The following is a 121,896-nucleotide window of genomic DNA, read 5'->3' as shown; positions in this document are numbered from 1 at the left end:
CTATACCTTAGTGATTTATTTTGGTAATTCTCAAACTTTTCAATACAAAAATCTCCTTTTCTAAAAAGAATTTATAGTGTCTGATATTCACCTAGGGATATACATTTTGAAAGCTATTGCTTACAAAGCCAGGATATTGATTTAAATAATAAACAATTCTATTTTATTTATTTAGAGACGGAGTTTTGCTCTTGTTGCCCAAGCTGGAGTGCAATGGCGCCATCTCGGCCTCCCAGGTTCAAGCTATTCTCCTGCCTCAGCCTCCCGAGTAGGTGAGATTACAGGCGCGTGCCAGCACGCCCAGCTAATTTTTTTGCATTTTTAGTGGAAACGGGGTTTCACCATGTTAGCCAGGATGGTCTCGAACTCCTGACCTCAGGTGATCCGCCCGCCTCGGCCTCCTAAAGTGCTGGGATTACAGGCGTGCGCCACCGAGACCGGCTTTCAAAAATGTTTAATTGTACAATATCTTCCTCCTTTGCTTTTTTTTATTGTTGTTCTTGGTGTTGGGAAGTCAGGACGTGGGACGGGAACACAATGAAAATGGATAGTATTCTGCAGAAAATGCATCTCGTGTCCCTTTCAGGCTTGGGTAGCCCACCTCTCTACACCCGGAGACACTTTTCCCGATCGCGGTCCAAGTCTAGCGGCGCGCGCGCACTTAACCCCGCCTCCCGTCTAGCCCCGCCCCTCAACTCCTGTCCGCTAGAGTCGTCCGGCCCAAGACCAGGGGGTGGTTCTCGCTGCAATCCCACAATCAGCCACAGGGAGGGGACGGTGGCTGTAGAAGCCGAAGGGCCTTCCCCTAAGGCGGAGGCGGCGGAAGCGGAAAAGGCGGGACCTAGGGAGCACGTTACATCCGGACGCGTCGGTGGTAGGCCTGGATCTCCCAATCTGAATTGTGTTCGCTGTTGAGAAGCTCCCCACGGGGTTGTAGACTTCGGACCTCATGGCAGAGATAATTCAGGAACGCATAGAAGATCGGCTCCCGGAATTGGAACAGCTGGAGCGCATTGGATTGTTCAGTCATGCGGAGATTAAGTGAGAGAGGGTTGGGGAGAAGGAAGAGCTGAGGCGGCCTGAAGGGAGTTTGGGAGTGTGTGGGTAGGGGCCAGGTGTGGGGACGCTCGACCTGTGTTTATTTTTCCTAACGTGGCGGAAGCCCAATTCCCGTTTTCGGTGATGTCCAGAATTAATTTCTCATTCGTTGCAAGGTAATCCGTCCGTCTACTTACCCATCAGACATTTTGACAGCCCTTCATGGAGCCGGATCTTAGGGCTGTAAAGGTGATAAACCCAGGATTCCTGCTCATTAGGAGCTAATTGGGCAGAGTGTGGTGGGGGAGACAGACAAATTAGATATTTTGATAACAGTGTACTGTAAGTTGATTGTAGTACCTTGTACTGCTGTAGGGATAGGAACAGAGTGCTGTGGGAGCCCAGGGGGAGTGGATAAATTCCTAACTAGACTTGAAGGTGGAGACCATTGAAATCAGTTTCATATGCTACTCCAGAGCCTAACTACAGCGCCTGGCACATATTAGACATTCAGTAGCGTGTTAAAATTATGTTTAATAGTTTTTAATGGTTTCTGTGACTGTTGCTTTGTTTTGCAACGTCTGAATGTAGTAATGTGACTCAGAGCTTCAAAGTAAGCATTCGTTAATGAAACACAGAACATAGCAGTGTGGACGCTTAGAAAGTGCTCAGTAAATATTAATGTTACCATTATTAAAAACACCTGTCTTGCACGTCTTGCATTAAATTCTCCTAATATATAATTGTCATATGTTCATTCCTTAGCTAAGGACTCTGAATCTTCTCCCATAAGTCCTTCGTAGTGATAAGTCTTTTAAGGCAGACACAATTTAGATTTTTAAAAAAATTTACATGTTGAGAACTCAGAAATAAGAGGAATTTCGGAAAGAGATTTATTATTAAAATCTAAGTGACCTGAACTTGGAGTAAAAGAAGTCTTTATTAATACCAGCCAGGCGCGGTGGCTCACGCCTGTAATCCCAGCACTTTGGGAGGCCGAGGTTGGGGGATCACGAGGTCAGGAGATCGAGACCACGGTGAAACCCCATCTCTACTAAAAATACAAAAATTAGCTGAGCGTGGTGGCGGGCGCCTGTAGTCCCAGCTACTCAGGAGGCTGAGGCAGGAGAATCGCTTGAACCCATGAGGCTGAGGTTGTAGTGAGCCGAGATCATGCTCCAGCCTGGGTGACAGAGCAAGGAAAAAACAAACAAAAAAAACACCATACGTAAATGGTATAAAGTTCTTAATTGTATTTGCTTTGCTGGTGGGGATGTCATTGGTTTTGGGAGTTGATTAAGATGATTTTCCTGAAAGTTTAAAAATACATCCTGATACCCTTAAGAACACAAAAGTAATTGTGTAAGAGAATACTTTTTTTTTTTTTTTGAGCCGGAGTCTCGCTCTGTTGCCAGGCTGGAGTGCAGTGGCGCGATCTCGGCTTACTGAAACCTCCGCCTTCCAGGTTCAAGCAGTTTTCCTGCCTCAGTCTCCCGAGTAGCTGGGACTACAGGCATACACCACCACGCCCCGCTGATTTTTGTATTTTTAGTAGAGATGGGGTTTTACCATGTTGGCCAGGGTGGTCTCAATCTCTTGACCTCTTGATCTACCCGCCTCAGCCTCCCAAAGTGCTGGGATTCCAGGCGTGAGCCACTGTGCCCAGCCAATAATACTTTCTTATGAAAGATAACTCTAGGAATTTTGTATTTTGAAAAACATGTTTTAAATATATTCAAAATAAACTTAAACATTTAATTTTTGCAGTTTTCAAGTGAAGTTTAAATGGCTTTCTCCTCAGGGCTATCATTAAGAAGGCTTCCGATCTAGAGTACAAAATCCAGAGAAGAACCCTTTTCAAGGAAGACTTTATCAATTATGTTCAAGTAAGTGTGTAATTAATAATTTCTTTCTTTCTTTTTTTTTTTTTTTTTTTTTGGTGAGATGGCATCTCACTCTGTCACCCAGGTTGGAGTGCAGTGGTGTGAATGGTGTGATCTCTGCTCACTGCAACCTCTGCCCTCCAGGCTCAAGCGATTCTCCTACCTCAGCTTCCTGCGTAGCTGGGACCATAGGTGCATGCCACCATGCCTGGCTAATTTTTTGTACTTTTTGGTAGAGACTGGGTTTTGCCACGTTGCCCAGGCTGATCTCAAGGGATCCACCCACCTTGGCCTCCTAAAGTGCTGGGCTTACAGGTGTGAACCACAATGCCTGGCCAATAATTAATAATTTCATTACTTTTTTTTGAGGCAGGGGCTTGCCTTTCACCCAGGCTGAAGTGCAGTGGTGCCATCATGGCTCAGCGTAGCTTCCACCTCCTGGGCTGAAGCCGTCCTCCCACCTCAGCTTTTGGAGTAGCTAGGACTACAGGTGTGTGCCAGTATGGCTGGCTAGTTTTTGTGTTTTTTGTAGAGACAGGGTTTTGGCATGTTGCCCACGCCCAAAATGCTGGGATTAGAAGTGTTTGTGAGCCACCGGGCCCAGCCTTACTTTTTTTGTTTTTGTTTTTGAGACAAGTGTCTTGCTGTGTCACCCAGGCTGGAGTGCAGTGGTGCGATCTCAGCTCACTGCAACCACCGCCTCCTGGGTTCTAGTGATTCTCAAGTCTCAGCCTCCCCAGTAATGGATTACAGGCTTATGGCACCACACCCAGCTACTTTTAGTAGAGACTGGGTTTTGCCATGTTGGCCAGGCTGGTCTGGAACTCCTGGCCTCAAGAAATCCACCTGCATTAGCCTCTCAAAGTGAGTGCTGTGATTATAGGCATGAGGCATCATGCTCGGCCCTAGCCTTACTTTTTAATCCCTTCACAAATTGATTGGTTGATTAATTGAAATGGAGTCTCTCTGTGTCACCCAGGCTGGAGTGTAGTTGTGCAGTCTCTGCTCACTGCAACCTCCGCCTATTAGGTTCAAGTGATTCTCCTGCCTCAGCCTCCCATCCCTTTGCAAATTTAACATCAGTTCTAGAATGATGAGCTTAACATCAATTTTTTTTTTTTTTTGAGACGGAGTTTCGCTCTTATTGCCCAGGCTGGAGTGCAGTGGCGAGATCTCGGCTCACCGCAACCTCCGCCTCCTGGGTTCAAGCAGTTATCTGCTTCAGCCTCCTGAGTAGTTGGGATTACAGGCGCCTGCCACCATGCCAGGCTAATTTTTGTAGAGACAGCGTTTCACCATCTTGACCAGGCTGGTCTTGAACGCCTGACCTGGTGATCCACCCGCCTCGGCCTCCCAAAGTGCTGGAATTATAGGCATGAGCCACCACGCCTGGCCAACATCAATTTTTTAAAAGATTAAAAAAAAATTCCAGAAACATTCATTAGATAGATATTTCTGAACAGGAGTAGCATTGGGAGTAGCATTGCTCCACTAAGACTTTAGTCCTGGCCAAACTGAACTTACTTTCCCCCTCCTCTTTATCTCTTGTCGTTTTCTTTCTTTTTTTTTTTCTACTGGGTTTGTAGATCAGAGATTGTCAGAGACATAGTGTGTATCAGGACTTCAGCAAGAGATTTGCCTCTTGGTGAGCAAGACAGAGGAGAGTGAAGTTGATGATGGTAGAGAATTGAAAAGTCACTACTTGTTTATCTGTTGTCTGTCCACTTGGAAAGAGGTGTGCCGCAAGATTTTTTCATCTTGTAAATGCATGGAAGGTTTGAATAAAGATAAATCATGTCAAACCAATTTTCCAATGGGGAAGAATAGCTGATATGTTGGATGACGGAATCAGGATTCAGAAAGAACCAATAACAAGATCAAATGTTTATAAGACTAGAAGTTTTGGTTGGGCATGGTGGCTCATGCTGTAATCCCAGCACTTTGGGAGGCTGAGGTGGGCGGATCACCTGAGGTCAGGAGTTTGAGATCAGCCTGGCCAACATGGTGAAACCCCATCTCTACTAAAAACACAAAAATTAGCTGGGTGTGGTGGTGGGTGCCTGTAATCCTAGCTACTCAGGAGGCTGAGGCAGGAGAATCGCTTGAACCCAGGGGGTGGAGGTTGCAGTGAGCCAAGATTGTGCCATTGCATTCCCAGCCTGGGTGACAAGATCGAAACTCCATCTCAAAAAAAAAAAAAAGACTAGAAGTTTTGAGCGTAGATTTAAAAAGACAGCAGAACAAACAATATATGAACCTTGGCTAAGCTATTGTTTTTGGAAGAGGTCCTATGAGTAGATTGCTCACTCAAAATGAGCCAAGACCATATTATGTCAAAAATATAATTTTTTTTTTTTTTTCAAGTAATACACTCACTCTTGCCCAGGCTGGAGTGCAATGGTGCGACCATCACTCATTGCAGCCTCAAACTTCTAGGCTCAGGTGATCCTTCTGCCTCAGCTTCCCAAGTAGGTAGGACTACAGGCTTGTGCCAGATGGCTGGCTAATTTTCTTACTTTTTGTAGAGATAGGGTCTCCTTATGTTGCCCAGGCTGGTCTTGAACTCCTGGGCTCAAGTGATCCTCCTGCCTTGACCTACCAGAGTTTTGGGAATTACAGGCTTGAGCCAGTGTGCCCAGCCAAAAGATTTCTTAAAGCTAAATGAGACTGTGAAAGCACAAACCATGAGAGAAAAGACTGATTGATTTGATTGTGTTCAAAATACAAATTTCTGGAGGGGCGTGGCGGCTCACGTGTGAGACAGGCAGATCGCTTGAGCCCAGGAATTCAAGACCAGCCTAGGCAACATGGCAAACCCCATCTCTACAAAAAATACAAAAATTAGCTGGGAATGGTGGTGCACACCTGTAGTCCCAGCCACTCTGGAGGTTGAGGTGGTAGGATCAGTTGAACCTGGGAGTTGGAGGCTGTAATGAGCCATGATGGCGCCATTGCACTTCAGTCTGGGTGATAGAGACCCTGTCTCAAAAAAAAAAAAAAAATTCTGTGCAAAAAAGACACTACAAATAATGTGAAAATACAAGCCACAAAATGTGAGAAAATATTTGCAACACATAATTAGAACTACGTATACACATATATAAAGAACTGTAGGCCGGGCGCAGTGGCTCACGCCTGTAATCCCAGCACTTTGGGAGGCCGAGGTGGGTGGATCACGAGGTCAGGAGATCGAGACCATCCTGGCTAACAAGGTGAAACCCCATCTCCAATAAAAAATACAAAAAAAATTAGCCAGGCGTGGTGGCGGGCGCCTGTAGTCCCAGCTACTTGGGAGGCTGAAGCAGGAGAATGGCGTGAATCTAGGAGGCGGAGTTTGCAGTCAGCCGAGATCTTGCCACTGCACTCCAGCCTGGGCGACAGAGCAAGACTCTGTCTCAAAAAAAAAAAAAAAAAAAAAAAAAAAAAATCTGTAAATCGAGAAGAAAATGAAAACTAAAAAGAAAAATGGGCAAATCACGTGAACGTGAAAGTCACAAAGGGGAAACATCACTTGTAGTTAAACTTATGAAAAGACGTCAGCCTTATCAGTAATTAGTTAAATAAAGATTAAAACCAGGTGTAGGGGCCAGGCACCGTAGCTCATGCCTGTAATCCTAGCACTTTGGGAGGCTGAGGTGGGTGGATTACTTGAGGTCGGGACTTGGAGATCAGCCTGGTCAACATGGTGGAACCCCATCTCTACTAAAAATACAAAAATTAGCCAGGCACAGTAGCACGTACCTGTAATCCCAGCTACTGGGGAGGCTGAGGCAGGAAAATTGCTTGAACCCGGGAGGCAGAGGTTGCAATGAGCCTAGATTGCGCCACTGCACTTCAGCCTGGGCGACAGAGCGAGACTCCATCTCAAAAAAACAAACAATCAAAAAAAACCAGGTGTAGGACTGCTTTATATTCATCATAAGAGCAAACCTTTTTTTTTTTTTTTTCTTTTTTGAGGTGGAGTCTCGCTCTGTCACCCAGGCTGGAGTGCAATGGCGTGATCTCGGCTGACTGTAACCTCTACCTCCTGATCAGCCTCCCAAGTAGCTGGGATTGCAGGCACACACCACCACCCTCAGTGAATAGGGATATAGCTAAAGGGATAATGTTGAGTAAAAATATGGATTGATGGGCCGGGCACGGTGGCTCATGCCTATAATCCCAGCACTTTGGGAGGCCAAGGTGGGTGGATTGCTTGAGGTCGGGAGTTCAAGACCAGCCTGGCCAACATGGTGAAACCCCATCTCTACTAAAAATACAAAAATTAGCTGGGCATGGTGGCAGGCGCCTGTAATCCAAGCTACTCGGGAGGCTGAGGCAGGAGAATTGCTTGAACCCAGGAGGCAGAGGTTGCAGTGAGCTGAGATTATGCCACTGCACTCCACCCTGGGTGACAGAGGGAGACCCCATCTCAAAAACAAAACAAAACAAAACAAGAAACCTATGGATTGATGGATGTAGCATGATACCATTTATGTAAAAATTAAAAGCATTCAAGACATCATTATAATAAAGTCCGAAGTCATGTTTGGGAATAATAACAAAGTCAAGGTAATTGCTGCCTCTGGAGAGGGAGAAGAATAGAATCAGAGATGGGTACATAGGTGGCTTCATTTTTATATGAACTGTTTTATTTCTAAAAAAGATTTGAAGCAAATGTAGTGCAATGTAGGTTTTGATGTAGCTGCATTGTACCTGCATGGGGTGTTTTATATGCTTGAAATATTTCATGGAATAATTTTTAAGTGAAGCATATAATTATAAGCTTGTTAATTATTCTGTTCAAGTTTTATACCTAAGTGAATTTTAAGTGAGTTCTAGACATTTATTGTAAATTATACTTAAGTGATAGCACATTACTTTTCATTTTATATTCTCGATTTTTGTTTTATGACTTTAACTAAATTTCCAGTATTTAAAAGGTTTTTGATTTTCTAGCTTCTCATTTTTTGTATGTTTTTCTTTCATAGTATGAAATTAATCTTTTGGAGCTGATCCAGAGAAGAAGAACAGTAAGTAGAAGATTTTCTAGAAGTTAGAGAAAAATACAGAACTAAGCAGTATGACTGTGTAGTTAGGACTTCTGTTTGGGAGACAGTGTTGATAAAACTGTGTGGTGATATGCCTATAATGGATATTTGTAATTATTTGTTTGCTTCATCAGTACCATTAAGTGGTCAAGTAGGAATGCTGTTTTGGACAAATATGATTAAGTTGAGGCTCTGTTTTTTATGTCCCCCTTTAGCGCATTGGATATTCATTCAAGAAGGATGAGATTGAGAATTCTATTGTACACCGGGTACAAGGTGTTTTCCAGCGTGCCTCAGCAAAATGGAAAGTGAGTGATCAAGGCATCCTTAACTTTGTGAGATGTGAAGATAAGTATTATACATATTGTATTAGGGATTCAAATGCAGTTTTCTATTTTTATCTTGGGTGTCTTTATGGTATCTTTATACTTACTCTAATGATGGTATCATTGCTTGAAACATTTTTTTTTTTTTTTTTTTTTGAGACAGAGTCTCGCTCTGTCACCCAGGCTGGAGTGCAGTGGCGCAATCTCGGCTCACTGCAAGCTCCGCCTCCCGGGTTCACGCCATTCTCCTGCCTCAGCCTCTCCGAGTAGCTGGGACTACAGGCGCCCGCCACCACGCCCGTCTAATTTTTTGTATTTTTTAGTAGAGTCGGGGTTTCACCATGGTCTCGATCTCCTGACCTCGTGATCCACCCGCCTCGGCCTCCCAAAGTGCTGGGATTACAAGCGTGAGCCACCGCACCCGGCCTCTCGAAACATTTTTTGAGCCACTTAACAAACCAGTAAGAAAACTGATCTTATTACCTTATAGTTATTCTGTGAGGACAGTGCTGAAAACAGTGTATTTGATACATTACTAAGGATTGGAAATTTGGGAGATATTTGTATATATCTGTAAGTACATTGAAGACTTAGAGCTAGAAGATAAATGGTTATGTAGGGGTAATACCTCTGAAACTTGATTTTTTTTCCTTTCTTTTTTTTTTTTGAGATAAGGTCTCACTGTGTTGCCCAGACTAGAGTACAGTGGGGTGATCTTGGTTCACTGCAACCTCTGCCTCCCAGGCTCAAATGATTTTCCCACCTCAGCCTCCCCAGTAGCTGGGATCACAGGTGCATGCCACCATGCCTGGCTAATTTTTGTATTTTTGGTAGACATAGCGTTTCATCATGTTGCTTAGGCTGGTCTTGAACTCCTGGGCTCAAGTGATCTGCCCACCTCAGCCTCCCAAAGTGCTGGGATTACAGGAGTCTTTGGGATTGGATATATTATATGAGAAGTATTTTGGATTCTTGGGAATGACAAATTTTATATTGCTACCCCAGATTGAGATCCTTTAAGAACTGCATTAAACAAACTGGATAGATAACAAAGTTTTTTGGGAGCATTGTGAGTGGGAGTTGGGGGAAAGATTGAATTATCATAGTTAAGAGATCTGAGGCCTTTGTGAGGAAGAGCCAGATAGGATGAGAGGTGATTGGATTTTCTGAAATCTGCTTCTTTTTTTTTTTTGGTGGGGGATGGAGTCTTGCTGTGTCGCACAGGCTAGAGTGCAGTGGTGTGATCTTGGCTCACTGCAACCTCTGCCTCCCAGGTTGAAGCAATTTTCCTGCCTCAGCCTCCCCAGTACCTGAGACTTCAGACATGCACCACCACGCCTGGCTAATTTTTGTATTTTTAGTAGACAGGGTTTTACCATCTTGGCCAGGCTGGTCTCGAACTCCTGACCTCAGGTGATCCACCTGCCTCAGCCTCCAAAAGTGCTGGGATTACAGGCCTGAGCCATTGTACCTGGCTTTTTTTTTTTTTTTTTTTTTTTTTTGAGATGGAGTCTTGCTCTGTCACCCAGGCTGACACACAATTGAGTGGCACACAGTCTCGACAGCTCACTGCAACCTTCGCCTCCTAGGTTCAAGTGATTCTTCTGCCTCAGCCTCCCTAGTAGCTGGGATTACAGGCACATACCACCACACCTGGCTAATTTTTTTTTTTTTTTTTTTTTTTTCTGTGATGGAGCCTCCCTCTGTTGCCCAGGCTGGAGTTCAGTGGCCCGATCTCGGCCTCCTGGCTTCAAGCAGTTCTCCTGTCTCAGTTTCCTGAGTAGCTGGGATTACAGGGGTCTGCCACCACGTCTGGCTAATTTTTTTTTTTTTTGAGACGGAGTCTCGCTCTGTCGCCCAGGCTGGAGTGCAGTGGCGCAATCTCGGCTCACTGCAAGCTCCGCCTCCCGGGGTTCACGCCATTCTCCTGCCTCAGCCTCTCCGAGTAGCTGGGACTACAGGCGCCTGCCACCACACCCGGCTAATTTTTTTTGTATTTTTAGTAGAGACGGGGTTTCACCATATTGGCCTGGCTTGTTTTGAACTCCTGACCTCAAGTGATCAATCCGCCTCGGCCTCCCAATAATCTTTGTAATTTTAGTTTAGGTGGCGTTTTACCATGTTGGCCAGGCTGGTTTCAATCTTCTGACCTCAAGTGATCCACCCACTTCAGCCTCACAAAGTGCTGGAATTACATGCGTGAGCCACCGTACCCAACCTGAAATTTGCTTGTTTTTAGCAAAATTAATTAATGCAAAGGTGTATTACATGTAAAGTCAAATTCGGGCAGCTTACTACATTGCTTTTCTTGCAGGATGATGTTCAACTTTGGCTCTCCTATGTGGTTTTTTGTAAGAAGTGGGTGAGTAAGGCCATCCATGTCTCGCTTCCTCTGACCGTCTTTTTGTTAATCTGCCCTTTAAGCTTCATGCCAGATGTTTTTTCCTGAAGTGTAGGATTAACATGAAAAAAGAACCCAAGAAGGCGGAACATCAATATAACATTGGATATCTGAATGACCATAGTTTCCAATTCAATTGAAAAAAATATAATTTTTACGTGTATTCAATACAGTTGATTTTTTAAAAAAAGATATTTAAAGTGTTTAGTGGTTTAATTGAGGTAGAAAATTATGAGGGTCTGTGTTCGTTTATCTATCCCTAGCAATAGCATGTCATGCTCCATTGGATTTTACAGTTGGTAAAGTTAGGGTACAGATTACTTACAGAGTAAGATCAATGATTTATCTGTGCAGAAGTAGCAATATTTTCCTTTTTTACAGGCTACTAAAACTCAACTTAGCAAGGTATTCTCTGCCATGTTGGCGATTCATTCCAACAAGCCAGGTATGGTGAAATCTTTGTCAATTTTTCTGCATTTTATTTAGACTCAAGCCATTTTGGATTTTATTTCGCTTGATGAATCTAAGAGAAATTATTTTGAGGACTTGAGCTTAGGCAGTTGGCCTCAGCAGTTTTTCTTCCTGAATAGCTGCCTCGTAGTTCACCCCTGCCTACTATATACTACTGTCCTAGTGTTGTACCTGCAGGCAAGAAGGACTATATTTCTTTTTTTTTTTTTTTTTTTGAGACGGAGTCTCGCTCTGTCGCCCAGGCTGGAGGGCAGTAGCGTGAGCTCGGCTCACTGCAACCTCCGCCTTCCGGGTTCAAGCAGTTCTCCTGCCTCAACCTCCTGAGTAGCTGGGATTACAGGCGCCTGCCACCATGCCCAGCTAATTTTTGTATTTTTAGTAGAGACGGGGTTTCACCATGTTGGTCAGGCTGGTCTCGAACCCCTGACCTCGTGATCCACCCGCCTCGGCCTCCCAAAATGCTGGGATTACAGGCGTGAGCCACCGCTCCCGGCCAGACTGTAACTGTATTTCTTTTTAGATGATGGCAAAATAAATTTTTGAATCTTTTGAGGGACATTTTATTTGGAGGCAGTCAAATCTGAGGAATTTTAGAAGCTTAAAGGGGAAAATATCAATATAAATTTTAGAAGGTGCTGGTACAGAGTAGACTCATGTTTTGTAAGAGAAATATTTCTCTTGTGAATGATGTATAAATGGTCTAGTTGATAGTGGAGGGGCCTCAGTACCTATTCTCAGGGTATTAGGCTTAATCAGATATCTTATACCACACAAGACTCAAATAGATTACATTTGGCACCAGTTTACTCAGAAATATAGCAGGATAGCCTTAGGTATGTTTCTTCTGCAGAATGCTCTTAGCAGAATGGAGGTAGCCTCTGGTTCCTAAGGTGACTGTTCAGATATGAGGAGATGAGATCATATCAGTAGGTAGGGGATCCACTCTGGCTTAGAAGCCCCATGGATGGGCATGGCTTCTACAGATCCTAGAAAGGTCATGCGTAATTTTAGGAGTCACATGTTCAAGGAAGCCCAAAGCAATTGCTTGCCACCATTGCTGACCCTCCTATTCCAGGTGTGGTTACCAGCCAGGCGTCATTTTTTTTTGTTTTTTTGTTTTTTGTTTTTTTTTGAGACGGAGTCTCGCTCTGTCACCCAGGCTGGAGTGCAGTGGCGCAGTCTCGGCTCACTGCAAGCTCCGCCTCCCGGGTTCACGCCATTCTCCTGCCTCAGCCTCTCCGAGTAGCTGGGATTATAGGCGCCCGCCACCACGCCCGGCTAATTTTTTTGTATTTTTAGTAGAGACGGGGTTTCACCGTAGTCTCGATCTGACCTCGTGATCCGCCCGCTTCGGCCTCCCAAAGGCTGGGATTACAAGCGTGAGCCACCGCGCCCAGCCTCCAGGCGTCATTTTAACAAAAGCAATCTTGCTTGATAAGATAGGTGACCTTTATTAAGTGTCTAGGGAAATAGCTAGAATGTTAACTCAGGGTTAATTTCCCATGTAGAAGGACAAAGGATTTTAGAGAAAATTATGAATTATAATTTATTTTATTTTTTATTTTTTTGAGACAGAGTCTTGCCTCTGTTGCCCAGGCTGGAGTGCAGTGGTGCGGTCTCAGCTCACTGCAACCTCTGTCTCCTGGGTTCAAGTGATTCTCATGCCTCAGCCTTCTAAGTAGCTGGGATTACAGATGTGCACCACCACGCCTGGCTAATTTTTGTATTTTTAGTAGAGATGGGGTTTCGCCATGCTGGCCAGACTGGTCGTGAACTCCCAGCCTCAAACGATCTGCACACCTCAGCCTCCCAAAGCGCTGGGATTACAGGAGTAAGCCACTGTGCCTGGCCCTAGAATTTCTCTAAATATTGAGAAAAGAGCAAAAAATAATTTTATTTGGTGTAAGATAAGCAGTTTCTTCTGACCTTTTTTTTTTTTTTGACATGGAGTCTTGCTCTGTCGCCCAGGCTGGGGTGTAGTAGTGCGATCTCAGCTCACTGCAACCTCCGCCTCCCAGGTTAAAGTGATTCTTCTGCCTCAGCCTCCCTAATAGCTGGGACTATAGGAGGGTGCAACCACGCCTGGCTAATTTTTTGTATTTTTTAGTAGAAACGAGGATTCACCATGTTGGCCAGGCTGGTCTCAAACTCCTGACATCAAGTGATCTGCTTGCCTCGGCCTCCCAAAGTGCTGGAATTACAGGTGTGAGCCGCTGTGTCCGGCCTTTTTCTGGCATTTTACTACCTTTAAAATTTGTATGTGGGCCAGGCACAGTGGCTCATGCCTATAATCCTAGCACTTCGGGAAGCCGAGGCAGGCAGATCATTTGAGATCAGGAGCTTGAGACCAGCCTGAGCAACATGGTGAAAACCCGTCTTTACAAAGCTACAAAATTTAGCTGGGCGTGATGGCGTGTGCCCGTGGTCCGGCTATTTGAGGGGCTAAGGTGGGATCCTTGTAGGTGAAGACTGCAGTGAGCTGTGTTTGTGCCACTGCAGCCTGAGCAACAGAGCAAGACCCTGTCTCAATAAAGAAAAAAATTGTATGCGACTTACAATAATGTCCTTAGATCTGATGAAAAACATAATGTCCTTAGATCTGATGTAACAGACACTTAGGTACTCATCCTTTAAATTGAACATTTGTTATCATTTACTTATTTGCTTCAGAATACTGTTTCTAATTTTAGATAATGTAACCAAGCCTTGCAGTTAGAAACTGTCTGTCCAAACTGCTTCCCCTTTTGTTAAAGGTTTTTTTAAAAAATTGTTTGAGTAGGCCGGGCGTGGTGGCTCATGCCTGTAATCCTAGCACTTTGGGAGGCCGAGGTGGGCGGATCACTAGGTCAGTAGATCGAGACCATCCTGGCTAACATGGTGAAACCCCGTCTCTACTAAAAATACAAAAAAAAAATTAGCCGGGCATGGTGGTGGGTGCCTGTAGTACCAGCTACTCGGGAGGCTGAGGCAGGAGAATGGCATGAACCTGGGAGGCGGAGCTTGCAGTGAGCCGAGATTGCGTCACTGCACTCCAGCCTGGGCAACAGAGTGAGACTCTGTCTCAAAAAAAAAAAAAAAAAAATGTGTGAGTATTAAAATCGGGTCATTTGGTTCTTTTCTTGTCTGACTTGATTAATTTATTGAAATGAAATCTGATGGTTTTTCACTTACAGCTTTGTGGATTATGGCAGCCAAATGGGAAATGGAAGATCGATTGTCTTCAGAAAGCGCAAGGCAACTATTTCTTCGGGCACTGCGCTTTCATCCAGAGTGCCCAAAACTTTATAAAGAAGTAAGTGTGTATGCACGTAGGATGAGAAGGTGATGTCTCAGTTTAGTCCTCTGGAGACATATTTTTTTTTTTTTCCTGAATTCAAGCAATTCTTATGCCTCAGCCTCCTGAGTAGCTGGGATTACAGGTGCCCACCACCACGCCTGGCTATTTTTTTTTGTATTTTTAGTAGAGACGGGGTTTTGCCATGTTGGCCAGGCTGGTCTTTTTTTTTTTTTTTTTGAGACAGAGTCTCGCTCTGTTGCCCAGGCTGGAGTGCAGTGGCATGGTCTCGGCTCACTGCAAGCTCTTGCCTCCTGGGTTCACACCATTCTCCTGCCTCAGCCTCCCGAGTAGCTGGGACTATAGGTGCCTGCCACCATGCCCAGCTAAATTTTTGTATTTTTTAGTAGGGACGGGGTTTTACCGTGTTAGCCAGGATGGTCTTGATTTCCTGACCTGGTCATCCGCCTGCCTCGGTCTCCCAAAGTGCTGGGATTACAGGCCTGAGCCACTGCGCCCGGCCCATGTATTCTTTATTAAATAAAAAACGCTTCAGTTTATGGAGGCTAGGAATAAGTGTGGAGGTGTGGGTAAGGAAAAACATCTTTTTTTTTTTTTTTTTTTGAGATGGAGTCTTATTCTGTTGCCCAGGCTAGAGTACAGTGGCCTGATCTTGGCTCATTGCAACCTCTACCTCCTGGGTTCAAGCGATTCTCCTGCCTCAGCCTCCCGAGTAGCTGGGATCCCACGTCTGGCTAATTTTTGTATTTTTAGTAGAGATGGGGTTTCGCCCTGTTGGGCAGGCTGGTCTCGAACTCCCGAACTCAGGTGATCTGCCTGCCTTAGCCTCCAAAAGTGATGGGATTACAGGTGTGAGCCACCATGCCTGGCGAGGGAAAAACATCTTTTTATTTTTTGTCCAGTGGTAGGTGTTGACACTGCAGCTTCTAAGTTAGTTGAGAGGTTGGAACCCCCGCCTCCTTCCTGTGGTTGGAAGGAATAGGGAACTAGACTCTAACATTTTTTTAGTTAGGAGCCAGATTTAGCTCTTATAGACTTTTTACCTCTTTATACTTTTGTTTTTATTTTTTTTTCTTGTGCCCTTTGTTCCCTTGGTTCTCCAAAGAAGTCCTCTTCTGGCTTCTTTGCCTTGTCCTCCTCTTTTCTCCATGTTCTTTCTGTCTCCTTTTCTTGAGATAGGTACCTGGTAGTTCTTCCTTTCTCTCTTCGGGGACTTACTCCCTTATGGATGGTGCCCTAGAACATTTGAGGGCCAAGCTTTAGATGAAAATCCCAAATAATAGAAAGGATGTATTGGAAGCTGCACTGTTTTCTGAGTCATTTGTCAGGATGAAAGAGAAACTGCTATTTAATTCTTTTTTTTTTTTGAGATAGAGTCTCACTCTGTCGCTCAGGCAGGAGTGCAATGGTATGTTCTTGGCTCACTGCAACCTCCGCCCCTGGGGTTCAAACGATTCTCCTGCCTCAGCCCCTGAAGTAGCTGGGATTATAGGTGTGCACCATCATGCCCCGCTAATTTTTGTATTTTTAGTAGAGATGGGGTTTCACTATGTTGGGCAGGCTGGTCTCAAACTCCTGACCTCAAGTGATCTGCCCGCCCGGCCTCCAAAATTGTTGGGATTACAGGCATGAGCCACCGTGCCCAGCCTGCTATTTAATTCTTAAATGAAAGTTAAGGCTGGGTGTGGTGGCTCATGCCTTTAATCCCAGCACTTTGGGAGGCTGAAGCAGGAGGATCACTTGAGGTCAGTTGTTTGAGGCCAGGCAGCAACATAGCAAGACCCTGTCTCTACAAAAAATAAAAATAAAAAAATTATCTGAGTATGATGGAATGCGCCTCTAATCCTAGCTACTCAGGAAGCTGAGGCAAGGGGATCACTTGAGTGCAGGAATTCATGGCCGAAATGAGCTGTGATCACCAGTGCACTCCAGCTTGGTTGACAGAGCAAGACCCTGTCTCAAAAAAATTTAAAAAGCATCTCCAAAGATTTTCAGTTTATTTCCCTTCTGTAGTACTTTAGAATGGAGCTGATGCATGCTGAAAAACTGAGGAAGGAGAAGGAAGAATTTGAAAAAGCCAGTATGGATGTGGTAAGGTTCTCATTATTTTATTCTCACTTGCTAAAAATGTATAACATTTTGAGCCTGCTTAGGAGTAAGAGAAAATATTTGGAATATATTTTTCTTTTTTTTGAGACAGAGTCTCGTTCTGTCACACAGGCTGGAGTGCAGTGGCACCATCTGGGCTCACTGCAACCTCTGCCTCCGGGTTCAAGCTTTAATGTTTAATGTTGTTACATTTTGAAACTTCCAGATGAGTTAGTGTTACTTATAAATGGACTTAGTTAGGAAAATGAAGCTTTATGCTATAAGAATAGATATTTGGACTAATTAATGTGGTTCTCAAAATTGTTACTTACAGAATAGCCAAATGCTATTCTTTAACACTGTGTGATCTCATAAAGTGATATATTAATGGATTCAAGGAGCTTGAGAAAGGTTGTGAAATGTGTGGTTTCCTGGCCTTCTTTCTTTCCCTTTTTATATAATTTTTTATGTGACAGAATAATTAAAAGATTTAGAATGTTAGAGCTGAGAAGAAACTTTACTATTGTCTGTTATTGTGGTTTCCAACTTAGAACTTTTTTCTCAGATAGTCTTGCTCTTGTCGTCCAGGCTGGAGTGCAAAGGCACGATCTCGGCTCACTGCAACCTCTGCCTCCCGGGTTCAAGTGATTCTCCTGCCTCAGCCTCCCAAGTAGCTGGGATTACAGGCGCCCACCACCACTCCTGGCCAATTTTTGTATTTTTAGTAGAGATGGGGTTTTGCCATGTTGGCCAGGCTGGTCATGAACTCCTGATCTCAAGTGATCTGCCTGCCTCGGCTTCCCAAAGTGCTGGGATTATAGGCATGAGTCACCACACCAGGCCAGGACTTTTTTATTCAAATAAAATGTTACACAGAAGCGCAAACAAGACATGTAAAATCTGACCTGTTTTGGTCCAAATAGAGAGTGAGGCCTTAAGCCATGTGATCTTGCCACCACTCTTGGAACCTGAGAGAACACAGTTGGAAGATCAGTGATCTTGTTCAAGCTGCACACTTTACAAGTGAGGGAACTGGCCCGGAGAGAGAGACATGATTTACCAGTGGTCATATGGCACAGGTAGTCTAGGATTGTTAATTTTTGTCCTAGTGCTTTTCCTCCTTGTACTACCTGTTAAGTTATGTTTGATATAACACTCTTTAGGAGAATCCTGATTATTCTGAAGAAATCCTTAAGGGTGAGCTGGCACGGATCATCTACAAAAATTCTGTAAGCATAATTAAAGGTAGGTATCTTTTGAACATTAATTTTGGTAGGAAAGCGAAACATTCTATTCCTAATGAAGAAGATCTTTAGCTAGTTTTGAAATTTTCCATTAGAATGTATATAAAACTCTGTAGGAGTAGTGTCCTGTTTCTTTCAGAAAATGCTTATTTTTCCTAGGCTATAATTAAACATTTCAGTAACTTATTTATTTATTTTTTGAGATGGAGTCTTGATCTGTTGCCCAGGCTGGAGTGCACTGGCGTGATCTCGGCTCACCACAACCTCTGCTTCCTGGGTTCAAGTGATTCTCCTGCCTCAGCCTCCCAAGTAGCTGGGACTATAGGCGTGTGCCACCCTGCCCGGCTAATTTTTGTATTTTTAGTAGAGACATAGTTTCGCCATGATGGCCAGGTTGGTCTCGTACTCCTGACCTTGTGACCTGCCCGCCTCGGCCTCCCAACGTGTTGGGATTACAGGCGTGAGCCACCACGCCCGGCATAAGTCTTTTTTTAAAATTTATATTCTACTCCCGTTTTTTTCCCTTAAATTTCAATAGGTTTGGGCCAGGTGTGGTGGCTAATGCCTGTAATCCCAGCACTTTGGGAGGCCAAGGCAGGTGGATCACCTGAGGTCAGGAGTTCGCGACCAGCCTGGCCAACATGGTGAAACCCCATTTCTACTAAAAATACAAAAATTAGCTGGGTGTGGTGGTGGGTGCCTATAATCCCAGCTACTTGGGAGGCTGAGGCAGGAGAATTGCTTGAACCCGGGAGGTTGCAGTGAGCTGAGATAGCACCTGGGCAACAGAGCGAGACTTCATCTCAAAAAAATAAAAATGTCAATAGGTTTTTGGGGAACAGGTTTAGTGGTGATTTCTGAGATTTTGGTGCACCCATCAACGAGCAGTGTACACTGTACCCAGTGTGTAGTCATTTTTCCTTCCATTTTTTTTTTTTTGAGACAGAGTCTTACTCTGTCACCCACGCAAGAGTGCAGTACAGTCATGGCTCACTGTAGCCTTGACTTCATGGGCTCAGGTGATTCTCCCACTTCAGCCTCCTGAGTAGCTGGGCATGGACCTCTACACCTGGCTAGTTTTTGTACTTTTAGTAGAGATGAGGTTTCACCATGTTGTCCGGGCTAGTCTTGAACTCCTGAGCTCAAGTGATCCTCCTGCCTTGGCCTCCCAAAGTGATGGCATTACTGGTGTGAGCCACTGCACCCATCCTCAGTAAGTTCTCATGGAGTAATTAAATCATGTGGGGGGTTGAAAATTAGTTCTTTTTTTATGAATACTCCAAAGATATTAACAATAACTTTGCTTGAGTAGGAGGACACTGGGGTGAGGGACTATGGGATGACTTTTCTTCTATTTTGTTCTATTTCTCATTTAAAAAAACAGAAAGATTAACTCCAGTACATGAAGAGAATGCTACTTTTAAAGTGATTCTTATTGGCAATAAACTTCCCCTCCCCTGCTTTTTAAATTTAGGTGCAGAATTTCACGTGTCACTGCTTTCAATTGCACAGCTGTTTGACTTTGCCAAAGATCTACAAAAAGAGATTTATGATGAGTAAGTAAAGTTAGTAGAAAGGTGAATATATCTATTTCTGATCTTGAGATTAAGGGTTTGAGGTTGGATATTTAGTAGAAGAGAAAGAAGATACCACACTGAATCCCTGGAATAAAAGCTAATATTGGCCAGGTGCAGTGGCTCACACCTGTAATCCCAGCACTTTGGGAGGCAGAGGTGGGTGGATCACCAGAGGTCAGGAGTTCGGGACCAGCCTGACCAACATGGTGAAACCCCATCTCTACTAAAAATACAAAATTAGCTGGGCGTGGTAGTGCGTGCCTGTAATCCCAGCTACTTGGGAGGCTGAGCCAGGAGACTCGCTTGAACCTGGGAGGCAGAAGTTGCAGTGAGCCAAGATCCCACAATTGCACTCCAGCCTAGGCGACGAGCAAAACTCCATCTCAAAAAAAAAAAAAAAAAATTTCATATTATGTTAAAAAAAAAAATTTCCTGGCCCAGTGCAGTAGCTCACACTTTGGGATCCCAGTACTTTGGGAGGCCAAGGCAGGTGGATCCCTTGAGCTCAGGGGTTTGAGACCAGCTTAAGCAACATAGTGAAACCCTGTCTCTACAAAAAATAAGCTAGGTGTGGTGGTGCATGCCTGTGGTCCTACCTACTCTGGAGGCTAAGGTGGGAAGATCACCTGAGTCCGGGAGGTTGAGGCTGGAGTGAGCTGTGATCCTGCCACTGCACTCCTGTCTGGGTCACAGAGTGAGACTGTGTCTCAGAAAAAAAGTATTTTCCTGATTGAGTTCTTTGATTCACTTACCGGGGGAAATAGTTTATTCAAGAAAAAAAAATCTAGCTGGGCGCGGTGGCTCAAGCCTGTAATCCCAGCACTTTGGGAGGCTGAGACGTGCGATCACCTGAGGTCGGGAGTTTGAGACCAGCCTGACCAACATGGAGAAACCACGTTTCTACTAAAAATACAAAATTAGCCGGGTGTGGTGGTGCATACCTATAATCCCAGCTACTCGGAAGGCTGAGGCAGGAGAATCACTTGAACCCGGGAGGCGGAGGTTGCAGTGAGCTGAGATTGCACCATTGCACTCCAGCCTGGGAAACGAGCGAAACTCCATCTCAAAAAAAAAAAAGTCTAAAGCTTATATAAAATTCTAAATTCTGTTTTCCTGGCATTTATCCATAAAATGAGAGTTATACTCGTATGTTTATAGTTGAGTGCTGGTAATTTTATTCTTTTTATTTCTTTATTATATTTTTATTTATTTATGTTTATAATTATAGAGATGAGGTCTCACTGTGTTGCCCAGGTTGATCTTGAATTCCTGAGCTCAAGTGATCTTCCTGCCTTAGCCTCCCAAAGTGCAAGGATTACAGGTGTCAGCCATTACACCTGGCTGGTAATTTTATTCTTCAATGTCTGATTATATGGTTTAACAATTATTTGTAAGCTTCGGCAACGTGGCGAGACCCTCTTTTTACAAAAAATAACAATAAAATTAGCTGGGTATGGTGTTATGTGCCTGTAGTCCTAGCTACTTGTGGGGCTGAGGTGGGAGGATCCCTTGAGCCTGTGACGTTGAGGCTGTCATGAGCTGTTACTGCGTCACTTCACCCCAGCCTCGGTGACAGAGTGAGACCCTATCTGAAAAAAAGAAAAAAAATTATTTGTAGCCTACCTTGTGGGTACTTCCATTCTTTGGTAGCACCTCTTCCTTTGACAGGAGGGGAAATAGAACTTGAATCAATTTGTTGTTTGGATATCTTCAGGGTTTTGAGAGAGGAGTAGGTTGTGCTTTTTCTCTATTATTTAGAAAATGAAGAACCCTGGCTGGGTGTGGTGGCTTACGCCTGTAATCTCAGCACTTTGGGAGGCTGAGGTGGGCGGATCACCTAAGGTCGAGAGATTGAGATCATCCTGGCCAACATGGTGAAACCCTGTCTCTTACTAAAAATACAAAAATCAGCTTGGTGTGGTGGCGTGCACCTGTAATCCCAGCTACTCAGGAGGCTGAGGCAGGAGAATCGCTTGAACCTGGAAGGTGGAGGTTGCAGTGAGCTGAGATTGGGCCACTGCACTCCATCCTGGTGACAGAGAAGAATGTCTCCAAAAAAAAAAAACAGATGCGGTGGCTCATGCCAGTAATCCCAGCACTTGGGAAGGCCGAGGCAGGCGGATCACCTGAGGTCAGGAGTTTTGAGACCAGTCTGGCCAACATGGTGAAACCCCGCCTCTACTAAAAATACAAAAATTAGTTGGGTGTGGTGTCACATGCCCGTAATCCCAGGTACTCGGGAGGCTGAGGCAGGAGAATTGCTTGAACCCAGGAGGCGGAGGTTATAGTGAGCTGAGATCGTGCCACTGCACTCCAGCTTGGGCAACAAGAGAGAAACTCTGTCTTAAAAAACACACACACACACACACAAAAAAACGAAAATGAAGAGCTCAGCTATAATAAAGTTCTTTAGGCTGGGCACAGGGGCTGTAATCCCAACACTTTGGGACAGACTATTGCTTGAGCCCCCAGGAGTTGGAGACCATCTTGGGCAACATGGCAAAACTCTGTACAATAAAACTACCAAAATTAGCTGGGTATGGTGGCATGCACTTGTAGTACCAGCTACATGGGAGGCTGAGGTGGGAGGATCACCTAAGCCCGGGAGGTGGAGGCTGCAGTGAGCCATGATGGCACCACTGCACTCCAGCCTGGGTGACAGACCCTATCTCAAAAACAAAAAAAAAGTTCTTCAGGTCTCTTGGAGTCTTGTGTTGTCACAGATAACTGCTGATTTGACTTCGAGAGCTAACTTGAAAGTTAACATTTGTGAATGATACCTGAAATATCCTGAAACTCAATAAATGTAGGACAGCTCTGGCCAGGTGCAGTGGCTCACACCTGTAATCCCACCTAGCACTTTGGGAGCCTGAGGCAGGAGGATCACTTGAGGTCAAGAGTTTAAGACCAGTCTGGCCAACATGGTGAAAACTCATCTCTCCCAAAGAAATACAAAAATTAGCCGGGCGTCGTGGTATGCGTCTGTAATTCCAGCTACTTGGAAGGCTGAGGCAGGAGAATTGCTTGAATCCGGGAGATGGGGGTTGCAGTGAGCTGAGATCGCGCCACTGTACTCCAGCCTTGGTGATGGTGAGATTCTGGCTCAAAAAAAAGTGAAAAAGTGGGACAATTCTGATCCATTGACAAAATTTCTACAATTAGTGAAGATATTCTGGAGAGCCTGTTGGGAAATAGTTTTGTTTTTTTGTTTTTTGAGACGGAGTCTCGCTCTGTCGCCCATGCTGGAGTGATGCGATTTCGACTCACTGCAACTTCTGCCTCCTGGGTTCAAGCAATTCTCCTGTCTCAGCCTCTTTAGTAGCTGGGACTACAGTCACATGCCATCATGCCTGGCTTATTTTTGTATTTTTAGTAGAGATGGGGTTTCACCATATTGGTCAGGCTGGTCTCGAACTCCCGACCTCAGGTGATCCACCCACCTCGGACTCCCAAAGTGCTGGTCTCCCAGTGGCGTTGGCCACCGGACCCGGCCTGGGAAATAGTTTTTATGGTACTGCAGTTGTTACAGGGATGTCCTGTGTAGATTTTTTTTTTTTTTTTTTTTTGAGACAGAGTCTCGCTCTGTCACCCAGGCTGGAGTGCAGTGGCGCAATCTCGGCTCACTGCAAGCTCCGCCTCCCGGGTTCACGCCATTCTTCTGCCTCAGCCTCTCCGAGTAGCTGGGACTACAGGCGCCTGCCACCACGCCCGGCTAATTTTTTGTATTTTTAGTAGAGACGGGGTTTCACCATGGTCTCGATCTCCTGACCTCATGATCCGCCCGCCTCGGCCTCCCAAAGTGCTGGGATTACAAGCGTGAGCCACCACGCCCAGCCCTGTGTAGATTTTTTAAGCATAGGTAACTGTTTCTCTGATATTCTGAGTTAGTTTTTTGTTGTGGGATAGATACCAGTAAGTTGTATTTTTCAGCCTTCAGGCTCTACACACAGATGATCCTCTCACTTGGGATTATGTGGCAAGGCAAGAATTAGAGATTGAGTCACAGACAGAAGAGCAGCCTACAACGAAACAAGCCAAAGCAGTGGAGGTCAGCCGGAAGGAGGAAAGGTGCTGTGCTGTATATGAAGAGGCAGTGAAGACTCTGCCAACAGGTGAACTTCACCAAACCATGATGTAATGTAGAAGGAATAGTATCCCTGAGTGTGAAACTTAAGCTCCCGTTCCCACTGCCAAAATCAGTATTGGGGATGTCTCTGTAATATAGTTTATGATGTGCCTGGCTTTCTTTTTTTTTTTTTTTTTTTCTGGGAGGCAGAGTCTTGTTCTGTCACCCCGGCTGGAGTTCAGTGGCTTGATTTCAGCTCACTGCAACCTCCACGTCTGGGGTTCAAGCAATTCTCCTGCCTCAGCCTCCCAAGTAGCTGTGACTACAGGTGCCTGCCACCATGCCCAGCTAATTTTTTTGTATTTAGTAGAGATGAGGTTTCACTGTGTTGCCCAGACTGGTCTTGAACTCCTGAGCTCAGGTGATCCACTTGCCTTGGTCTCCCAAAGTGCTAGGATTACAGGATTACAGGTGTGAGCCACCGTGCCTGGGTTTTTTGTTTTTTTTTTTTTTGAGACAGAGTCTCACTCTGTTGCCCAGGCTGGAGTGCAATGGCACGATGTCGGCTCACTGCAACCTCCGCCTCCCGAGTTCAAGCGATTCTCCTGCCTCATCCTCCCGAGTAGCTGGGATTACAGGCGTGTACCACGATGCCTGGCTAATTTTTGTATTTTTAGTACAGATGGAGTTTCACCATGTTGGCCAGGCTGGTCTTAAACTCCTGACCTCAGGTGTTTTGCCCGCTTTGGCCTCCTAAAGTGCTGGGATTACACGCATGAGCCACTGCATTTGGCCGTGCCTGGCTTTCTAACTTGCTCTTGGCTTTCTAACTTGGTCTTTCTCTGATGGTAATGGAGCTTTTATGACCTTCCTCCATAGTAGTGGTATTTATGTTCATTTATTTTGGGGGAAACATAGGAAATAATTCCTAAGATTCTTTAATTATTATTTCTTAATTATCTTTGTTTTTTTTTGAGACAGGATCCTGCTGTGTCACCCAGGCTAGAGTGCAGTAGCGCAATTTCAGCTCACTCCAACCTCTGCCTCCTGGGTTGAAGCAATCCTCCCGCCTGAACCCCCTGAGTAGTTGGGTCTACAGGCACATGCCACCACGCCAGGCCAATTTTAATGTATTTTTTGTAGAGATGGAGTTTCGCCATGTTGCCCAGGCTGGTCTTGAACTGCTGGAATCAAGCGATCTGCATGCCTCGGCTTCCCAACTTGCTAGGATTACCGATGTCCTTAATTATCTTTTTTTTTTTCTTTTTGAGACAGAGTCTCACTCTGTTGCCCAGGCTGGAGTACAGTGACACGATCTCGGGTTACTGCAACCTCTTCCTCCCAGGTTTAAGCAATTCTCCTGCCTCAGCCTCCCGAGTAGCTGGGATTACAGGTGCATGCCACCATGCCCCACGGATTTTTGTATTTTTAGTAGAGATGAGGTTTCACCATGTTGGCCAGGCTGGTCTTGAACTCCTGACTTCAGGTGATCTGCCTGCCTCAGCCTCCCAAAGTGATGGGATTACAGATGTGAACCACTGTGCCATGCCCTTAATTATCTTTGGATAGTGATTTAATTTTTATTTTGTAATAATGTAGAATAAAGGCAGAGGGGATATATAACCTGGATAAGGCTTTCAATTTTTATATTTAAGCTGTTACTCAGTTGTTTTCCCCCAGTATTTGAGGTGTTTGATTGGCTGTAGTCAGAGTAAAACTTTTTAAAATCAGGCTGATTTAAACTCTTCTTCAGAGGAGAGTTTTCCCCTTGAAGAAAAGATGTATGATGACTGTTTTTTTCCTTCTCTTTTAGTAACTTTGATGTGATGAATGTTGAACTAAGTGATCTGATCAACACAATCTTTCTGACTTTTCCAGAGGCCATGTGGAAGTGTTACATCACCTTTTGCTTGGAAAGATTTACTAAGAAGTCAAATAGTGGGTTCCTTAGAGGGAAGGTGAGGTTGTTACATGGTTACATGGTTACAGTGGTTGACTAGATAGTGACTACCTTCTGAAAGAACAGAAGCACAGCTCTTCTGGTGTCTGGCACAGTTTCTGAGAACTTTTATGCTTAGCCACTCTCTCTCTCCTTGTGGGCGACGTGTCGTTCTAAAGGTCTGAGTCTGGTGTGCCGCCAGGTTAGGAGGGGCTCTCGTGTAACTGGGCTCCGTTCGGTGCAGCTGCCCATTGCATCTATTCATAAGTGAAACCACCATGCAGGAGCAAGTCAGCTTCTTTGAATTTTAAGAAATGCACAAAACTGCTTTTGTTCACGTCAGAGGCCAGAGGCCCCTGCTGGGATCTTTGTAATGAACTGAGGGATTTTTCTGTTTTCAGAGGTTGGAAAGAACCATGACTGTATTCAGGAAGGCACATGAACTGAAGCTTCTGTCAGAATGCCAATACAAGCAGTTGGTAAGGACATGGAGAAAATATTCTGTCCAGTTACAAATACCTTATTCTAGTTGTTTTGTGCCAGAGTCATGTTTTAAATATATATAGTCTTAAGATGAAGGCCATTTGGGAGTTTGGCATATGAAGTGTGTTTATATGTGTTTGCCAGTATTTGACTTATGCAAAAAATGAAATCTGTACTAGCAAAGGGAGGAATATTATATAGTGAAAAACACTTAGAAGAAGAGTCATGATTTGGGTTTATTTTTTTTGTCCACCCATTCTTTTTTTTTGAGACAGAGTCTCACTCCGTTGCCCAGGCTGGAGCACAGTGGCGTAATCTCAGCTCACTGCAACCTCTGCCTCTTGGGTTCAAGTGATTCTTGTGCCTTAGTCCCCCAAGTAGCTGGGATCACAGGTGCATGCCACCACACCCAGCTAATTTTTGTATTTTTGGTAGAGACGGGGTTTCACCATCTTGGCTGGGCTGGTCTCTAACTCCTGACCTGAAGTGATCCGCCTGCCTTGGCTTCCCAAAGTGCTGGGACTGCAGGTGTGAGCCATCACGCCTGGCCAAATTTTTGTATTTTTAGTAGGGACAGAGTTTCACTATGTTGGCCAGGCTGGTCTTGAACTCCTGACCTCAAGCAATCTGACTGCCTCAGCCTCCCAAAGTGCTGAGATTACAGGCGTGATCCACCACTCCTGGCCGTGCCTGGCTTTCTAACTTGGTCTTTCAGGCGTGAGCCACTGTTCCCAGCCTAGATGATTCATCTTCTGTCAGAAGAAACATATCAAACCGTTTCATCTCTTAGACTGGAGGCTGTATGGGTGGTAGGGAATGCACCTGATTTGCTCACTATTGAATCTAGCATATATAGTGTGCAATAAAAATGCTTGCTGAATGTACTGATTATATACTGCCATTTAATTTTTCACAAATTTGTACAATTGGATTGGTTTTAGGTTTTTTTTTTTCTTTTTCAAATAATGTAGATATAAGCATTTTGAACAGGTAAGATTTCCTTTCATTCGTGTATTTTTTGGCCCATATTTGTTAATGTAAAAGTCCCAAATTGAAGCATTGAGCACTTTCATGACTCTTGCTACAAACTGTCAAATTGAATTTCAGAAAAATTGCATTAGTTTATGTTATGTCCAGCTGTGTTTGAATGACTATACCTGTTTCCTTATTTTTAAAAATTTTTTGGAGACAGAGTCTTGCTCTGTCACCCAGCCTGGAGTGTAGTGGCATGATCTTGGCCCACTGCAACTTCCTCCTCCCAGGTTTAAGTGATTCTCCCAAATCATCCTTTCGAGTAGCTGGGATTACAGGCGTGTGCCAACACACCTAGCTAATTTTTGTATTTTTAGTAGAAACAAGGTTTCACCATGTTGGCCAAGCTGGTCTTGAGCTCTTGACCTCAGGTGATCTGCCTGCCTTGGCCTCCCAAAGTGCTGGGATTACAGGCGTGAGCCACTGAGCCCAGCCTATTTGTTAATTTTCATCCTCTGTTTGGTGAGCGTGTGTTCTGGCATAGTGAACTGTTTTGTTTTTATTTATTTATTATTTCTTTGAGGCGGAGTTTCATTCTTGTTGCCCAGGCTGGAGTGCAATGGCATGATCTAGGCTCACCTCAACCTCCGCCTCCTGGGTTCAAGCAATTCTCCTGACTCAGCCTCCCGAGTAGCTGGGATTACAAGCATGCACCACCACGCCTGGCTAATTTTGTATTTTTAGTAGCGACAGGGTTTCTCCGTGTTGGTCAGGCTGGTCTCGAACTCCCAACCTTAGGTGATCTGCCTGCCTCAGCCTCCCAAAGTGCTGGGATTACAGGCGTGAGCCACCGTGCCCGGCCATGAACTGTTTTATTAAAAACTTAACGCCAGGCATGGTGGCTCACGCTTGTAATCCCAGCACTTTGGGAGGCCAAGATGGGTGGATCATCTGAGGTCAGGAGTTCGAGACCAGCCTGGCCAACATGGTGAAACCCCATTTCTACTAAAGTACAAAAACTTAGCCGGGCGTGGCGATGGGCGCCTGTTGTCCCAGCTACTCGGGAAGCTGAGGCAGGAGAATTGCTTGAACCCAGGAGGCGGAGTTTGCAGTGAGCCGAGATCATTGCGCCACTGTACTCCAGACTGGGTTACAGAGCAAAACTCTTGTCTCCAAAAAAAAACAAAAACAAAAACAAAAAAACCTAACTTACAGTCTGAATTCTTTTTTTTTTTTTTTTTTTGAGACCCAGGCTGGGGTGCAGTGGCGCGATCTCAGCTCACTGCAAGCTCCGCCTCCCGGGTTCACGCCATTCTTCTGCCTTAGCGTCTCTGAGTAGCTGGGACTACAGGCGCTTGCCACCACGCCCGGCTAATTTTTTTGTATTTTTAGTAGAGACGGGGTTTCACCGTGGTCTCAATCTCCTGACCTCGTGATCCACCCGCCTCAGCCTCCCAAAGTTCTGGGATTACAAGCGTGAGCCACCGCGCCCGGCCTACAGTCTGAATTCTTTAGGTTCTCTGGTTTTTACGTCTTCCTTGTTTTTGGATAACCCTCATGGGTAGGAGCAGTGAAAATAGGAGAAATTCTAAATCGTTCACTTTGTGCCTGTTTAACAGCCATGGAAAATTTGTTTTGATACCTATAAATTATCACATAGCTCATTTCTTTTTTTTTTTTTTTTTTTTTTTGAGATACAGTCTTGCTCTGTCGCCGAGGTTGGAGTGCAGTGGCGTGATCTCGGCTCACTGCAATCTCCGCCCCCTGGGTTCAAGCAATTCTTCTGCCTAAGCCTTCTGAGTAGCTGGGATTACAGACGCACACCACCACACCCAGCTAATTTTTGTATTTTTAGTAGAGATGGGGTTTCACCATGTTGGCCAGGATGGCCTTGATCTCCTGAGCTCGTGATCTGGCCGCCTCGGCCTCCCAAAGTGTTGGGGTTACAGGTGTGAGCCACCACACCCGGCCTCTTTTTTATTTTAAATTGTAGTGGAAAGGTTGGTGAAATTCTTGCCTCAAATGAGGTTTTTATTTGTCTCCATTTACATAGATTGTTTGGGTTTCAGTAATTAATTTTCCAGTCATCCTTCATCTTGTCTAGATTGTTTCGTTGCTGTGTCATAACTTACTGAGAGAAGCTCTGGAAGTGGCAGTAGCTGGAACTGAATTGTTTAGAGACTCTGGGACAATGTGGCAGCTGAAGCTGCGGGTGCTGATCGAGTCAAAGAGCCCTGACATAGCCATGCTTTTTGAAGAAGCCTTTGTGCACCTGAAACCCCAGGTCAGTGAGCTGGATCTTTTGTATTCATTATATTTGGGAAACCTTTTAAGACTAGCCAAGGCTCATTTGGAATGTAGTTGGCTATTGAGAGCCAACTCTAGAGTGGCATTTGCCATTAAGTGGCGATGGTTCATAGGTTAAGAGTAGAAGAATTTGCTTCTATTTAATCTCCTTTATTTGAAAGTTGACCAAATTATATAAAACTTCCTATTCTATTTAGATATCTTACAAAGTTAGAAATGTCAGTAGAATATTAATTGCACTTGCTGAATATAAGCCCAACTTTTTTTTTTTTTTGAGATGGAGTCTTGCTCTGTTGCCCATGCTGGAGTGCAGTGGCGTGATCTCAGCTCACTGCAATCTCCGTCTCCCAGGTTCAGGCAATTCTCCTGCCTCAGCCTCCCGAGTAGCTGGGAGTACAGGCGCGCACCATCACACCCGACTAATATTTTCTATTTTAGTAGAGACAGGATTTCTCCATGTTGGCCAGGCTGGTCTGGAACTCCTAGCCTCAAGTGATCTGCCCGCCTTGGCCTCCCAAAGTGCTGAGATTACAGGCGTGAGCCATGGTGTATGGCCAGATTCACTTTGCAGTGAATTTTTTATATTAGTAGGAAAAATGTATTCCAGAAGATAAAGTAGGAAAAAAACTACTGCTCATTTGGTGGTGTTTTCTTTTTCCTTTTTTTTTTTTTTTGAGACAAAGTCTTGTTCTGTTGCCCAGGCTGGAGTGCAGTGGTGCAAACTTGGCTCACTGCAACCTCCGCCTCCCAGGTTCAAGCGATTCTCCTGTCTCAGTCTCCCACCACCATGCCCAGCTAATTTTTGTATTTTTAGTAGAGACAGGGTTTTGCCATGTTGGCCAGGCTGGTCTTGAACTCCTGGCCTCAAGTGATCCGCCTGCCTCCGTCTTTAAAGTGCTGGGATTACAAATGTGCACCACCATGCCTCGCCTTTGCTGCTCATTTGTATGTACCTCTGGGACATGAATGAAGATCAGACACTTCAGCCTAGATTAATTAGTTCTTGTGTTGTGGGTCTTAGACAGCAGAGACATGATCTGGGTAGCTGTGGGTCTAACTGTGTGGGTTGTTAATTGCTTACTTAACTAAAAGATGATTGATGATAACTACGTGAAATATTTCCCAATAGAAAGGAACCAAAATTCACAGAAGAGTGTTGCTCTGAGTGACTTGGTCAGAAGGCTGGCTGTGTTCTGGCGTGCCATTCCTGCTGGGCAATGAGAATTCTGTCACAATGAGGACTGTTTGGGAATGAATCCCTATTTTACATATTGATTATCTTAGGAGGAACCTGCCTTTTTAACTAGTTTTCAGAGCATAGGACTAAACTGTCATTTTATAGCATAAAAAAATTGATACATAATATTTTACACATTTATAGGGTACATGCGATGTTTTATTATATGCTGTTTTCTAACTAACATTTTTTAAACTGGGAGTAGGTTTGTCTGCCATTGTGGATTTCCTGGGCAGAGTGGAGTGAAGGTGCCAAAAGCCAAGAAGACACTGAGGCAGTCTTTAAGGTATAGGCTCCGTGTTCTAAGTCTTGTGGTGTGGGGAATGGCAGAAGTTTCCCTGGTTGGTCAGCTCTAGTATTGCAGGTGCACCTAAAGCACTATGGAGTGGCCTCAGGTGGTTCTGGGAAAATCTTTTTTGATATCTAGAAGTTTTCTCACATAGTTTCTTTCTTTTTTCTTTTAAATTGTAGAAAGCTCTCTTAGCTGTCATAGGTGCCGACTCAGTAACCCTGAAGAATAAGTACCTGGATTGGGCTTATCGAAGTGGTGGCTACAAAAAGGCCAGAGCTGTGTTTAAAAGGTACTCACAGACGTTCATAGTTGTTACTAGTCTCTCTACCCCATACTCAGCTGCCCATACCCAGATTATTTGAATCACAAATAGTATCTGAGGGAGTAATCCAATACACTTTTTCTTTCTTTTTTTTTTTTAAGATGGAGTCTTGCTCTGTTGCCCAGGCTGGAGTGCAGTGGCACAATCTCAGCTCACTGCAATCTCCGCCTTCTGCGTTCAAGTGATTCTCCTGCCTCGGCTTCCCGAGTAGCTAGGATTACAGGCGCCTGCCACCACGCCTGGCTAATTTTTACATTTTAGATTTTAAAGACAAGGTTTCACCATGTTGGCCAGGCTGGTCTCAAACTCCTGACCTCAGGTGATCTGCCTGCCTCAGCCTCCCAAAGTGCAGGGATTATAGGCATGAGGCACCACACCTGACCCAATGCACTGTTTCATTTTCCTTTTTTTTTTGAGACAGAGTTTCACTCTTGTCACCCAGCCTGGAGTACAGTGGTGAGATCTTAGCTCACTGCAATGTCCACTTCCTGGGTTTAAGTGATTCTCCCGCCTTAGCCTCCTGAGTAGCTGGGATTACAGATGTGCGATACCACGCCTGGCTAATTTTGTAATTTAGTAGAGATAGGGTTTCATCACGTTGGCCAGGCTGGTCTCGAACTGCTGATCTCAAGTGATTTGCTTGTCTTGGCCTCTCAAAGTGCTGGGATTACAGGCATGAGCCAGTGCATTTGGCCTCCAATAAACTTTTTCAAAAAGTAATGTTTCCCTTCCTTTTTTGAGACGGGTTCTCGCTCTGTCACCCAGGTTAGAGTGCAGTGGCACAATCATGGCTCACCGAAGCCTTGACCTTCTGGGCTCAAGCAGTCCTCCCACTTCAGCCTCCCAAATGTCTGGGTCTACAGGCATGTACCACCATGTCCAGCTAACTTAAAACATTTTTTTTTTTTTGTAGAGACTGAGTCTCACAGCATTGTTCAGCCTGGTCTCGAACTCCTGGGCTCAAGCAGTCCTCCTGCCTCAGCCTCCCAAAGTGCTAGGATTATAAGTGTGAGCCACCATGCCTGGCCTTCTTTTTCTTTTTTTTGAACAATAAAAGCAGTTCATTGTGGTGGGGGAAAATATAACCATGATAATTTATTACATCATCAAAGGAAAAATTATTGTTAACATATAATTTTAAAATTTGTTTTTATGTAGTTGAGATTATAGTATAACTGTAATTTTATTTATGATTTAAAAAAATTTTTTTTTTTTTTTTTGAGATGGAGTCTCACTGTGTTGCCCAGGCTGGAGTGCAGTGGTACAGTCTTGGGTCACTGCAACTTCTGCCTCCCGGGTTCAAGCGATTCTCCTGCCTCAGCCTCCTGAATAGCTGGGATTACAGGCATGTGCCACGATGCCTGGCTAATTTTTTATATTTTTAGTAGATAAGGGTTTTTGCCATGTTGACCAGGCTGGTCTCGAACTCCTGACCTCTGGTGACCTGCCTGCCTTGGCCTCCCAAAGTGTTGGGATTACAGGTGTGAGCCACTGTGCCTGGCCTAAATATTTTTTTTTTCTTTGAGACAGAGTCTTGCTCTGTTGCCCAGGCTGAGTGTAGTGGTGCCATCTTGGCTCACTGCAAACTCTGTCTTCCTGGTTCAAGCGATTCTTGTGCCTTAGCTTCCCAAGTAGCTGGGACTACAGGTGTGCGCCACCACACCCAGGTAATTTTTTTATTTTTAGTAGAGATGGGGTTTCACTGTGTTGCCCAGGCTGGTCTTGAACTCCTGGGCCCAAGCAGTCTGCCCAGCTGAGCCTCTCAAAGTGCTGGGATTACAGGCATGAGCTACCATGCCTGGCCATGCCCCGCTAATTCTTAAATTTTTTTGTAGAGTCGGGGTCTCGCCTTGTTGCTTAAACTGATCTTGACCTTATGGCTTCCAGTGATCTTCCTGCCTTGGCCTCCCAAAGGGCTGGGATTGTAGGTGTGAGGCACTGTGCCCAGCCAAAAATTCTTTATAAACATCATTTATTAAACATAGCTATATGAGCTGGGCACGGTGGTTCAAGGCCTGTAATATCAGGACTTTGGGAGACTGAGACAAGAGGATTGCTTGAGCCCAAGCATTTGAGACGAGCCTGGGCAACACAATGAGACTTCATTTCTATTAAAAGTTAACAGGCTGGGCACGGTGGCTCACGCCTGTAATCCTAGCACTTTAGGAGGCCGAAGCGGGCGGATCACAGGGTCAGGAGTTCGAGACCATCCTGGCTAACATGGTGAAACTCCGTCTCTACTAAAAAAAATAGAAAAAATTAGCCGGGCATGGTGGCAGGTGCCTGTAGTCCCAGTGGCTGAAGCAGGATCATGGCGTGAACCTGGGAGGTGGAGCTTGCAGTGAGCCGAGATCGCGCCACCGCACTCCAGCCTGGGCGACAAAGCGAGACTCTATCTCAAAAAAAAAAAAAAAAAAAAAAACTTAAAAAAGGTTAGATGTCATGGCATGTGCCTGTGATTTTATCTACTTGGGAAGCTGAAGTCGGAGGATCACTTGAGTCCAGGTGGTTGAGGCTGTAGTGAGCCGTGTTTGTGCTAGTATACTCCAGCCTTGGTGACAGAGTGAGACCCTGTCTCAAAACAAAAACAAAAACAGGCCAGGCGTGGTGGTTCACGCCTGTAATCCCAGCACTTTGGGAGGTTGAGGCGGATGGATCACAAGGTCAGGAGATTGAGACTATCCTGGCTAACACGGTGAAACCCCGTCTCTACTAAAAATACAAAAAAAATTAGTCGGGTGTGGTGGCGGGCGCCTGTAGTCCCAGCTACTCGGGAGGCTGAGGCAGGAGAATGGTGTGAAACCGGGAGGCAGAGCTTGCAGTGAGCCGAGACTGCACGACTGCACTCCAGCCTGGGTGACAGAGCAAGACTCCGTCTCAAAAAAAAAAAAAAAAAAAAAAAAAAAAAGAGAAAGCTGTATGATATACCACTCTGTGGATGCAGTATAACTTTATTTTTTTGTTTTTTGAAACGGAGTCTCACTCTGTCGCCCATGTTGGAGTGCAGCGGCTTGATCTTGGCTCACTGCAACCTCCGCCTCCCAGGTTCAAGTGATTCTCCTGCCTCAGCCTCCCAAGTAGATGGGATTATAGGTGCCCACCACCACGCACAGCTAATTTTTATATTTTTAGTAGAGGCAGGGTTTCATCATGTTGGTCAGGCTGGTCTTGAACTCTTGACCCCAGGTGATCCACCCGCCTTGGCCTCCCAAAGTGCTGGGATTACAGGTGTGAGCCACCCTACCTGGCCGTGGATGCAGTATAACTTTTTTGGCCACAGTAATACTGTTTTGATGAATATTTCTGCACAAATATTTGTCCATATTAGAAATCATTTCCTTAGAATATATTCCTGGAAATGGAATTACTGATTTCCCAAAAGACTTTGACATGTAGTTGAGGGAACTTGAAAACTCTACAATAGAGAAAGAAGAGTACAGTAAGAAAATTAAACCAGGCATGGTGGCACACGCCTGTAATCCTAGCACTTTGGAAGGCTGAGGTGGGCGGATTGCTTGAGCCCAGGAGTTCGAGACTAGCCTGAGAAACCTAGTGAGACCTCTTCTCTACAGAAAATTTCAAAAATAAGCTGTGTGTGGTTGTGTATGCCTGTAGTCACAGTTACTCTAGAGGCTAAGGCAGGAGGATTGCTTGAGCCTGGGAATTCAGGGCTGCAGTGAGCTATGATTGCAATATTGCACTCCAGCCTGGGTGACAAAGTGAGACCCTGTCTCAAAAAAAAAAAAAAAAAAAAACAACTAAGAACTGAGTATGAAGAGAAAGTCATTAGTGGTCATAGAATCGTGAGAGTGACTGGCCATCAGGTCAAGTCCTTGCATTGATTTGAAGTCAAGTCTTTATTAAACCATGTGTTGTGGAGGCACTGGTCTGGGTATTTACAGTTATGAGATGTAAGAGGCTTTTTGTCATTGTTGAAGATAACGTTTTCTCCTTCCTTTTTAGTTTACAGGAGAGCCGACCATTTTCAGTTGACTTTTTCAGGAAAATGATTCAGTTTGAAAAGGAGCAAGTAAGTGTTCTGTTTCAGCATTTCTTGTCTGGGAAAATGGATTAGTGGTTACTGATCTATCAGACTGTTGTTTGTTTTTTTGTTTTTTTTTGAGGCAGAGTCTCGCTCTGTTGCCAGGCTGGAGTGCAGTGGCGCGATCTTGGCTCACTGCAACCTCCACCTCCCAGGTTCAAGTGATTCTTCTGCCTCAGCCTCCCGAGTAGCTGGGACTACAGGTGCGCGCCTCTGTGCCCAGCCAATTTTTGTGTTTTTATAGAGATGGGGTTTTACCATGTTGGCCAGGATGGTCTCTATCTCTTGACCTCGTGATCTGCCCACCTCAGACTCCCAAAGTGTTGGGATTACAGGTGTGAGCCACCGTGCCTGGGCCTGGGAGTGTTTTGTTATGTAAAAAGCTCTCATTATAATACAGTATAAATTTCTGATCCCTTGGTCTAATCCCTTTTCCATAGAGCTGGTTTAAGAATGGTAATCAAGCAAAGAGAAAGTATATGTTTGGGGAATAGAAAACTTAGATGTTACTTTTTTTTTCTGAGATAGAGTCTTACTCTGTTGCCCAGGCTGGAGTGCAGTGGTGTGATCTCGGCTCACTGCAAACTCTGCATCCTGGGTTCAAGTGATTTCTCCTGCCACACCCTCCCGAGTAGCTGGGATTATAGGCACGTGCCGTCACGCCAGGCTAATTTCTGTATTTTCAATAGAGATGGGGTTTTGCCATGTTGGCCAGGCTGGTCTCAAACTCCTGACTTCAGGTGATCCGCCCCCCTGAGCCTCCCAAAGTGCTGGGATTACAGGCGTGAGCCACCACGCCTGGCAAGCCAAGTATCTGTTCTTATTCCACAGTATAGGACAGTTTTATAGTATAGGAGATAGTCTAGCCTAATATGTAATAGCCAGGCTTTGGATTTATAACATGATAGTTAATGTGCCTTGAGCAAGTCACTTAATTCTGAGCTTCTGGTCCTCATCTGTAAAGGAGGAGGTCATTATACCTGTTTCAGAGGTGTGAGAGTTGTAAGGCCAAATGGTATACTGGATAGAAAGGACGTTGCATAATGCTGTGCACATATGAACCATTAAACAGGTGTGGTGTGATTCTGTTTTTCGTGCATGTCTAAAATAGGAGGTTAAATTGACTTTTTTTTTTTTTTGAGACAGAGTCTTGCTGTCTGTTGCCCAGGCTGGAGTGCAGTGGCGTGATCTTGGCTTACTGCAACATCCGCCTTCCAGGTTCAAGCGATTCTCCTGCCTCAGCCTCCCAAGTAGCTGGGATTACAGGCCCCTGCCACCTCACCTGGCTAATTTTTTTTTTTTTTTTTTTTTTTTTTTTGAGACAGAGTCTCACCCTGTCGCCCAGGCTGGATTCTTGGCTCACTACAACCTCCGCCTCCTAGGTTCAAGCAATTCTCCTGCCTCAGCCTCCTGAGTAGCTAAGATTACAGGCATGCACCACCATGCCTGGCTAATTTTTGCATTTTTAGTAGGCACAGGGTTTCACCATGTTGGTCAGGCTGGTCTTGAACTCCTGATCTTGTGATCCACCTGCTCGGCCTCCCAAAGTGCTGGGATTACAGGTGTGAGCCACCGTGCCTGGCCCTAATTTTTGTATTTTTAGTAGAGACTGGTTTCACCATGTTGGCCAGGCTGGTCTCAACTCCTGATCTTGTGATCTGCCCGCCTCGGCCTCCCAAAGTATTGGGATTACAGGCGTGAGCCACTGCGCCCGGCAATAATACTTTTTTTTTTTTTTTTTGGAGACAGAGTCTCGCTCTGTCGCCCAGGCTGGAGTGCAGTGGCGCGATCTTGGCTCACTGCAAGCTCCGCCTCCTAGGTTCACGCCATTCTCCTGCCTCAGCCTCCTGAGTAGCTGGGACTACAGGCACCCGCCACCACGCCTGGCTAATTTTTTGTATTTTTAGTAGAGACAGGGTTTCACTGTGTTAGCCAGGATGGTCTCGATCTCCTGACCTCGTGATCTGCCTGCCTCGGCCTCCCAAAGTGCTGGGATTATGGGTGTGAGTCACCGTGCTCGGCAAGAATACATTTTTAAAAATAGGTGGAGAATGAGCAGTTTTTGGTTGTAAAGTTAGTTACAGCTATTCTGCTAGGTACATAATTCATCAGCATTTTAATCTAATACTTGTAGTCGTGCTAAGAGATATTATGCTTGTTTTATAGGTGAGGAAATGTTTAAAGTCAAAGGGTTTAAAAACTTGCTGAAGGTCATATAACTAGTATTTATTTTAAGGTGGATATAACAAATAAGTACCAGAGCCCAGATATTCAAAAGGAAGAAATCTTTACTCAAAGCAAATAGAACCTTCGCTGTTTCTTTAATTCCCACTCATTCCTCAAGACTTTCAAATACTGTTTTCTGTGAAGCTGCCCATGTCCCCCACTTTTTTCTAATAGCGCTTTTCTCCATGCTACCACAGCAAAGTGCTTTTATGTTTCACATACGTACTTCACTCTGTTGAGTGGCTTTGATTTTTTCCTGGAAAAGTTGAGAGCCAAATTGTGTTCATGTTAAACTCTTCCCCTTCAAATACCTGACAGACAATAGTTGCTTAACAATATGGTTAGAATGAATTTGTTATGTTATAAATCAGGCTTTTGAGGCAAGATTGTCTATCTTTGTCAGGAATCCTGCAATATGGCGAACGTAAGAGAATATTATGAGAGGGCTTTGAGAGAGTTTGGATCCGCAGATTCTGGTAAGTAAACCCTTAATTTGTGACCAATTAGTATGGTTAGAACAGTGTTTCTTGGCTGAGCACAGTGGCTCATGCCTGTAATCCCAGCACTTTCGGAGGCCAAGGCAGGCAGATCACTTGAGGTCAGCAGTTCGAGACCAGCCTGGCCAATATGGTAAAACCCCGTCTCTACTAAAATAAAAATTAGCCGGACATGGTGGTGCGCACCTGTAATCCCAGCCTGGGAGGCTGAGGCAGAAGAATCACTTGAGCCTGGGAGACGGAGGTTGCAGTGAGCTGAGATTGTGCCATTGCACTCCAGCCTGGGCAACAACAGTGAAACTCCATCTCAAAAACAAACAAACAAAACTGTTTCTTAGTTTTTTTTTTTTTGCATCATAACCCTCTTTTAAAATAAAACTTGTTTCCTTTCTCTGCGTCCTCAGTTGCTTTGTGTATACTAATTTTATCATTTCAAGATCCTAAGTTCAGGGGTCCATGGGTCGTCTGTTAAGAACCCTGGATTTCTTTTTTTTTTTTTTTTTTTTGAGATGGAGTCTGGCTCTGTCGCCTAGGCTGGAGTGCAGTGGCACCGTCTCCGCTCACTGCAAGCTCCGCCTCCCGGGTTCACGCCATTCTCCTGCCTCAGCCTCCCGAGTAGCTGGGACTATAGGCGCCCGCCACCACGCCCGGCTAATTTTTTGTATTTCTAGTAGAGACGGGGTTTCACGGTGTTAGCCAGGATGGTCTCGATCTCCTGACCTCGTGATCCGCTCGCCTCGGCCTCCCAACGTGCTGGGATTACAGGCGTGAGCCACCGCGCCCAGCGAACCCTGGATTTCTCAGGAGTCTGAGACCAGCCTGGGCAACATATTTAGATCTGCATCTCTACAAACAATAATAAAAAAAAAGTAACTGGGTATGGTGGTGCATGCCTGTGGTCCCAGCTACACAGCAGGCTGAGGTGGGAGGATTGTTTGGGCCCCAGGATGTTGAGGCCGCAATGACTGTGATGCCACCACTGTACTCCAGCCTGGGCGATACAATGAGACCCTGTCTCAAAAACCAAAACCAAAAACACCCCCTCTGGATTAGAGAAAGATTTGCATGATTTTGTTCTCTTAAAAAAAATGTATTTAGAGTTACATGAAAGGGGTAAACGTGAGATGCTCATTGGCGTCTGTTGTTGACTATCTCCACATTGCCCTCATTTGTAGGATTTGTGCAACATACTTCTGGGTATAAGTATGTCATGTAAAATCTGTGGACCTTATTTATGAACTCATAAACATTGATTTGTTTATTTTTATTTTGTTTTGAGACAGTCTCACTGTCACCCAGGCAGGAGTGCAGTGGCGCAATCTTGGCTCACTGCAATCTCTGCCTCCCAGATTCAAGCGATTCTCATGCCTCAGCCTCCCAAGTAGCTGGGAGTACAGGCACGCATGCCACCATGCCTGGCTAATTTTTGTATTTTCAGTCGAGATGGAGTTTCGCCATGCTGGCTAGGCTGGTCTTGAACTCTTGACCTCAGGTGATCCGCCCGCCTTTGCCTCCCAAAGTGCCGGGATTACAGGTGTGAACCACTGTGCCTAGCCAAAAAGTTTAGTATTTTTGAGTTCATTAAATAAAAAGACTTTTATGATTGATGTGAAGGTTTTCTACTGGGAAAAAAAAACAAAACTGGTGAGGCACAGTGGCTCACGCCTGTAATCCCAGCACTTTGGAAGGCCAAGGTAGAAGGATTGCTTGAGCCCAGGAGTTCAAGACTAGCCTGGGCAATATAGTGAAACTCTGTTTCTACAAAAAATTAAAAAATTAGCCAAATATGGTGGTGTGCCTGTGGTCCCAGCTGTCCTGGAGGCTGAGGCAGGAGGGTCACTTGAACTCAGGAGGTTGAGACTGTAGTAAGCCATGTTCCCACCACTACACTCTAGCCTGGGCAATACAGTGAGACCCTGTCTCAAAAAAAAAAAAGAAAAAAGAAAAAAACACACAAAAACAAAACAAAACCTGCCACTATAGTTTAAAGAAGCTAAAAGAGGTATTGTTAAACAAAGCGTCCTAGGGAAGTAACAGTGAGAAGTTAAATTTCTTAGAAATCTTGAGTTGAATTGATATTTAATAAGGTTACCTAATAACACTCTGTCAGTTATCTAATTGTATGTTTTTTTTTTAAAGATCTTTGGATGGATTATATGAAAGAAGAATTGAACCACCCGCTTGGTAGACCTGAGAACTGTGGACAGATCTACTGGCGAGCAATGAAAATGTTGCAGGGAGAGTCAGCAGAGGCATTTGTAGCTAAACATGCTATGCATCAGACTGGCCATTTGTGAAGACCAAGAATACAGTCAGTTTTGTGAAACAGTATTGCAAGCGAGCCCTGTGGGCAAATTTGTATTGAGTCCATCTGTACTTTGCTCAGTGATGGCAGACAAGATGGCTCTCTGGTTTTGAGACACATTTTAATTTTATGTTAACTTGTTAAATGTTTTTTAAAAATTAAAAAATTTTTATAATTGAGACGGGGTCTTGCTCTGTTGCCCTGGCTGGTCTTGAACTCCTGGACTCAAGTGACCTTCTTACTTCAGACTCCTGAGTAGCTGGGATTATAGGCGCACGACACCATGCTCAGTTTGATGTGCTAATCTGATTCCAGGAAAGAGAACTGCTGATTTAATGTTGAGGTCCGATCTACCACAGGTCCTAAATGTTTCCCAAAATACATGGAAAGCATATGACTGGGTTTTTTTTTTAATTATCCCAGGTCATGCACGAGTATCTCTAATATCAACATAAGAGGCAGTTAAAATGAAGGAGAAAGTGGCCGGGCATGGTGGCTCACACCTGTAATCCCAGCACTTTGGGAAGGCTGAGGCAGGTGGATCACCTGAGGTCAGGAGTTTGAGACTAGCCTGGCCAACATGGTGAAACCCTGTCTCTACTAAAAATACAAAAATTAGCCAGGTGTGGTGGTGGGCGCCTGTAATCCCAGCTGCCTGGGAGGCTGAGGCAGAAGAATCTCTTGAATTCGGGTACTGTGGCAGGGACTTTACAATATCATGTATCTTGTAAGTTATTCTCAAATATGAGAGGGGTTCTCTTTTTTTCCATCTTCTTCTCATTTAAATCTGTCAGGCAACATATTCATAACTTTTATTTCATATTTTAAATATGTTTCTCACATAGTTTCAGAAACTTGAACATTTGGACAGAATCTACTTATTGTACATTATCAAATATATACCTAGAACGAATCCCTAAATGTTCTGACTAGTCTAATACCTGTCTACTCTAGATAGTATGCTTCTATTTATTTTTTTGATATGTAAACTTTATTTTTTGATATTTTTGATAGAAAACTGAATATTCTAAAGAGAAACAGCAGCTCTGGTGGTGTTTGTTGATTCATTAACTACCTTTAGAGAGAATGCAGAACTAAAAATATTAGATTTTTGAAAAAATAGAGTTGGAAAATTTGTCACAATGCATTTTTCTTTTCCTCCTAGTTTTAAATCACAGCTTACGAATTTAGATAGGATATACACTTAATGATGCATCATTTATGCATCTCATTGTTTTCCCATTGTTCTGTTGACTGGTAAAAGACTTCCGTTTTTTTCAGTCACTTATATTTTAAGTTTGGCTTTGGAACTAAGTGATTTTTTTACTTGAATTGTAAAATAATATTTTTTATTTTATATCCTGCAATCTTGTGGGGTTGAAGTATAATTTATATTTCCATGTCTAGGCAATCCTGACTTGTAAATAAACTGTGATAGTCCATTCTAGAAGCTGAGATCCTGAATTGTTACCTGTTATATCTGTTAATGCCCAGGGAGGACCCTATAAGATAGAACTGAGAATATTCCCAGTGCACGCACATTTTTCTTTACTAGAATTTATATTCCAGATTCTTGTCTGGTCACCCACCCTAGACAGAGCTCTTGGGATCCTCAGGGCCTTTTTTACTTAAAATACAGACTGTAGTAAGATCCTGGTCTGACCTCCCTGCTTCTTTTCTCCTGACCGCATTAAAAGTTTGCTGTATAGTCATTTCAGGGTTCAAGTGAGAAGGAAGCATGAACCAACAACAAGAACACTTGACCGTTTTCTTCATCTTCCTCATCAAGTTTTACCTTCACTACTGAACCTTATTACTATCTCATTGTGACATTGGGTTTGAAATTACAGAGCTTCCCTAAGTAAGAGTGTGTGGGAGATACATACTATTCAACTCTCTGTGAACAATTGTTTCCCCAGTAATTTTGTTCCTTTTGACCCGGTGGGTTCAATAGCAACTCAAAGATTAACATCAGAGGGTTGGCCGGGCGCGGTGGCTCACGCCTGTAATCCCAGCACTTTGGGAGGCTGAGTCGGGCGGATCACAAGGTCAGGAGATCGAGACCATCCTGGCTAACATGGTGAAACCCCGTCTCTACTAAAAATACAAAAAATTAGCCGGGCGAGGTGGCGGGCGCCTGTAGTCCAGGCTACTCGGGAGGCTGAGGCAGGAGAATGGTGTGAACCCTGGGGGGAGGAGCCTGCAGTGAGCCAAGATCACACCACTGCACTCCAGCCTGGGTGAAAGAGCGAGACTCCATCTCAAAAAAAAAAAAAAAAATACATCAGAGGGTTACATAAATTCCTGCTCGTAGTTTTGGCAGAGAACTTCTTCAGTCTTTAGGGTCTAGCTAGGACCAGTGAGTTGGCCATTTCAGCCTCTCAAGATTAAGAATGTCTCAGTATTGCTCCCAGAGGCACTAAGATGAATTAAGAAAGTGTGTCATTTTAAGTTTACCGCTAAGACCCTACATTATTAACTTTCTTTTTTTTTTTTTTTTTTTTTTTTTTTTTGAGACGGAGTCTTGCTCTCTCCCCCAGGCTGGAGTGCAGTGGCGCGATCTCGGCTCACTGCAAGCTCCGCCTCCCGGGTTCACGCCATTCTCCTGCCTCAGCCTCCCGAGTAGCTGGGAATACAGGCACCCGCCACGGCACCCGGCTAATTTTTTGTATTTTTTTAGTAGAGACGGGGTTTCACCGTGTTAGCCAGGATGGTCTCGATCTCCTGACCTTGTGATCCGCCCGCCTCGGCCTCCCAAAGTGCTGGGATTACAGGCTTGAGCCACCACGCCCGGCCATTATTAACTTTCTTTAATCTATTTCTTTTTTTTTGAGATGGAGTCATGCAGTGGTGCTATCTCAGCTCACTGCAACTGCCACCTCCTGGATTCAAGCAATTCTCCTGCCTCAGCCTCCCAATAACCTAGGATTACAGGTGCCTGCCACCACACCCAGCCTTTTTTTTTTTTTTTTTTTTTTGTTGTTGTTGTTGTTGTTGTTGAGACCAAGTCTCCCTCTTGCTGAGGCTGGAGTGCAGTGGCGCGATCTTGGCTCTCTGCAGCCTCCACCTCCCAGACTCAAGTGATTCACCTGGCTCAGCCTCCTGAATAGCTGGGAATACAGACGTGCACCATCACACCCAGCTAATTTTGTATTTTTAGTAGAAACAGAGTTTCACCATATTGGCCAGGCTGGTGTTGAACTCCTGACCTCAAGTGATCCGCCTGCCTTGGCCTCCCAAAGTGCCAGGATTACAGGTGTGAGCCACCAAGCCTGGCCAATTTTTGTATTTATTTATTTTGAAACAGACGTTTGCTCTTGTTGCGCAGGCTGGAGTGCAATGGCGTGATCTCCGCTCACTACAACCTCTGCCTCCCGGGTTCTCCTGCCTCAGCCTCCCAAGTAGCAGGGATTACAGGCGCCTGCCATCACACCCAGCTAATTTTTTCTTGAACTCCTGACCTCAGGTGATCTGCCCACCTTAGCCTCCCAAAGTGCTGGAATTACAGGCGTGAGCTACTGCACCCAGCCTCCTTTAATCTATTTCTTATTTCAAATTAAGGTAATCTTATTTTTCTCCTAAGCCTATCACACAGGGTTGTAAGAAGGACCCTAAACACCAGTATATGATGCCAGCAGTATAAATATTTGCTTCTAAAATCTATTGTCAAATTCTTAAAAGATAACACAGGCCCGGCATGGTGGCTCACACCTATAATCCCAGCACTTTGGTGGCTGAGGTGGGTGGATCACTTGAGGCTAGGAATTTGAGAGTGCTCTGGCCAACAGGGCAAAACCCTTTCTCTACAAAAAATACAAAAATAAGCCAGGCGAGGTGGTGTACACCTGTAATTCCAGCTACTTAGGTGACCGAGGCAGGAGAATCCCTTGAACCCAGGAGGCAGAGGTTGCAGTGAGCTAAGATTGTGCTACTGCACTCCAGCCTGGGCAAGGGTGTGACTCTGTCTCAAAAAACAGAAAAAAGATGATAAATCTTTGTTGGTCCATAACGTTAGTTAGTAGAAGTTAATATCTTAAATCATACACAAAAGTATCTCTCCTCCATTTACATTCTTTGTACTATTTCAGTTTGACTGGGTCCCGGATCTGTACAGGTCTAGTCTGGGAGTCTTCCACTAGAATTCACGTTCTTTTCGCACTGCCAAAGTTACAGTATGTCTGCTCCTGAGCCCAATATATTTCATTCCTCAAAGTTCAAAGGGTATCAAGATAAAAATACCATAGTAGTATAGCCCAAAAGTTAGTTCAGTCAAATAAATGCCTGAGTTGATTATGACGTTTTTAGTAATTTATAAACTAAACCAAGATATGAGCATTATCTGTTCAAAAGAAGTTGGTGTTTCAGGGTCTTTTATATTTTAGACCTACAGTTGTCTTAAGTCACTTGCAGAAACTTGTTAGTGGAAGGAGCTGATGGAAAAACATGGGCCATTAAATGGTTGTTAGTTCTTTTTTTTTTTTTTTTTTATGAGACGGAGTCTCGCTCTGTCACCCAGGCCGGAGTGCAGTGGCGCCATCTCAGCTCACGCTGAGCTCCATCTCAGCTCCGCCTCCTGGGTGCACGCCATTCTCCTGCCTCAGCCTCCCGAGTAGCTGGGATAGGTGCGTGCCACCACGCCTGGCTAATTTTTTGTATTTTTAGGAGAGACGGGGTTTCACCATGTTAGCCAGGATGGTCTCTATCTCCTGACCTTGTGATCCGCCCGACTTGGCCTCCCGAAGTGCTGGGATTACAGGCGTGAGCCACCGCGCCCTGCCGTTTTTTTTTTTTTTTTTTTTTTTTGAGACAGAGTCTCACACTGTCGCCCAGGCTGGAGTGTAGTGGTGTGATCTCGGCTCACTGCAACCTCTGTCCCCCAGGTTCAAGAGATTCTCCTGCCACAGCCTCCCTAGTAGCTAGGATTATATGCATGCCCTACCATATCCAACTAATTTTTGTATTTTTAGTAGAGACAGGGTTTCACCATGTTGGCCAGGCTGGTGTCAAACTCCTGACCTCAAGTGATCCTTCCACCTTGGCCTCTCAAAGTGTTGCAATTACAGGCGTGAGCCACTGCGCTCAGCCTTATTTTTCTAAGAGACAGGGTCTTGCTCTGTTGCCCAGGCTGGAGCACAAGTGGCTGCTCACTGCAGCCTCTAACTCCTGGCCTCAAACCATCTTAGCCTCCTGAATAGCTGGGACTACAGGCGCATGCCACCATGCGTGGCTAATTTTGAAATTTTCGTAGAGGCAGGATCTTGCTATGTTGCCCAGGCTGGTCTCAAACTCCTGGCCTCAAGTGATCCTTTCAGATTGGCTTCCCAAAGTTCTGGGATTACAGGTGTGAGCCACCACGCCTGGCCTCTATTTTCTTTACAGAAGGTCTGATATAATGCCTTATGTCCTTTTCAGCTCTTGTTTCTGGTACTCCAGTTTTGAATTTTTCATGGATTTTGACCAGGCACTATGGCCGATTAGAATAAATCTCTTGCCTTTGTGTAGTTGTATATGCTAGCAGGATTCTAGGGGTTCTTATGCTGTCCTACCAATTTTGGAATTATCTTTTTTTTGTTGTTTTTTTGCGATGGAGTGTAGCTTTGTCGCTGAGGCTGGAGTGCAGTAGCACGATCTCGGCTTACTGCAACCTCCTCTTCCCAGGTTCAAGCAATTCTCATGCCTCAGCCTCCTGAGTAGCTGGGATTACAGGCATCAGCCACCATGCCCAGCTAATTTTTGTATTTTTAGTAGAGACAGGGTTTCACCATGTTGGTCAGGCTGATCTTGAACTCCTGACCTCAAGTGAACCGCTTTCCGTGGCCTCCCAAAGTGCTGGGATTACAGGCGTGTGCCACCGTGCCTATCCCCAATGTTGGAATTCTCTGGTAACAACTCTTGAGTGCTGAGTGCATCTCCATGGACTAAAATGCATCATGAAAAAGTTTTAAATCTGAGTTGCTTCCGAGTGTTTACGAGGGCCAAACGAAGCAAAATGTCACCTCTTTCTCGCCCTTATTCCTCTTCTATTCCTGGTCTTCTGTTAGTAGCTGGAGAAAAATCCCCTCAAAGGATACCTGAATTAGAACTTTTATTAGGGTTATTTTCAAGCATGTATTTTTATTTCATTTTTATTTTTTGAGACAAAGTCTTGCTCTGTCACCCAGGCAGGAATATAGTGGCATGATCTTGGCTCACTGCAACCTCCGCCTCCCAGGTTCAAGCAGTTCTTGAGCCTCAGCATCCCCAGTAGCTGGGATTACAGGCACCTGCCACCACACCCAGCTAATTTTTTTTTTTTTTTTTTTTTTAGTAGAGACAGGGTTTCACCTATTGGCCAGGCTGGTGTCAAACTCCTGACCTCAGGTGATCCACCCGCCTCGACCTCCCAAATTGCTGGGATTACAGGTGTTAGCCACCATGCCTGGCCTTATTTTTATTTTTTGAGACAAGGTCTCGCTTTGTCACCGAGGCTGGAGTGTAGTGGCGCAATGATAGGTCACTGATGGATTGAACTGGTGGAATAAAGGGATCCTCCTGCCTCAGCCTCCTGAGTAGCTGGGACTATAGGCATGTACTGTCGCACCTCAGTAATTTTTTGAATTTTTGTAGAGTCAGTGTCTCACCGTCTTGCCCAGGCCAGTTTTGAACTCCTATCTTCAAGTGATCCTCCCACCTCGACATCCTGAAGTGCTGAGATTACAGGAATGAGCCCCCGTGCCCAGCCTCATTTTTTTTTTTTTTTTTTTTGAGACTGAGTTACGCCCTGTCGCCAGGCTGGAGTGCAGTGGCGCGATCTCGGCTCACTGCAACCTCTAACTCCTTGGTTCAAGCAATTCTCCTGCCTCAGCCTCCCGAGTAGCTGGGATTATAGGCACGCAGTACCACGCCCAGCTAATTTTTGTATTTTTAGTAGAGAAGGGGTTTCACCATGTTGGCCAGGATGGTCTTGATCTCCTGACCTTGTGATCCACCTGCCTCAGCTTCCCAAATTGCTGGGATTACAGGTGTGAGCCACCGTGCCTGGCTCATTTTTATTTTTAGTAGGTTGGTAAGTCAATGTGCCTTTTTTGACTATTTATTTATTTATTTTTGAAACGGAGTCTTGCTTTTTTGCCCAGGCAAGAGTGCAGTGGTGCCATCTCGACTCACGGTAACCTCCGCCTCCCGGGTTCAAGCTATTATTCTCCTGCCTCAGCCTCCTGAGTAGCTGGGATTACAGGCACACGCCACCACGCCCGGTTAATTTTTGTATTTTTGGTAGAGACGGGGTTTCACCATGTTGGTCAGGCTGGTCTCGAACTCCTGACCTCGTGTTCTGCCCACGTCGGCTTCCCAAAGTGCTGGGATTACAGGTGTGAGCCACTGCGTCCAGCTGACTTTTTGTTTTTGATGCAACCTAAGCTTTTAAATTAGTAATCTTCCTTTTCTAAACCTCCCCCCTTTTAAGCATTTATTTTTACAATAAGAAGGCCTGCATCTATATTTTTGGGGGTGCATTTCATTTCTATAGTGTGCAATGTCCTAGGCATTATACTAAGCCCTCGGGTATATAATGGTGAACAAAATGGATGAAGGCCCTGCCTTTATGGAGCTTAGTGTTTAGGGGAGAAAGACATAATCATTTAATAAATATGAAATAAGTGCTGGGAAAGAAAAGCATAAGAAAACTGTGAGTGTATAAAACAGGAGAACCAGCTTTCTTTCATTTGAGGTGTTAGATTTGGGAATAATGATGATCAGGGAAGCATCTGAAGAAATAAGCTGAGATTTGAAAGAAGTGTACAGAAGTAAAATGGGGTGGGAGGATGAACAAATAGGTGGTTCTAGTTAAAGGGAATATTACGTATACAGCATTTGATGCCAGAGTAGCTGTGTAGAAAGAGCAAGGAGAGTGGTATGAGAAGAGGCTGGAGCAGATGGCCAGGGCCAGATAGTGCATTGTCTTCAAGGTAATTTAAGGATGTTGGTCTTAAGAAACTCGTTCGTTCTTTTTTTTTTTTTCCTCTAAGAGGTGGGGTCTGGTTCTGTCACCCACACGGGAGTGCAGTGATGCATTCATAGCTTACTGCATCCTCGAACCTCCAGGCTCCATTGTCTTACTTTATTTTTTATTTTACTTTTTAGAGATGAGGATTTTCCCTGTCGCTGAGGCGGCAGTACAGTGGTGTGATCATGGCTCAACTACAGCCATAAACTCCTGGGCTCAAGTAACCCTCCTGTCTTAGCCTCCTGAGTAGCTGGTACTACAGGTACATGCTACCATGCGGCAGTTATTTTATTTTATTAAAAAAAGTTTTTTTAGGAGACGGTCTCACTTCATCACCCAGGCTGGATTGCAATTGTGCGATCATGACTCACTTTACCCTTGACCTCCTGGCCTCAAGTGATCCTCCTGCCTCAGCCTACCGAATAGCCTAGGACCACAGGCGCAAGATACCATGCCTGGATGATTTTTTAAAATTTTGTAGCCGGGCACAGTGACTCATGCCTGTGGGCACAGTGACTCATGCCTGTAGTCCCAGCACTTTCGGAGGCCGAGGCGGGCGGATCACGAGGTCAGGAGATTGAGAACAGCCTGACCAACATGGTAAAACCCCATCTCTACTAAAAATACAAAAATTAGCTGGGCAGAGTGTCGTGCACCTGTAATCCCAGCTATTCAGGAGGCTGAGGCAGGAGAATCGCTTAAACCTGGGAGATGGAGGTTGCAGGGAGGCGAGATCGCGCCATTGCACTCCAGCCTGGGCGACAGAGCAAGACTACATCTCAAAAAAAACTTTAGTAGAGATCCATTTTCTTGTCATGTTGCCTAAGATGGTCTCAAACTCCTGGCCTCAAACAGTCCTCCTGTCTCAGCCTCTCAAAGCATTGAGATTACAAGTATGAACCATTACACCCAGCCTGTTGTTTTTAAAATTATATATTATTATTATTTTTTGAGACAGAGTCTCGCTTTGTTGCCCAGGCTGGAGTGCAGTGGCGCAATCTCGGCTCACTGCAAGCTCTGCCTTCCCGGGTTCACGCCATTCTCCTGCCTCAGCCTCCTGAGTAGCTGGGACTACAGGCGCCCGCCACCACGCCCGGCTAATTTTTTGTATTTTTTAGTAGAGATGGGATTTCACCGTGCTAGCCAGGATATTCTCAATCTCCTGATCTCGTGATCTGTCTGCCTCGGCCTCCTGGGTTCAAGCGATTTTCCTGCCTCAGCCTCCAGAGTAGTTGGGACTACAGGCGTGTGCCACCATGCCTGGCTAATGTTTTGTATTTTAGTAGAGATGGGGTTTCACCATGTTGGCCAGGATGGTCTCGATCTGACCTCGTGATTCGGCCTGCCTCAACCTTCCAAACTGCTGGGATTACAGGCATAAGCCACCGCACCCAGTCAATTTTTAAATATGTATAGTTATTGTTTCTGCATTGTTCTGTTTCTTCCAACATCAGACCAGTACGTATGATGGCTAGGATTGTAATCTGAGTTCCAGGAGCAGGATGCTGCTCTTTGGTCACTTCAGAACCTCAAGATATCACAGAAAACCCTCCCTACCCATCTCAGCTATTATTGCACTTCTCGCCTAGTATTGTGGTATGTAAAAAAGTCATTAAATTCTTAAATTATTTATTTTATTCTCTCTATATACGTATATATATATATGTATGTATATATATGTATGTGTATATATATATATGTATGTATATATATATTTTTTGTTTTTTTGAGACAGTCTCAATTCTATGGCCCAGCAATGTCGCCATCTAGGATCACTGCAACCTCTGCCTCCCAGGTTCAGGGGATTCTCATGCCTCAGCCTCCCAGGTAGCTGGGATTACAGGCGTGTGCCACCATGCCCAGCTAATGTTTGTATTTTTAGTAGAGACTGGGTTTCACTATGTTAGCCAGTCTGGTCTTGAATTCCTGACCTCAGGTGATCCACCCACCTCGGCCTCCCAAAGTGCTGGATTACAGGCCTGTGCCAGCGTGCCTGGCCTTATTTTATTACTATTATTATTATTATTTTTGAGATAGAGTCTTGCTCCATTGCCCGGGCTGGAGTGCAGTGGCACGATCATGGCTCACTGCAGTCTCAACCTCCTGGGATGAAGAGATCCTCTCGCCTCGGCCTCTTGATTAGCTGGGACTACCTGGCTAGGTTTTTTTTTTTTTCTCTTCGAGATGGAGTCTTGCTTTGTTGCCCAGGCTGGAGTGTGGTAGTGTGATCTCTGCTCACTGCAACCTCCACCTCCTGAGTTCATGTAATTCTCCTGCCTCAGCTTCCTGAGTAGCTGGCATTACAGACATGCACCACCATACCCGGATAGTTTTCGTATTCTTTTTTTTTTGATACGGAGTTTCTCTCTTCTTGCCGAGGCTGGAGCATAGTGGCGTGATCTCGGCTCACTGGAACTTCTGCCTCCCAGGTTCAAGCGATTCTCCTGCCTCAGCCTCCCGAGTAGCCGGGATTACAGGTGCCTGCCACCACGCCCAGCTAATTTTTTTGCATTTTTAGTAGAGACAGGGTTTCACCAGGTAGAGCAGGCTGGTCTCGAATTCCTGACCTCAGGTAATCTGCTCGCCTCAGCCTCCCAAAGTGCTGGGATTATAGCCGTGAGCCACTGCCCCCAGCCAGTTTTTGTATTTTTAGCAGTGATGGAGTTTCACCATGTTGGCCAGGCTGGTCTCGAATTCTTGACCTCAAGTAGTTATCCACCGGCCTCAGCCTCCCAAAGTGCTGGGATTACAGGTGTGAGCCACTGCGCCTGGCCCTGGCTCGCCTTTTGTACTTTTTTTTTTTTTTTTGAGACGGAGTCTTGCTCTGTCGCCCAGGCTGGAGTGCAGTGGCGTGATCTCCACTCACTGCAGGTTCTGCCTCCCTGGTTCTCGCCATTCTCCTGCCTCAGCCTCCCGAATAGCTGGGACTACAGGCGCCTGCCATCACGCCCAGCTAATTTTTTTGTATTTTTAGTAGAGATGATGTTTCACCGTGTTAGCCAGGATCGTCTCAATCTCCTGACCTCATGATCCGCCCACCTCAGCCTCCCAAAGTGCTGGGATTACAGGCGTGAGCCACCACACCCAGCCCCTTTTGTACTTTTTGTAGAGATGAGGTTTCACCATATTGCCCAGCGTGACCTCGAAGTACTGAGTTCAAGTGATCTGCCCACTTTGTCCTCCTAAAGTGTTAGGATTACAGGAGTGAGCCACTGCATCCAACCTATTATTTTAAAGAGAACTATTGTATGAATGATTTTTTCCTACTTTTCTATTTTGTACATTTAGCTGCATTTTAAAATCTTTAGGCTGGCCAGGCATGGTGACTCACGTCTGTATCCCAGCACTTTGGGAGGTCGAGGCAGGCGGTTCACTTGAGGTCGCAAAAGGTGGTTTGCTCTTACTCTTGAAGTTTGAGAGCAGCTTGACCAACATGGTGAAACCCCATCTCTACTAAAAATACAAAAAATTAGGCCGGGCGCAGTGGCTCACGCCTGTAATCCCAGCACTTTGGGAGGTCGAGGCGGGTGGATCATGAGGTCAAGAGATTGAGACTATCCTGGCCAACATGGTGAAACCCCGTCTCTAGTAAAAATACAAAAATTAGCTGGGCGTGGTGGCACGTGCCTGTATTTCTAGCTACTCGGGAGGCTGAGGCAGGAGAATTGCTTGAACCTGGGAGACGGAGGTTGCAGTGAGCTGAGATCATGCCATTGCACTCCAGCCTGGGTAAGAAGAGCGAAACTCCTCAAGGAAAAAAAAAAAGAGAAAGTACAGTTTTGTTGGTTTATTCTCATTATAAAAGATACGTGGTATGCATTTGTTCTGGAAAATATGGAAGAAATAGAATAGTGTGGTGAAAAGAAAGCATCCTGTCACTGGGAGAAGCTTTCAGTATAGGTTATTGTTACGTTTCACTTAGTATTGTTTTTCTGTGTCATTAAATAGCCTTAAAAACATTTAATGAATTCATAACATTACATTGTAAAAATGAGCCATAATATATTTTACTAATCCTCTGGTTGGACTGTCTTTTTTTTTTTTTTTTTTTTGAGATGGAGTCTTGCTCTGTCACCCAGGCTGGAGTGCAGTGGCTCCATCTCAACTCACTGCAACCTCCACCTCCTGGGTTCAAGTGGTTCTCCTGGCTCAGCCTCCTGAGCAGCTAGGTGGGACTACAGGCACCCGCCAGAATGCCCAGCTAATTTTTGTATTTTTAGTAGAGAGGGGGTTTCACCATATTGGCCAGGCTGGTTGCGAACTCCTGACCTCATGATCCACCCGCCTTGGCCTCCCAAAGTGTTGGGATTACAGGCGTGAGCCACTGAGCCTGGGCTGGACTGTCATTTCTAATTTTTTAAAAAATTAGATAAATGCTGTTGATGAAGATTCTTGTCAATCTTTGTTCACATCCCTGGCTATTTCCTTAGGAGATTGACATCTGACAGTGGAATTAGTGAATCAAAGGATACTGCTTTTAGAGAATATTGATATGTATTGCCAGTTTGCTCCTTCTTTCAAGCAATACATGAAAGTGTCAGTACCCTTACCTATACTGGTGTAATTATATTTTTTATTTTTACCATTTTATAGGTGAAATGTGATATATCGTTTTACCATACTTTTCTTTGATATTCATGAAGTTAGTGTATTTTGTTTCTCATCTTTTTACATCCTTAGACTATTTAAAAAATTTTTTTCTTACTAATTTATAAGAGTTAATTTTTTTTTTTTTAATTGGACAAGTTCTTGCTCTGTCACTTAGGCTAGAGTGCAGTGGTGTGATCATGGCTCACTACAGCCTTAACTTCTGGGCTCAAGAGATCCTCCCACTTCAGCCTCCTGAGTAGCTGGGACTACAGGTGCACACCACCATGCCTGGTTAATTTAAAATTTTTTTTGTAGAGACTGGTCTTGCTATGTTGGTCTCTTAAATGGTTGGGCTGAAGCAATCCTCCTACCTCAACCTCCCAAAGTGCTGGTATTACAGGCATGAGCCATTGTGCCTGGCCAGAGTTTTTAAAAAGATATTCAGAATATTAATCTCTTGTTTCTCATTTGTTGCAAACAATTTTACCCCCAGCCTTTTTGTGGCGATTTTTTTTTTTTTTTTTTGAGACAGAGTCTTGCTCTGTGGTCCAGGCTGGAGTGCAGTGGTGTGATCTTACTGCAACCTCTGCCTCCTGGGTTCAAGCAGTTCTTCCTGCCAAAGCCTCCCAAGTAGCTGGGATTATAGGCGCCCACATTTTGTGGCGATTTTTGATGCCCAGAGGTATTTTGTGTGTGTGTGTGTGTGATGTCTGTTTTTAAAATGCTTTGGAAGCTCTTCGTGGTGCTGAGAACAACTCTTTTTCCCCAAGCAGTTAATTTTGCCAACACTATTTGGCCAGTTATGTTTCTCTCTGCTGATTTGTGATGTTACCTTTATTATATATTAAATTTCTATGAGTATTAGAGTCTACTTTAGAACATTTTTATTTTAAGCTTTTGTACTGTTTTCTTTTTCTTTCTGTTTTTTTTTTTTTTTTTTTTTTTTTAAGACCAAGTCTCACTCTGTCGCCCAGGCTGGAGTGCCGTGGGGCAATCTCTGCTCACTGCAACCTCCGCCTCCTAGGTCAAGTGATTCTCCTGCCTCAGCCTCCCGAGTAGCTGGGATTATAGGTGTGCGCCACCATGCCTGGCTGATTTTTGTATTTTTAGTAGAGATGGGGTTTCACCATGTTGGCCAGGATAGCCTTGAACTGACCTCAAGTGATCCGCCTGCCTTGGCCTCCCAAAGTGCTGGTATTACAGGAGTGAGCCGCTGCGGCCAGCCCCTGTTTTCTTGTCATTTGTTTTAAAATAAGAAAAAAATTCCTTTTTTTCCTGTCCCTTAAGTCCTGGGATGTTTAACATTCTTAATCTTATTTGGCACTTTAATTTTACAAAAGAGATATGTGTCGTACATAGATAAGGGAGCAAAGAGGTAGTGGTAGTCTCCTTAACACAAGGCTATAAGGTGGTCACCTGGGGTCATCACATCCGTATATCTGATTGTCAATATTGCAGGTTATGAAAACACATCTAGCTAGTACACCTAGAGTTGCACTGTTAGTAGCTCCAAGGCACATGTAACAATTTAAATTTATTAGAATTACTCAATTTATTCACATTGGCCACATTTCAAGCGCTCAGTAGGTATATGGTTACTATATTGGACAGCACAGATAGTAGAACTTTTATTTCCACCATTAAAGAAGGTTCTATTGGACATTGCTGACCTAGAGGCAGTTAGCCTTGGGGATACTGACTCCTGTGTAGGAACATCTACATAATAGAACAAAAATAATATCGAATATTGTGTGTCAGTTTTATGCTAAATTTTTTCAAATGCCTTTTGTCTTGTACAAACAACACAGTCTTTGAGGGGGATGAAGGAAGAGGGCCTCATGTCCTGATGTTGACGTGATTAGCATGCCTTGAGCTGGTTTGTTATTAGAGGTTAGGCACTGGGGAAGGCAGGGAAGGCTGTCTTTCCAGTTGGGCTGTTCCCAGCTCAGGCCCTGCCTATCCCCAGAAGCCACCTTTCCAGGCAAAATGGGAAATAATTAGGTTGTCCAGTATCAGGCATTGAGCATGGAAATACAGGAATCCCGAATGTTCAGTATTATTATGAGTAAGGGTCGTGGCCTGTATTCTGTGTCCACTGCACATTGCAGTTTGTGTCTTAATCATCTATCCTGGTTTCTAATGGATTAACTTCAAAGACGATCACTGGCTCAAGGTGGAGGTCACTAGGTTGCTCATGTGTCTTACCCACGCAGGGTTTTGAAGCTGGAGCACACCCCGAGTGGCCGAGTAGGGTACGCTTGGCGTTTCACACGCAGCTAGTCGTCCAGCCTTAGGATATGCACCGGGAGGAGTTTCCAAAATCCGTCTCCGAGATTGTTTCAGATTTCGCGCTGGGAGGGAGGGGCGGGCTCCGCGAGGCCGCGCGCCCCGCCCCCTGCGCCGCCCCGCCCCCGCTTCCTCGTGACCCCCCGCGCCCCGCCCTCTTGGCCGGGACCCCCCACCAGGCTGATTGGCACCTCTGCGGCGGATCCTCCGGCGGGCAGCCGGGCCGGCGTGTCACGTGGCCCACGGCGTCCAGGGCGACAAGCCGCGGGCAGCAGGGCATGGACCTTCAGGCCACCGGGGTCCAGGCGCAGGGGGCCGCGGAGCCGTCTCGGGGCCCGCCGCTGCCTAGCGCGCGGGGGGCGCCCCCTAGCCCGGAGGTGAGCGCCGCGTGGGGGCCGGGAGCAACAACCAGCCGCAGCCTGGGGCGGGAAGTCGCGGGGCCGGGCTGGGCGGGGCGGGGCGGGGGCCGCGGGGCCGGGAAGCGCCTCTGGCCGGTCTCGGGCCGCCCCGCGACACGGAGAGCTGTTTGGGCTCGCTGCTCGAGCTGAAAACGGCCAGGCCGAGGGGCCGCGGGGCTGCGGGGCGGCGAAAGCCGAGGGCGTGGGTGGGCGCGCCGGGTCAGCAGGGAAGGCTGTCCGCCCGCTAGGCGCCGCTGCGTATTTGGTAAATGGGAGGTGACGCTGGTGACCGAGAGCCGGGGCCCGCTGCCAGGAGCCTGGGCGAGGGCCAGGTGAGGGCGGCGAGGAGAGGGACTTGACTTTACAGACCTGTGGACCTCTGTCCGTTGATGGGGATGCCCGCTAACCCTGAGCCCCAGATGTCACATGCGCGCTCCCCCTTCTCCTTACTGAAACCAAAAAGGCCCTGTTTGACGCAGGGTTTCCAGAAACTTGTTTTCCTGTACGCTAGACAGCTCCTGGTTTTCCCGAGAACGTTACAGACCGTTATTACGGTTATTACCTGCCCTCGTTTACCGTTAGTCCCGGCTAGGTGCTGAGCGGCTTGAAGGTAGGAACCCTCTGTTAGGGCTGTTTGCCCAGCCTAGCATAGTGCCTGGCACAGGAGATAGACATACCGACTGGATGAATGATGCCTCAGAGATGGTACTTAGCCAAAGTAAGATATGAAAAATGCAGCCACACTTATAAAGAAAATTACTTTGGAGTGCAGAATAGAATGGGACTAATTTTGTCAGGGCATAGCAGGAAAGGATCAAGGTGAGAGGCTGGTGGTGTCTGCAGAGGCGTGGAGATGAGAAAGTGCAGGGCACATGGCCTGGAGTTGGGTCTCAGAGCATGCAGAGAGCTATGCTCAACAGGTTGATGGGAGTGGGAGAAGAGGGGACGTGCGAATGCCATGGCTTAATTTTGTGCTCTCTCAGTGGAGGGCTGTTGAAGGTTTTGAGCAGAGTAGTGATTAATTCTGTAAGGCTGAGCCAGATGGCTGGTTGGAAGGTGGTTAGGAGGCTGTGGCAGTGGTTTAGGGAAAGGTCTGACTTCTCCTTGGGTGGCAGTGACCAGAGGTTGTCACTAACTACAGGGAGTGGAATTGAATTATTAAACCCAGACATGACTAGGTAATGAATGCTGATTGGAGCAGGTGCCTAGTGCAATTTAGATGTAGCAGAAAAGATGAATTTAAATTCAAGAAATGTTACATTCTTGCCACATGCCAGGTTTTTTCGTAAATGGTATCATAAGTCCCCTGCAGGGTCAGAACAGTCACCCCCAATTTCTGAAGAAGAAAACTCAGGCACGGTAATTGAAGTGATGTGTTCAAGGTCACACTCTGAATGGATGGCAGAGCTGGGATCAAAATCAGGTCTTTTATGCAGGCAGGGAACATTTCGTGATTCATTAGAAAGAGGTCTTGGAGGTCATAGGGTTTCAGGAACTTCTGAGTGATGGGAGCAGAGAAGCATTTTGTTGGCTGTGCGGGAAGATTTTCAGTTAGATTAGAAATAATGCCTTCAGTGCTCAGCATTGCAGAGGAACTATAAAGCTTCCCCCACCTCAATGTGTCAGTGAGGAAACAGAGAATTTGATAGAGTTGTTTACTAGCTATAAAGTTGTTAAGTAACTGAAAAGGGAAAACGTGTACCTGGCGGTGGCAACCGCAGGGAACAGCTACCAACCTATGGCTGAAGGAACAAAGAGATGAAGTTGATTAAAATTTAGAAGCTTAGGGAAAAGGCTCTGCAGAGCTGAAATTCCAACCTTTAAGGAGAAGGCACTGCCCCAGCTGATGGTAGGGGGTCTCTGAGCTTGGAGGAGAGTCCTGAGACCCAGACCTCTAAAGAGAAGGTGCAGTGATAAGGCTGGCTCTGCAAGAGTTCGCAGAACTGTATACTGGATTCTGTGGCTGCTATAGGAAGGCATTCCTGCTGCCACGGTGAAGTGTCATGAGGTGATGCCTACATGAATAGGAAGGAACAAGGCCCATCTCCCTCCAGCCTTGCTTAGTTTAACAGGGCAAAGCAGAAATGTGGGTGGAAGAGTCCCAGCCCTGCATCACCAAGGGGAGTATGGAAAGAGTGGGTGGGGTTGAGATGCAATAGCTGAATACTGGGCATACCCCAGATACCCAAGTCCTTGGTAATCATTTCTTCTTCCTGCAGGCTGGCTTTGCTACAGCTGACCACTCCGGTCAGGAGAGAGAGACTGAGAAGGCTGTGGATCAACTAGGCAAGTAGATGGTAGAGACGGAAATTGGGGAGACCAAGGATGTGAGGAGAGGAATAGTCCCTCTGTCTCATTTACCTTCTCTTTTAGCCAGTCCTCTCTGCTGCTTAGTGGCCTTCTCTGCCAAGGGTTGAACAGTACCCTCCTTTGGAAGCCTTGCTTGGAGCTTCCTTAAGGGAAGTCCTGGACTTTTCTTATGTTCAAACTCATCCTTCTACTGAGAGTAACAGCTTGAAACGGTGAAAATAGTACAGCAGTCTCCCCTTATTCCTAGGGGATACATTCTAAGACCCCCCCAGTGGATGCCTGAAACTGCTTTTTTTCCCCATATATACTATTTCTGATATAGTTTAACTTATAAATTATGCATATGTGATTAATAACAATATTAATATAGAACAATTATGCCAATATACCGAAAGTTATGTGAATGTGTTCTCTCTCAAAATATCTTTTTTTTTTTTGAAACAGAGTCTCGCTCTGTCACCAGGCTGGAGTACAGTGGCATGATGTCAGCTCACCGCAACCTCCGCTTCCCAGGTTAGAGCAATTCTCCTGCCTCAGCCTCCCGAGTAGCTGGAAATACAGGCATGTGCCACCACGCCCAGCTAACTTGTATTTTTAGTAGCTACGGGGTTTCACTATGTTGGCCAGGCTGGTCTCGAACTCCTGATCTCAAGTGATCTGCCCACCTAGGCCTCCCAAAGTGCTGGGATTACAGGCATGAGCCACTGTGCCCAGCCCCCTGCCTTTTTTTTTTTTTTTTGAGAGGGAGTTTTGCTCTTGTTGCCCAGGCTGGAGTGCGATGGCACAATCTTGGCTCACTGCAACCTCTGCCTCCTGGATTCAAGCATTCTCCTACTTCAGCCTCCCAAGTAGCTGGATTACAGGCATATGCCACCATGCCCGGCTAATTTTTCTATTTTTAGTAGAGATGGGGTTTCACCATGTTGGCCAGGCTGGTCTTGAACTCCTGACCTCACGTGATCCGTCTGCCTCAGCCTCTCAAAGTGCTGGGATTACAGGTGTGAGCTACCATGCTTGTCCCCTTTTTTTCTTTTTCTTTTTTTTTTGAGATGGAGTCTCACTCTGTCACCCAGGCTGGAGTGCAGTATCGCAATCTTGGCTCACTGCAACCTCCATCTCCCAGGTTCAAGTGATTCTCGTGCCTCAGCCTCCTGAGTAGCTGGGATTACAGGTGTGCACCATAATCGCCTGGCTAATTTTTGTATTTATTTATTTATTTATTTTTTGAGATGGAATCTCGCTGTCTCCCAGGCAGTGGCACTATCTTGGCTCACTGCAAGCTCTGCCTCCCGGGTTCATGCCATTCTCCTGCCTCAGCCTCCTGAGTAGCTGGGACCACAGGCACCCGCCACCACGCCTGGCTAATTTTTTGTGTTTTTAGTAGAGACAGGATTTCACCGTGTTAGTCAGGATGGTCTTGATCTCCTGACCTCGTGATCTGCCCTCCTCAGCCACCCAAAGTGCTGGGATTACAGGCGTGAGCCACTGCTCCCGGCCTAGTTTTTGTATTTTTAGTGGAGAGGGGCTTTCACCATGTTGGCCCGGCTGTTCTCGAACTCCTGACCTCAAGTGATCCGCCCACCTCGGCCTCCCAACGTGCTGGGATTACAGGCGTGAGCCACCGTGCCTGGCCTTTTTTTTTTCTTTTAAAGTAACTCTCACCACAACGCTATCTTCATTTTATAGATGTGGAAATTGAGGCACAGAATAGTTAAATAAAAACAATTTAAAAATTGTGGTAACAGATACATAACATAAATTTACCATTTAACCATTTTAACGCATATAATTCAGTGGCCTTTTAGCACAATGGCAGTGTTGTGCAACCATCACCACTACCTAGTTCCAGAATCTTTTCATCACCCTAAAAGGAAACTCTGTGCTCACCAAGTAGTCATTCTCCATTCCTTCCTTCCCTGAGCTCTTACAACCACTAATTTGCTTTCTGTCTCTGTGGGTTTATCTGTTCTGGATAGGCAAATGTGAGTTGCCTGTAAATGGAATCATAACAATATGTGACCTTTTGTGTCTGGCTTCTTCCACTTAGCGTATTTTCAAGGTGCATCCATGCCGTAGCATGTATCAGCACTGCATTCCTTTTTATGGCTGAATAATTCCATCATATGCATATACCACATTTTGTTTTTCCGTTCATCCATTGATGGACATTTGATGTTGTGTCTACCTTTTGGTGATTGTAAATAGTGCTGCTGTGAGTATCCTTGTTTTATTTAAACACCTGTTTTCAGTTCTTTTGGGTATATGTTTAGGACTGGGATTGCTGGGTCATATGGTAATTCTATATTTATGTTATGGAACTAGTTAAGTAAATTTCAGCTCAGTCACACTTTTTTTTTGTTTGGAGACAGGGTCTCACTCTGTGCAATGGCACGATCTTGGCTCAGTGCAGCCTCCGCCTTCCAGGCTCAAGCGATCCTCCCACCTCAGCCTCCTGAGTAGCTGGGATTACGGGTGCATGCCACTGCACCCAGCTGAATTTTTTGTAGAGACAGGGTTTTGCCACATTGTTCAGGCTGGTCTTGAACTTCTGAGCTCAAGCAGTCCGCCCACCTCGGCCTCCCAAAGTGCTAGGTTTACAGGGGTGAGCTACTGCGCCCGGCCCAGTCCCATGTTTAGTAATTGACAAAACAGGGATTTGAAACCAGGCAGTCTGGCTTTAGACTCCTTGCTCTGAACTATCACTTTATTGCTTATCACTGTTACTGTTATTCCAGTATTAAGAGCATGGCTGTTTGAGGCTGATTGCCTTCTCTCCTGGGACCTGGCATCACCAAAGCACTATGTGCTCGGAAATCCATTAGCTTTCCCCAGTCTTTCCTCCATTATTGTGAGGCCTTTTGAAAATGTACCTTCCGGCCTCCCTGATCTCAGAGGGAGGCACTAGGTGCTGCCCATTGTGACTAGATGGGCTCTGGTCTTCTGCCTGCAGTGCCCCTGTTTCCCTTTGTCCCTGTGCTCACCTCTAACATGCTCTTTGAGGCTGAAGGGAGGAATAAAAGAGCAAAAACAACCGGGCACAGTGGCTCACGCCTGTAATCCCAGCACTTTGGGAGGCCGAGGCAGGCAGATCACAAGGTCAGGAGTTCAAGACCAGCCTGGCCAAGATGGTGAAACCCCATCTCTACTAAATATACAAAAAAATTAGCTGGGCGCGGTGGCAGGCGCCTGTAATCCCAGCTGCTCAGGAGGCTGAGGCAGAGAATTGCTTGAACCTGGGAGGTAGAGGTTGCAGTGAGCCAAGATGGCGCCATTGCATTCCAGCCTGGGCAACAGAGCGAGACTCTGTCTCAAAAGAAAAAAAAAAAAAAAAAGAGCAAAAACTTAATTCAGGCTTGTATGGTGAAAGCGTATTATTTATCAGAGGCCCTTTGCCTCAATGACATACAAACCACCTGAAAATGTTAACTGTCCCTAGCTCTCTTTGTAAATTAAAGGACCTGGCACATAATGCCTTGTATAAGACAAAACATCTTATTGAAAATAAATTATCAGGTCTTTTAAAAACATACAAAGAAGTGCATTTTAAAAAAAGTGCTCAAGTGGCTAAAGAAGACTCTGTGCACTTATTTTACTACCTTCATAATAAGTCTGCCCCAAATTTACTGAGCACACAGCAGGTCCTCTTTGGTTTGTCACTAAGGCCATCTTCTCTCTGTCGATTTAGCCCGTGGAGCACAGAGCATCCCTAATGACAGTCCTGCCCGGGGTGAGGGCACCCATTCTGAAGAGGAAGGCTTTGCCATGGATGAGGAGGACTCTGATGGAGAACTGAATACCTGGGAGCTGTCAGAAGGGACAAACTGTCCACCCAAGGAACAGCCTGGCAATCTTTTTAATGAGGACTGGGACTTGGAGTTGAAAGCAGATCAAGGGAGTCCATATGGTAGGTGTGGAGTCTCTGAGGGTCCTGAACCAGGCCTTCTCAGACACACCTGTCAGACTAGCCCTGAAGGCAGACAGTTTGGAACAGGGGTCCACATCTATGAGCTTAGGCTGGTATCTGTTACAGGTCTCCAATTTCTGTAACACCTTCTCTTTTATATTCAAAAAATCCAAATTTTGCATTTGACTCCATAATGTATCACTGTTTTAACGTCAAAACTGTTACTCTGCAAAAATCTCTGCTATGAATTGAGCAGCTGCAGATAGAAGTGCTGTGTTATCCAGTTTGCTTCCTCTTCACTGCTAAGAACCCTTGTGTGAGAAGCACAACTTCTCAGTTGTTCAGAATGAACGCATTTATAATTCTTCAGGAAAGGAGAACAGTGTGTGTTTTTAAACAAAATAAGTGCAAGGATCTGTCCCCTAGACATACTTTTTTGGCTGTCCGTTTTTACCTTCCTTCCTTCCCTCCTTCCTTCCCTTAATCTGTCTTTTAAAACTGCCTGCAGATGCTGACGACATCCAGGAGAGCATTTCTCAAGAGCTCAAACCTTGGGTGTGCTGTGCCCCACAAGGAGACATGATCTATGACCCCAGCTGGCACCATCCGCCTCCACTGGTACCCTATTATTCCAAAATGGTCTTTGAAACAGGACAGTTTGACGATGCTGAAGATTGAGTGTGGAGCTTTCTGCCTTGTAGGTGGGCGGGCCTCCACGTCAGGATGTCTTTTCCTGTCTTGGAGGTGAAAAGTCGTATCTGAGAAAATGTTTGCAGTGACCCCTAGTCTGGGGTACACAGACCAGTGTTCCTTATTGAACAGTGTTCAATAAGGCCCCGTTGTTCTCGCCAGTCTGTTGTTGTTCTGAATGGGCTCCTCCTTGAAATGTGTGTGTGTTTGTGTCAAGAGGAGTTGTGTTCTTTGTAAATAAAGGTTAAAAAAAGAAACCAGTATGCTTCATCTGCTTTTTTCCCATGTATTTATTTATGGAGATAGTCTTACTGTGTCACTCAGGCTGGAGTGCAGCAGCACGAACTTGGCTCATTGGAACCTCCACCCCCTGGGTTTAAGCGATTTTTGTGCCTCAGCCTCCTGAGTAGCTGGGACTATAGGTGCCTGCCACCACATCTGGCTCATTTTTTGTATTTTTAGTAGAGACGAGATTTCACCACATTGGCCAGGCCGTTCTCGAATTCCTGGCCTCAAGTGATCCACCCGCCTTGGCCTCCCAAAGTGCTGGGATTACAGGCGTGAGCCACCGTGCCCAGCCTTCACTACTTCGTTTAAAGTCCCTGAATGATATTTTAAAGATTAAAACGCTTGGAGGCTTAAAACTACTCTGTGAAAGAAAAAAAATTTTAGTTTTGCTTCTGTAGATCTAGCACTGTTGACCAAGGATTGGAATCCAGGAGACACTGGTGATTTTGTAGCTGATTGTTTTCCTGTTGATAGAAAATGGAACATTTACTTAGTTAACAGGCTTTTCCCTAGGCCAAAAACTAAATGGGAAATTAGTTAAACCAGCAATTGCATAATCCTTAATTGACACTAAACTCGGTTTTCCATTTAATATTTTAATCCTTACAATTACTTACATGAAGTCACTTTTAAAAATTTACCTCATTTTGGCCGGGTGCGGTGGCTCACACCTGTAATCATAGCACTTTGGGAGGCTGAGGTGGGCAGATCGCCTGAGGTCAGGAGTTCAAGACTAGCTGGCCAACATGGAGAAACCCTGTCTCTACTAAACAAAAATTAGCCGGGTGTCATGGTGCACACCTGTAATCCCAACTACTCGGGAGGCTGAGGCAGGAGAATTGCTTGAACCCGGGAGGCAGAGGTTGCGGTGAGCCGAGATCACGCCATTGCACTCCAGCCTGGGCAACAAGAGTGAAACTCTCTCAGTAAAAAACAAACAAAAAAAAACAACAAAAAACTTTACCTCATTTTAGAGATGAGGAATGCAAGACTCAAAATGTTTTGACCAGGCTGGGTGTGGTGGCTCACGCCTGTAATCCCAGCACTTTGGGAGGCTGAGGCGGGCAGATCACCTGAGGTCAGAAGTTCGAGACCAGCCTGGCTAACATGGTGAAACCCTGTCTCTACTAAAAATACAAAAATTAGCTGGGCACGGTGGCGTGTGCCTGTAATCCCAGTTACTTTGGAGGCTAAGGCAGGAGAATAGCTTGAACCTGGGAGGCAGAGGTTGCAATGAGCCAAGATCATGCCACCGCACTCCAGCCTGGGCAACAGGGCGAGACTCCATCTCAAAAAAAAAAAAAAATGTTTTGACCTCTTCAAGATCACACAGAGTGGCAGAACTAGGACCTAGGCGCACATGTGACTCTGAGGTCCATTCTTGGCCCTGCATGTATGAGAAGATAGCAACACCATCTGGGGTCACGCCTTGGCAGGTCTGGGATCCACTAGAGTAAGTCACCTTGGTGTCTGACGGGCTCAGGGGTTGTTTCTTCCTGCCTCCTTATTGAAGCTGACACAAGAAAAGCTTTCAGATGTGAAATTTTAGTATACTCTATAGCAGTTAATTGAGCGTTTAACCATTTAAACTTTTTCAAAGGCCCCACAAGGTGTATGAACAAGGCAGAACCTTGTGAGGGAATGCAGTGGCTTTGGCGGTGAGGGGAGTCGTGGCCAAGGCTGTCGGAGGGAGGAAAAAAATGCCCCTTCCACTATCTTTGCTAAAAGGGCAGTTGTAGATCATATCACCACACCCTCCTTTCTTCCTCCTCCCAAGGTCATAGATGATGAGACCATGAGTACGTCTGGCATGAAAAGGTAAACTTGAGAAACAGCCAAGAGATATTAGGGGCTTGAGGAGAATGGCAGAATTGCTGAAATGGAAATGTCATGTTATTGAAAGGTTGTGTTGGCCCATGTGTGAGCGGGAGTTATGAGGCAGCTGAAACTGTGAGTAAAGGCGGAAGTTGTGAGTTGGGGTATTACATATACAGGGGAGCGGAAGGGAGAGAAGAAAAAAATAGTATGAAGAGCATATGTGCATGAGTAGCTAAGCAAAGAAAATTCATACAATGTTGCTGCTGTGATCCATGGAGGAGTTGTCAATCTAGGCCTCAGTTTTGCTATTTATTTATTTATTTATGAGACGGAGTCTCACTCTGTCGCCCAGCCTGGAGTGCAGTGGCATGGTCTCGGCTCACTGCAAGCTCTGCCTCCCGGGTTCACGCCATTCTCCTGCCTCAGCCTCCCAAGTAGCTGGGACTACAGGGGCCCACAACCATGCCCAGCTAATTTTTTGTATTTTTAGTAGAGATGGGGTTTCACCATGTTAGCCAGGATGGTCTCGATCTCCTGACCTCGTGATCCACCCGCCTCAGCCTCCCAAAGTGCTGGAATCACAGGTGTGAGCCACTGCGCCCGGCCATTTATTTATTTATTTAGAGATGGAGTTTCACTTTTGTTGCCCAGGCTGGAGTGCAGTGGCACTATCTCGGCTCACTGCAACCTCCGCCTTCTGGGTTCAAGTGATTCTCCTGCCTCAGCCTCCCAAATATCTGGGATTACAGGCATCCATCACCACACCCAGCTAATTTTTGTATTTTTAGTAGAGATGGGGTTTCACTATGTTGGCCAGGGTGGTCTTGAACTCCTGACCTCAGGTGATCCGCCTGCCTCAGCCTCCCAAAGTATTGGGATTACAGGCATGAGCCACTGTGCCTGGCCCAATTGTTCTAATTTGAATATTATTCTGGTGCCCTACCACTGGGTGATTCGATCAAGAGAAAGAAGATGTAGAGTACTGGTTATCTCAAGGGGATGAAGTGGGAGTAAGAAAAAAAAAGTGAAATGGAAAAATACTAATGATATAAGACGTGAAAAGGTGGACTCTCAAACTACTTTCATAATATTGCATGTATGAAATAGTTGCATGTATATGTATAAAGATTAGAAGGTAAGATGGAGAAGTGGAAACAATTTGATTAGATAATGGAAGTGTAAACAATTTTGCTTTTACATTTTTGTTATTTTAAGATTTTGCAATTAGGTATTATTTTTAAACCTTTCAACAGTTTTTGGGGAACAGGTGGTGTTTGGTTACATAGATAAGTTCTTTAGTCGTGATTTCTGAGATTTTGGTGCACCCATCACCAAGCAGTGTACACCCTACCCAATGTGTAGTCTCTTATCCCTCACCCCCCTGCAGTTAGGTATTTAAACAAGACCTTATTCTTTTTTTTTTTTTTTTTTTTTGAGACAGGTTCTTGCTCTGTTGCCCAGGCTGGAGTGCAGTGGCGTGATCTTGGCAGCTCACTGCAACCTCCGCCTCTTGGGTTCAAGTAATTCTCCTGCCTCAGCCTCCCAAGTAGCTGGGATTACAGGCATGTGCCACCAAACCCGGCTCATTTTTGTATTCTTAGTAGATATGGGGTTTCACCACGTTGGCCAGGTTGGTCTCGAACTCCTGACCTCATATGATCTGCCCACCTCGACCTCCCAAAGTGCTGATATTACAGGAGTGAGCCACCATGCCCGGCCAAGACCTTAGTTGTAAGTGTCCTCTGCCTAGGCTTCCCTGTTCTCGCTGACAAACATCACAATACTTACCTTATTCTACTGTGATCATTGGCTCATGGGTCTGCCTCCCTCTTTTGGCCAAGAGCTCTTTGAGGGCAGGACTATGACTTACTCGACATCCCTGTTTCACATATGCTGGGCATGGGGCCCAGCATGAAAATGTTCAGTGAATATCGCCATAAATTCATTTACCTTTAGTAATGGTGCAGTATTTGCCTTGACTGTATTTAGGGTTGCCTGATAACATCCCAGGCTGGTGATGAAAAAATAACAAGGTATTTGAAGAACCTTTAAAAAGTCTTTGTGTTAAATCAGATTTGCATTTAATTATAATTCCTTATCTATTAACTTACTTTTTTTTTTTTCTTGAGACCGAGTCTCATTCTGTTGCCCAGGCTGGAGTGCAGTGGTATGATCTTGGCTCACTGCAACCTCCGCCTCTCAGGTTCAAGCAATTCTCTGCCTCAGCCTCCTGAGTAGCTGGGATTACAGGCGCCTGCCACTATGCCCAGCTAATTTTTTGTATTTTTGGTAGAGACAGGGTGTCACCATCTTGGCCAGGCTGGTCTTGAACTCCTGACCACATGAACTACCCGCCTTGGCCTCCCAAAGTGCTGGGATTACAGGCGAGAGCCACCACACCTGGCCTAATTTACTATTTTTAAAAACAGTGTACGGGAATATAATGGAGAGAAATGTCCAGAAGCGGTGTGTTTGCAACTGTGCTTTAATCTGAAAGCCTCCAGTCAGTGACCAAGAAAATTTTTTTCTCTGAAAACTAGTGTATGTATGACAAGACAAACGAGTTTGTTATGCAAAGTATGGCCGGGCGTGGTGGCTCACCCTTGTAATCCCAGCACTTTGGGAGGCCGAGGCGGGTGGATCTCCTGAGCCCAGGAGTTTGAGACCAGCCTAGGCAACATGGTGAAACCCCATCTCTACCAAAAATACAGAAGAAAAAAAAAAATCAGCTGGGCATGGTGGTGCATACCTGTAGTCCCAGCTACTTGGGAGGCTGAGGTGGGAGGATCTCTTGAGCCCAGGAGGCAGAGGTTGTAGTGAGACGAGGTCGTGCCACTGCACTCCAGCCTGGGTGACAGAATGAGCTCTCATCTCAAAAAAAAAAAAAAAAAAACAACGAAAACCCAAACCAAAGTATTTATTTGATAAACAACAAATCATGATTATTAAAAAAATCAATAAAAAGGAAATATCACAGTAATTTCTAACCAGTGTCGTATATCGAAGAATTGTAATTTTAGGTACTCAATAAAATGAAAAAGAAATCTTTTATTTATCTGAACCTCTACTGAGCTGAGAAGTCTCAATCTGAGAATTGGGGAAAACATAGACGTTGCTTAGTTTGGCCTTGTGCCATCTGCAGAAATCCTCTGTGCCTACTTCTAGTCGCAGGGATCTCACTACCTCAGAAGGATCCCCTTCGTTAGCCCCTGTGTTAGCCCCTGGCTAGTGTTGTTTGTTAGAAAAGTCTTCAGTGTAGGCCAGGTGCAGTGGCTGACGCCCGTAATCCTAGCACTTTGGAAGGCTGAGGCGGGTGGATCACCTGAGGTCAGGAATTCGAGACTAGCCTGGCCAACATGGCAAAAACCCATCTCTACTAAAAATACAAAAATTAACCTGGCACGGTGGCGCACACCTGTAATCCCAGCTACTAGGAAGGCTGAGACGTGAGAATCGCTTGAACCTGGGAGGCGGAGGTTGCAGTGAGCCGAGATCTCACCACTGCACTCTGGCCTAGGTGACACAGCCAGACTCTGTCTCAAAAAAAAGAAAAAAAAAAGGAAAGTCCTCAGTGTCCTGAGCTGAAATCTACCCATTTAGTCCTGGTCTGCTCTGTGGTCTGACACTCTTTCGAATATTGGAAATTAACCATCTTATCCTCCCTCTAGCTTTTTGTTTTCCAGGTTAAACAGTCAACAGGCAGTTGCATATACGTGTGTAGAATCAGAGGGAGAGGGATACTGGAGGTGTGAATTTGGGAATTGTCGAGGTCTCAGTAGGTGTTAGAGCATTGAGAGAGGTTGAGGGTGTTCAGTGAGGGCACACGGAGACAGAAGGGGGTCGAGGACAGAACTTTGGGGAGCAATGGCAGTGAAAAGGTAGGTGGAAGGATCTGGCCACAAAGGCAGGCTGTGGCAGCGGAGGAGAAGGAAGACCAGGTGAGTGAAGGTGCCTTTCAAGCCAAATCTAATAATAATAAGGTTTTTAAGGAAGAGGGAGTGGCCATCTTTGATAGAGACAGGCCAAGTAAGATGAAGGCTAAAAGGGCTATTTTGGGATGCGGAAATTAGGAAGTGCTCACATGATGTCATGACTGGGGAGGGGAACAGGCACATTGTGGGCTGAAACGGGGTATGTGTGGCCACCTGAGCTGCTGCCTTTGTCATCATTGCTTCTCTTGACTGGGAAAATGGTGACTTCTGGCCAGCTCCTCTCAGAATGTCAGACTGAGAAGAGACAGTGATGGGAGAGAAAAGGAAGGAACAGGGGAAGGACAAAGGTCGACAGAGGCTGTTGAGAAATACAGGTACTAAGGGCCTGTTAGGAGGAACAAAAGAGTAACTTTTACTCTGACTTTTCTTTCAAACAATATCGTTCATCAAGAAAGAAACCACAACTGACCACAGCCAAAATCTTGAGTGATGGGAGAGGGTATGTGTGTGGATCAAGTGTCTGGGTGATTGTTTGAGATGTGTGTTTGCTTTCCCTCCTTCATTCTCCTCTCCATGCAAGCAGTCAGTTGGCTCTCTGTCATTGCCTGAGTGGAGTTATACGGCAGAGTCTAAAGGAGCCAAGAAATCTTTCTGGCTTTTGTTTTACAAAATGGATTTACTGATTTGTTTTTTGGTATGGAGGCAAAGGGGTTTTGGGCCAACAGACTGTGCATCTTGAAGAAATCTGGAAGAAAAGAATTTTCCCCAGGACACCCCCACCCCCAACAAAAAAAATAGCTTAGGTTGTGAGATATGGTAGAGAAGAGAGAAGAGAAAGAGATGGGGGGGATGCTAAGGGCAGGTAGAACAGGAGCGCTGCTTCTTGGAGTGTCCCTGGGGAGCTAGGTCCTCAGAGAGTGATAGATGTTAGTGCTTGTAGGCAGTTGGGACTGTCTTGTAATGCCCAGGCCTTGGCTGGGTGCGGTGGCTCACGCCTGTAATCCCAGCACTTTGGGAGGCTGAGGCGGGTGGATCACTTGAGGTCAGGAGTTCAAGATCAGCCTGGCTAGCATGGCGAAACCCTGTTTCTACTACAAATACAGAAATTAGCTGGGTGTGGTGGTGGGTGCCTGTAATCCCAGCTACTCGGGAGGCTGAGGCAGGAGAAATGTTTGAACCCAGAAGGCAAAGTTTGCAGTGAGCAGTGAGCTGAGATCACACCACTGCACTCCAGCCTGGATGACAGAACAAGGCTCTGTTTCAAAAAAAAAAAAAAAAAAAAGATACGCTAAGCATTCTGAGAAGCTGATGGACCCAGAGGGTCCAGGGAAGACTTCTAAAGACGGACAGTGGATGACCTGATGCCCACCCCCACTTGCCTCCCTGGCATAACTCCAAGTAAGTGAGGAGAACCCAGAAGGCCTGGATGGAAGCTCAGGGTCAGAAATTAGGATAGTTAGAAGGACAGAATTGTTTCTTGTGAACCCCCAAGATGCAATAAATGCCAAGTTGCAGAAGCCTAGGCATGAGTGTTATAGCTGGGGTCCTGGGGGCATCATCAACTAGGTCAAGATGATGTATTTGAGGTATCATCACTGGTTAATACCAGAGTGCTAATAATTTTTGTTTTTTCTATTTTGATGAAAACCTTGCAATTTTTGTACTGTAGTGGAACCAACAGGATTGTGCTGTTCACAGTTTGTATAAGTAGTTTTATGGTTTTTTTTTTTTTTTTTTTTTTTTTTTTTTTTTGAGACAGAGTCTCCCTCTGTTGCCCAGGCTAGAGTGCAGTGGTGGGTTCTCAGCTCAATGCAACCTCTGCCTCCCAGGTTCAAGCGATTCTCCTGCCTCAGCCTCTCAAGTAGCTGGGACTACAGGTGCCCCCCCACCACACCCGGCTAATTTTTGTATTTTTAGTAGAGACGGGGTTTTACCTTATCAGCCAGGCTGGTCTTGAACTCCTGACCTCAGGCGATCTGCCCGCCTCGGCCTCCCAAAGTGCTGGGATTACAGGCGTGAGCCACCGCACCCAGCCAATTTTTGTATTTTTAGTAGAGCCTGGGTTTTGCCATGTTGGCCAAGCTGGTCTTGAACTCCTGGCCTCAGGTGATCTGCCCGCCTTGGCCTCCCAAAGTGCTGGGATTACAGGCGTAAGCCACTGCATCCCACCAATTTTATGTGTTTTGGATGGCTCCCACTTGTTTCTGTTTTATGGCTTTTTTCCTTTTGGGAAATTCTGGGGCAATGTAGCCCTTCATCCCAGCCCCAGCTTAGCTTGGTGCTGTGTTTCCAGTAGGGTTGGTGGTCATAAGACCTCCGGAGGGTATGATGGGCAGTGCTTCCCCAAGTTTTACTCTCCATACTTGTGTGCCTGGGCTAAGATGGGCCTTTCCAGAGAGGCTTTCTTTGCCTTCTCACAAGCAGACTGTGTAGAGGCTGCAGAGACCAGGCTCTCTGTGTCCAGAAGCAACTGGCTGGATTCAACAAAGCCCTGCTGCCTTGAGGAAATCTGAGACTGTCTCCTTGGGAGATGGAATTAAACTCATGGGCTAAGTAAATATCTTGGCGCTGCACTGCCCTTGGTTTTCCGGAGTTTGCATTCTTGGGCCCAACTTTTCACAGGATGGTTGGAATATGGAGAAAGAGAAAAAATAACCCTGGCTGTGGTCCATCTGGATTCTGCCTCCTAGTTTTCCCAGAACAGATTTTCCACCCAAATAAATGAGAATGATGGGATGGAGGACTGATTTTTTTTTGCCCAGAGGTTGCATTGTGTGTGTGTATGTGTGTGTGTGCACTCCTGAGTGTGGCAGGCCAAGGAGGAGAACCATCGGGTGGAGGGAAGAGAAGTTGGAGGGTGGAATAGGAGGCAGGAGGCAGGGCTGGCTCCCACGTTGTTGACTTAGCAAGTCTGGCTGCAAAGCCAAGGCCCTTGGAAAGAATGGCCTCCCTGCTTTGGGCAGTTTTCCAGGACTGAGCTAGATCCTGCCTTGTTTATGGGCAGGACAGTTCAGTTGGATTCCTGCGCACCAAGGTTTGGGGAATGTCACCAGGATCTGCCCTTTGTGATGGCCCATGGAGTAAAGTATGACCATGGTTTTAAAAGAAGATACTTCCTCCCACCTCACAGGGTTTCTAGTCCTTCTCGCCTTTGAGTCAGAAAGAGAAATTTCCCCCGGAGGCACGCTCCACGTTGTAACCTTTGCAAGGTGCAGTTGGTTTCTTTTTATTTTCTTTTTTTCTGGTTAGGTGGTTTTTATTTCAAAAACAATCTCCTCTGACACCCTCTCATTAGCTGTTGAACAAATGTGGCAGATGTAAGTTAGCGCCATGCATTTGGCAGCTCCAGGCAGGTGCCTGAATTTCTCTGGGCTGCTGCCTGTGGCCTTATCCTATTTGTCCAGCAGGTGGCAGTAAAGACCCACTGACTCCGCTGTCTCCGTACGACCTTCCCCCGCCCCCCCCGCCCCCCCCCGCCCCCCCCGCCCCCAGCTCCCCCCGCCCCCCCCCCCGCCCCCCCGACTCTGCTGTCTCTGGTGCGACCCACATCCAGGGGCTTTGGAAGAGTGGCTGAGTCTGGTTCAGCATTACCTTCATGTTAGCTGGCTTCCTGCTGGCTGGCAAACCCACCTGTGAATCCTCAGGATTTACTCCGGATTTACAGCTGAGTTTTCTCAGAAGTGGTTACTGTGAAATCTAGGGTCAGGGTCATCATCATTACTCCCGGCACCTGCCTGAATCTGGCACGTGGTAAGCGCTTCACAGATGCCTGCGGACATCAGCCAAAGTGTGCGCATATGGGAAGGAAGGTGGAAGGCATTGTGCTGCATCCCTCTACCGGCTCACATGCCAGGTGTTTTTCTTATGAAGTAGGGTTTATAATTACCACTTTAGAAAGAGAAATCGAGGCTCAGGGAGGTGAAATAACTGACCAAAGTTCACAAAGATAGGATGTGACCCAAGTCAGCTGACTCCAAGTTTTCAGCCTTGTATGCTTGCCGTACTGAGGTGGGAAACATTTAGATTCAGCAAGAGTCTAGGATGAACTTAGTTTCAGAAAAGCAAGGGAATTTAGTGTAGGTGTGATCTTTATTCATTAACATATTTCTGGGCACCTGCCATGTGCTGTGTACTGAGGAGGAAGAGGTAGAGGCTGTAGTTCCCGCTTTCATGGAGCTCGGAGTTGAGTGGGGAGGCAATGGCACACAGGTCATCACAACATCATCCATGAACTATGGAAAGGGTAAGCCTGGGGTGTGGGGGAACCTAGAAGGGGTGGGGGATAAAGGAGACCCCTCAAAGGATACGGTCTCTCAGCTGGATTCTTTTTTTTTTTTTTTGGGACAGAGTCTTTCTCTGTTGCACAGACTGGAGTACAGTGGCATGATCTCGGCTCTCTGCAACCTCCGCCTCCCTGGTTCAAGTGATTATCCTGCCTCAGCCTCCCGGGTAGCTGGGATTACAGGCTCCTGCCACCATGCCCAGCTAATTTTTGTATTTTTAGTAGAGATGGGGGTTTCACCATGTTGGCCAGGCTGGTCTCAAACTCCTGACCTCAAGTGATCCGCCTGCCGTGGCCTCCCAAAGTGCTGGGATTACAGGCTTGAGCCACTGAGCCAGCCTCAGCTGAATTGATGAGGACTTGCTGAGCAAGTAGTGGTGGGGGTGTCATCTAGGCAGAGAGAGCTGTGTGTGCAAACATCCCAGGTGTGAGAGGAGTTGAAGTGTTCGGGGGAACTGGCAAGGGATGTGGTGAGGGATGAAGTCTGGTAATCACAGGGCCTTGAAAATCATGCTGAGGGGCTTGAGAAGTTTTTAACAGGCATGTGACATGGGTAGATTTTCATTTTTGGAAGATTATTCTAGTTTCTGGTAGGGAGTGGCAGGAAAAGGCTGAGACTGAAGGCAGGGAGGCCAGGCTAGGGGCTATAGTCTAGCAAGAGAGGATGGTGACCTAAACTAGGGTAATGGCTATGGAGAGGGAAGGAGGTGGACAGATTGGAACTATTTATAGAAGGTAGAGCTGACAGGAGTGGGAATAGATTGCCTGTGAGGGAAGGGCAAGGGAGAGAGAAGACTCTGGGATGACCTTGAGGTCCTGAGTGGAGCAACGAGGTGGATGGAATAACCTCTTAAGTGTGAATGATCTTTATAATTAATATGCACTTTCTTTCTTTTTTTTGTTTGAGACAGAGTCTTGCTCTGTTGCTCAGGCTGGAGTGCAGTGGCGCAATCTTGGCTCACTGCAACCTCCGCCTCCTAGGTCAAGTGATTCTCCTGCCTCAGCCTCCCGAGTAGCTGGGATTATAGGCGTGCGCCACCACACCCGGCTAATTTTTGTATTTTTAGTAGAGATGGGGTTTCACCATATTGGCCAGGCTGGAGGCTGGTCTCCTACTCCTGACCCTGTGATCCGCCTGCCTCGTCCTCCCAAAATGCTGGGATTATAGGCATGAGCTACCGCGCCCAGACTCATATGCACTTTCACATCCACTCTTTCAAGAGGATGATGCTCCATGTTCCAGATGTACCGCTGCATTCTCAGGGTTTGGAAGACCCGCCCCCACCTCCAGGATGGTGTAGTCCTGAGCCTTGACCTTGTCCAGGTCTGGCCTCAAGGGTCCTGTTTTTCCTATGCTCTCCTCCCTGAGCAGATGCTCGGGGAATGGCACTTTTCTTACACAGGGTGCCTGGAGTGGACACTCTGCTTGCCTCTCCCATATTCATTCCCCTTCTCTTGGTGACCATCCCTTTCCCATGCAGCCCATGAGCTTCGGGGAAAGCTAATCCCACCCCTGCACATAGGGGCAGGACACAGGGCTCAGGACTCAGCTAACTCTCATAATTGAAGTCCTTGTCCTCTGTATTCATTTCCTAGGCCTGCCATAACAAATTACCACAAATTTCGTGGCTTGAGACAACAGAAATGTATTCTCCCGTAGTTCTGGAGGGCAAAAATCTGAAATCAGGGTATTGGCAGGGCTGTGCTCCCTCCAGAGGTTCTAGGGGAATCTATTTCTTGCCTCTTCCAGCTCCTGATGGCTGCTGGCCCTCCTTGGCTTATGGCTGCTTCCAATCACTGCTTCATATTTACATGGCTTTCCCCTCTGTCTTCTCCTCTCTCTCTCTCTTTTTTTCTCCTTTTTTTTTTTGGAGACTGAGTCTCACCCTGTCACCCAGGCTGGAGTGCAGTGGTGTGATATTGGCTCACTGCAACCTCTGACTCCCAGGTTCAAGCAGTTCTCCTGCCTCAACCTCCTGAGTAGCTGGGATTACAGGCGCCCTCCACCATGCCCAGCTAATTTTTGTATTTTTAGTAAAGACGGGGTTTCACCATGTTGGCCGGGCTGGTCTCGAACTCCTGACCTTGTGATCCACCAGCCTTGGCCTCCCAAAGTGCTGGGATTACAGGCATGAGCCACCGTGCACAGCCTCCTCCATCTCTTACAAGGATACTTGTCACTGGATTTAGGGCCCACTTGGGCAATCCAGGACGATTTACTCTCAAGACTCTTAATTACACTTGGAAAAATGCTTTTTCCAAATCAGGTCACATTCACAGGTTCCAGGGGTTAGGAAGTAGACATAATTTTGGGAAGGGGTTGTATTAGTCCCTTCTCACACTACTAAAAAGAACTGCTGGACACTGGGTAGTTTATAAGGAAAGAGGTTTAATTGATTCACCATTGTGCAGGGCTGGGGAGCCCTCAGGAAACTTACAGTCATGGTGGAAGGGGAAGCAAACACTCCTTCACATGGCTGCAGGAAGGAGAAGTGCCGAGCAAAAAGGGGAAAAAGCCCGTTATAAAACCATCAGATCTCGTGACAACTTGCTGTTCAAACCGTATCAGGGTGCCATCCAACTTACTATGGCCTTTGTGGATGGCAAAATAGGACAAAATTGGGACTGTGATGACACCGCTGAGCCCCTATCAACCAATCCAGAAGACTGCCTGCTTCAGGGCTTCACGTTATGTAACTCAATAAATCCTCCTTACTGCTTTAAGCCACTTCAACACAATCTGCCACGCCCCCATCGCTAGCTGCTGAATGTGCCCTACTGATACACCGTGCCCACCTGGAGTCCTGCCTGCAGGCAGTGGGGTGTGATGGAGATTGGAATTCTTCTTGGTTGGGCTTTATTGTGGACACTCCGTGTGACCTTGGGAAAACCACAGCTTTGCTGACCATCAGTTTGAATATATAAATGGGCCCTTGTCCCTGCAAAAGGCTCCTCAAAATGGAAGCCACTGTGGGTTCTGTTGTATGGCTTCTGCATTCCAAGAAAGATGTAATAGGACCGGAAAAGGGCCAGACAATGGAGTGATGAAGGGCTTTTACCATGAGGGCAAACTCTACAATTAGAGTTCTCCAGCCGGGAAAGATGGAGGCTGAGCAGAGAGTGTAACTAAATCCTTTTCTATGGATATCCTTTTCTCTGCATATCCACAAGGCAGGCCAGACTCACCCGATTCCAGAATCCTTATCATATATATATATATAGTAGCCAAATATAGCAGCACAGCCACTATATATATATATATATACACACACACCATATATATACACACACACATATATACACACACCATATATATACACACACACCATATATATACACACACACATATATACACACACCATATATATACACACACACATATATATAGTGTGTATATATATACACATATACATGTGTATATATATGTACATGTATATGTGTATATATATACACACATATATGGGGTGTGTGTGTGTGCATGTGTGTATATAATCTATATAAAGAGAGGCATTTCTGAAAGTTTGAGAAGCTGTTTTAGGGCAAACAATAGAAAGCGCCATGTTCCACGATGGAGCTGAGCTCAAGGCACTCGGGCAGTTTGGTGTAGTGCACCTGGAATCCGGGAGACCTTGGCGCCACTTCTGCCTTCAGTTGTGTGATGGTGAGCAAGCCCCTTTTCTCCCTGAGTCTGAGATTGTGCGTCGGTAATTTGGGGGTAATAATCTTGGTAACAAACCAGAAGTGAGCTGCCACAGATGCCCACTGCTCTACCCGCCCGCCACCACAGGCAGCCCTGTGCCTCTGCCTCCCACTGGTCCTCTCGATGGCTAGTCGAGGATCTCCCCACTTAGGCGTGAGGCCTCATCCCCTCACGTTGCTCAAGGACTGCTCAAGCGATTCTTTCGTCTTTCCCACACCACCCATTTCCCCATCTCTACTAGATTGCTCTCACATACACAAAAACAATATCATTTCTTCCATCTTAAAACCACCCTTCCTTGATTCCACTCTCCCTGTAGCTGCTGCCCACGTTCACAGCTCCACTCTGCAGCAAAACTCCTTGAAAGAATCATCTCTACTCATTGTCTCTTACAGCTCAATGCATCTTTACAAAATCAATGTACCTATGGAAGGACCACCCAGATTTAAAAAAATACCACCAGTTCCCCAGAAATCCACCCCCCTCCCCATCACTTACACTTCTTTATACTCTAAGGTAACTACTATCCTGATTTATTACACCATGGATTCGTTTTATCTTACTTTATTGTAAAATACACATAAACGTTACCATTTTAACCATTTTAAAATGCACAACTCAGCGGCATTTAGTACATTCACAGTATTGAGCACCCATGACCACTGCCTAGTCACAGAACATTTTCATCACTTCAAAAGGGAAGCCCATATCCGTTAGCAGTCACTCTCCATTCCCCATTGGCCTCAGCCCCTGGCAACCACTCATCTGTTTTTTTATCTCTATGGACCTGCCATTCTGGATATTTCATATAAATGGAATCATGTAATATGTGGCCTTTTGTGTCTGGCTTCTTTCACTCTGCATAATATTTTCAAGGCTCATTCATGTTGTAGCATGTATCAGTACTTCATTCTTCTTCTTCTTTTTTTTTTTTTGAGACGGAGTCTTGCTCTGTTGCCCAGGCTGGATGGAGTGCAGTGGTGCAATCTCAGCTCACTGCAACCTCCTGGGTTCAAGCAATTCTCTTGCTTCAGCCTCCCCGAGTAGCTGGGATTACTGGTGCCTGCCACCAAGCCTGGCTAATTTTTTTTTGTATTTTCAGAAGAGATGGGGTTTCACCATGTTGTCCAGGCTGGTCTTGAACTCCTGACCTCAAGTGATCTGCCTCCCTTGGCCTCCCAAAGTGCTGGGATTACAGGCGTGAACCACCACACCTGGCCTCAATATTTCATTCTTTTTTATGGCTGAATAACATTCCATCACATGGCTATACCACATTTTGTTTATTTATTTTTATTTTTTGTAGAGATGGGTTTTTGCCATGATGCCCAGGCTGGTCTCAAACTCCTGAGTTCAAGTGATCCACCTGCCTCAGCCTCCCAAAATGCTAGGATTACACGTGTGAGCCACCACAACTGGTCTCTATTGTGTATTCCAAAGTAGCTAGAAGAGAGGACAATATTATACTCCCTAATATGAGATCAGGAGGTCAGGAGTTCGAGGCCAGCCTGAACAACATGGCAAAAACCCATCTCTACAAAAAAATACAAAAAAAAATTAGCTGGGCGTGGTGGTATGTGCCTGTAGTCCCAACTACTCAGGAGGCTGAGTGGGAGGATTGGTTGAGGCTAGGAAGTTGAGACTGCAGTGAGCTGTGATTGTGCCACTGCACTCCAGCTGGGTGACAGAGCGAGACCCTGTCTCAAAAAAAAAAAAATAGACAATAGATAGTTGTTAACTATAGTTACTCTGCTTTGCTGTCAAACAACAGAACTTACACCTTTTCCTGTCTGTCTGTAGCCATTAACCTGCCTCTTTTCTCCTGCATCAATATTATACTCTCTAATGTGAGATTCATCCACGTTATTGCAGATAGCAGTAGTTTTCTCACTTTCATTGCAGGGTAATACATCATCATGTGAATATATTACCATTTACTAATCTATTTTTGATGGATTATTTCCAGTTTGCGGTTATTATGAAGAATGCTATGAATGTTTTTGTTCACTTCTTCTGGTGAACATATGTACGGATTGCTATTAGATATATACCTAGGAAGGGAATTGCTGAGTCATAGATTATAAACATGTTCAGTTTTAGTAGATACTGCCAAAGGGTTCTCTTAAGATTAAACCAATTTTCACTCCCATAAGAAGAGTGTGGGCAGCCGGGTGTGGTGGCTCATGCCTGTAATCCCAGCACTTTGGGAGGCTGAGGCAGGTGGATCATGAGGTCAGGAGTTTGAGACCAACTTAACCAACATGGCGAAACCCCATCTCTACCAAAAATACAAAAATTAGTCAGGCGTGGTGGCGGGCGCCTGTAATCCCAGCTACTCAGGAGGCTGGGGCAGGAGAATCGCTTGAACCTGGGAGGCAGAGATTGCAGTTAGCCAAGATCACACCATTGCACTCCAGCCTGGGTGACAGAGCAAGACTCTGTCTCAAAAAAAAAAAAAAAGTGTGTGGGCTGGGTGCAGTGGCTTACGCCTGTAATCCCAACACTTTGGGAGGCTGAGGCAGGCAGATCACTTGAGGCTAGGAGTTCAGGACCAGCCTGGCCAACATGGTGAATCCCTGTCTCTACTAAAAATACAAAAATTAGCCAGGCATGGTGGTGGGCACCTGTAATCCCAGCTCCTCGGGAGGCTGAGGCATGACAGTTGCTTGAACCTGGGAGGCAGAGGTTGCAGTGAGCTGAAATTGTGCCACTGCACTCCAGCCTGGGCCACAGAACAAGACTCTGTCTCAAAAAAAAAAAAAAAAAAGTGTGTGAAAGTTCCAGTTGCTCCACATCTTTGTCAACACACGGTATTTCCGTTTTTGTTTTTTTTTCTTAATTTTAAAAAATCTGATGGCTGGCAATTTTCTAAGTTTACTTGAGGCCAACTCTCACCTCTTCCGTTCTATCAAGACTGCTCTTGCCGATGGTCAGTGATCAGTCATCGTCTTGTCTGACCCATGACCTTGACAGTGTTGAGGAGTGCTGCTCAGGTATTTTGTAGGATAGCCTGCTTTTGGGATTTTGTCTGCTTTTCTCACTGCAAGACTGGATACTTGATGTCTGTTACTGTGTGCTAAATATGACACTCAGTCCTGATTCAGAGATAAAGCCTAGGTTCTTTTCTTTTTATTTTTGAGATGGAGTCTCAGTCTGTTGCTCAGGCTGGAGTGTAGTGGTGCCATCTGGGCTCCTGGGCTCATTGAACTCCCAGTTCCAAGTGATTCTCCTGCCTCAGCCTCCCGAGTAGCTGAGACCACAGGCGCACACCACCATGGCTGGCTCACTTTTTTTTTTTTTTTTTTTTTTTTTTTTTTAGTAGAAACGGGGTTTCACCATGTTGGCCAGGTTGGTCTTGAACTCCTGACCTCAGGTGATCCACCCACCTTGGCCTCCCAAAGTGCGAGGATTACAGTTGTGAGCCAGCATGCCCAGCAAAGCCTAGGTTCTTAGCTTGCACTCACTGAACAGCCTTGCATATCCCCTCCTTGTCTCAGTTCCCTCAGTGTGGCTTCCAGGGCCCCACACTCTCTCGGTTTTCCTTTAACCACAGTGGCTGCCCCTCTTCACCTCCCCTTCTGGTTTCTCTTCTCCCTGACCTCTCTCTGTTGGCCATGCTTCAGGGCTCAGCCTTTAACTCTCTTCTCTATTTTCACTCTGCTGGTGAGCTCCTGCAGCCTCATGGCTTTAAATACCATCCGTATGCTGACATCTCCCAAATTTACATCTGTAGCCTGGAATTCTCTCCTTAATTCCATATATATATATTTTTATTTTTATTTTTTGAGACTGGGTTTCAGTGTGTCACCCAGGTTGCAGAGCAGTGGCATGATCACAGCTCACTGAAGCCTTGACCTCTCAGGCTCAAGCAATCCTCCCACCTCAGCCTTCTGAATAGCTACAGGGACTACAGACTCATGCCATCATGCCCAGCTAATTTTTGTATTTTTTCTGTAGAGACAGGGTTTTGCTGTATGGCCCTGACTGGTCTTGGACTCCTGAGCTTGAATGATCCTCCTGCCTTGGCCTCCTAAAATGCTGGGATTACAGGCATATGCCACTGTGCCCAGTCAATTCCATATATCTAACTGCTGACTTGGCATTTCTCCTTGAATGTTTAATAGCTCAAATTTGGCCAGGTGTGGTGGCTTATGCCTGTAATCCCAGCACTTTGGGAGGCCGAGGCGGGTGGATCATGAAGTCAGGAGTTCAAGACCAGGCTGGCCAAGATGGTGAAACCCCGTCTCTACTAAAAATACAAAAATTAGCTAGGTGCAGTGGCAGGCGCCTGCAATCCCACTACTCGGGAGGCTGAGGCAGGAGAATCGCTTGAACCTGGGGGACAGAGGTTGCAGTGAGCCGAGATCGTGCCACTGCACTCCAGCCTGGGCAACAGAGTAATACTCCGTCTCAAAAAAAAACAACAAAAAAACCCCCCAAAAAAACCAAAAAACAAAAAAACCCCTCAAATTCAGCAAGTCTAAAATGTACCTTCTTTTCTTTTCTTTTTTTTTTTTGAGATGGAGTCTTGCTCTGTTGCCCAGGCTGGAGTGCAATGGCATGATATCTTGGCTGAACGAAACCTCTGCCTCCTGGGTTAAAGTGATTCTCCTGCTTCAGCCTCTCGAGTAGCTGGGATTACAGGCATGTGCCACCATGCCTGGCTAATTTTGTATTTTTTTTTTTTGAGACGAGTCCTGCTCTGTCGCCCAGGCTGGAGTGCAGTGGCATGATCTCGGCTCACTACAAGCTCCGCCTCCCGGGTTGTTGCCATTCTCCTGCCCCAGCCTCCCGAATAGCTGGGACTACAGGAGCGTGCCACCATGCCCGGCTAATTTTTTTTTTTTTTTGTATTTTTAGTAGAGAGGAGGTTTCCCTGTGTTAGCTAGGATGGTCTCAATCTCCTGACCTTGTGATCCACCTGCCTCGGCCTCCCAAAGTGCTGGGATTACAGGTGTGAGCCACTGCTCCCGGCCTAATTTTGTATTTTTAGTAGAGATGGGGTTTTTCCATGTTGGTCAGGCTGGTCTTGATCTGCCGACCTCGGGCAATCCTCCTGCCTCGGCCTCCCAAAATGCTGGTGAGAGGTGAAGCCAACTGGGCAGATGGGGAATTGGAGAACTTTTCTGTCTAGCTAAAGGATGGTAAACACACTAATCAGCTCTCTGTGTCTAGCCAAAGGTTTGTAAATGCACCAATCAGCACTCTGTAAAAGCACACCAATCAGCGCTCTGTGTCTAGCTAAAGGTTTGTAAATGCACCAATCAGCACTCTGTAAAAACGGGCCAATCAGCGCTCTGTAAAATGGACCAATCAGTGCTCTGTAAAATGGACCAATCAGCAGAATGTGGGCGGGGCCAAATAAGGGAATAAAAGCTGGCCACCCAAAACCCCAGCAGCCACCCGCTGGGTCCCCTTATGTGGGGTGAAGGCTTTGTTCTTTTGCTCTTTGGAATAAATCTTGCTGTTGCCCTGTAATCCCAGCACTTTTGGAGGCCGAGACAGGCGGATCACGAGGTCAGGAGATCCAGACCACTGTGGCTAACACAGTGAAACTCTGTCTCTACTAAAAATACAAAAAAAAAATTAGCGGGGTGTGGTGGCAGGCGCCTGTAGTCCCAGCTACTCGGGAGGCTGAGGCAGGAGAATGGCGTGAACCCAGGAGGCAGAGCTTGCAGTGAGCCGAGATCGCTCCACTGCATGCCAGCCTGGGCCACAGAGCGAGACTGTCTCAAAAAAAAAATCTTGCCGTTGCTCATTCTTTGGCTTCGCACTGCTTTTATGAGCTGGAACACTCACTGAGGAGGTCTGCAGCTTCACTCCTAAAGTGAGCGAGACCACGAACCTACTGGGAGAAACAACTCCAGACATGCCACCTTTAAGAGCTGTAACACTCACAGTGTAGGTCCGTGCTTCACTCCTGAAGTCAACGAGACCACGAACCCACCGGGAGGAACAAACAACTCTGGACACACCACCTTTAAGAGCTGTAACACTCACTGCGAAGGTCAGCTGCTTCATTCCTAAAGTCAGCAAGACCACGAACCCACCAGAAGGAAGAAACTCGGGACACATCTGAAGGAACAAACTCCAGATACATCATCTTTAAGAACTGTGACACTCACCGCAAGAGTCTGTGACTTCATTCTTGAAGTCAGCCAGACCAAGAACCCACCAGAAGGAACCAATTTTGGACACACTGGGATTACAGGTGTGGGTCACCGTGCCTGCCCCCCTTTTTTCATACCTTAGATCCAGAGTCAGGAACTGATTTGTTTCTGCCTTTCAACACATCCAAATACAATCTCATCCTTCTCTTGCTACCATCCTTGCCAGAGCCACTATTAATTTTCACCTGGATTACTGGAATAGCTTCCTATTTGGTCTTCCTGCTTCCATTCATGTATTCTTAGCAGAGAAGCCAGGGTGATCGTTTTGCTATGTAAGATTGTACCAATTTGCACTCCCACAGGAAGTGTGAAAGTTCTTTGTTAGAGCTTCTTCCCCTGCTGAAACTCCCCCAGTGGCTCCATATTTCCGAGGAGGAGTCCAGGTTTTTACGGTGGCACACCAGGCCTTGTACAACCGGGTCTTCTGTTACTTATGTGACTTCATCTTTTCCGTTTGGCGCTCCACACTCCACCCCTTTTTCGTGTTCCTGGAGCGAGCCAGGCATGACCCTGCCTGCGGGCCTTCGTGCTGGCTGTTGCTGCTGCCTGCCTGGAATGCTCAACCACAGATAGTCTTATGGCTAACTCCCTTGCCTCCGTAAAGCCTTGCTCAGCTGGCTTGAGGGTTTCTGCCTGGTATCTGTGAATTTAAACATAAGGGCTGGCTTGTGGTTTACATAAGCGTAAACGTTTTTCTTTCCATATACTTTCGAAGTTTGACATGGGCTATTTTCCTTGCTCTTTTGTGGGACATGTGTCTATTTCTAGCCTGCCCTTATTTGTACTGGAGATGCGGCCCAGCTTTATAGGCGGGCCCTCCTGTTCCATCTCCAGCTTGATGGGCTGGGGTTTGTTTCCTCTTTCGTGCACTCTATGGGGCATTAAGGGTTGAAGCTCAGGCTCGCTTGGCTTTGGTCCATTTCCTCAGGGAGAAAGCCAGCTTCCACATTCTCTCTGGGTTCCTGCTTTCCCTTCTTTCTTGGCCTATTCCTATTTTCAACCCTTTTGCGAGCTCATTTGGCGCCTTTATAGGACTGAAAACATTTTACCCAGCATTGTTCATATTTTCAGCAGGAAACAGAGCGCCCAGTCTGTTCCATTGCCGGAAACAGAAGTCCATTAAATACCGCTTTAGGAAGGCAGCATGTTACAGGAGAAAATGCCAGGCAGGTCTCAGGAGCCCCGGGTCCCCATCCCAGGTCAGTCTCAACCAGCTGCGATCTTAGACAAGTCACGTGGACCCCTGGGCCTCAGTTTCTTACCTGGTGAAGGAGGGCTGGGAGATAGGGTGACCTCATGGGTTTGGTGATTGTAAGTTAGGGTTAGTGTTTTTCTGTTTTAATGGAGCTCGTGACGGTGGGAGGCAAAATCTCCCAGTTCAGGTGGCCATTTTGTATTTTCTCAGTGACCTACCAGGCCCTGGTTCAGGAGAAGAGATGGCATATATAGAATATCAAAGGTAAGAAATAGAAAATCAAGAACAACTAATTAATTCCTCCAAGATCTCAAGGAGGGAGAAGCAGAGAAGAGCTGACATCATGCATGAGACAAAGGCCACTGTTCATGGGTGGGTGGGGACAAGAGTATGGGCATGGTAAGTCTGTGGATGAGGGTCTGTCACTGGGCAGGGAGCCTTGTAACCCAGGCCCCTGGAAAGGAGGCCCTGAAGACAGGCTCAGGGCCTGGCCAAAGAGTTTCACCCAATATCCCCTCGCCCCCTCTGCTTCTCCCCTTAGTTTTGTTTTATTTTGTTTTTTCTCTCTTTTTTTTTGAGCGGAGTTTCACTCTTGTCGCCCAGGCTGGAGTGCAGTGGCACGATTTCGGCTCACTGCAACCTCCGCCTCCTGGATTCAAGCAATTCTCCTGCCCCAGCCGCCCAAGTAGCTGGGATTACAAGCATGAGCCAACACACCTTGCTAGTTTTTGTATTTTTAGTAGAGACGGAGTTTCACCACGTTGGCAAGGCTGGTCTCGAACTCCTGACCTCAGGTGATCCACCCACCTCAGCTTCCCAAAGTGCTGGGATTACAGGTGTGAGCCATTGTGCCTGGCCCTCCCCTTAGTTCTTTAGTCCTTAGTCTCTTTTAGCTTTCATTTGAAATATATGTATATATAAAATAATAATATATAAATACAATCTATTCATTAAAATTATATCCATATATCCATATATAATTTTATATATTATATCCATACATAATTTTAATGAATATGAATTTTAATAAATGTGAATATATTTTAATGAATGAATTATAAAATTATTAAGCATATATAATTTAAATGATTTTTTCTGAAAATCTAAAGTAAAATATATTTATTAAAATTATATATATTAGGCTGGGCATGGTGGCTCATGCCTGTAATCCCAGGACTTTGGGAGGCTGAGGCAGGCAGATGACTTGAGGTCAGGCATTTGAGATCAGCCTGGCCAACATGATGAAACCCCGTCTCTACTAAAAATACAAAAATTAGCTGGGCATGGTGGCGCGCACCTGTTGTCTGAGCTACTCAGGAGGCTGAGGTGGGAGGATCGCTTGAGCCTAGGAGGCAGAGGTTGCAATGAGCTGAGATCACACCACTGCACTCCAGCCTGAGCAACAGAGTGAGACATTGTCTCAAAAAAAAATTATATATATCCATATATAATTTTAATGAATAGATTTTATTTTAGATTTTCAGAAAAATCGAGAAGATAGCTCCACAGCAATGTGAATGTGCGTAATGCCCGGAACTGTGCACTTGAAAGTGGTTAAAATGGAAAATTTTATGTTGCATATGTTTTACCATTGTTTTAAAAAATCAGACCAAAAGCTAGGCACGGTGGCTCATGTCTACAATCCTAGCACTTTGGGAGGCTGAGGCAGGAGGATTGCTTGAGCCCAGGAGTTTGAGACCAGCCAGGGCAACATAGACCCCATCTCTACAAAAAATAAAAACATTAGCTGGGTGTGGTGGCATGCACCTGTAGTCACAGCTACTTGGGAGGCTGACATGGGAGGATTGCTTGAGCCTGAGACTGCAGTGAACCATGATTGCGCCACTGGACTCCAGCCTGGGCAACAGACCAAGACCCTGTCTCAAAAAAAAAAAAAAAAAAAAAAAATTCAGACAAAACAATGAAGAAAAGTCTGACAAACCACCACACAGAGTTCCCATATACCCTACACCAATTTCCCCTATTGTTAACATCTTATGTTAGTATCATACATTTGTTATAATTAATGCACCAAGAATGATACATTATGATTAACTGAAGTCCATTGTTTATTTAGATTTCCTTACATTTTACCTGGTCTCTTTTCACTTTCAGGATCCTGTCCAGGATACCTCATTACAGTTTGTTGTATCTCTTTAACCTCTTGTGGTCGTTTCTCAGACTTTTTTTTAATTGGTTATTTTGTTTTGTTTGATTTTTAAAATTTAGGCCGGGTGTGGTGGCTCATACCTGAAATCCCAGCACTTTGGGAGGCCGAGGTGGGTGGATCCCTTTAGGTCAGGAGTTCAGACCAGCCTGGCCAACAGGGTGAAACCCTGTCTCTAATAAAAATACAAAAATTAGCCATGCGTGGTGGCACGTGCCTGTAATCCCAGCTACTTGGGAGGCTGAGACATGAGAATCACTTGAACATGGAAGGTGGAGGTTGCAGTGAACTGAGATGGCACCACTGCACTGCAGCCTGGGTGACCGAGCGAGACCCTGTCTCAAAAAAAAAAAAAAAAAAAATTAGGGTAAAACATGTATAACATGAAATTTACCATTTTAACAATTTTTAAGTGTAGAGTTCAGCAGCACATTCACATTGTGTAGAGCCATCACCACATCCATCTCCAGAACTTTTTCATCATCTCAAGTTGAAACTTGGTACCCATCAAACGCTCCTGTTTCCTCCTGCCCCTCCCATGGTAAGCATGCCTCTTTCTTCTGTATTTGACTATTCTAGGTATCCTATATAAGTGGAATCATTGCAGATTTGTTCTCTTTTCCTTCTTTTGTTTGTTGACCTTGACAATTTTGAGGAGTGCTGGTAAGATATTTTGTAAGATTTCCCACTATTGGAATTTGTCTGTTTTTCTCACGACAAGACCGATGCTTGATGTCGATTTATTACTGTCTGCCAAGTAAGATGCTAAGTGCTGGGGATTCATAGACAAAGCCTAGGTTCTTAGCTTGTGCTCATTTTGCAGATGAGGACTTGACTCTCAGAGAGTTTTAGTTACTTGCCCAGGGTCACATAGCCAATAAATGGCAAAGATGGGATTTGAACTTATCCTTCTGATTTAGACTTGCACCTTCTCCTCCACACTCCTTTTATGCAGGCCAACCAGAGCTGGCGCCCCTACCCTCCTCTTGGACCATTCACAATCAGTTGGGCTGGTCAGAGCCAGGCAGGTGCTGGGTGCTGGGCCACCTCCATGGAGCAAGCAGTAGCTCTCCACCGAGATTTTTCTTAAATATTTATTTATTTATTTATTTATTTATTTATTTATCAGAGAGGGTCTCCCTCTGTCACCCAGGCTGGAGTGCAGCGGCATGATCATGGCTCAATGCAGCCTCAACTTCCCTGGCTCAAGTGATCCTCCTAAGTCTCTGGGACTACAAGTGCATGCCACCACACCCAGCTAATTTTTGTATTTTTCATAGAGATGGTGTTTTGCCATGTTGCCCAGGCTGGTCTTGAACTCTTGGGCCAAAGCAATCCTCCCACCTAGGTCTCCCAAAGTGCTGGGATTATAGGTGTGAGCCACTGTGCCTGGTCTTTAAAAATTTTTCTTAATTTTAAACAATTTGAAACATTTTATACATACATGAGTGTATATAACGCATGGGGTCAGTTTAAAGGATAATAATGAAAATAAATGCCCATGTTCCCAGCACCTAACCGAACAATTGCGTGTTTCCAATACTTTCTAAACCGCCCTGGGTGCTCCCTTCCCCTTAAGTCCCACCTTTTCCCCTTGTCCCTGGCAGGTCGTCACCATCCTGAATTTTGTGTCTGTCATTCTCTTTTCTCTATGGTTTTACCACGTAGGCATATGCCCCATACGTCAATACGTTGTTTAGTCTGGAGAGATTGTTGGGCTTCTGTTGAATGAGGTCACAGTGCATGTTATGTTATGATTTGCCTTTTTCAGTCAACATTGTGTTTATGGGATTCATTCATTCAGTTTAGCTTATTCATTTTTGCCACTATATAGTATTTCATTGTATGAATACGGTCTGTATTTTTTAATCCATTCTCATGGCCGTGGGGGTTTGGGCTGTTTGCAGTTTTTGCCTTTATAAGCAGTGCTGCTAAGAACATTCTGCGGCCCATGTGGTGGGAGAGTTTCTCCAGCTGTCTTATGAAGAGTGGATTTACTGGATTGTAGAATATGTGTTCCAGGTGATACCAAACTGTTTTCCCAAGGCTTGCGTCCATCTCCACTCCCACCACTCGTGTATGAGGGTCCTCACCCCTCCATATCCTCAGAGCCGTCTTTGGTGCTGGTCTGTCTTTCACCTCAGCTATGTCGATATCTCAGAGGCCCTTGGCCGTACTCAATGCTGCTCAGGCCTTACTTGGCCTCTGGCCTGAGTATCTCTAGTTTAGTCACTTGGACTTCCGGCTTTCCTGAGCGTTTAAGCCCGTGCTTGTATTGTTGGCTCCAGCCCTGGGTCCAGGCACAGAGCTCCAGCCTTGGCTCCAGATTCTGGGTCCTGGTGGGGCTCTGTGTCTCCAGAGTGGTCAAGGAAGTAAGCACTGTGAGCAAGCCTTCCAGGGTTTCCACATGCATTTTATTAAGTGGTCGTAATTACAGGATATACCCAGTTTTGTATTCTTTTTCTTCTACTTAGCGGCATATCATAAACGTTACCCCATGTGGCTACATGTTATTGGCAATTGTGATTTTTTTATGGCTGCACACCATCTTTAATTAAGACCTTTATGAATAAAGTTCTCCAGCATTTCACGTTTTTTCCTAAGGATGGATTCCAGAAGTCAAGTTACTGGGTCAGACGGTGTAAACACTTTTTATAGCTTCAGATTCGTATAGCCAAACTGCTTTCCAAAAGGGTGGTATCAATTTGCAATGTAGTAATGCCTGTAAATGCCCATCCAGCTGCATATTTATTGGTATTGGGTATTATAAATACAGTTTTTTTTGGGGGGGCTGACTTATATGCTATGTCTTGTCTTTATCAGCAGCAGTTGCCAAACCGGAAAAAAGTTAAAAGGAGTTGAGAAACTGCAACAAACTTCATTAGTGCAGAATCATGGTGTTGAAAAAGACCTTGAGCAGAGTATTAACTTTTTCTTCCCCCTGATTTTTACCATCTGCAATTGAACTATAAAGGTGGATGGATGTTATATTTTAATTTAACATAATTTTTTAAAAGTTTATTTTTTTCTATTACGAGAATAAAATGTGCAAGCCTGGACAATATGGTAAAACCCCTTCTCTACAAAAAATTCAAAAATTAGCTGGGTGCGGTGGTGTGTGCCTGTAGTCCTAGATACTTGGGAGGCTGAGATGGGAGGACAGCTTGAGTCTGGGAGGCAGAGGTTGCAGTGAGCTGTGTTTGTGCCACTGTACTCCAGCCTGGGTGACAGAGCAAGACCCTGACTCAAAAAAAAAAAAAAAAAAAAAAAGGGTAAAATGTGGTTAGTAAAGACATGTTGGAAACTATAGAAAAGGTTGGAAAGATACGCAATCACTGATCATCCCAAGGCTAACGTTTTGGTACATATCCTCATTTTCTAACAATTTGTTTTTTGAAACAGAGTCTCGCTTTATTGCCCAGGCTGGAGTGCAGTGGCACAATCTCGGCTCACTGCCATCTCTGCCTCCTGGGTTTGAGTGATTCTCCTGCCTCAGCCTCCCGAGTAGCTGAGATTACAGGTGCGTGCCACCAAACCTGACTAATTTTTGTATTTTTACTAGAGATGGGGTTTCACCATGGTGGCCTGGTTGGTCTCAAACTCCTGACCTCTAGTCATCCACCTGCCTTGGCCTCCCAAAGTGCTGGGATTACAGGTGTGAGCCACCACACCCAGCCTCTTCCAGTGTTTTTTCTCCAAACATTTTTCTCCTTTCATATAGCTGTGACTATACTATATAAGCAATTTTCAATTTATCTTTTTTCATTTAACATAACAATACAGGTATTTATATAATTATAAGCATATATAGATATCCTTTTGACAGCCCACATATTTTGTTATTTTTTATTTTCTTTCTGGAAAGAAAATACCTATGATTTAAAAAAATTCAAGTAGTGCAGAATGAACAATGAAAAGTCTCCTTCCCACCCTTGGCTTCAGTAATCCTCCCCACAGTCCTGTGGTCACCATTTCCTTGTGGATCTAGAGATGTTCTACGCAAATACAAACAGAAGCGAGCTTTTCTACACAGATCAATATTGGAATACCATTCATCTTGCTTTGCACCTTGCTTTCTCACTTACTGTATTTTGGACACCATCCCACAACAGCACATATGGTTTTAACATGGACTTTCTTTTTAATAGTGTAGTGTGGATGTACCATAATGTATTATCCAGTCCTTGCTTTTGTTTCTGTAGACCATGTTGCAAGCAGCAGTCTTGCCCTTTAGGCACATGTGTGAGTAGTCTCTGTAGGATGAATTCCTAGCACTGAAATTTTGCTAGGTCAGCAAATGCATTTAAAAATGTACATTTTATATTTTGGAAGACACTATCAGGTTGCCTTCAAACTCTACCCGATAATGTATAAAAGTACCTGTTTCTCCATGCCAACAGAAGGTAAACAACATCTTTGATCTTTGACAAACTGAAAGGTAAGAATGGTATTCCCATTTTGTTTTAATATAAATTTTTCTTATAGGAAAGCCTGAATAGGCTGGGCACAGTGGCTCATGCCTGTAATCCTAGCACTTTGGGAGGCCGAGGTGGGTGGATCATGAGGTCAGGAGTTCAAGACCAGCCTGGACAACATGGCAAAACCCTGTCTCTACTAAAAATACAAAAATTAGCCAGGCATGGCCGGGTGCAGTGGCTCATGCCTGTAATCCCAGCACTTTGGGAGGTTGAGGCAGGTGGATCACGAGGTCAGGAGATCGAGACCATCCTGGCTAACACAGTGAAACCCTGTCTCTACTAAAAATACAAAAAAATTAGCTGGGCATGGTGGCAGGTACCTGTAGTCCCAGCTACTCGGGAGGCTGAGGCAGGAGAATGGTGTGAACCCAGGAGGTGGAGCTTGCAGTGAGCCAAAATCATGCCATTGCACTCCAGCCTGGGCAACAGAGCGAGATTCCGTCTCAAAAAAAAAAAAAAAAAATTAGCCAGGTGTGGTGGCACGTGCCCTGTAATCCCAGCTACTCAGGAGGCTGAGGCCAGAGAACTGCTTGAATTCAGGAGGTGGAGGTTGCAGTGAGCTGAGATCGTGCCGCTGCACTCCAGCCTGGGCAACAGAGCAAGACTCCATCTCAAGGGGAAAAAAAAAGGCTGAATAATCTTTCAAAACCACTTACATTTTGATTTCTGTGAACTGACTAGACATCATTTTTAACTGCTGAGAAATAGCCTATGGAGATTTACCAAAATGTATCTAATAATTCTTTTATGTTGTTTCAAAACTTTCACTGTTATCAATAATACCTAGTGTCATCTTTTTGCATATATCTTCTATCTGCTTCAGTTTTTTTGGATCATTTTCTTTTTCTTTTTTTTTTTTTTAGACAGAGTCTCACTCTGACTCGCCCAGGCTGGAATGCAGTGGCACAGTCTTGACTCACTGCAATCCCTGCCTCCCAGGTTCAAGCAATTCTCCTGTCTCTGCCTCCCGAGTAGCTGGGACTACAGGCGTGCACCACCACACCCAGCTAATTTTGTATTTTTAGTAGAGATGGGGTTTCACCATGTTGGCCAGGCTGGTCTCAAACTCCTGACCTCAGGTGATCCACCCATCTTGGCCTGGATCGTTTTCTTTTTTTTGGAGACGGAGTTTTGCTCTGACACCCAGGCTGGAGTGCAGTGGCACAATCTCAGCTCACTGCAGCCTCTGTCTCCTGGGTTCAAGCGCTTTTCCTGCCTCAGCCTCCCAAGTAGCTGGGACTACAGATGTGCACAACCACTTCTGGCTAATTTTTGTATTTTTGGTAGAGATGGGATTTCACCATGTTAGCCAGGCTGGTTTCAAAACTCCTGACCTCAGGCAATCCACCTGCCTCAGCCTTCCAAAGTCCTCCGATTACAGGTGTGAGCCACTGTGCCCAGCCCATCTTCTTAGAACAGATTCTTAGAAATGAAATTTGTCTGTCAAATGGTATTGGACTTTTAAAGACACAATTGCCAAATTGCTCTTGGAAAGGCTTATACTGCTTTACAACTCCACCAACGACATCCATGTGTACTCAATTCCCTTTCCATTGCCAGCATTGGCTTTACCATATTTAAAAAAAATCTTCCAGGATGCAGCTTCTGTAGATTTATTCTGTCCTGTAATCCAGTATTAACCTAACCTTTAAAGCCAGTTTTGTATTGCAAAACAAATCCTTCCTGTCAAATTGAGGCCTGACTTTATTCTGGAAGAACTTAGGAGTTCTGCATCAGAGATGTTGATGTCTATTTTCCTTCCTTTGTAAAGCCCCATGGCCAAGTTTGTATGAATCATTATAGAAAAAAAAAGATTGCCATTGTTCCAACAAGTGCTCAAATGCTTCTCAACTGGATTACCAATTGGAATAGATTACCTATGGCCATGGAGGTGTGGGGCGGCACAGGTGTCAGGCTCTGCCTAGGAAGATACTGTCTGATTCTCTCTCACTGGGACGTGGCAAAGTCAGCAAGGGTGACACTGGGGAAGGGTCTTGCGTGCTGGGCTGCATCAGAACGGGTGTTACCTGAAAGAATAGATACTTGTTTATATCTGCTCGACATCTCTTTCCTCTTCTCATGAGAGGGGCTTCTTTCTTCCTTTCAAACTACTGTATCATGAGCTAGCCCTGACCTACCAGAATCCCCTTTCCTCTTGGCTAGCATGACTGACTCATGGGTGGGTGTGACCCAAGAATGAGCAGTCACAGTCCTTCCTGAGATTTGATATACGTATGCTGAGAGAAAGAAACTTAGATTTCCCATGAAGCTTGGTAATGGGGGATGATTTAGGCCTAAGCTCTTGGTGGTCTCCCTCTTTTTTTTTTTTTTTTTTTTTTTGAGACAGGATCTGGCTCTGTCACCCAGGCGGGAGTGCAGTGGCACGATCACAGCTCACTGCCACCTCTACCTCCCAGGCTCAAGTGATCCTGTCACCTTAGCCTCCCAAGCAGCTGGGACTACAGGTGTGCACCACCATGCCCAGCTAATTTTTGTATTTTTTTTTGGTAGAGACAGGGTTTCACCATGTTTCCCAGGCTGGTCTTGAACTCCTGAGCTCAAGCCATCCACCTGCCTTGGCCTCTCAAAGTGTTGGGATTACAGGCGTGTGCCACCATGCCTGGCTGGTCTCTTTTCCTCCATGTGGAAAAAGCTGCCTGCAGTAGAAGCCTGGGAATATGAAACTAAGAAAAGGCACACAGGCGAGGCAGGAGAGGGGGAAAGGGATGGTCTTTATGCCTGTCATTGGAGTGCTCATCGACCTGGATTTCCTTCTGCACTTATAATGGAAGAACTCTGGTGCACCAGGGCAGGCCAGAGAACTTCACGTCTGAGATGAGCACAGCGAATTCTAGAGAGAGGGAACCAAGGGTTGGTACTAGGAGAAAATATCCCTTGTCAGATTCAAACCTCTCAGATATTTGAAATGATAGGATGAGGCAAGATAAGAACTGGTGCTGGGAATATGAGAAGCAAGTCAGGAAGCATAAAGGCAGGGAAGAGAAAGGAGTCTATTGTATTCATCTGGGCACAAGATGATCTTGAGCCAGGTTGGCAATGGAATGGTGCGGAATGGTGAGGAATGGTTGCAAGGAGAATTGCAATGGAAGAATTGATAGGACTTGGTGACTGGTTGGCTAGCTGTGCTAGTCAGCTTAGCCTGCCATCACAAAATACCACAGATTAGGTGGCTTGAATCATAGAAATTCATTTTCTCATGGTTCTGAAGGCTTGGAAAATCCAACATTAATGTGCCAGCAGGGTTGGTTTCTGCTGACGCCTCAGCTTGCACATGGTGCCTTGTCACTGTGTCCTCACATGGCCTTTTCTCCTTATGTGGAGAGAGATCACTGGTGTCTCTTCCTCTTCTTATAAGGACACCAGTTCTGTGGGATTAGGGCCCCATCCCTATGACCTCATTAACCTTCATGTACCTCCTTAAAGGTGGTCTCTCCAAATGCAGTTACATTAGTGGTTGGTGCTTCAACATACAAATTTGTGGGGAGACACAATTCAATCCCTGATGCTAACAAAGTAGGAATACATTTTTGGGGTAGAATGATTAATTTGTTTGAGTTTATTTTTCTCTCGTGTCTTAAAAAGATATTTGTAACCATAGGTACATGTGATTTAAAAAACTCTCTTCTTTTCATTTATCAGTATATTATAAGCATTTTCCCATATTGCTATGTAGCATTTTTTTTTTCTTTTGAGATGGAGTCTCACTCTGTTGCCCAGGCTAGAGTGCAATGGCACGATCTTGGCTCACTGCAACCTCTACCTCCCAAGGTCAGTCGATTCTCCTGCCTCAGCCTGCCAAGCAGCTGGGATTACAGGCACATGTCACCATGCTGGCTAATTTTTGTATTTTTAGTAGAGACAGGTTTTCACCATATTGGCCAGGCTGGTCTCGAGCTCCTGACCTCAAGTGATCTGCCCGCCTCGGCCCCCTGACATGCTGGGATTACAGGCATGAGCCACCACGCCCAGTCATATTGCTATGTAGTTCTTATAACTATCATTTTTTTTTCTAACTGCTCCTTCTGGAGCAGGGTTACCCATAGGCAGTGTGACCAGGGAAGCCTATAACTATCATTTGTAAAGGCTACAATGCCTTTGTGGTGGTACCCTAGTATTATTCTGAGTCTTTGTTTATTTATGTATTTATTTATTTATTTTTGAGACAGAGTCTTGTTCTGTTGCCCAGGCTTGAGTGCAGTGGTGAGACCTTGGCTCACTGCAATCTCTGCCTCTTGGGTTCAAGTGATTCTCGTGTTTCAGCCTCCCTAGTAGCTGGAGTTACAGGTGCCTGCCACCATGTCTGGCTAATTTTTGTATTTTTATTAGAGACAGGGTTTCACCATGTTGGCCAGGCTGGTCTCAAATTCTTTTTTTTTTTCTTTTTTGAGACAGAGTCTCGCTCTGTTGCCCAGGCTGGAGTGCAGTGGCACAATCTCGGCTCACTGCAAGCTCTGCCTCCCGTGTTCACGCCATTCTCCTGCCTCAGCCTCTCCGAGTAGCTGGGACTACAGGCGCCCACCACCACGCCCGGCTAATTTTTTTGTATTTTTAGTAGAGACGGCGTTTCACGGCGATCTCCTGACCTCGTGATCCGCCCGCCTCGGCCTCCCAAAGTGCTGAGATTACAAGCGTGAGCCACCGCACCCGGCCCAGGCTGGTCTCAAATTCTTTACCTCAAGTGATCCGCCCACCTCGGCCTTCTGAAGTGCTAGGATTACAAGTGTGAGCCACCAGGCCTGGCCTCTAGTCTTTGTCTTAACTAGTTTCCCTCAACTAGGCAACCAGCTGTGAGCCCATTCCATCCATCTTTTCCCAGCTCCTGTAACCATCCTTTCTTTCCTATCTTGACTGCCAACGGCCTGCCTTAAGGCCAGACTATTGCATGTTGGGCACTTCCTCACTGGCCCACTGTCACCCAGCCCCTAGTTGTGCCTCCTCCATTCACCTGGCACAGAGGAGACAAATGAAGCTTAAGGCTGTGCTTTTCATGTCACTCCTTTGCCCTTAAAATGAATGGGATGATGAACCCCAAACTCATTAGCTAGGCGGGGCACAGTGGTGCACGCATGCCTGTAATCCCAGCACTTTGGGAGGCCAAGGTAGGCAGATTGCTTCAGCCCAGGAGTTTGAGGCCTGATTTACATAGCGAGACCTTGTCTCTGCAAAAAATTAAAAAATTAGTTGGGCATCGTGGTGTGCACTTGTGGTCCCAGCTACTCAAGGAGGCTGGGGTGGGAGGATTGCTTGAGTCAAGGCTGCAGTGAGCTATGATCACACCACAGCACTCTAGCCTGTGCAACAGAGCAAAACCCTGTCTCAAAAAAAAAAGAAACAATATGTAAAGTTCTGTAGTTCACATTACTGAAATTGGAAAAATAATCAATATGACCAAACTTAATCATAATGGTGGCTGGATGTTCTGTAAATGGACCAGTGATGTTTGAATGAATATAATAAAAACATAAAAACTTAAAATTGTTTTAATATGTGTTTTCAAAAGTTAATTTTGAATATTTCATTTTATTTTATTTTTTCGAGATGGAGTTCTGCTCTTGTGTCCCAGGCTGGAGTGCAATGGCACAATCTCGGCTCACTGCACCTCTGCCTCCTGGGTTCAAGTGATTCTCGTGCTTCAGCCTCCCCAGTAACTGGGATTACAGGTGTGCATCACCATGCCTGGCTAATTTTTGTATTTTTAGTAGAGATGGGGTTTCACCATGTTGGCTAGGCTGGTCTTGAACTCCTGACCTCACATCATCCACCTGCCTCGGCCTCCCAAAGTGCTGGGATTACAGGTGTGAACCACCATGCCCAGTTTTCATTTTGAATATTTTAGAAGAAAGTATATTAAAATTAAAAGATATCCAGGAAGCTCCCGATTTATTGTTTCTTTAATGATTTTCAAAAGGATTTTATAATTTTCTCCATAAATCACTTTTGTTAGATTTATTCATTTCAGTTTATCTTTTTAGCGTGACTATCTTTTTTTTTTTTTTTTTTTTTTTCAAGGAATGGGGTCTTGGTATGCTGCCCAGACTGTACTCAAATTCCTGGGCTTAAGCAATCTTCCCACCTCCGCCTCCTGAGTAAAGACAACAGCATGTGTCACTGTGCCCAACCGATGATTATCTTTTTAAAAATTACTTTGTAATTTGATGCTGGTTGCAGAAATTCATTGACTGTTGTATATTAATTTTTTTATTCAGCAACTTGCTAAACTCTTATTAAAGCTAATAATTTCTCTATAGATTTTTGTGTTTTCTATGTAGCCCAATCATATAAATGAATAATGAATATTTTATTCTTTTCTAATTCTTATGCCTTTATTATTATTCTCTTCATCCAATATAATATTGAATAAAAATGTAATAAGCAGGCACTCTTTTCTTTGGTCTCAAAGGGAGAGTATTCAATGCTTCACCATTAAATTAGATTTCTGCATTTTTTAATTATTGTTGGAGAAAGTGGTCTATAGGATACCAGTATACCAGTCCTTTGAAATTTGTTGAGACCTGAATGTAATTAAATTTCTTAAGTGCTCCATGTATTTCTGGGAAATGTATATTCTAAAATAGATGGGTGCAGTGATTTATATCACTTTAAAAAGTTAAACATCTTATATATAAGAAAACTTCCAAACTGTTTTCTAAGGAGGTTGCATCATTTTACATTCCCACCTGCATCATATGAAAGTTTCAGTTTTTCCATATCATTGTCAACACTTGGAATAGTTATTATTTTTATTATTAGTTTATTTATTTTTTGAGACGGAGTCTCACTCTGTTGCCCAGGCTGGAGTGCAGTGGCGTGATCTTGGCTCACTGCAACCTCTGCCTCTCGGGTTCAAAAAATTCTGTCTCAGTCTCCCGAGTAGCTGAGATTACAGGTGCCCACCACTATGCCCAGCTAATCTTTTTGTATTTTTAGTAGAAACAGGGTTTCACCATCTTGCCAGGTTGGTCTTGAGCTCCAGACCTCATGATCCACCCACCTCGGCCTCCCAAAGTGCTGGGATTATAGGCGTGAGCCACCGTGCCCGGCTTGAAATAGTATTTTTAATGTTAGTCATTCTAGTGGTGTGTGTGGTATCTCATGGTGGTTTATTTGAATTTACCTAATAACAAATGATGTTGAGCCTTTTCTCATGGGCTTATTTGCCATCTGTATATCTTCTTTGGTGAAGTGTCTGTTCAAATCTCTTGCCCATTTTCTCTTTCTCTTTTTTTTTTTTTGAGACAGAGTCTCGCTCTGTCGCCCAGACTAGAGTGCAGTGGCACGATCTCGGCTCACTGCAAGCTCTGCCTCCTGGGTTCACGCCATTCTCCTGCTTCAGCCTCCCAAGTAGCTGGGACTACAGGCACCCACAACCACGCCCGGCTAATTTTTTGTATATTTAGTAGAGACGGGGTTTCACTGTGTTAGCCAGGATGGTCTCTATCTCCTGACTTTGTGATCCGCCTGCCTCAGACTCCCAAAGTGCTGGGATTACAGGTGCGAGCCACTGCACCCTGCCTCTCTTGCCCATTTTCTAACTCAATTGTTTGTCTTATTATTGAGTTACAAGAGTTCTTTATATATTCTAGATATAATAATTTTGTCAAATATATGCTTTGTAATATTTTCTCCTAGTCTTGCCTCCTACTGTGGCAATAGGACTAGTTCAGGAACCATCAATGACATGTGAGTGGAAGTGATATGTGTGACTCTTAGGTCAACTTTTAAGAAATAATGAAGCTTTTCCACTTTGTTGTTATCTTTACATTGGCTATAAAGAGGCCCCAGGGGACAGTAGAAACACAGGAAGGAGCCTGTGTCCCTTAAACCCCACATGGAGAAAAGCTGCCTGTCCACCAGGGCCGCTGAAATTAACAGTAGTGAGAAATACATTTCTATTGTGTTAAGACACTGACATTCTGGAGTCTATGTGTTAGTCTACATAGAGACTAAAAATAAATTTCTAGTCAGGGCACGAGGGCTCACGCTTGTAATCCCAGCACTTTGGGAGGCCGAGGTGGGTGGATCACTTGAGGCCAGGAGTTTGAAACCAGCGTGGCCAACATGGTGAAACCCCCGTCTGCATTAAAAATACAAACAATTAGCTGAGCATGGTGGTACGTGCTTCTAATCCCAGCTACTTGGGAGGCTGAGGCATGAGAATCACTTGAACCCAGGAGGCAGAGGTTGCAGTGAGCTGAGATTGTGCCACTGCACTCCAGCTTGAATGACAGAGTGAGACTCTGTCTCAAAATAAATAAATAAATAAATTTCTAATCACACTGATACATGTGACTTTTGTTCAATACATTTTGTTTCAAGAGATCATCTGAAGCAATTTCCAGAATTTGTTCTTCTTACCAGATCAATTTATTTGTTAGGAAATGATGATAATCTAGTTTGGGGAAGTATATATTTAAACATTTTATTAAGTCTTTCAAGTGTTTCTTTGTAAATTTTTTTTTTTTTTTTTTTGAGACAGGATCTTGCTCTGTCACCCAGGCTGGAGTGTGGTGGCGTGAATATGGCTTACTGCAGCCTCCACCTTCTGGGCTCAAGTGATTCTCCTGCCTCAGCCTACTGTGTAGCTGGGGCCACAGGTACATGCCACCATGGCTGGCTAATTTTTTGATTTTTTTTTTGTAGATACAGTGTCCCACTATGTTGCCCAGGCTGGTCTTGAACTCTTGGGCTCAAGTGATCCTCCTGCCTCGGCCTCCCAAAGTGCTAGGATTACAGGTGTGAGCCACTGCATCCACCCTCCTTTATAATGTTAAAATAATTTCAGTAAGTTCTTTCTCTTTTTCTCTTTTTTTTGAGATGGAGACTTGCTCTGTTGCCCAGGCTGGAGTGCAGTGGTGCCATCACTGCTCACTGCAACCTCCACCTCCTAGGTTCAAGGAATTCTCCTGCCTCAGCCTCCCGAGTAGCTGGGATTACAGGTGCCCACCACAACACCCGGCTAATTTTTGTATTTTTAGTAGGGATGGGGTTTCACCATGTTGGCCAGGCTGATCTTGAACTCCTGAACTCAAGTGATCTGCCTGCCTCGGCCTCCCAAAGTTCTGGGATTACAGGTGCAATCCACCATGCCCTGCCCATTTCAGTGAGTTCTTCTAATGAGTTCACAACCACGTTCATGGTGGAAATGTTCTCAGTATTTGTTCATGGGTTGGTTCAATGAAGTTGCTTCTGGAGCCTTAGGAGGGCTGTAGCTGATGGAGCCTCCATCTAGTAAGCACACACTCCATCTGGTTAGCACTTCATATAGATTTTTCTCTCAGTCTTTGTCATACCATCAAGAGGTAGGAAATAGAATTCCCATTGTAAAGCTAGGGAAACCGAGGCTCAAGAGAACTGAAGTCACTTGCATAAGGCTGTACCAAGACTCAAACCTGGATGTGCCCAGTTCCAGACTTGCCCTCTGCTATCCTGATGGGAGTGAGACTAAACTAGAGGCCATAGTTCTGCCTCACTTTCCCCCAGGTACCTGGTCCTGGGCTCCTCACAGGGGTCCTCAGCCATCAGCCAGATGCTTCTCAGGCCAAGGGCCTGGGGCTGCCTCAACAACCAGTTCCTTCTTCTTTGTGGACTCCATTCTGAAGGAGCCATGGGAGGTGATAGAGCCTCAGCATGGAGGGACTGTGCACGTGTGCATGGGTGCACCAATGTCCCCACGCCAGGATAGAGGAAACATAGCCATTAGCTTTCTCTTTTCCAAGCCTCCTCTCCCACCACTGCCATGCCATGGCTGCCCTGCCTTCACATCTACCAGAGCGTTGGAGGTTTCCCACCCTGGGGGAAGCACAGCTGAATGTCCGGAGAAGAATCACAGTGTCCATTTTGCTCCTGTGCCTTGCCAAAGGGGCATCTGGATTTTGGGGACTTGTCTTCAGAAGGCGTAGGGTTTATAGGTGATGATTACAAGTAGGTTAAAAACATCTTGTAAGGAAGACATGAGGGTATGAGGTTCTTTATTAATTTTTAAAATTTTCTGTCATGTGACTTGTATGAGTCCATTTTCATGCTGCTGATAAAGACATACCTGAGACTGGGCAATTTACAAAAGAGTTTATTGGACTTACAGTTCCACTTGGCTGGGGAAGCCTCACAATGATGGTGGAAGGTGAAAGGCACGTCTCACATGGCAGCAGAGAAGAGAAGAGATCTTGTGTAGGGAAATTCCTTTTTTTTGTCTTTTTTGAGACGGAGTCTTGCTCTGTCACCCAGGCTGGAGTGCAGTGGCACAATCTTGGCTCACTGCAACCTCCATCTCCTGAGTTTGAGTAATTCTCCTGCCTCAGCCTCCCAAGTAGCTGGGACGACAGGCATGTGCCACCATGCCTGGGTAATTTTTGTATTTTTAGTAGAGATGGGGTTTCACTATGTTGGCCAGGCTGGTCTTGAACTCCTGATCTCAGGTGATCTACCTGCCTTGGCCTCCCAAAGTGGTGGGATTACAGGTGTGAGCCACTGTGCCTGGCCTCCTTTTGAAAACCATCAGATCTCATGAGACTTATTCACTACCACAATAACTGTATGGGAGAAACTGCCCCCGTGATTCAATTATCTCCCACTGGGTCCTTCCCACAACACATGGGAATTATGGGAGTACAATTCAAGGTGAGATTTGGGTGGGGACACAGAGCCAAACCATATGACTTTCTTATTTTTATAATTGAATTTATAAAAAATGCAATGAATTTCATAAGTTGCTTCTCTATATGAGAAACACCTTTTGTAGCTCAGCTTTATTTCATGCATGTGTTTCAAGTAATAATATTGTGTTGTGACCAGGTGCAGTGGTTTATGCCTGTAATCCCAGCACTTTAGGAGGCCAAGGCAGGAGGATCACTTGAGCTCAGGAATTTGAAACCAACCTCGGCAACATGGAGAAACCCTTATTCTACCAAAACCCATCCCCCCCAAACCAAAAAAACAACAAAAATTAGCCAGATGTGGTGGCTTGCGCCTGTAGTCCCAGCTACTCAGGAGGCTGAGGTGGGAGGCTCGCTTGAGCCTGGGGAGGTGGAGATTGCAGTGGGTTGAGATTGTGCCACTGCACTGTAGCCTGGGTGACAGAGCAAGACACTGTCTCAATAATAACAATATTAATAATAATGCTGCATTGCAAGGAGGCTTTTAAAAATTATTTAAAAATTTTTGGTAAAATATACATAACATAAAATGTACCATTTTAACCCCCACCCCTTTTTTTTTTGAGACAGAGTCTTGCTCTGTTGGTCAGACTGGAGTGCAGTGGCATGATCCCAGCTCACTGCAACTTCCGCCTCCCAGGTTCAAGTGATTCTCTTGCCTCAGTCTCTCGAGTGGCTGAGATTACAGGCGCCTGCCACCATGTCTGGCTAATTTTGTTTTCTATTTTTAGTAGAAAAAGGGTTTCACCATGTTAGCCAGGCTGATCTTGAACTCTTGACCTCAGGTGATCTGCCCACCTCGGCCTCCCAAACTGCTGGGATTACAGGCATGAACCACCATGCCCGGCCCATTTTAATAAATTTTTTTTTTTTTTTTTGAGATGGAGTCTCAATCTGTCACCAGGCTGGAGTGCAGTGGCAAGATCTCAGCTCACTGCAAGCTTTGCCTCCTGGATTCAAGCGATTCTCCTGCCTCAGCCTCCCGAGTAGCTGGGACTACAGGCACTTGCCAGCATGCCCAGCTAATTTTTGTATTTTTAGTAGAGACGGGGTTTCACCATGTTGGCCAAGATGGTCTCGATCTCTTGATCTTGTGATCCTCCTGCCTCGGCCTCCCAAAGTGCTGGGATTACAGGGATGAACCACAGCCTTAATCATTTTAAAATGTACAGTTGAGTGGCATTAAGTACATTTGCATAGTTGTACCACCATCACCACTGTTCATCTCCGTAACTTTTCTTATCCCAAACTGAAACTTGATACCCATCTGACACTAACTTCCCTTTTCCTCCTCCCCCAGTCCTTGGCAATCTCTATTCTACTTTCTGTCTCTATGAATTTGACTATGTGAGGTTCCTCATGTAAGTGGAATCATACCATTTGTCCTTTTCTGTCTGGCTCATTTCACTTGGCGCAATGTCCTCAAGCTCCATCTACGCTGTAGTGTGTGTCAACATGCATCGTTTCTCAGGCCAAATACGATTTCACTGTATGTACATATCATATTTTCTTTATTGATTCATCTGTCAATAAACATTTGGATTGTTTCTACCTTTTGACTACTGGGAATAATGCTGCTAAGAACATGGGCGTACAAAGATATTTGAGTCCTTGCTTTCCATTATTTTGGGCATATACCTACAAGAGGAATTGCTGCCAAAGAGCTTTTTAGAACTCATTTTGGGGACTTTCCCAGGTCATTATTTTGAATTTCTTCAGCTATGGCCACTGTCTGTCTTTTGAATGTAGATTTGATTTTTAGAAACTGCCAGCACAAAATGGAATGAGAGGGCTTACCCACACTGCATCTTCTAATAAAGGAGTGTGAAGAAGGAAGACACATAACTTCCTTTCTAGAGGAAGATATTGAGGCTGAGAGAGGGTAAGGGCCTGCCCAGTGTGCAGGGTTGCAGTAATAGGGCTGCGGTTCAAACTCCGGTCTGTCTGAAGACAAAGCCTCTGCTTGGTCCTTGACCATGTTCTTTCTCTAGGAAGCAATTTGTTGAGCTACTAAGTTGGGGAATATAATTTTAGATTAAAAAGTGTTATTATGTTGACTGATTTAAAAATATTTTTTATATATTTTTCTCTTCAAAAAGAAAATTATCATTTTTTAAAATTTGGGATATAAAGAAAAGCAGAAAGAAACAAGTTACCCATGTTTCCACCACTGTTCATCAATTATCTCTCTCTATAAAATGTTTCATTGTTGGCCGGGCATGGTGGCTGACGCCTGTAATTCCAGCACTTTGGGAAGCCGAGGCAGGGGGATCACGAGGTCAGGAGTTCAAGACCAGCCTGGCCAACATGGTGAAACCCTGTCTCTGCTAAAAATACAAAAATTAGCCAGGTGTGGTGGCGGGCACCTGTAATCCCAGCTACTTGGGAGGCTGAGGCAGGAGAATCACTTGAACCCGAGAGGTGGAGGCTGCAGTGAGCTGAGATCGCGCCATTGCACTCTAGCCTGGGCAACAGGAGCGAGACTTTGTCTCAAAAAAAAAAAAAAAGTTTTATTGCATTCCCCCAGTTCAGCTGGGCATGGTATTCACTTGATCACTCCAGGCCAAGAATAGACAAGCATTTAGTAACCTTAGGAAGCTGTGCCTTTTCACTTCCAAAGGCTTACATTGGCAGATGGGAGGAGGCAACCTGGGAGACATGGAAGAGCATTGCTGGGATCTCCTTTCAAGAACGAACTTGCCATTCAGCTGCACGGAATGAGGTTAGCGGATAGCCTGTAGCTGCAGCACCTTTGGGATCCTCCATAGCAGCATTTGTTTTTTGTAGAGATGAAGTCTCACCGTTTTGCCCAGGCTGGTCTCGAACTCCTAGCCTCAAGCGATCCTCCTACCTCAGCCTTCTAAAGTGCTGGGATTAGGCCGGGCATGGTGCCTTACACCTATGATCCCAGCACTTTGGGAGGCTGAGACAGATGGATCACTTGAGGTGTAGGAGTTCGAGACCAGCCTGGCCAACGTGGTGAAACCCTATCTCTACTAAAAATACAAAAATTAGGCCAGGCGCAGTGGCTCACACCTTTAATCCTAGCATTCTGGGAGGCCGAGGCGGGTGGATCACCTGAGGTCAGGAGTTTGAGACCAGCCTGGCCAACATGGTGAAACCCTGTCTCTACTAAAAAAAAAAAAAAAAGAAAAAAAAGAAAAATTAGCCATGCATGGTGGCATGTGCCTATAATCTCAGCTACCCAGGAGGCTGAGGCAGGAGAATCACTGGAACCCAGGAGGTGGAGGCTGCAGTGAGCCGAGGTCGTGCCACTGCATTCCAGCCTGGGTGACAGAGTGAGGCTCCATCCCCCCGCCCAAAAAAAAAATAAAATCCCATCTACTCAGAAGGCTGAGGCAGGAGAATTGCTTGAAGTGGGGAGGTAGAGGTTGCAATGAGCCAAGATCGTGCCACCGCACTGAGGCCTGGATGACAGAACGAGACTGTCTCAAAAAAAAAAAAAAGAAAACAAACAAACAAAATAAATACAGTGCTGGGATTATAGGGTGCGCCACCGCATTCAGCCAGTAGCAGCATTTGAGCTGAGGTCTCTCTCTTCCCAGGCAGCTCCCAAGCCAATGGCTGAACATGGCCAGCGGCACCAGAGCCTGGTCATTTCTGCCCAATGTGGGAGTCTTCCACTGGGCATTTTGCTTCACTCCCCCATTGGGCTGCCGGAAGCTTTGAACATTCTGTATTCTACCATATTTTTCTTCCTCCCCTCTTTCTTTTCGCAGGATCAGATTTGCATCACACTTGGAATGTTTTCCCTGCACAGACCTACATCATCCACCCCCTTATCTTTTGTAATTATTGCCCCCCAATAAATCTTTTCCTCCTCACTCCATCTCAGCAGCTGCTTCCTGGAGGACCCAGATTGACACAGGCAGTGACTATTGATGAGAAAATCTGTGCATGTTTCTGAGCTTTGATTTAATCTTTGAAAAGTTAAGCTTAGAGTTTCCACATCAAATAATGTTCAACATGCCATCCGTTTTGAACTTATTACAGAGCATTAAAATATTGACAAGAATTGTGTTGTCTGAGTATTTTACCTAATCAAATAATCTTGTCTTTGTATTTATTTGCTTGTGTAAAATATTTTAAGAAGTACAAAAATGGGCTGGGCACGATGGCTCACGCCTGTAATCCCAGCACTTTGGGAGGCTGAGGTGGGCAGATCACGAGGTCAGGAGATTGAGACCATCCTGGCTAACACGGTGAAACCCCATCTCTACTAAAAATACAAAACATTAGCCGGGAGTGGTGGCAGGTGCCTGTAGTCCCAGCTACTCAGGAGGCTGAGGCAGGAGAATGGCATGAACCCGGGAGGTGGAGCTTGCAGTGAGCCGAGATCATGCCACTGCACTCCAGCCTGGGCGACAGAGCGAGACTCTGTCTCAAAAAACAAAACAAAACAAACAAACAAACAAAAGTACAAAAATGGTAGAAAAGGTATGTAAGAACTCTGAAAAACTACAGAAGAAATACTAGTGAAAGATTGGAGATAAAAGAGATTTCAATGTGGAAACCAAACCTCATAATAGCAAAGATGGACAGAAAACGTTGAGAAAGAGAGGAATTCTTGGAAACAAGACAGCTGCTCTCACAAATGTTGGTTGTGAGTAATCAATGAAATCTGGTTAATGTGTAAGAACATAGCATAGTAAAAATGTGTTACAGCTGAGTGTCTTGCAATGTATGCTCATGTGAATTAAGTGCTAAACACATAAAATAAATAGATGAAACTAGTTGTATCTGCTGTAACTCACACACTGCGGGAGCTTTTAAGAGTTGCTTATAAAATAGACTGGGTGCAGTGGCTCACGCCTGTAATCCCAGCACTTTGGGAGGCCGAGGTGGACAGATCACCTGAGGTCAAGAGTTCGAGAACAGCCTGGCCAACATGGGGGAAATCCTGTCTCTACTAAAAAACAAAAATCAGCCGGGCATGGTGGCGGGTGCCTGTAGTTCCAGCTTCTTGGGAAGCTGAGGCAGGAGAATTGCTTGAACCTGGGAGGCAGAGGTTGCAGTGAGCCGAGATCATGCCACTGCACTCCAGCCTGGGCAACAGAGTGAGACTCTGTCTCAAAAAAAAAAAAAAAAAAAAACACTGGGTGCAGTGGCTCACACCTGTAATCCCAGCACTTTGGGAGGCTGAGTTAGGGAGATCGCTTAAGCTCAGTTTGAGACCAGCCTAGGCAACATAGTGAGGCCTCATCTCTATTAAAAATTAAAAAAAATTAGCTGGACATTGTCGTGCCTGCCTGTAGTCCCAGATACTCAGGAGGCTGAGGCAGGAAGATCACTTGAGGCCGGGAGATTGAGGCTGCAATGAGATGTGATCTCGCCACTGCACTCCAACCTGGGTGACAGAGGAGACCATGTCTCAAAAAAAAAAAAAAAAAAGATTTGCTAATAAAATAAGAATGCATTTTATTTATCTGACTATGCTTGAAAATGCAATAGACCAGTGGTCCTCAACCTTTTTGGCATCAGGGACTGGTTTTGTGGAAGATAATTTTTCCATGGATTGGGAGTGGGGGGAAATGGTTTTGGTATGATTCAAGCACGTTACATGTATTGTACACTTTTTTTTTTTTTTTGAGACGGAGTCTTGCTCTGTTACCCAGGTCACCCAGGCTAGAGTGCAGTGATGCAATCTCGGCTCACTGCAACCTCTGCCTCCCGGGTTCAAGCAATTCTCCTGCCTTAGCCTCCAGAGTAACTGGGATTACAGGTACCCATCACCGCACCCGGCTAATTTTTGTATTTTTCAGTAGAGACGGGGTTTCACCATCTTGGGCAGGCTGGTCTTGAATTCCTGAACTTGTGATCCACCTGCCTCAGTTTCCCAAAGTGCTGGGATTACAGGTGTGAGCCGCCTTGCCCAGCCAATTGTGCACTTGTTTTCTTGCAACTAGATGGTCCCATCTGGAAGTGAAAGTAGACAGTGACAGATCATCAGGCATTAGATTGTCATAAGGAGCGAGCAACCTAGATCCCGCACACATGCAGTTTACAATAGGGTTTGCACTCCTATGAGAATCTAATGCCACCAGTGATCTGACAGGAGGCAGAGCTCAAACAGTAATGCGACCCATGGGGAGCAGCTGGGAATACAGATGAAGCTTCACTGGCTTGCTTGCCTGATGCTTACTGCCTGCTGTGCACCCGGTATGATGGCAGGGTGGGGTGGGGACCCCTGAAATAGGCTGTTTCTAGGTAGCAGTGGTAGCTGTGCATCTCACCTCCCATGGTCAGGAGGGCCACTCTGGTTGTAGTCAAGTATGTATTCACTGGAGTCTTTTCCTTTCCATGTAGCCCTAGTTATTTTTTGTTTTGTTTTTGATTTCTTTTTGCGACAAAGTCTCACTCTGCCGCCTAGGCCGGAGTGTGGTGGTGTGATTATAGCTCACTACAGCTTCCACTTCATGGGCTCAAGTAATCCTCCCACCTCAGCCTCCTGAGTAGCTGAGACTACAGGCACACATCACCACACCTGGCTAATTTTTCTTATTTTTTGTAGACATGAGATCTCACTATATTGCCCAGGCTGGTCTTGAACTCCTGGCCTCAAGTGCTACCCACTTCCCCCACCACCACCCCTTTCCACCTTGGCCTCCCAAAGTGTTGAGATTACAGTTGTGAGCTACCACACCTGGCTTCCTGTTTCTGACAATAAAGGACCTATCTCAGACTGAGGGAAGCATTTTCACCCTGACAGCAGCCTGATGTTTGAGGTTGTGCCTGTGACTTCTGCAGGTGCCTGCTGGGAGGCAGGGCTCCCTGCTCCTCCTTCTGTCAGTTCCCTGGGGCTTGTGTCTACAGCCACAGAGACTACAGCCCTGGCCATTCTCCTGGAAGGTCCATTTATTTCTCTGATACAAAAGTCCCCACACTCCCTCCTCCTTCCATGCCCCAGTTGGCCCAAGAGCTTATCTCAGCTTAGGTTGGGGCTTCTTCACTTGGCTGCCCATTCACTAATGCCCTGGCTGCATGCCTGACCACTTAAGTCAGACCAGGTGGTAACAAGGTGCAGCCCGGCTGGGCGCAGTGGCTCACGCCTGTAATCCCAGCACTTTGGGAGGCCGAGGCAGGCGGATCACGAGGTTAGGAGATCGAGACCATCCTGGCTAACACGGTGAAACCCCGTTTCTACTAAAAATACAAAAAATTAGCCAGGCGTGGTGGCGGGCGCCTGTAGTCCCAGCTACTCTGGAGGCTAAGGCAGGAGAATGGTGTGAACTCAGGAGGCAGAGCTTGCAGTGAGCCAAGATCACACCACTGCACTCCAGCCTGGGTGACAGAGTGAGATTCTGACTCAACAAACAAACAAACAAAACAAGGTGTAGCCCAGGCTGAGAATCGCGGGTTTGGCCAAACCTGTTCCCCCGATGGAAGGAGAAATGAAAGCAGCTCACGCTATAAACATGGCATCAGGCCCATTTCATTGGTGACACCACTGCCCTGAGGACAGGAGGTTCCTGCTCATCTTGTTCCAGTCTGCAGTGCCTGCCATAGTTACTTCCATGGAGTAGAGGCACACAGTCTTGTTCTCAGTAAAATAATATTGATTTTTTAATTAAATTAAGTTAATTATTTTTGAGACAGAGTTTTGCTCTTGTTGCCCAGGCTGGAGTACAATGGTACGATCTGGGCTCACCGCAACCTCTACCTCTTAGGTTCAGGTGATTCTCCTGCCTCAGCCTCCCAAGTAGCTGGGATTATGGGCATGCGCCACCACACCTGGCTAATTTTGTATTTTTAGTAGAGACAGGGTTTCACCATGTTGGTCAGGCTGGTCTCGAACTTCCAACATCAGGTGATCCACCCAACCTCGGCCTCCCAAAGTGTTGGGATTACAGGCATGAGCCACCGCATCCAGCCAATATTGATTTTTAAAATACAGGTCCACTGTATTTAGTCCTCCCCACACTCCCACCCAAACCTTCAGATGAGCCAAAGGCTTGGAATTTGGGGTTGAAAAAAACAGGATCAAGATCTGTCTTTGATAGCAAATGGCAATGTTCCTTCACTCATATGAGGCTGAGATTTTCCATCTGAAAATGGGAATAGAACTGTTGCTGATTGATCTCCTTTAGTGGGGGCCTGGAACTATGCTAAGACTTGACATTCATCAATCCAATTCTCTCCACAGCTGTGGAATGACTATTTACTTTATTTGCACGTGTTTTTTTCTCATTATAACGTCATACTCTAAGGTGGGAGGCCTGTTGCCAGGGCTACCAGATGTAGGGCATTATGCCATTTTAGTTTTTAGTTTTAGCGTTTTAGTCCTATGCCTATTTGGTTAAATTTCTCTGTGTTTCAGGCTGTTCTAGGCTTCTCACTTTGTGTTCACAAAAAATAAATATGTTGAACTTTCTTATTTTCTCTGTTTCTTTAGTTTTCTATAGTTTCTTCTGGATCTTTACCTTGAATTTGCTAACTTCACATTCTATTTCTGTTGACTTATTCCAAGAGCCTCCCCTCCCCAAGTATAACAAATGAATTGCCGCTTCTGAGCAATACCGGCACCCAACACCTACCTCCAGGTTGCAGTGAGGAGTAACACATAACGGGTGGAAGCAGCAGGCACACTAAATACTCACATGAATGAGCTGTGATTACATAAACAACAGTCCTCCTGTGTGGTGTGAACTATGATAGCAGGAAGTACAAAGTATTCTGAAAATGCTCAGTAAACTGAGAAAGGTTAAACAGTGACTGGTCATTACTACCGTGGGTCTGAGAATCCTACGTCTCTGCTTAATGCCTTTATTTACTTATTCACCAAACAGTTATTGAGATCAGCCATGGCTGTTTGTCATACAGCTGTCCAATGTCTTTCTTTTTTTATTTGTAGTTAATTTCAAAATTTTCTTCGTGGTAAAACACACATAACAAAATATAGCATTTTAACTACCTTTTTTTTTTTTTTTTTTTTTTTTGAGCTAGGATCTCACTCTGTCACCCAGGCTGGAGTGCAGTAGTGCAACGACGGCTCACTGCAGCCTTGACCTCCCTGGTCCCAGGTGATCCTCCTGCCTCAGCCTCATGAGTAGCTGGAACTACAGGCAGCTGCCACCACACTTTGCTAATTTTTTGTATTTTCTTTTCTTTTTTTTTTTGGGGGGATAGAGTTTCGCTCTGTTGCCCAGGCTGGAGTGCAATGGTGCAATCTTGGCTCACTGCAACCTCTGCCTTCCAGGTTCAAGGTTTTCTCCTGCCTCAGTCTCCCGAGTAGCTGGGATTACAGGTGTGTGCCACCACGCCTGGCTAAATTTTTTTTTTTTTTTTGAGACGGAGTTTCGCTCTGTTGCCCAGGCTGGAGTGCAGTGGCGTGATCTTGGCTCACCGCAAGCTCCGCCTCCCGGGTTCACACCATTCTCCTGCCTCAGCCTCCTGAGTTGCTGGGACCACAAGCGCGTGCCACTATGCCTGGATAATTTTTTTTTTTTGTATTTTTAGTAGAGATGGGGTTTCACCGTGTTAGCCAGGATGGTCTCAATCTCCTGACCTCGTGATCTGCCCGCCTCAGCCTCCCAAAGTGCTGGGATTACAGGCGTGAGCCACCGCACCCTGCCACACCTGGCTAATTTTTTGTATTTTTAGTAGAGACAGGGTTTCACTATGTTGGCCAGATTGGTCTTGAATTCCTGACCTCAGGTGATCCACCCGCATTGGCCTCCCAAAGTGCTGGGATTACAGGCATAAGCCACCACGCCTGGCCTAATTTTTTGTAGAGACAGGGGTCACCATGTTGCCCAGGCTGATCTCGAATTCCCTGGGCTCAAGCGGGATCCTCCTGCCTCAGCCTCCCAAAGTGCTGGGATTTCAGGAGTGAGCCACCATGCCTGACCTTTCTTAACCATTTTGAAGTAGTATTACATACAGTCACACTGTTTTGCTACCATCACCACCATGAACTCTTCTTAACCTTGAAATGCCCTTTTGAATTGTCTTTCTGTTTCTAGGGAAGTTCCTCTTATGTCTTATGAGGAAGTCAGAACTCAAGTTCCCAGCCGGCCCTGGGTCTGGGACATAGACCTGGGCCAGGCTCCACCAATCAGATGTGTCCATACTGACCTTGGTTCAGGTGGGAGCCCCAGGGAGAAACAAGCTGTGGCTGGAGCAGCCATGTTTGCTGGTGTGGATGGCAACAAGGGTGCCCAGCTTTTGGTGGTGACTGCCAGTAGTAGCAAGTTCACGTTCCTGGTGCTGACATGAAATCAGTGCTGGCTACTGTGATTGCAGTAGGATCAGGTTCCTGGCACTTAGGGCTTGGTTTCAGTGACAGTCTCCTTATCAGATCATGGGTGTTACTCTCTGAATGTTTCATCTCCAGTCTGCTCTTAAATACATTTCTTTTTTTGCTTAACCAGCTAGGCAGTAAAACCATGTCAGTCCTTTTCATCAGAAAGACTGCAGAGAACAGAGAAACCAGGTTTGTTTAGATCCTCCTGCTGTTGGATGCTGTTGGCAGAGCCACATTGCTCTTGAACCCTCTTCTAATGAACTTGTCAAGCCCTAGCTCTTTCCTTGTCTCTCCTTGACTTCAGTCCAGATGGGGAGGGCTCTGGGATGCAATTAGCTCCCCCTTATTGTTGGGGTCCTTGGGAGAGAAGTCATTTTTCAGAAACTAGTGCCAGGAGAAGGGAGCCCTGGTGCCTGGCCTGTGTGGATGTTGGCTCCTGGTTATTTTCTTCTTCATCCACAGAATGTTTGCGTGGACACAAGGCTTACCATGAGCCACTCGCTTTTCTTTTCTGTCAAAGCTTTCTGCTGGCTTTTCAATATTGTTTCTCTGGAGAGCAAATTTCAATATTGTTTCTCTGTTGAGAGGCACACTTGAGGATGGGAGGCAGGTTTTTCTCTTTCTGTTGGGAGGTACAGAGAAAAAACATCATTCAAGATTCCCCAGAGTTCCTTTCTGATCCGTGAGGTCCCGAATACCCTTGTGCCTCAGCTTTCCCTCTGCAGGACTGGGCTTGGTTTCCAGGTTCATGCATCACATGATTATTGAGCCCCTTTTCTCTGCTAGGATCATTCTGGAGACACACATATGAGTAACAGGTTTGGCCTTCAGAACTCATAGCCTAGTGGAAGTGGGCAAACAGATCCAAGCCTCAGCTAGTAGCTACTGAAAAAGCTTATTTAATATTCATATTGTCATTTAAGCCTCATCTTGCTTCTCCTCTCCTCTCTGAGTATTTCTGGGATTCTCTAGAGGATGCTTATGTGTTCAGCTGTTCCGTCCTGGTTGCCACTTGCCACCTCTGCCATCCTAAACAGAATATGGGTCAGTGGGCATGTCATAGAGCCCAGCTGACCTCTGTCCAGTTGGTCTCTCTACCACTTCTGCAGATAAATGGAAGAGATGAGCTTCTTTCCCTTTTAGGTGAAAACTTGCAGCCCCAGTCTTGTATATTCTGGGATGACTTCTTCCCAGGATGATCGAGAGTGGGAATGTCTACTCCCCATATGGGAACAACCCACTCCCTCCTTGGTGTGTTTTTGCACTCAGAGCAAAACATGATTATACCTCAAGACTCAGTGATCCAGCCTCAGTCTCAGCGGCCTCATCTTGAATAGCATCTCGGGGACATGAATGGTGCGGTCTGGGCAGCGCTGCACTGAAGTCTGGCTCAGGTTCCTTCTATAGGCTCTTCTCCAGCTCTAGGTAAAAACTAGGCCTGCCTCAGATTCTCATCTCCTGTGGGTGTTGCCTATGTAAGACTATCCATTTTCCTAAGTGGAAGAAATTGTTTTCTAGCACAGGACAGTCCAAAGCGATGCCTACTCCAAGAAGCATTTTCTATTTACACAGATAACCTTCCCTGGCACCTTGTGGACTCATTTGGTTCCCAGGAGCCCAGCTGTCTCCACTATCTCCATAGCTACAGGAACATTTGCTTTACATCTTCACAAGAAAGAGTCACACAGAGTGGATTTTTCCTAAAATAAAAGGCTATCTTCTCCCCGGGGTGAATTCAATGCTTGTAAAAGAGAGGCCCTGCTTGAAGCTTTGAAAATAAAGGCTCTTTCTCACTCCTAGCCTATTGAGTCTCAAGGATCTTGGGAGGAGCTTTTAGTTAGTGTGGTTTTTGTTTGTTTGTTTGTTTTTGAGACAGGATCTTGCTCTTTTGCTCAGGCTGGAGTGCAATGGCGCAGTCATAGCTCACTGCAGCCTTGACCTCCCAGGCTCAAATGATCCTCCTACCTCAGACTTTCAAGTAGCTGGGACTATAGGAGTACACCACCACACCTGGCTAATTTTTTATTTTTTGCAGAGATGGGGGTCTCACTATGTTTCCCAGGCTGGTCTTGAACTCCTGGGCTCAAGCAATCCTCCCGCTTTGGCCTTCCAAAGTCTTGGGATTACAGGCATGAGCCACTGTGCACAGCCTTAGTGTTTAATCTCAGAGTGTCCCATGCTTTTCTTCTGTTATGGACCAAATTGTATCCTTCTCAAATCCATATGTTGAAGTCCCAACCCCCAGTACCTCAAAATGTCACTGTATTTCGAGTTAGGGTCTTTAAAGAGGTAATTAAGTTGAAATGATGCCATCAGAGTTGGCCCTAAACAAGGGTGATTAGTGTCCTTATAAGAAGAGGAGATTAGGACACAGATAAACAGAGGAAAGACCACGTGAAGACAGAGGAAGAAGATGGCCATCTGCAAGCCAAGAGGGGAGGCCCCAGAAGAAACCAACCCTGCTGGCACCTCTATCTCAGACTTCCAGCCTCCAGAATTGTGAGAAAATAAATTTCTGTTGTTGAAACCACCTAATCTGTGGTACTTTGTTAATGCAGCCCTAGTGCACCAATAGTCTTCCCCTTCAGCTGTCTTTGCAAAAGCCTTTCCCCTAGTATTAATAAATACCATGCAAGTATTAAAAAAACATTTTTTTAATGGAGTCTTGCTCTGTTGCCCAGGCTGGAGTGCACTGACGTGATCTCAGCTCACTGCAACCTCCACCTCCTGGGTTCAAATGATTCTCCTGCTTCAGCCTCCCACGTAGCTGGGATTACAGGCACCCCCCTCAACCACGCCCGGCTAAGTTTTTTTGTATTTTTAGTAGAGACGGGATTTCACCATGTTGGCCAAGCTGGTCTCGAACTCCTGACCTCAAAGTGCTGGGATTACAGGCATAAGCCACCATGCCTGGCTTGTGCAGGTCCTAAGACCTAATATGCACACGCCTACAAATGGGCCTTATGGACTGGACTGGTTTAGAGAATCTAGAGGGGAGCACACTACATTTGCACCCATTCTTTATCTGGGAGGACATCTTCATCAGGTGTGTGGCTTCAGGAGGGACATGAAGTGGTGATGAGGATAGAAGGGGACCTATTCTTGCCAGCTATAGAAATTGCATCCACTTTGGCCATGGATGAGAAGGATATTCATCTCTCTCATCTATAAGACAGATCCCAAATCAGACATTCTGAAGCTGTGCTGTCCAGTACAGGAACATCAGCCATATGCAGCTACTGGGCACTTGACTTGTGGCTTGTCTGAATTGCAATACACTGTGAATGCAAAATACATAAAGACTTAGGCGAAGAAAAGCAAAAATCTTATTAATTTTCATAGCGATTACACACTGAAATAATATTTTGGATATACTGAGTTAAATAAATATATCTTTAAAAGCCATTTCACCTGATTCTTTTTACTTTTTTACTGTGGCTACCAGAACATTTACCCTTATGGAGTGGCTTGTACTATATTTCTTCTGGACAGTGCTGCTATAAAGAGGGCATAAGCCTGGCCAGCCAGTTGCCAGCCAGCTCTCCTGAGGGTCACAGGCAGTCACCACATGCTTAGGACTTAGAGTAAAGTTTGAGACCTGGTCCTTGCCTTTGAGGGGAATCCAAGTCTCTAGTCCCTGTTGAAGGAGTACCCTGGTGGATGCCCAGCTTGTATTCTTTTTTTTCTAAATCCCCCCCCCTTTTTTTTTTGAGATGGAGTCTCGCACTGTCACCCAGGCTGGAGTGCAGTGGTGCAATCTTGGCTCACTGTGACCTCCACCTCCTGGGTTCAAGTAACTCTCCTGCCTCAGCCTCCCAAGTAGCTGGGATTGATTATAGGCTCCCGCCCCCACACCCGGCTGATTTTTTGTATTTTTAGTAGAGACAGAGTTTCACCATGTTGGTCAGGCTGGTCTCGAGCTCCCTGACCTCAAGTGATCCACCTGCCTCGGCCTCCCAAAGTGCTGGGATTAAAGGCATGAACCACCGCGCCTGGCCTGTATCTTATCTTTATTTGATGACGACCCCTGAACCCTGCTCTTGCCGGTTTACATTTTTGTTCTTTTGGTGGCTGTAATCATTAGCTACTCCCAGACCTCTGACCTCTGCCCTATGGCCTGGTTATTGTTCCTGCCTCCCTCTGCCTTGGCTGGGGATTCCAAGAACAGACTTTTGGCTCCTTCTCCCAGGTTCTCCTGGGCCCAGGACTGCCCAATAGGTTCATGCCCTGCCCCCCTAGTCTGTCTCCACTAGACTCCATCCAGGACCCCAGGGAGATGGACTCAGGTCACCTGGGGCTCATAGAGCTCTTGTTCAGGGTACGAGACATTGACCTCTGCCTGTGGGACTGGGAGAGAAGGCCAGGAAAAAGTGGCAGCCCCCTTCCTTGAAGGAACCTGTGATCTGTTTTGAACTAATCCCATAAAGAAACAAATGCAGGATCCAGCGTCCCCAACAAGACTCTAGTTAGCCACCTCTTGACCTTGTGTACGTAGCTATGTCAAGCTGCTGTTCAGCACAGATAACTCAACTTTCATGTGATGAATTTCTGAGACCTAGGGGAAACGTTGTAAATACTGGGAATGTGTGAATCAAAGAAATTGAATTAAGAAATATAAATCGGGCCAGTCGTGGTGGCTCATGCCTGTAATCCCAGCACTTTGGTAGGCCGATGGGGGTGGATCACTTGAGGTCAAGAGTCCAAGATCAGCCTGGCCAAAATGCTGAAACGCTGTCTCTACTAAAATTACAAAAATTAGCTGGGGCCGGGCATGGTGGCTCATGCTTGTAATCCCAGCACTTTGGGAGGCTGAGGCAGGAAGATCACCTGAGGTCGGGAGTTTGAGACCAGCCTGACCAACATGGAGAAACCCCGTCTCTACTAAAAATACAAAAATTAGCCAGGCGTGGTGGCGCATGCCTGTAATCCCAGCTACTCGGGAGGCTGAGGCAGGAAAATTGCTTGAACCCGGGAGGTGGAGGTTGTGCTGAGCCGAGGTCATGCCATTTCACTCCAGTCTGGGCAACAAGAGTGAAATCTCAAAAACAAAAAACAAACCAACAAAAAAATTAGCTGGGCATGGTAATGCGTGCCTGTAGTCCCAGCTACTCGGGAGTCTGAGGCATGAGAATCACTTGAACCTGGGAGGTGGAGGTTGCAGTGAGCCGAGATTGTGCTACTGCACTCCAGCCTGGGCAACAGAGTGAGACTTCATCTCAAAAAAAAAAAAAAAAGCAAACAAAAACAGAAACAAAAATCGAGAAAATGTGGAAATAACAGTCAAAGGGGGCCAACAGTCTTCTGGTAGTCACTTGGGGGAGCCATGAAGACAAAGGAAGACCAGGGTCCTTTTACACTCCTGCCTGGGACTCTCCAAACTCACTCGGCTCCTGGGCTCTGGGCCACACCGTCCCCTAGCTTTGGACCCTCCCAGACACGCTTTTTGCCCTTCTGTCTCCTACCTTTGCTCACACCATTGCCTTCTCCTGGGATGCCTTTCTATCCCATGTCTACTCATTCAAATATACACATCACCCCTTTAAGTCCAAGTTCAGACATTACTTCTCCTTGAAGCAGCCCCTGATTAATAACTGGAGTTATGTGCCCTTTAGGGGATGCCTTGTTTTTGCTTCCCTGGTGTCCACTCCCTTCCCCTCTTTGGCCTTGTATTGTGGTTGTTGCTCTCCACCTCTCCTCCTAGACTGGAGGATGTAACCTGGGACAGCATCATGCTTGATCCTTGTCTCGGCCCTATAGGGCCCTGTAGGGTCAAGCGCAGTGTCTGACTCCAATGCCTGCATGTTCATTGTCAACACTGACCTCTATTATGGCACTTTTCATTCCGTGTATCTGTTTACATGTCTTTCTGTCCTGATAAACCGTAAGCCTCCACTGAGGGCCTACCAGGTGCAAGTGACTAGAGTTGCAAAGATAAACTAACCACAGTCCCAGACTTCGGGGACAGCTCCCACTAGAAGAACAAGTACTTGCCAGCATTATTATAAATGGGCCAGCAGCTGCATGTCCAGGGACAATGAGGAACAAAGGGCAGAGGTTGGTGATGCTTTTCAGCAGTCAGGTCAGAGCAAGGTCTTGAAAGATGAGCAGAGTTGTGGGCCCAGGGATTCTTGGGGAGGAACTGGAGATTGTCTGCATGGTGAGGTGGACCAGCCCATGTAGTTGGAAAATGCAGACTTGTGTCTCACCAGCCTCTGTCCCAGGTATTAGCAATCCTTGCTGTGGAATAGATGTGCAGAAAATGTTTGTTGACCAACTAAGTGACTGACGGAATGAACTCTTTAATTCTTTAAGGGTGGAGAATCATTGCAACTCATTTTTCTTCTGGTTAATTTTATTTATTTATTTATTTATTTATTTATTTATTTATTTATTTACTTACTTACTTATGATGGAGTCTCACTCTGTTGCCCAGGCTGGAGTGCAATGGGGCGATCACGGCTCACTGCAAACTCTGTCTCCCAGGTTCAAGCCATTCTCCAGCCTCAGCCTCTCAAGTAGCTGGGATTACAGGCATGCGCCACCATACCTGGCTAATTTTTGTGTTTTTAGTAGAGATAGAGTTTCGCCATGTTGGCCAGGATGGTCTTGAACTCCTGATGTTAAGTAAGCGACCGCCTCAGCCTCCCAAAGTGCTGGGATTACAGGCGCAAGCCACCACACCCGGCCTCTCCTGGTTAATTTTAGATGGCCTCCCAGGTTTCACAATATTTTTGCTCAATTTTCCCATACATGCCTTGTCCCATAATCAACTGTGGAGCTTGTTACCTATGGGGTTCTTGGGTCTCTTTCATACAGATTCAGATTCAATGGGTCTGGGGTGGGATCCAGAATCTCTTTAACAAATGTCCTAGAAAGTCCTTATGATCGGGTGAGTTTGGGTGACTGCTGCTAGCAGGAAGGTAAGCATGACCTGGGTGCTTATTAAAAATACATACTCTTGGGCCCGGTGCGGTGGCTCATGCCTGCAATCCCAGCACTTTGGGAGGCCGAGGCGGGTGGATCACCTGAGGTTGGGAGTTCAAGACCAGCCTGAACAACATGGAGAAACCCCATCTTTACTAAAAATACAAAAATCAGCTAGGCGTGGTGTCATGCGTCTGTAGTTCCAGCTACTCGGGGGGCTGAGGCAGGAGAATCGCTTGAACCTGGGAGGCGGAGGTTGCAGTGAGCTGAGATCATGCCACTGCACTCCAGCCTGGGCAACAAGAGTGAAACTCCATCTGAAAAAACAAAACAAAACAAAAACATACTCTTGCCAGGCACGGTGGTTCATGCCTGTCATCCCAGCACATTGGGAAGCTGAGGTGGGAGGATCATTTGAGCCTAGGAGTTCAAGACCAGCTTGGGCAACATAGGGAGACCCCATCTCTACAAATAATAATACTAAAAATAGCCAGGCATGGTGGTGTGCCCCTGTGGTCTCAGCTACTTGGGAGGCTGAGGTGGAAGGATCACCTGATCTCAGGCAGTCAAGGCTACAGTGAGTCACAACTGTGCTACTGCACTCCAGCCTGAGTGACAGAGTGAGACCCTGTCTCAAAAAAGCCAAAAAAAAAAAAAAAAACCCCACAAAAACCCAGTCCTTGAAGTGGGCAGAACATGGTGGCATTCACCTGTAATCCCAGCTACTCAGGAGACTGAAGTGAGAGGATCGTTTGAACCTAGGAGTTCAAGGCTGCAGTGAACTGTGATTATGCCACTGCACTCCAGCCTGGGTTACACAGCAAGATCCCATCACTAAAAAAAAATAAAGGTCCTGAAATCCACTCAAACCAATTGCTGACTCTTCAGAGCAGGAGGCGTTGTGTTTAATGGGCTCTCCATCACACTGGTTGGAGAGCTTCAGCCCAGTGGGTTTCAACCCTGGCTGCTCATTAGAGTCCTGAGGAGCTGTAAAATAGCCTGAGGTGGGGTCCCAGTATCCGTTTTCCTCGCAAGCTCCCCAGATAATTCTGGTATGTGCTCAGGGCTGAGGACTACTGTGAGCGCCTAGGACTCGGCCCTTCTGGCAGCCTGGTGGGCATTTTAGCCCAGGTGGATCCCCAGCACCCCTCAAGTCACGTGCTGTGGATCAGTGTTCCTCACAGCTAGCTGTACATTAGAGCCACCTGGGAGCGCTTTTAAACTCCCAATACCCAAGGCCCCACCTAGACCAATTAAATTAGAACCTACTGGGGGCGGTGGGAGGGCAGAGTGGAGAGGCCCGGCCTCATTCTCTTTGAAAAGCTTCCTGGGTGTCTCTGACAGGTGGCCAGGGTGAGGTCCTCGGAGCATGGCTGCATGTGGTAGGTAAGTCAGATGGTGCAGAAGCAGCCGCAGTTGAAGCGTTTGTAAACCTCTGATGACAGGTGGGGACAGCCTTTTTTACAGTCTTGGTTTTAAGAGTCAGGATTTAGCACACCCGCCAGATTCAATAAACCTGCACTTCTGCTCTTAAAAATGGCTACAAGAGCCCTCCTCACCAGAGGGCCTCTCCAGGCCATCATTTCATTATGTATTCAGTGTTTTCATAACTGATCCATCAGTCAATTGGTAAAAATGCCAAGGAGAAAACTTTGTTTAATAATCCTGCATCTCTTTGACTTTGTTACCATAATTTCTGGGGGAGTGACAATTTCCTTGTGTCTGGCTGTTCTTCCTCTGAGTGCAGCATGCTTCCAGCTGGTTTAGAGGGAACATCAGTCTCCCTCCCTCCTTCCACGGGACTGTGACTTACTGCATGCTAACGTCCAGCCTCTGTGTGGGCTTTGGGACCACAGCCGTAATGTCAGATTTAGGAATCCGCTCATTCATGTGTTTGTTCATTCAACAAATCTCTGTCAGCGCCTTCTATGTTCTGGACACTGCACCGGGTGTTAAAGTGTAACAGCTGCCACTCTAGAGATATGCCCAAAACACTAAAGGAGAACTGAGAAGTGAGGAATTAATTCTGGGATGTGCGTGAGTGTCTTGGGAAGTCTTCTCCAAGGAGTGACATTTGTCCTGGGTCTTGAAGGGTGAATAGGAGCCACGCTGAAAAGGGATCATAACTCTCAAGGCAGCGTTTCTCAGCTTTGCTGGATGAGTAGAAGCACCTGGGGTTGGGGGGCGGGCAGGCCACAGTCCAGACCATCCAATAAGGACCTCTGGGGGTGAGACCCAGGCATCAGTGTTTTTTAAAGCTTCCCAGGTGATTCCAAAGAGCAGCCATGGTTGGAAACCATGCATTAGGGGAATGGAAGTAGAGGTTGCCTAAATGTGCACACACACACACAATTAGGGTAGGCTTGAGGGTAAACTTCCAAAGACTGTCAGTCCATAGCCTTCTCCCCAGCCCCTCCTGTGTGTTCCAGAGGAATAAAAGGACATGGGTTTTGGAGGCAGACGGATCATGTGCTGACTGCTGTAAGATAGCGTGTGACCATTGAGCCAGCCGATAATTTGATAAGTGTTTATTGAGTGCTTACTATGTGCTAGGTGCTGGGAACCCAGCAGGGAATATCATCAAGTCTTTGGTCTCAGGGAGCTTCTGCCTATGGCAGAAGACGGATAGACATACATTTCTCAGGCAGTGTTAGAAGGAGGGACACGGAGCTACAGGAGCCCCCAGGAGGGGTATCTGGTGCAGTCTTGTAGGATTAGGGAGACTTCCTCCCAGAGGAAGTGGCTGCAAGGAGATACCTACCACAAAGGAGTGGAGGAAAGAGATGGAAACATAAGTAGAGGAAACTACACGTGCAAAAGCCTAGAGGCAAGAGTGAGTATGGCAAACTCAGAAATAGCAAGTATTGACTCTATGTGAAATGTGGTGTTGGGGAGGGATAAAAGAGAACTGAAAAAAACAGGCAGGGCCAGATCATAAAAGGCCTTAAAAGCCGAGGTGTGGAGTCTGTACTTTATCCCGATGACAATGGGGAGCTCCCGGAAGTAGAGCAGTGCCTTCAGGGATGCGTTTATCTGTGCAGTGTGATTAGATGGAAGGGATGCTGCAGACATCCTCATGAGAGATGATAGTGGTCTGGGATCAGGTAGTGACAGTGGGGATGGAGAGAAGTGGACAGAGTCAAGAGATTGAGCATCTCTGGAGTTCTCTCTGCACAGTTCTTTCCTCTCTGGTACTCTGTCCTGTGAGATCCAGCTGCCTTAGCCTCCCTGGACATTCAACTCTGTCTTCTCAACTAAGGGCTCTGCCTGTGTTTCCTTTGCTGTGTTGTGGCCTGAAAACCCGAGCTGTAACTGGACAACTAGGGGCCTTGCCTGGTCTGTTTCCCCCTACTCAGGAATCACTGTCCTTTGTTAACCATGTTCAATGCCCTGAAAACTCTTGTTTCACATATTTTGTCTGTTTTTTGGTTGCTTCAGTCAGGAGTATATATCTGGTCTCTATTATTTCACCTTGATTGAAAGTGAAAGTCTTTCTATTTCATTTTTCTATACAAGAATTATTTAAGAAAGTTTTGGCTGGGCACAGTGGCTCACACCTGTAATCCCAACACTTTGGGAGGCTGAAGCAGGTGGATCACTTGAGGCCAGGAGTTCGAGATCAGCCTGGCCAAGATGACGAAACCCGGTCTCTACTAAAAATACAAAAATTAGCCAAGCATGGTGGCATGCACTTGTAGTCCCAGCTACTTGGGAGGCTGGGCAGGAGAATCGCTTGAACCTAGGAAGCGGACGTTGCAGTGAGCCGAGATCACTCCCACTGCACTCCAGCCTGGGCAATAGA

The 121,896-nt window shown here is 45.7% G+C and overlaps 2 protein-coding genes across 6 annotated transcripts; both read left to right on the top strand.

Moving 5' to 3' along the window:
- Positions 1-783: 783 nt before the first annotated feature.
- UTP6 (UTP6 small subunit processome component) lies at positions 784-40,220 on the top strand. 2 transcript variants are annotated; one of them, XM_055256205.2, is made up of 19 exons: positions 784-1,041; positions 2,840-2,924; positions 7,892-7,933; positions 8,167-8,259; positions 10,592-10,639; positions 11,060-11,123; positions 14,323-14,441; positions 16,458-16,535; positions 17,696-17,777; positions 19,251-19,332; positions 23,284-23,465; positions 25,298-25,377; positions 25,760-25,837; positions 28,918-29,097; positions 30,563-30,643; positions 30,829-30,938; positions 34,935-35,001; positions 37,643-37,715; positions 39,876-40,220. In XM_055256205.2, exons 1-19 carry the CDS (start codon positions 950-952, stop codon positions 40,031-40,033), a joined length of 1,794 nt encoding a protein of 597 aa, XP_055112180.1. In that variant the 5' UTR covers positions 784-949; the 3' UTR covers positions 40,034-40,220. The 2 variants fall into 2 exon arrangements, with proteins under 2 accessions (XP_055112180.1, XP_055112182.1); XM_055256207.2 differs by lacking the exon at positions 37,643-37,715.
- A 14,840-nt stretch (positions 40,221-55,060) lies between these two features.
- COPRS (coordinator of PRMT5 and differentiation stimulator) lies at positions 55,061-62,460 on the top strand. 4 transcript variants are annotated; one of them, XM_055256208.2, is made up of 5 exons: positions 55,061-55,278; positions 57,519-57,585; positions 58,054-58,122; positions 61,295-61,513; positions 62,022-62,460. In XM_055256208.2, the coding sequence occupies exons 1-5, from the start codon at positions 55,180-55,182 to the stop codon at positions 62,189-62,191; spliced, it is 624 nt and encodes a 207-aa protein (XP_055112183.1). In that variant the 5' UTR covers positions 55,061-55,179; the 3' UTR covers positions 62,192-62,460. The 4 variants fall into 4 exon arrangements, with proteins under 4 accessions (XP_055112183.1, XP_055112185.1, XP_055112184.1 ...); XM_055256209.2 differs by lacking the exon at positions 55,061-55,278 and adding an exon at positions 55,374-55,631; XM_055256210.2 differs by lacking the exon at positions 58,054-58,122 and having other exon boundaries at positions 55,062-55,278.
- The last annotated feature ends 59,436 nt before the right edge of the window (positions 62,461-121,896 follow it).

The sequence above is a fragment of the Symphalangus syndactylus genome, chromosome 20 (assembly GCF_028878055.3).
Source record: "Symphalangus syndactylus isolate Jambi chromosome 20, NHGRI_mSymSyn1-v2.1_pri, whole genome shotgun sequence".
NCBI classification, from domain to species: domain Eukaryota; kingdom Metazoa; phylum Chordata; class Mammalia; order Primates; family Hylobatidae; genus Symphalangus; species Symphalangus syndactylus.
Note: the sequence above shows the minus strand (reverse complement) of the source record. Positions and strands in the feature narration are given on the sequence as shown.

Excerpts from the sequence above, each read along its gene's own strand:
- UTP6 (XM_055256205.2), top strand. The coding sequence starts at position 950 with ATGGCAGAGATAATTCAGGAACGCATAGAAGATCGGCTCCCGGAATTG. Across the intron at positions 25,378-25,759 it reads GTGGGTTCCTTAGAGGGAAG|AGGTTGGAAAGAACCATGAC; the intron begins GTGAGGTTGTTA and ends TTCTGTTTTCAG. Across the intron at positions 35,002-37,642 it reads TTCAGTTTGAAAAGGAGCAA|GAATCCTGCAATATGGCGAA; the intron begins GTAAGTGTTCTG and ends TATCTTTGTCAG.
- COPRS (XM_055256208.2), top strand. The coding sequence starts at position 55,180 with ATGGACCTTCAGGCCACCGGGGTCCAGGCGCAGGGGGCCGCGGAGCCG. Across the intron at positions 57,586-58,053 it reads GAAGGCTGTGGATCAACTAG|AGTCTCGCTCTGTCACCAGG; the intron begins GCAAGTAGATGG and ends TTTTTGAAACAG. Across the intron at positions 58,123-61,294 it reads CCGCAACCTCCGCTTCCCAG|CCCGTGGAGCACAGAGCATC; the intron begins GTTAGAGCAATT and ends CTGTCGATTTAG.